This window comes from Salminus brasiliensis, chromosome 10 (assembly GCF_030463535.1).
Source record: "Salminus brasiliensis chromosome 10, fSalBra1.hap2, whole genome shotgun sequence".
Lineage (NCBI taxonomy): Eukaryota > Metazoa > Chordata > Actinopteri > Characiformes > Bryconidae > Salminus > Salminus brasiliensis.
The window spans coordinates 32,979,878-33,124,056 of NC_132887.1; the positions used below are offsets into that span (position 1 = coordinate 32,979,878).

At 38.1% G+C, this 144,179-nt stretch overlaps 4 protein-coding genes across 9 annotated transcripts; 1 reads left to right on the plus strand and 3 right to left on the minus strand.

Moving 5' to 3' along the window:
- Nucleotides 1-12,835: 12,835 nt before the first annotated feature.
- Nucleotides 12,836-26,904, minus strand: cep295 (centrosomal protein 295). 4 transcript variants are annotated; one of them, XM_072689875.1, is made up of 12 exons: nt 26,556-26,904; nt 26,270-26,470; nt 25,952-26,073; nt 23,373-23,466; nt 21,924-22,034; nt 21,667-21,807; nt 21,328-21,499; nt 20,787-20,936; nt 17,204-17,413; nt 17,009-17,094; nt 14,769-14,900; nt 12,836-13,433 (listed from the first exon to the last, which is right to left on the minus strand). In XM_072689875.1, exons 1-12 carry the CDS (start codon nt 26,661-26,663, stop codon nt 13,404-13,406), a joined length of 1,557 nt encoding a protein of 518 aa, XP_072545976.1. In that variant the 5' UTR covers nt 26,664-26,904; the 3' UTR covers nt 12,836-13,403. The 4 variants fall into 4 exon arrangements, with proteins under 4 accessions (XP_072545976.1, XP_072545978.1, XP_072545977.1 ...); XM_072689877.1 differs by lacking the exon at nt 26,270-26,470 and having other exon boundaries at nt 12,836-14,900; XM_072689876.1 differs by lacking the exon at nt 23,373-23,466 and having other exon boundaries at nt 12,836-14,900; nt 21,328-21,494.
- A 2,294-nt stretch (nt 26,905-29,198) lies between these two features.
- LOC140564427 (cathepsin B-like) lies at nt 29,199-43,080 on the plus strand. The gene is made up of 10 exons (XM_072689879.1): nt 29,199-29,330; nt 33,356-33,479; nt 34,183-34,268; nt 35,226-35,340; nt 35,515-35,630; nt 39,670-39,755; nt 39,831-39,977; nt 40,156-40,272; nt 41,921-42,049; nt 42,559-43,080. Exons 2-10 carry the CDS (start codon nt 33,357-33,359, stop codon nt 42,630-42,632), a joined length of 993 nt encoding a protein of 330 aa, XP_072545980.1. The 5' UTR covers nt 29,199-29,330; nt 33,356; the 3' UTR covers nt 42,633-43,080.
- A 6,986-nt stretch (nt 43,081-50,066) lies between these two features.
- On the minus strand, nt 50,067-71,303 carry smyd2a (SET and MYND domain containing 2a). 3 transcript variants are annotated; one of them, XM_072689882.1, is made up of 12 exons: nt 70,964-71,303; nt 70,747-70,807; nt 69,364-69,474; nt 63,306-63,366; nt 61,896-62,020; nt 53,892-53,959; nt 53,687-53,789; nt 53,215-53,325; nt 52,953-53,076; nt 51,320-51,494; nt 51,108-51,216; nt 50,067-50,463 (listed from the first exon to the last, which is right to left on the minus strand). In XM_072689882.1, the coding sequence occupies exons 1-12, from the start codon at nt 71,134-71,136 to the stop codon at nt 50,377-50,379; spliced, it is 1,308 nt and encodes a 435-aa protein (XP_072545983.1). In that variant the 5' UTR covers nt 71,137-71,303; the 3' UTR covers nt 50,067-50,376. The 3 variants fall into 3 exon arrangements, with proteins under 3 accessions (XP_072545983.1, XP_072545981.1, XP_072545984.1); XM_072689880.1 differs by having other exon boundaries at nt 70,747-70,810; XM_072689883.1 differs by lacking the exons at nt 61,896-62,020; nt 63,306-63,366 and having other exon boundaries at nt 70,747-70,810.
- Nucleotides 71,304-86,483: 15,180 nt separating this feature from the next.
- On the minus strand, nt 86,484-110,613 carry prox1a (prospero homeobox 1a). The gene is made up of 5 exons (XM_072690516.1): nt 110,382-110,613; nt 106,926-108,706; nt 102,983-103,093; nt 98,243-98,437; nt 86,484-86,955 (listed from the first exon to the last, which is right to left on the minus strand). Exons 2-5 carry the CDS (start codon nt 108,636-108,638, stop codon nt 86,770-86,772), a joined length of 2,205 nt encoding a protein of 734 aa, XP_072546617.1. The 5' UTR covers nt 108,639-108,706; nt 110,382-110,613; the 3' UTR covers nt 86,484-86,769.
- Between the last annotated feature and the right edge of the window lie 33,566 nt (nt 110,614-144,179).

A 144,179-nucleotide genomic window follows, 5' to 3' on the forward strand; every position in this document is an offset into this window, starting at 1 on the left:
ACATAAAATGTGTCATTTCATAGATGTCTAAACGTTCAGATTCCAGGAGCGTACCTTAAATGATCTGTCTCATTTTCGTATGGAGGGAAAAGTAAATCCATTGCTTCTTGTCATTTTCAAACAAGCTACGACCTCAGCCGTTCGCACCACCAGCTGAACTCTCTGATCTCAACATTTCCCTCAACTCTTACAGTGGGAACAATTCATGTGTGACAGAGAGCAAATGTTGGTTTATGGAAATCTATACCGTATTATGTTTCTAGCAAATGTCAAAGCATAAAAATGTATGATCTTGTTTTTTTTTTTTTGGATACACTGTGGGTCTTTAGTACAGCTGTCACGTAGGAAATACCTAGAAGAGAAAACAAAACAACCAAAAAAACAAAAAAAGAAATCCACCGTATGTTGCTTGGGGAACTCCTTTGGACAGAATCCAGTCTCAGAATGTGGTATATTTTTTTATATTGTCTGTATATACCTTACCAAAAATGGTACATTTGTTGATGTGGGATTAATAAAGAATTATCTTAGATTTCACAATTCTTTGGCCTTGCGGCCTAAGACTCTTTATACTTACCTGTACTGCCGTTCAGTCAGGTTAACCTTTTAATAATGTATAAATGTGGGGTGCCAAAACATTATTATTAAAATGTTTTTTACTGATTGTAAATGAACTCCAGTGCATAATGAGCTGCTGACCTGCTGCCCTGCTCAAGCCACAGCAGTAGGTCGCCCTTCAGGAGCCCCTCTTGGGGATGTTGAAACACCGCCTTGAAGTGCTTCAGGTACTCCAAAAAGGGCTTTTCGCTAAGCTTCTCCGATCCTTTACCCGTGAGACGAGAGACTACGAAGGTGATCTTCACATGGTCAGTGCTAAGAGAGTGCCAAGGGGGAAAACCAAAAGGGAACCTGAACTTAAACCTACAGGCAGAGCCTGGGCGAAGGGGCGTTAATGTAAACAGAGGCTAGAGCCGCGCTCTAATAAACAAAAGAGGGGTAGCTGGGGAACCAGCCGCTAGACCAAATGGCAAGGCCGACCTGACCTGAATATGCAGCATGCTGCCATGAACGTTGGTCGACTTGCTTGAATGTGGATCGCCTGAAAACCTGGACAGGAAGCAAGTGTGCCTCGCTTGCCACGAGAGTTGATGGGAGACCTACTCCCGAACATGAGTCAAGAACTAGAGCTGACTTGAACATGCCGGTGACGTGTGAGGAACCTCAGGGCGTCCTAGAGATTCCAGATAAGTCCATTCTCAGCAGAGAATCAAGGGGTTGAAGCTTCTTAAGTACCCCCAGTCCCAGGTGAAACACATGAACAATGAATCAACACACATGAACACAAATGAACAGAAACAAACCGGAAGTCCTTATTTGGGCCTGTGGGCAGCTCTGCATCGCCCCAGAGTGCCGAATGCCTGATACAAATATGTGATATTCAACTTGCATCACATGGTGGCACAACAAGCTTGAGGAACCATCTAAATGCATAAGTATTACTTAAGTAAGTATTACAAGTGAATCTCGTTAGAAGCTCGACCCTCCTCCAAAGCTGGCCTAACGCTATGTGGACAACAGAAAGGAACCTATTGGGCAACCTCAAGGTTCCTAGACCATAAACCTTCTAATCCTTTTAATTCTTGGCATAGAGTCTAGGGTAAATGCCCCTTAAATACCCCCAGCCTCAGGTGCAACACATTAACTAAACAAGACATGACAAACATGAATCAAAACATGTAACCTGTGGGCGGCGGCTCGGCATCACCCCGGGGGAGGGCGCGATACAGAGGGGCTGACAGATACATACAAAATTCCAGACTGAATTTGAGTTTAGTCTACAGTCTACACTGCCAAAACAATAACTGTATACTGTCAGTATTAATGAATGCACGATTTACTAATTTCTCAAGTGGCACTACATCATCCTTAGGCATACCTTTGATATAGCAACCGTGTTCTATGGTTGATGTGTTTTTTGAGCCACACAGTTCACAGGTATCTTACTTTGTGGCCTCAAAAGTTGTTTTAATGTTCAAAATGGGCATCCATTTTAATAGGGATGTCAGCAAATCCATTGGATCATTTTGTTTTATAAATGAAAAATGTTTAAATCTCTCACTAAGCTGTTGTAGTATTGGTCCAATTACGTCCTTGGTAAAAGCAGATAATGTTTTGGTTGCTTCAATTAAGAAATGTATGAAACTACTTGGAATAATTGATGATTAAGTGACTAACTGTGGTGATGGTTGCAGTGTCTCCCTGACTAAGCAGCAACAGAAGTTTTTGTACAGGCATTATAGCCTACAGACTACAACCTTACATTTTTTTTTTTTGCAGTTTGGCAGACATATGTACTGTCATGGCAACCTGCTTCTGGAGCTTACCTTACATAATTCAGTCCCTGTTTTGTTCTCATATTGCTCCTCTAATTCAGTCATTAACATTCCAGTTGCACTTAAACTGTAATTTACCATATAAGTGGCCTTATTGTAATCAGTGCTGAATGCCTGATATTAAGCCAGTGTCACAAATGTCACTATACATTTAATAAAACCACGAATTGGTTATTAAGTTGATATTATTATTATTGTTATTATTATTATTACAATTATTACAAAATGTCTCTCTGGATAACTGCATGGTAGGGGGGTGCTTATAGCTGTCTCCAGTGAAACCATATAATTATCCATGCTTATACTACAGATCTGATTACTGTCAATAAAACTATGTTCAGTTTCTTTAAACTGCAATTGGTTATTTTGGGTTCTACAGTAATCACAGAAAAACACAAAAAAATGTTACATTTTAGAAGGTCTTTCATGTGTACTTGCATTTATAGGTGATGTCTAACTACTTTTCAAGGTCTCCAAGTGGCAAACTGATTTTAATTTGAAGTCAGCAGAGGTGGAATGTAGAGGTCCGAGCACCCCACCCCAGAGCCTATATAGACTATCGGACGGTAACCACAACATCAGAACCAGGTTGCAGATGGATCCTTCAAGGCCTGGAATGTTTCATCACCTGGGCCTGGATAGACTGTAAGCTGGCTAAGTCCCAAACCCTGGTACTGAAAAGGGGAAAGGTCACTGACAATTTCTGCTTCTCCCTTGGAGGTGTCCAGATACCTTCGGTCAGCGAAAAGGTTTTTGACTGCACCCTGAGGGACACTGTTGCACTTCAAGCAGCTGGTAGAGAGCTGGGATGTTGGCTAACTGCAGTGGACAAATCGGGCTGCCAGGCAATATCAAGGCCTGAATGTCCCAGCATGGCATTCTACCACGTCTGCTCTTGCCCCTGCTGGTCTAAGACGTGCCAATGACCAAGGACTGAAAGATCACATGGTCAGAGCTCTGGAGGGCACAGCCGTACCGGATAAAATTTCTGATTCAGTCAGTCTAGGATGCCCTCCCCAGTCCATCCAAACTTTTCTGCTGGGGCCTGGCAGAAACGCTGATGTGCCGGAGAAAAGAATCACTGGAAAAGTATGAGGAGATGGTAATTGTGTACCAAAGCAGGCGATGGAAGACCAGGTGTGATCCTATCGAAGTCGGGTGCAGAGGCTTCGTAGGCCAGGCACTCAATTTTGCTCATATTTTCTTTCATAATGCTACTTTTATTAAAGATGTACGTGTCCTGTGTCAGATTATATTCATAAACTGCCAGCGCAAAACTGTATTTCTCAGGAACAAAAGTTTTAGTACAGACATTACAGCCAAAATGCCTGAAATCCACTTATTTTTTTGTATTTGCCTAGTATTAAACATGGTGGCAGTGGCTGAAAGCTGTATATCTCCTTCAAAATTACACTTTTATTAAACATTTGTGTGCTCGATTAAGATTATATAAAAAAAAGTTACCATATAATTGTTTCTCAGCCACACTAGTCTGAAGATACACTATCACCATGTAGTCAGGAACTCACAGCCTTTTCCTATTCTAAAAAATGTATGGTGCCAGTGGTTGAATGATCCTTTTTCATTCATAATGTCAAATTTCTTAAAGCTTCACATTGTGGTTAGGATGCCAGGGGGCTTCAAGTAGGCCTTATATGGTGGCCATGACAGTGTATATGTCTGAGGGTAGGAGGGAGTTAAATAGCTCTAAAAATCAGGAAAGAATTGTTAATAAAAATAAATACATAATCATTTATCAAGACTAGGAAATAGCCTCAATAGCCTATATTTTCCTTCATAATGCCACTTTTATTAGATTTATAGTATGTGTCTTGATTAAGATTACATTCAGAAAAGTGACAGTAAAATTTTATTTCTCAGTCATACTAGTCTGAAGATAGACACTATCGCTATATTGTCAAAATCTCACAGCTTTTTCCTATTCTAAAAGAATTTATGGTGCCAGTGGTTGAATTTTCTATTTTCAATCAAAATGTCAAGTTTCTTAAAGCTTCACATAATGGTTTGGATGTTGTGACCAGGGTGCTTCAAGTAGGCCTAAGATGTTGGACAATGGCAGTGCAAATGTGTGTGGGTAGGAGGGAGTTAAATATCTCAAAAATTCAGGAACATTTATTAATGAACATTGATACGTAAACTTATTTATCATTTACCAAGACTAAGAAATAGCATATATGGCCAAATGCTCTCCTTTCAGTTTCAGCCTGAGTGTCTTGCAAGTAAAATCAGTTTGACCAATGGCTGCATATTGAAGCAGGTACAAGCAGACCAATAGTGGCAGTGAGAAGGCGGGGCTTAAGCAGCATGGCTAAAGTGCTTTTATTTGCCAACATTATTATGCTTACTTAACTTAAAATACAGAGTTTTCAGTAAAATTAGCAAGCGAATCAACAATAATTATAAGAACACTAAGGGTAACAGTAAAAAGTAAAAAGTTTTTCTCATCATGCCGATATTCACGCCTATCATTTTTGATAGCAAATTATTTATTTTTCGAATTTAGGATTTTACAAGCTGGCTTGTATTTTGACGGAAAAGTCACATGACTTTCCAGCGACTATTGCTCATTTTACAGATCTTAAAAGAGCAGTGCCGTCAAATGAGTAATAGTTGCTGGTAGTCATATTTGTTTGATAAAATAAAAGCAAATAATATCGAAGACCAAACATAAATCTGCGTTCGTATCAATGTTTAAAAGTACAAGGATATGCACTATTTGTTTAGTGCAACCATGCACTACTCTTTAGCTTCAAAATTTCAGGACATCTAATTCAGTTGTAAATTCGAGGCCAGGAAGTAATTGGTCAGGAAATAACCTGTTTGGTTCAGGTGGATGACGACAAGGGAGACACTCTGCATTCTGAGTTCTACTCAAAGATATTGTCCTTTTATCTTGACCAGATTATTGGTCTAACCAGCCAATCCAACATTCCCACATGTTGCAACCTGCCCACATTAAATTGTTAAAGCAAAGAAAGCAGCAAGGAGTTGGCCAGTTACCATTCCAGCCTGTACAACACACCATTATTCATTTGACTAAATGTATTTCTTTGGTTCACTAATGTTGATTTTAGGAAACATCCCTGCCTCAATTATAATTATGACAAACATGTCACGAAAATGATGAGTTAAATGTAAAATACAATGTGACCCCCCAATGTGCAATCAAGAGTCATTTGCAATTACCTGTAAATAACCTGTAAATAATATTGTTATTGCTTTTTACTTCTATTATTTATTTTGTGTATATAGTGTAATTTATCTACATTTTTGTAACTGAGTGTCTTGCTATCCCTTTCTGCTGTGTTATCTTATCTTAAACAACAAAACAAATCACAACACTCACATCATGTAATCTCTTTGCAAGGTTCTTGGCTCCATGCAACATTTTAAAACTAAAATGCACCATTTTGAGACCCAAAAGCTGAGGTAAATGAATAAACTGGAATATCCCAGCTTTGTAAAACCGTATGGATTGACTCCACAGTGATCAGTTCCTCCTTATGCCAACTATGACAAAAAACCTGGTGTTATGGAAAATTATATTATAACCACATTATAATTTTATGTTGATTCATAATATACTCATTTAAAATCCACTCATTCATTGTAATCTTGCTTAGCCTGGTGATAGTGTGTGCTAACTATAATCATGTGTTGCAATGCAACTTGCAACTGCCTGTACGGCATATGTTAAGTCGCTCTTCTCTTTCCATGAAACACTATTGTTTTTCCTAGCATAGATTACAGCTGCATTGGGAGTGCACCTGACGCATTTACAGCCTATCTTGACCTGCTAGTAACCTCTCAACCCGGACAATGTGTCCTCTCAGGCGCCAGCACTCTGATCTATGGGTCACAGCGACCTGAACAATGTATCTCTTCAGACGTCAGTGTGGCACGCATACCCTCTCCTCCTCCCTTTTCCCAACTCCCTAATCTATACTATAAATATGTATGTTAAATGTTTTTACCTCAGTCTGCACTGTGGTTTCGAACTGCTAACAGACTCAATAAAACTTTGCTACTCAATGCCTTATTGATTCTTGACAGAATTCCACGACACTGGTTACTAACAGCACAAAAAAAACATTAGTAGACCAAACAAATACAAATAAAAATGCATTACCAATCAGATTGAACTTCAATTACTGAGAAGAGTGGGGTAACAAGCTTATGTGGCTTTACAGGTGTGGAAGCAAACTACTCTTTTTCATAACTAAAAAGGTATATAGTTCAAATAGTTGTAAAATAAATGTTAAATTCTTCACCACAAAAAAAACAAACATTATTAATAGTTTATTAGTTTACTAATCATAGTTTTCTTTCTATATAGGTAATAACTACATTACGTTACAGATAACAAACTCCATAATATTTGAGTAGCTAGTCATATATTGTCAAGCCCGCGCTGCCGCGCCCGCCCCAGGGGCGGTCTCGGGCCACGGCTCACAGGCGATCAAGAACTCCCCCTTCTAAGTCATGTCATGTTTAGTTATGCTCTGGACTTTTATGTTGAAAAGGACTCTTGTGTTGACACCCATCGTCGCCATCTTGGTTTTAGGTTGTGTTTGTCATGTGTCTGTTCATCGTTTGGTGAATGTGTATCACCTGTGGGCTGGTGTATTTAAGTAGGGCTAGTGTCAGCTGCCGGTTGCTGAGAATTACTCTTAGTGCAACCAATACACTCAGGATACTCAGCTAACCTTGGGTACTCAGTGTTCACCGGTCTAGTCTGTGAGTCCGTCTGTATCTAGAGGACTCTTCTGGCCGTAGCTAGTTGAGCATAGTATTATCCTTGTATTATGTTATAACCGTGTTTTGTCTTCCAGAACTGATCATAGCCTGTTTTTTTTATTTGACTTTGGAATACAATCTTTTTTATTAAAGCCTCTATTTCATTTAAACACTGTAAGCATCTGACATTGTGTGGCACGTTACACTCAGCTTAGCAAATTTCCAATTTTATGTGGCAACTAAAAATGGGAATGCAAATGCTGTTTTGACACAGGCATCTGATGGGGGATATCAACCAATTGCCAACCAATTTTAGTTCCCAACTTGATAAAATCGAGTAGGGAATTCCACCATGTTATCAAGGATTGGCTGCATGGATAAGGATAAGGTTGGACACTATGGATAAGGTATAAGGTATCATGTCCTGCACATTTTGCTAAGCTCGAACTCATTTGTTTTAACCAATGTTAGACGGACAGGGTATTACATAATACTGTCAGCACTTTAATTGACAATTCATGAGTGTGATGGTAAATCCAGCAGAAAAGACACCAGATAAAGGTACTCCACATGACTGTGACATTTTTGAAACCTAGAGAACACCTGTATAGTGAACCCCTGCCAGATGCAGAAGAAATATTATTTGTTGATGGATCATTTTTTAAAGAACCAGATGGTAATTTGGCAGGATATGGAGCAGTCCAGTACGACACCACAACAGATTTGATAAGCTTTGAAACCTTATCAGGCTAGTGTCTCTTAACCTTTTCCAGCAAAAATAGCGGATATTAAAGCTCTTACTACAGCTTGTCAAATAGCAAAAGGTAAGAAAAGAACAATTTTTCCAGACTCAACTTATGCCTACGATGTTTGCCATTTGTATGGTTCAGTATGGGCCCAAAAGGGGTTTTGTCAGGACTGATGGAACACAGATAGCACATGGAGAAGCCATCTCTAAATATTTAGAAGCTATCTAATTCCCTAGCAAACTAGTCATAGTTAAATGTGCAGACCATAAGACAGATGACTCCATAGAGGGGTGGAAAACTTGTGACAGAAGAAGCACTGAGTCTCTGAGTCAGTATCGAAGTGAGTAACAAATTTATTGAGAGAAGTACAAAGCAAAACCTTAGTTTCTGCCTGTCTGCTCTGAGCTCTGCATGGTCTGCAGGATCCCTTATCATCGCTGGGCTTTACCCTCACCCACTCAGCAATGACTGACCAGATAGCCTTATATGGTATAAACAGGGTATACATTTATCTGTTACTTGCATGAGGACCGTCCCAGGAATTTGACCCCACTGACCCAGTCTGGTCCCTGTTTATGGGGGGTCATTCTAAGGTAAGTGCTGACCGGAGATCGTTCTGCCCTCCAGTCTGCAATTGCACCCTGATAAAGATGAGCAGAGAGAGACAATAACAGTGTGGACAGACCCGGTACAACACAGATAAAGAACACATAGCAAGAAGTGACCGAGGTCACCTTACATATCACAGAATATGCGTCAATCATTTAGGTATTGATTATGAATCATCAATAACTTCCATTACAATAGTCACCAGAGAGAATATAAGACAGCTTTATCTATCTTATAGTGACCCTTAGATCCAATAGAGAGAGAGTATAGTATCCCTGATGATCAACAAACCTTCACTGCAGATTTTTGCAGAAGTCTGAAAGAAACACAGGAAAAAAACAGCTGAATGATAGAAAAAATGCTTCACAGAAAAAAAAAAGGCAATTGATGCATTGCAAGCACCCAAGGAAGGTATCTGTGCAATAGTTAGGGATCGTTGCTGCACCTATAACTACCCTAATGGGGATAAAGGTAACTTTACAGTGCCTAAATTAACAAAACTCTGTGACCAACCACACATTGGATACACTGTGCACTTCCTGTTGTGCTTGGATGAAATCCCAGCATTTTCATGATCATCTATTTAACCTGCATGTATTTTACTATTTAGCTTTATATATTTGACTTAATTTCTGTCTGCACAGTATTATTTGTCTCATGTCTTAAGGAACAGTGGGTGCTTCAGTTACTATAAAGCCTCAGCAAAGACAAAGGTCATCACAGTCACATGTCATATGTTAGGAGTCTTATAGTTAGAACTGTTGATAAAATCAGTCTCTATTCAATTGTACGGCAGTCTGAGTAACCTTCCTGTTAAGCCTTTCTAACCGGGCCTTGTCTCTCAGCCTGTGACAAAAAACCTTCAAATAATATCTTCAAGACAGTTGAAGTTGACCAGTCTGAGTATGTTGTAATGTCCTAACTGTCTTGTTGGTTTTGTTTTCTTTCTTAAGATGTTTTTGTGGTTTTTCCTCATAGGCCTCTCTATACTACTAAATACCATTCTAGACAGCTATGACATCATTCAGTGAGGCCATGGGCAACAGATCAGGCAAAATAATTGAAAGCAGAAAATAAAAAAAGCTTCATCCAGCTATTTCAGAAACAGCCCTTCTAGTAGTACATTACCTGATAATACTGGTGATGAAGTCCTGAATGGGTGTTACAGATTTGCTAAATGACCAGAGTGTAATTGACAATACTGGCTATATCTGGCAACAATGTGGATTTTTAACAGCTACATGCCTTTCTTGTCTCTGGCCTTCTGTTAGCTCCCAGCACAACTAGAAGTGGTTAAATTAAAAGCTATGACACAAGGTAATTCTCTGGATGTTGCAGCAGCCAAAGCAGCTGGGAAATTGAGTTCCTGTTATTCACACACTTGTTGACCCTGACTCACAAAGATGCCTGGACCTGGATGATTCTAATGGTTTCTTGACCATTAAGGGTGGAAAAATGTAGAACCCTAAAGCACACCAAATATGACACAGCAAATTCATAGTTTGGGACACATTGGGTGTTCACATCATGGTCCATTGGTTCTCCTCTGTATGGTGGAACCCCAAATTGTGTACACATGCATCTGAAATAGTGCGACGCTGTGTACTGTGTCAGGCCAGTAGGCCCCAGCAAAGAGTTTTGCTGACTTTTTTCACAGACTTTCAAGCGCAGAGGCTTCCCAGTATCCTTTGGAGAGTCTGCATCCCAGGCAGGCATGTGATAACAATGCCAGGTGCAGATACTACACAAGGCACTATAGAGGTGCAACTGGAGTGAAAAAACTTTTAAAATGTAATATTAGGGCCTTAGACTTAGGTCATCTGGCCTTATGTGTCTTTCAGTGTGTTAACTATCTAAACCTATTCCAGCTCTGAAGGAGTTAACATCTAAAAGAGCTGAGGGAATCCATATCTTAAATAATGGATTTTCACAGAATGGTGTGATCTAGATGAGGTGCTTGTTAGTTTTCCAAATTTAAAGTTGAGAGAATGGATAAGGGAAATGTTACTGCCATGTGTTTTAAATTTGCTGCTGACTAACCAAAGGGCTAATAGTGCATATGACTGTTAACACATGAGTGCTGTGAGAGAGAGGTTTAGCAACATCCATATTTGTAGACAAAATAAATTACTGAATCCCAAGTAGGCAAACTTTAACTCCAGAAATGTGGCGAGAAAGATGCATTCAGACTCATACTCGGTTGTGTTTTTGTAGTCCATGTCGTAGTGTTATTGATCTTTACCTCAGAGTATAGTATTTGCTTATATATTGATTGTACACAGACTGATACAAGCCCAGTAGATATATTATTATACCAGAGCAAAATCCCTTATATAACACTTTAAGGGAACATTCATCTTAGATTAGCTCCTCCTTATTACAGCTCCTCCTCCTCACACTCCCACCCTTATTCAAGCACACACACACCAAACTCATTTAAGCACATCTATTTCTATACAACTCTATTTAATACACAAGTACAAACACACACAGCCTTTTGTTGCTTGGGCCAAGCTTTCTCACTCACACAAACACCTATCCTAAGTGCACACACACAATAAAAACACACATTTCTTCCTTCCACTCACACCCATGCACCTCAAATATTTACACTCGCTCCCCTGACCCCACCTGTTGGTCTTAACTTGCTTATACAGGTTCATACACCCCTACTTCCACATACTTATTTAAGCTTATTGTTTAGAACCTATTTATATCCACATATTCTCATAACTCGATTGTAAGAACTTTACAGTTACATATTCATAACCTTTAAACTACCACTTATGTATAGCAGAACACTAATCCAATCAAAATCAAATCACATTTATTTGTATAGCGGTTTTTACAAGACTACTCATATGAGTAGTGTTTTTAAAAAAAAACGCTATACAAATAAATGTGATTTTATTTTTTTATTTTTTTATTTTGTCCACTAATGATGACTGATGGACTTTTTGTCCCACTGGCCGAAGTTCTTTCAAACCTTTCGCAGGGAAACAGATTAAATGAATTAAATGCTTATTAGGGTTTAAAGTGGGTGCCACTTCTGCTGCTGGGTGTTTTTTTTGCTTCCTCAGTTGTGGGTGATTCAGGTTTGTTGGCCTTGACTGAGCCCTTAATCTGTGTTTTTGCTTGTAGTATTTCTAGCTTGTGTTGCTTTTCTAGTAAATGGAACACCACTACATTTGATGTCAGCAAAAGCCTCAGAAAGAGTTAATGAAAACTATGAAAATTCGGAATTGCAAATTCCGAAAAGGTTCTTTTGATGAGGAGTTATGCAGGTTTACCATTTACCATCTGTTTACTGATTACAGTAAGCCTTGTCTCTGCGTACCACATCTTGGCTTCTAGATAAAAAGTATTTGGGTTAGGGATACATGACTCATACTACTAGATCCATTGGAACATTAAAAAAAACCTTTTTGAATAACATGGCACCAGACATTGACATCCATTGACATCCTTTCTAACCCTGCATCATAACTGATTGGTACAACCATAGTGGCACAGATTCTGTTTACCCACACTGACACTGTACCAGCCAAAGACCTGACTGCCAGTCATACCAACACATTCTATGGGTTTATGTGTCCAAAAGGAAAGCATAATTTTCAAATGAGCAAATCTGTTATCCTCATTCAAGATACAGACTATTGTCAACAATACTGTGGGTTGTTTTTTCTTTCGTAAATGTAAAAGCTGTCAAGGTACAGCCACATCTGTAACCAAAGACAACTGTCTTGGATGTGCTGAGGGAAGATCACAACCTGTTGTATGGCCTATACTATTTTAAATGTTTGGAATGCTGTAGTAGTCTATCTGTGTCCTCACAAGACTGTGCCCATTTTGGTGTTTCACATATAAGAGGAGCATGCTGTATCATGACTTCAGTAGTGAAGCACTTTGCTCTTTGTATGAAATGAAAATCTTCTCCCCTGTACCACTTTACTGTTTTCTGATCAGTAACATAAGTTTAACATAGGTTTAAGCACTAACATTTACCAACAGCAGTGCTTCAGCCTGTATTTCTGTTTTTGAATGGTCACGTACGGTGCGGAAATCTGTTTGTGTTCTAGCCGCCTATCCCGTCCATTGCCCATTCCCCAGTTCTACGGCCAGACCCCGGGTTGCCAAGTACGAAACACAACAGTTTCATCTTATTCGGCAAACACAGAAAAGCTGTTTGTTTGTTTTTCTGTTCTGAGTTCACAAAGTGTGGTGAACTCAAAAAACAGTGCCATTTAGGCCATCTATTTGCTGTCTATTGGATTCTATGGTTTTAACTGAAGATTGCAACACAGAAGGATGAATAAGAACCAGCGGTCAACTCAAAAGTATTTTTATTGAAAAGATTATTTCAAGGTCATCTGTTTTCAGAACAAATAAGACTACAGTACAGTACTGCACATCAATAGAACCAAAAGTAAGGGGAAGAAGGTGATGAGATACATGCATGACAGAAGGCTGCAAGGAGAGGTCTGAACAAAGTGTGTCCATGGGTCCTGCATGATCTTAGCAAGAACTAAAATCTAACCACTGGACCCATAATCCTGGGGAAATTTAAAACAAAAAAAAAAACGGCATCAGCATTAAAACGCATTTTAGATAATCTACACATTAGTTTGTTTATTGCCATGGAACACATGTTTAACAAAAAAACCCAAAACAAACAAACAAACAAAAACAAACATTACTGTGGCTGCATCCCAACTTCTGCCATGCACACAGTCAAGGCATCCAGTGCCAGAAGCAGCAAAACAAATCTTAAACAATTGTTCCACCATGTTTGAATGTAATGTTTTTTCTTCCACTGTCTTTTTTTGGGGTAAATGGTACAATTACGTGGTTTACCAAACAGCTATATTTTCTCTTCTGTCCACAGGATGTCACTTCAAGAGATCAATTCGGCAAACGTGTATATCTGTGTGTAAGGAAAATAGTGAAGGAACTGAAAATAGTGAGTATACATTTATGATTAAAAAGACATTTAAATAAGACCATGAATTTAATTAGAAAATGACAAAAAATAAAACTAGGTAACAACAAAACATAACAGCGCTACCAAATAAACTAAAAAAAAATTTTAAATAAAATAATAAAAGTAAATATCTGAAAGGAGTAAAATTCAAAGAAATAAAAAAGATAAACAGAAAAACATACCAGCAATAAATAAATGAGTAAAAAAAAAAAAAAAAAAAAAAAAAAGCTAAAATCATAATCTATTTAGCTGGTAATTCTAAGTTAACAAAAAAAAAGTTGGTGGAGTGGAGATAGTAAGTGAGTAAGGTTTTAGAGCATTGATGTGACGCAAGATAGCATATGGGTCTCTGTAGATGAATAAAAGCTAATGTTTCCCGCTGCAATGCCACAAAGGATCAACCAACTTTTTGAAGAAGTATTGTAGAAGATATTTCCAGAAGCATGTCTGTATATCACAGTGATGTTATTGATAAAGTACTACCAACAATCCTTTTTCTAATGTGCATTGGGAAATTGGTTTTGATACAGAAAACTGTCTTAGTTTACTACCTTTCCTAATATGATATTTAAATGTTAATGTTTTATTCAGCCATATGCCGAGGTACTTCTGTTCTCCTTCAGTGTAGTTGCAAAAAAACAAAACAAAACAAAAAAACAAAAAACAGGTTGACCGTTTCAACTAGAAATTTCTAATTAAACAATTTAAGCTGTTCAAAACACAGAATGACATGCAAGTTACGTGCAGAATTGTTTCAGTGCTTACACAGTGTTACTATGTATATATCCTGATATATTTTAGGATATAGCTTTGCTCTTTCTGACTTTGCTTACAAATGAAATGATAAATGATGAATTAATTTTTATGGTTACTGACTATTGATTTCCCATATTGATGTTTCAGTTAATTTTCCAATGCATATTTACATTTTACCTTTTCATTATAGTGTAGGAAGATATTGTACTATGTAACATAGTTAAAGCAATGTCTAAACATAATGTAATGGTAAAATGACAACCCAGACTTTGGTTCTGCTAACCTAGCAGCATAATTAAAATTACATAGCATTCAAGTTAAAAGATTGATGCAAAACGGTGGGTCAGAATAATAATATGGATCAGAACAACCCAATACTGTGGGTGTCCAAAACTGACCCAGTGCTGGGTTGTAAAAAAATGTGTTTCTACCAATAAATCATGTAACCCTACTATCTTAACCCCAGGCAAAAGAAACTTGCTTAGAACATGTCTAGACATTTCTGGCCATCTCAATATGCACCTGTACAGCATTCTGTGGCATCTCCCTGTACAGTTGTGCCTCCAGCAGCTGGACCTCCAAATAGCGCCTTTTGTCTTCCAGTTGATATAAAAAGTTAAGTTGCTTCTCCTGCTGCCTAAACTGCTCCCACTCCTGAACAAGAGAAGAAAAAGTGCATAAGTGAAAAACATAAGACTGAAACATGAAAGGCATTTAATGCTGCCTACATAAAACAAAGTGCAATTTTCAAGATTAAAATATAAAACTATTCAGTTGTGTTCCTAGAATTAGTTTGTAAAAATACAAGAAACCCCAATGTCTGCTGTTTAGTTTACTAAAAACCTTCCAGACCTATCGACCTTAGCTTACACTCAGTCAGACCAAACGGAGCTAGATAGATTAACCAAAGGTTCGAAAATACTCTTCGATTAACCTTAGACAAAGTGGCACTGCTTACATGTAAAACAAAAAAAAAGCTTGCACTGTGGTACAGTGATCAAACGCGTATCTTAAAACGAACAGTGCGGAAACTAGACCGGAAATGGCAGACGACCAAACTAGGTGTTCCACTCTGCATGGAAGGACAGCCTTAGTGAATATAGAAAGGCACTCATTAAAGCTCACTTAGCATATTTGGCCCCGCTGATTGAGAATAACAAAAACAATCCCAGAGTACTTTGTGAGATTTCTAAACTTAAAGCCAGGTAGATACTCAACCCCAGACTCCAGCTACTCAGTTGTAGATCAAAAGCTGGAATCCTTCTACCCATTTCTATAGCCAGAACTAGAAAAAAAATTCCCTCAGGAAATTGTACAAACTGTACAACCCAATTCCCTCAGAAATATTAAAAGAAATACTCTCAATTATAATCAGACCTCTTTTAACAATAGTAAATCCATCCCTTAGCTTAGGGCATGTACCCAAAACCCTTAAATTAGCAGTCATAAAACCTTTAATCAAGAAACCAAATCTTGATCCTAATGTATTGTCTAATCACAGACCCATCTTAAACTTAACATTTATATCCAAGATATTAGAAAAAGCTATGGCCCAACAGCTCTGCTTATACCTAAATAAGAATGACATGTATGAGAAATTCCTATCTGGATTCAGACCCCATCATAACACTGAGACAGCCCTAGTGAAGACTACAAACAATCTCCTTCTTGCCTCTGATCAAGACTACGTATCTTTATTAGCCCTACACAAGCTCAGTTCAGCCTTTGATACAATAGAGCACACTATTCTACTAGAAAGAGGAGAGAACATGGTTGAAATCACAGAAGCAGCCCTATCGTGGTTCAAATCATATCTAACCAAACGCTATCAGCTTGTAAAGATAAAAGATTCATTTTCAAATTACACAAAAGTAAAATATGTTCCGCAAGGCTCTATTTTAGGACTGCTATTATTTACATGTTACCACTGGGCACAGTTATAAGCAGACATATTGTAAATTTCCATTGTTATGCAGATGACACAGCTCTATATATTAGCCAAACAAAGGATATAAAACTCTGGATGTCACATAACTCCCTTCTTCTTAACAGTAACAAATACGAGGTTCTCCTTTTAGGTCCAAAGACACTAGAAATAAACTATTAGACTTAATGTTAATGTAATGATTTTTTTCATTGTTCCTGGACCAGCAGCAAAAAATATTGGTGTCAAATTCAATTCAGATCCATAATTTGAGCAACATATAGTTAATATTAGTAGGATAGCCTTTCTATATCTTAGAAACATTGCCAATCTAAGACATTCCTTATCCCTACAGGATGCAGAAAAGCTAGTGCACGCTTTTATTACCTCAAGGCTAGATTACTGTAATGTACTATTGCCAGGTTGTTGTAGTGTTGTATTGTAGTATAGTAAGATGCTGGAGCTATCATCTTGCTGCTTGCAGGCCCGTAGTATTTAGTTCTGACCAGAGGAGGATGGGTCTAGGTTCCTCCCAAGGTGTCTTTCTTCAGCTCTGAGGGAGTTTTCCTTGCCACTGTCGCCACTGGCTTGCTCACTGGGGGTCTATGATCCTTCATGTCTTATGTTATTTCTTTTTTTCTTATTTATTTCGTTACTTCTTTTTTCATGTCTTTTTGTTATTGATATTTTTTCCTGTCTTTTACTAATTACTGTTTGTGTAAAGCTGCTTTGTGACAACAGTTGTAAAAAGTGTTATACAAATAAATTTGATTTGAAGAATTCATGCAACATTGTTTAATATTAGTTGTGGCTGGCACGGCTCTCCCTAGCCACTTACCCACAAGCTTCTCTTTGTCTCTGTGAACTGTTCTTCTATCAGAAGCATGGATCCATCCCGTATAGGTTCCTCAGTTACCTTGAGGCCTTAGAAGAAAGACAAGGACAAGAACAAAAAACAAAACAACTCAGACCTATGAATTAATATAGTTGCATACTAATAATTACACAAAAGACAAATGCTTGACAAACTAACCTATTTCTGCATTCTGTGATTCATAAGATTTTCCCTCTTGTAGGCTGGGAGCATATTTCCACTCCTGATTAGTCATAGATCCCAGTTCAATGCTTGTATTCTCAAGTGTAGCACTTCCTTGCCCTGGTGTACATTCTTGCCAATTCCACTGCACCCTCTGACTCCTGATGCGCTCCAGAAGTCTCTTTACAGCTGTCTGACCAAAGTTAACTAAAAGCAAAATATGCACAGGGGGAGAAGAATCAATGTCAGATTAACCTCAAACCTCTTTTTTGCCTTCCTAGAAGAGACATTTTCGCTTATTGACTGCCTACATCGTACAACAAAGCTAACAAGTATATGTGCTGTATAAAGGAATGGTCTTCTTAGGTTAGCTGAAGTTACTGTATATTGTAAAAGGAAATTGGATGCAAAAACATATTGTGGCATTAACGCGGCCTCGTTCCTTGCTCAATTCAAATTTTAGCACCCTGGCTCAATTAGTGGAAACTAGCATTACCTTCGTGAGGCAAACACTATAAAGTGAATCACAGGGCTTTTGTATTAAAACTGGATCAACAACACCATGCTATGCCGGAAGGTGTCTTTTATGCCAAGATCAGACAACACAATGTTTTGTCTTTTACATTGGTTACCATGCCAGATTAGACAGATCACAAGTGTCTTGGTTAAGGGAGTGTCAATGCTATATTTGAGATGGTGTCTGCGCAAATTAAATCTAACGCAGAATAACCTAAACAGCTTAACTTAATTTATTAAGTGTTAAATTGTCACATTCAAACTGTATACCCAATATTACTACAGCTTTGTGGAACATTGCCAAGCTAAGAAATGCCTCACCTCTACATGATGCAGAAATATTTGTACATTCCTCAAGGCTAGATTGACAAGCTATATTATATTATATAACAAATATATTTGTCAGGCTGTTCCAGCAGAAACCTCCATAAACTTTAAATAGTTTGAAATGCTGCAGCTAGGGTCCTTACTAAAACTAGAAAATTTGACCATTTGCAACTTTTTTGTGGACTACGGAGCAGATGCACTGTGTTTCAGGGTGCTAATAACATAATATGCTATTTACATACTGTATGGTAGATCATTACTTGGCAAAATACCTCATAATAAGTAAATGTGTGTTATAAAGTTATTCGTTTTCAAAACTAATAACTTTATAACTGACGTATAACATGCACAAATGATTCCACAATCATTTCTGTCCTTACAGATTAGGTGAGTTCCAAGAACTGCAGGTCTGCAGCTAGACTCTATTTGGGGAAATACTTTAATGCCTCTTTATTATTAACTGAAGTCTAGAAAGTCTATAGACATTTTACCTGTCTGCTGCGACAAAGTGCTATTTTCTACACTGTTGAGTGCTGGGGAAACAGTATTAAAATTAAACCCACTAAATACTGAACAAACTCATTAAGGTGGCGGGGCCTGTTGTAAGAGCAACGTGTGCACACATCCCCTGTACACAACACTGGAAAAACAGTGAGGCTAGACCCACATATTAAACCAATCTTGTTAAACAAGGTGACAGTATCACATTGACCTACCGCTACCCTAAACTTGCTTTCACAGCCAAACATCTGATAGAGAAATTAACAATTTAGAATCTTTCAAGCTACCGTAATGTGTCTCAAAATTTAAAACACAAAGCAAAAGCTCACACCATGGTACAATGAACATGCTTGTACCTTAAATCAAACGGTGTGGGAATTAAAATGGAAATGGTGTTCCTTCTGGATTTTCTCAGGCAGCGACTGGTTTGAAAGCTGAACCCCAATGATGTGCTGCTGTTTCTGCTCAAGAATAGTGCAGTGCCCATACCAGGTGGTACAGTCATCAATACTCTCCACAGTGCAGGTGAAGAACATCCTGATGATTTGGGCATTCATCCCATAAGTTCCTCTGTCATGTGAACACCAAGAACCTTGGAGCTGCTGACCCTCTCCAGTGGCCCCATTGGCAGAGATGGGGAATAACTCTCTCTTTCTTCTTCACTAGCTCCTTGGTCTTTCTAAGATTTAGTGAGGTTATTTTCCGGGCACAAGTATGTAAGGAAGCTAACCTCCTCTTTGTAGGCTGCCTTATTGTTGGAGATCAGGCCCACTTACTCATCAGCAATTTTAATGATGACATTGGAGCTGTGTCTGGCTGTGCAGTCTTCATCACTATAGATCTGGAGAAGAGTCTGATTGCTGGAGCAGCAATGAACCACCCTGACTGTGGGAGCAGGATGGAAGAGTGAGCAGATTTGCCAAATGGAGGTCAGTGTAGGACTTTGTACTGTAATTTTGTATAAATTTGTATTGTAATTTCCCTGATTCCCTGGTTTGTGCACTAGAGAATGCCATTTTCTTAGCTTGCAAAGAGCCTAAAAACAGCTTCACACACAGGTTTAGCCAGGTCTAGCTTTATGTCCAATTCTGGAGTTTAGAGGATCAAAAGTGAGTAAAAAGGCCTGGAGTTGAAGTGACAAAGACAGAATCTTGTTTCTTCTGCTTCTTGCCCTGGCTGTAAGGTAAAAGCACTGGTTCGGGGAAGTGGGGAAAATCAGTTATCTCGGCGAGTGAGCACGCATTACTTTTTTGTCACAGCAAAATAATAGTCTGTGGCTAAAAACTGTGCAAAGAAAAAAGATTTAGCCCAACAGTACAATATGAGTGTCACTGTCAAATTATGGTAAACATACTCTTGGATTTATCCTTTAGGATTAAAGATAACATTTCTGATAAACGTTTGAAAAGAAGTGGTATGTACATTTTAGTTAATAATAGGTTAATTAATAGGAAACCAGAAACCAAGTATAAAAAGAACACCACATATGCAGTCCTGTAAACAGACACCTGGTGATCTCACTACCAGGGACGCATGTGCATTAATAGTTTGATGCACTAAATGTGCGAAGTTACAGTATTTCTACAATATACTAACACTCGCAATTTACTGGCAGGAGGCACTGGTGCAGATGGTGTGGGTCCATACTTGCATGGTCTAACTTAAGGTGGCCTTTGAACCTGAGGCAAACTGATCAGCCCTGACATCATACTCGCGTGTTACACAAGGTATGCAGGGTCTGGGATAAACATGTTTTTGTAGCACATTATGGAGTCACAGGTAATATACAACCACTCAAAGCAACATGTGTTATATCATGTTGTGTAGTAGCCTTCTAATGGGTAGGAGTCTGGCCAACCCTGTCCCTCCTAATGCAAAGGCTCAAGTTAGCCGCTGCCAATATCTCTATGAAATGGGATTCTCCCTTGCCTCTGGTGAGAGCTCAGCTATGGGGACAGCACGCACACTGCCCGGCATTCCAGACTAACTGGACACCTGCCAGAGCTGAAAGGGGGTCTCCAGCTTGCGTGTGGGCAGGTGCTGTGTTCAAGTCCATATTTTCTTTGCTGTACATAATTACTGTGCCCCATCATCCTCTTTGGTAAGTGCCATATATCTTTTATACCTCTATTATATGCTGTGCTAGGTGACTGTCAACAGATAATTGGGCAATTACACAGTCCTTATCTTAAAACAACTCCAACGCAGTCAGCGAAGCTAATACCCTTGTCCTTACCTATAGGCTGACTGGGAGGAGCAGGTGACGCATTTTCTGCCTCAGTCTTTTCACGAGATGTAGTCTCAAGGGTCACATCCAGGTCCTCATCACTTCCAACAGATGGTGCAGAAAGGGGTTCTGGCACAAGTACAAAGTCATCTCTGACCTCTGCAGAACATAAGATTATCAATCAATGGTGGCATCTGAGGGTCACAAACCTTTTCCCACCAGATCCTTTCCTATGTGAAAACAAATCCAGACACCAGCAAGTTTTTTTGGCTAGAAGGGGGAAAAAAAGACCCTTTTAGACATTTTAGAACCGTGGGTTTCACTGGACAAGAAAAACTAAAGCCTCCTTTCATAATTGAATTAACCATATTCTACCCCTCTTGATCTGATGTTGACTGGTGGAACATTGTTGAGACAGGTATAGCCCAGCACTGTTAACAGCATTCTTTGGACAATTTCCTGTTAGCCTGTAATAATCAGTTTCTTGAGAAACAGCAAAATAAAATAAAAATATTGCACTGTAAGCGTCAAATTAAGAGGGGATATCTACCTTTTCCTGCATTGTACAGGTCCTGGAAGGCCATTTCTAGCTCTCTTTGTTGCTCATCACATCTGTAGGATTGCTGAAAAATCTGTGCTGGTACATTGTACACAACCTGCTTTCGCTCCTGCAGATCAGCCTGCTGCAATCGGTCTAGCTCACACAGAATTCTTGCACTGTCCTGCCCCGATTGACAAACATAGATTTACATATGCAAATATGACAAATACATCATAATACTGCATCTGCTCATTTATTTTAAAGAACATTGGTGAAAAGGTTCAAATATAATTAATTCTAGTGGACAGCATCACTGTGGGAGTTTATTACTATTTGACTGAGCAACACCTGAACAGCTTTTTCCTTCTGGAGTGCATGGCCTCCTCGGAGTTGTGCCATCTGAAGTTGCTTCTGCCTATCAGATACTTCCTGTCTCTCCAACTCTTCCAATCGCTGGGCCTCCAGCATTGCTGCCTGCTGAGTATCTGACTGCAGGAACATGGACAGCCAACAGTGTTGTTGTGGTCATATGAGGACAGCAACATAATGCATCAGATTAACTATTTCAGATCAAGCACACAGGAATCAACAAGGTGTGCGTGTACCTGCAAAATGTCTGCATCTCTGTCCACTGGTGTTTCTGGCATGTGACAATAGGTGATGGAAAAATCCTGTACATATGCCATACTGGGTAGAAAAGTCTGCATCCCAATACTCTGATAAAGATGCATCATGAAATTAAAACAAACAATCAATAGTCTAATAGGCTATTATCATGGTACAGGTTTGAAAACTGATCCTTTGCTAATTTCATTCTCGCCAAGTAGAAAAAAATAAAATATAATAAAAAAAAATTAAATATCCACTTTCAAACACGGTCACTGGTCAAACACATATCCATACATACTTGTGTGTACAAAGTATTTTCCCCATTCAATTTTTTTCCATTTTTGCATATTTGTCACATTTAATTTTTTCTGATCATGCAACTAATTTTAACTTAGTTAAAATCTCATTGGGGTCATTGAAAGTAGTTATAATTTTTGTTATTGCTTTCAAACATCACTGTTTGTTTGTACAGTATGTTTATTTCCAAGTTTAAATACTTATATATGTTTCTGTTTTGTAAATAATCATCCACTCCTTTTTTGCTCCCTTTTTATTTTGCTAATAGATAAATAGGTAATGAAAGAGCGGAATATGCAGTCATGCTTTATATCACATATGCAAAACAGATTCCTAAACAATGGCAAGACAGCTTGCCTTGAATGCACATTTCCCTTTCACAGTTATTAACAGAGTTCCTAGCCTGCTTCATACTACCTAGGTTAGTATACAAAAATGTACTGCGAAAATAAAGCTAACAATCAATAGTCCACAAAGGCTCTGGTCATGTTGTTCAAAAACTGAAAAACAAAAACAAACAACATTTGTTCCCATTTCAAACAGGGTCACTGGTCAAATACATATGCAATACAGATACCTACATGTTTGTGACTTGATCAACAACCAACGGACACAATACCAAGACAGCTTGCTTCGAATGCACATTTCCTTCCACAGCTATTTAACAGAGCTTCTAGCCTGCTTTATACCGCCATGGTTAGTATATGCAAGTTTCATTTAAGTGACGTTTAAATACAACAGGTCTGGCAGCAGTCATGTGTATCAGGTGTCAGTGTTATTGAACCCAATTGTTAATTAAACCTGGTTAGTTGGGTGACTTAAGACAATTCCCCATTTACATCTGAAATAGATTTAGTCATCTTCATTAAATGGAATACATATATATTTATATATATGTATACATTATATATATATATATATATATATATATATATATATATATATTTAAAAGCTGCATTTTGTCTTTACTCCAACTTGTCTTTTTTATATTAAAAATAGTTGGATGATCTGAAACACTGAGACTTTACAAATATGCAACAACAAGAAGAGGGCCATGAACGTATGTATAGCACTATTGTCGAAAAATTTTATGTGAGGATTGCTCTACAGGACGGGCAAGCAGCAAGATTGTTTTAATAACATTGTACCTCTATGGGGTTAGGGAGAGGTTGAGGACGACTTGCCACCTTCGCTGCTCTCTTCTTCTCCACTAATAAAGCTTTCTTCCGAGCTTCAATTTGCCTGTGTAGGAAAAGTAACCGCTGGTAATAGTGCCTGAATAGGACACAATTTAGCATGCTGCAGCTGTGAATTAATTAAAGTCCAGTGCTAATTGTAGTTTAAAGTTGGTTGCTGGTTTTTCAGAAAGAAAATTGGCAGCCACCCCACACTACAGAAAACTGAGTCTTGCTTTATATTTAGCGGCTCCAATTGCCAAAGAAGATACTGGAGTTACAGACACCTCAAACTTCAGGATAATCATTATTTAAGACCGCCACAATATTGGGAAATATTTCGAGATTGTCAGGAGGAGCCAAGCATAACCTGACCTGTATGACGTTTACTACATGCAAAAACATTCTGATTACAACAGTCTAACCCACCTATCTTCTCAATTAATTTCTTAATTAAGGTTTATTGCAACAAAGTTCATTTCATAGGTCCATGCTTTAAATAGGTTCAACTGCCTGGACACAAGTTATGCTTAGAATACAAGTGTGCACACTGAATAAATGAGATAATTACAGTGGGGCTGGGGTGACACGTCGATTTAATCAATTACGAAATTACGTCAATCTGTATAACGCGCATCAATGCATTGCAAAGATGGCCGTACCTACTGAAAGCATATATTTATCCAAAGCAAAAATCCAAATCCAAAAAAAAAAAAAAATTTAAAAACAAAAAATAATAATAATAAAAAAGCGCCCAGTGCATCTACAGTGTGGGAGTATTTTACACAGAAAGTCACATTGCTCACAGTTTCTTAATCATCCAGTGTAGATACTCAAGGCTTTTTTTCGATACCACGGGAGCTTTAAAACCCACGTAGCTGGTTCTCAAATGGCTCTCTGCCAACATATATAGTCCATAAAATGTCTGATTTCTTGTCCGTGAGCTGTGCAGGCTGTGTGTCATTTGTGCCTCTAGAAGTCCAGTCAAGTCTATTTCTTTTAACCATTTATAGATCACATGCATTAAAGGTACCCTTTAATACATTAAGTCTAGGATGGCTGTGTGTTTTCCTTGCGCTTCTAAGTCCCCCACAGCGCAGGGCCCCTTGTGCTCCTTGTGTCCTTTTGACAACAAATTCTAATATACATGATTTGATTTATTTTACTTGAATTATTTAATCTCTTGTGGTGGAGAAAGTATTTTTTTGTTATAGAATAGTGCCCTTAAGTGCATACTTTGTGTTTAAGAAAAGACAGTTAAAGAAAAATATTGCCATATTAAATCCCCATTATTTTTAATTAGCACTCATTAGAGTAATCTAAAAATTAGTTGTAAGATTAAACAACTACTCAGAAAAAAGGTTAGATTAAATAAAATTTAATCGTGAGCAGTGATATCTTTGCACATCGTGATTGAAATGGGCTGTCAAACAACACAACTTAAAGTAGTTTTCTACATTGTTCACTACCCCCTGCACACAAATGAGGACATAAATATTTAAAAGGTTGCTTTTGTCTACTACACAACAATTCTCTCCATCTTAACATCAACTGAGATGTAGTGAAAACGCAGCAAAACTTATTTTTTAACTAAATTAGTGTGTGCAGTTTTATATCCACTGGTTTACTTCTTCCTGTCCCACACTACAGGTTAATGGAGTCAATTTGTAGGCCAATTTGCAACACACATACGCACAGTACACACAAGGTGGACAAATACAAACAAGCAATGGTGCACTAAATAAAAAAATATATATATTCTTATTAGATTAATATGAATTTCTTTAGCTAGAATTATAAAGGTTTGGTACCAATTTCTCTTTAATGCACCCAGCCATAACATAGCTTGTTCAAACCCACCAATGGCACACCATATTTGGTGTAGATAGGATCATAAACTACAAATAATACTGGGCTTCATTAAGATAATGTTCGAAAACAGTTAACACTTTGATATATAGAAATGTTACTTTTTGACTTTACTAATTGCATTTATTTAACAAGTGTTATCTAATTACTGCCCATATTAATAGCTTTTATTTACAAAGACATGAGGTGCCTTCTTTGTTTTTACTTCTTTGCAATGTAGCAGTTTGCAAGAAACTCCCATGAGGGTTTGAAAGTTAGAGCAGTCAATCGGGACAATGCATAATCATAGTGTCATTCAGAGCAGATTGTGTAGTGTGGGGACACTGTTGACAAACAACAATCATGGACATCAATTAGGATTTTAAAAATCCTGTAATGTGGACCAAACATTACATAAATGGAAGTAAATCTTAATCAATTTACTGATTAATTATTAAATAATTTATATTACCCATTTTTTGTACAAAAGCAGGATTGTGCCATGCACTGGAGCTTCCAACAAAAATGATTGAGAAAATAATTGAGCAGGCCAAAGCAATTGGACGGGTTCTGCATTGATAACAAGAGAATAGCGGATCACCTATGACCACTGGAAGATCACTGGAATTTTCCTCAGTTTTCTAGGTGGCACGCCTGTATTACAAATACACTGTGTTGCCGTTTATGAGTGTTTGTGTACTGACCGACTGCGCTGCACCTCCTCTTGTCTTTGAGATGGAAGGTGTCGGAGCGCCTGCTGATGCCTTTTCATTGCTCGCTCATTGTTCTCATTTGTTGTCTGAGCCAAAGCACACCAATCTGGCTCCTATGGAGAGAGAGAGAGAGAGAGAGAGAGAGAGAGAGAGAGAGAGAGATTTGGTAATAGAGACGTAGCACTGTCATACTAATAAAACACCATGAACTGAATATAATTGAAAAACATTCTACGTCGGGTAATTTGGAACAAATTTGAGTTTTATCTGTTATAAAATGTGCAAGTACTTCGTCGTATTTTGACTCACAGTCTTTTTAGCACTGCGGTAGCCATGGCCCACAGCTCGGAGGACATCCTCATCAAGTTTCTCCAAATAGTGTAGCCTTTCTACGCGCTTGTTTTTCCACTCATCTCTAAGCGTTGCACTGAGATTACGTATCGCTACCTTCTGTCTACCCATCACTTCACGGCGGACCTCCTGCGCAATAAACCGCTCTTGCTCCCTTACCTGCAACAACGCAATAACACCAAAACACGATCAACACTCCTACAAACTAGTCTTTAGGTTAGTCAGATTGGCACGTTAAACTCACTTGCTGTACTCTAATCTTCCTTCTTCTCTCTAGCTCCTCCCGCACAAACTGAGTTTCTTCGTTAGGACTTAATCGTAGTCGGTTAACTTTTGTCGTTTTATTTTCCATACCTGTGAGATGTAATTTATAACTTTTTCGGAATCAGGCTTAATTAGGATTTTGTTTGGCCTGATACCTAACGCCAGACAACACAACACTGCATTAACAGCTGATTTCTGAATAATGTTGTTAACAATAATGCTGAGTAAAATACGCGATAACTTCTGAATATTGCGTAAACAAAAAATCGACGCCAATTCCTATCTCCATATACTTCCGTTTGCAATACACCGCCAAAGCTGCACCTTCTTCTTCTGGGTTCTACAGACTAGATGCCGCTGTGGTGTACTGCTGCCTCTCTCTGTTTAGAAATGGCACTACATCTATCAGATTCTATCATACGTCACCCTCTTTTAGAAAACTCGTGGATTCTGGAGTGAGCGTGCGCGCAAAAACAGGAAATGACTTGCATTTTTGCGCTTTTAGAGTCCGTAAAGTATGTTCCGAAACGAAATTCTGTCAAAAAAAGTGCCTCTTAAACCCGAATACATTTTGTTTTTGACTATCTAAATTGACAATTATGAATTAGTTTAAGACAAAAACGTGTGTTTACAACCAGTTAAATGTTTCTCAATTTCTCGAATTAATAACTATAAATAATAACTTATTATGGAGAAATTATTATATATTTAGTGTTGCTGGGAAATACAGTTTTGAGCTGGTATTTTATTAACATAATCTTTATCAGGACACAAAAGTGGCATTATAAAGGAAAATATACACCATGTTTTATACAAGGTGAAAACACAAAGTGGATTTCAGGCATTTTGGATGTAATGTCTGTAATATGGATTTATGTTTTTTTTTTTGTTTTTTTTTTGCAATTTGGCAGACATATGTACTGTTGTGGTAACCTGCTTCTGGAGCTTACCTTACATAATTCCGTTCCTGTTTTGTTCTCATATTGATCCTCTAATTCAGTCTTTAACATTCCAGTTGCACCTAAACTGCAATTTATCATAGAAGCAACCTTATAGTGATCAGTGATTAATGCTTGAGATTAAGTCAAGATGTCACAAATGTCACTGTAAATGTAATAATAACGAACTGATTCTTAAGTTGATATTATTTTTATTATTATTATTATTATTATTTCTACAATTATTATTGCTTAATCTTTTACAGTTATGTTCAAGAGTTGGTGATGCCTATCTGCCTTTCACAGTCTCCAAGTGGCAAATTATTGATTTTAATTTATATGTTTTCTTTTTGTGCAGAGGCTTCGTACAGCAGGGCTCTCAAGAGGCTGGGGATTTGAGGGCTGTACAGCAGAAAAGCCATCGGGAAGATCTGTGATGCTGCAGAGAAAGCATCGAGATGGCTGTTGCACTGAGAAGTGCATGTGTCATGTGTCAAGTGTCAAACGGTCATGTGATTTCACTTGCTTGCTTCATTAAATGATTTCTGCATGATTTGTGTTTGTGTGTGTCTTGAGAATTTCCACTGACAATCATCCAGCATCTCTCTAAATAAGTATCAGTGTTGTCTAAATTAAATATATCTTCATGGAAGCCTGAAGCAAAACAAGTGATTGGTCACTGTTCATTTGAATTGACAAAGTATTATCTTTAAATTATTTTTAGTACAGGTATTACAATCAAAATGCCTGAAATCCACTGATTTTCTGTTTTCACCTAGTATAAAACATGTTGCCAATTATATTTTAAAAAGTGACCGAAAAACGGTTTCTCAGCCACACTAGTCTGAAGATAGACACTATCGCCACATTGTCAGAAACTCACAGCTTTTTCCTATTCTAAAAGAATGTATGGTGCCAGTGGTTAAATGATTTATTTTCATACATCATGTCAAATTTCCTAAAGCTTCACATTGTGGTTTGGATGCCAGGGGGCTTCAAATAGGCCTAAGATGTTGGCCATGGCAGTGTATATGTCTAAGGGCAGGAGGGAGTTAAATATCTCTAAAATCTCTCAAATTTGTCAATGAACATTAATACATAAACATTTATCATTTACCAAGACTCCTTTCAGTTTCAGTCAGAGTGTCTCTCGAGTAAAATAATAAAAAAGCAAAGTTTTACTTTTATCATCTTTTACATTACGTTTTTATTTCCATTCCAAATATAAGAAATACATGAATAAAATCAAAAAGTCACCAGTTTGACAAATGGCTGCATGTAGACGGAGGTACAAGCGGATCAGTAGTGGCAGTGAGAAACTGGGCATTAACCATCGTGGTTAAAGTGCTTTCATTTGCCAACATTATTATTCTGAAAGTTAAAATACAGAGTTTTAGTAAAATTAGCAAATCAACAGAAGTTATAAGAAAACAATAAGGGTAATAGTTAAAAGCCACTCGACCCAACGAGTTTAACCTGGCGTTTTCCTCATCTTGCCGCTATAATAATTTTCGACAACGAATTCTTTCTGTTGGAATATACGATTTTACAAGCTAGCTTTTATTTTGACGGAAAAGTCACGGTGACTTTCCAACATCTGTTGCTCATTTCTCGGCGCTTAGCTTTTATTTTGACAGAACAGTCATATGACTTTCGAGCAGCTCTAGTCATAAGACAGAAACGCACATGACTGTTCACGTGATATAACTTGCGTTATCTATAAAAAGAAATTGCGAAGTTTCCCCCGCACGATTAAATATCACGATAAAGGAGGGACGAGACGAGGATCAAGTGTCTATCAGCAAACATTATTTCAGGTACAATGATTGAGTTCCGTTTGGGATTTGCCCTAATCGTTCGTTCTCAGTAAAATATGTTTGGCGAACGTTGAGAAACATTAGACGATGTAGTTACATGACAAACATAAACATTCACTTTCATTGCAATTAATTTTAACCTCGCTATAGGACTGTCTCGTGGCAATACGGCTTCTTAACTGTCCCATCCAAAACTGTAATCAGCTCTCTGCATTGTAGCGTTTCCTATATTGATTCCATTAGGTGAGACGTAAATTATGGTCTGTCTTTTTTTTATTTATATGTAGCTAAGTTGCCTGGCTGTATCTAGTAGATATGACTAAATGCTCGCCACTGTTCATGTTCGCCACTGGTGAAGGATTGCTTTCATATTATTATATTTGGCTCGATCGAAGCCACACTAAAATAAAAAATAGAATAGAATTTATAGATAGAAATAGAATAAAAATACATAAAAAATAAATACATAAAAATGTACATAATATGAAAAAATAATCATTAAATACATACATAGTAAATAATACAGAAATATATAAATTGAGTAACATTATAAGTGCAGAACTGAAAGAAATTGTGCTTATATATGTCGCATTTCTTTTTTCTCTCTGTTTCCACTTTTACTAACGGATTGATTTTTATTTTTTATTATTGTTTTAGGAAGCTTAGGCTTTCAAACTAACAGTGCAATTCAATGCGGATGGTGGGGAAACATGATGAGAGCGAATGCGTTCTGGTTTGGTCCTTGTCAAATAGAAGATAAAATGTAACTTCAGTAAAAATTGTTGTGGTTTGCTGTCCTACATCTGTTAGACACAAAACTGTAATTGTATGGATAAATCTGTTTTGATAAATGGTGAATAACAGCAATGTTTGATATTTGAGAGTTTCTGAACATGAAACTAAGTTGTAATGTAGTTGTAATATGAAGGCTTGGCTTAATGTGTCTTATTCATCGAGCTTGAAGGAGCTTTGTGGATTTTTTTTCAGATATCAGTGGTTTTGCGCTTCACCCCTTCTCTTGCTCACAAACAGGTGGCTACTGTGGTTAGGTGGTTACTGTGGGCAGTGGTGGCTCAGTGGTTGGAGCTCCGGACTATTAATGACAAGGTTGTTGGTTCGATAGCCAGGCTCGGCAAGCTGCCACTGTTTGGGCCCTTGAGCAAGACACTTTGGCCCTTCACCCTCTCTGCTGCCAGGCGCTGTAGTTGGCTGCCCACCGCTCTGGGTGTGTGCTCACTGCCCCTAGTTTGTTTGTGTGTAGGTTACTACTATGACACTCAATATGACACAGATCTAGAATCACTTGTGTACAGACATATCTGACAAACTACAACTACATACTACCATCTTTTGTTTTGTAAATTATTTTTGTTTGGCTGGAGCAGGAAATAGCCTTCACAAACTAGCTGCAAGCTGGTAGCCAGGGTAGCCAGGGTTGGGTGGGTGATCTATTTACTTTTTAGTTATTTTTAGATCACTTATCTTTATAAACATTTATAAACTTTGTACATTTTCACATAACAGTCTACACAAAATAGCAAACATCTCCTGTCCACATGAAACCATCTAGTCCTTATGAAGCAAATCCCCTGTTTACTAAATGTTATATACAGTGGGGGGGAAAAAGGTATTTAGTCAGTCACCAATTGTGCAAGTTCTCCCACTTAAAAAGATGAGAGGCCTGTAATTGACATCATAGGTAGACCTCAACAATCACATTGTCTGATTTTTTTTTTTAAAGAATTTATTTGCAAATAATGGTGGAAAATAAGTATTTGGTCACCTACAAACAAGCAAGATTTCTGTCTGTCACAGACCTGTAACTTCTTCTTTAAGAGGCTTCTCTGTCCTCCACTCATTACCTGTATTAATGGCACCTGTTTGAACTCGTTAACAGTATGACAGGCACCTGCCCACAACCTCAAACAGTCACACTCCACTATGGTGAAGACCAAAGAGCTGTTGAAGGACACCAGAAACAAAATTTTAGACCTGCACCAGGCTGGGAAGGCTGAATCTGCAATAGGCAAGCAGCTTGGTGTGAAGAAATCTACTGTGGGAGTAATATTTAGAAAATGGGAGACCTACAAGACCACTGCTAATCTCCCTCGATCAGGGGCTCCACACAAGATCCCAGCCCGTGGGGTAAAAATGATCACAAGAACGGTGAGCAAAAATCCCAGAACCACACGAGGGGACACTACGCCGCCAGGGACTCAGATCTTGCAGTGCCAGATGTGTTCCCCTGCTTAAGCCAGTACATATCCGGGCGCGTCTGAAGTTTGCTAGAGAGCATTTGGATGTTCCGGAAGAGTATTGGGAGAATGTCTTATGGTCAGATGAAACCAAAGTAGAACTTTTAGTTTGGTACAAACACAACTCGTTGTGTTTGGAGGAGAGTGAATGCTGTGTTGCATCCAAAGAACACCATACCAACTGTGAAGCATGGGGATGGCAACATCATGCTTTGGGGCTGTTTCTCTGCAAAGGGACTAGAACGACTGGTCCGTGTACATGAAAGAATGAATGGGGCCATGTATTGAGATTTTGAGTGTAAACCTCCTTCCATCAGCAAGGGCATTGAAGATGAAACGTGGCTGGGTCTTTCAGCATGACAATGATCCCAAGCACACTGCCAGGGCAACAAAGGAGTGGCTTCGTAAGAAGCATTTCAAGGTCCTGGAGTGGCCTAGCCAGTCTCCAGATCTCAACCCCATAGAAAACCTTTGGAGGGAGTTGAAAGTCTGTGTTGCCCGCCGACAGCCCCAAAACATCACTGCTCTAGAGGAGATCTGCATGGAGGAATGGGCCAACATACCTGCAACGGTGTGTGCCAACCTTGTGACTTTGTGTCATTGCCAACAAAGGATATATAACAAAATATTGAGATGAACTCTTGTTATTGACCAAATACTTATTTTCCACCATTATTTGCAAATAAATTCTTTAAAAATCAGACAATGTGATTTTCTTATGATTTTTATTTTTATTTTTTTTCCCTCTCATAGTTGAGGTCTACCTATGATGTCAATTACAGGCCTCTCTCATTTTTTTTTAAGTGGGAGAACTTGCACAATTGGTGACTGACTAAATACTTTTTTTTTTTTTTTTTTTTTTTTACTTTTTTCTCCACTGTATACTACTGGTGCTGAAAAAAAACTTTTAATCAGCAGCGCTATTATTATTATTATTATTGTTTTACCTATCTCTCTCTCTCATTCATATTTATTTATTTATTTATTTATTTATATATATATATATATATATATATATATATATATATATATATATATATATATATATATATATATATATATATATATATTCATTCCACAAACAAAACTACATACTCTGTTACCAACAGAAAGAAACCGCACCCATTCCAGCAGTTAGCTAATAATATAGCAAAATACAGCATGCCAGGGAAGGTAAGTTTAGAATTCTTCACAGGGGTGCTGTTACACTCAACTAGCTCAGTGAAATGAAGGCTAAGGACTGGTGCATTGGAGGCTGGGCAAAGCATCACCAGAAAAGAGCACTTGATGTCTATGAATCACAGACTTCAAGCAGTCATTGCATGAGAGATTCAACAGAGTTCTTAACATGAATGTGTTAATTGTACCTATAATTGTCCCAAACGTTATAGTGCCCCTGACAATAATATGAATGTATAATGCCATTTAGGTCTGGAATGTGTACTTTCCTACTGTTTTTCGCACTTAGCCCTTTTTGTTTCCATGTGGTGTGAAGCAACTTTCTTATAGGCCACACATTTTTACATGAAGACGTGTACTTGAATGTGAAGTTGCTGCATAAGCAACTTTTTTGTTTCTAAACTGGTGTTTATTTCACTGCTCTTAAATGTGAATTTTAAACACCAATTAAAAAGCTGTTTGGTCAAGCCAGGAGGTACTCTGTATTGGCAGACCTACCCTTTCCATGTTGTAGCTAAATAATAACCAGTAATAAAAAATAAAAAAAAGTAATAAAAATAATTAATAAATGTAAACTTGCATTTGTTCTAGAATGAAGAGTTTGTTCTTCCTGTGTCTAATGTCTGCTCTGTCTGTGAGCTGGGCTCGCCCACATTTTGGTCCACTCTCTGATGAGTTGGTCAACTACATCAACAAAGCGAACACTACTTGGAGAGTAAGTAATGTTTGAATTATTTTGCTAGCTTTTTCACAATTCACATATTAAATATTATTTATCCCTGGTTTACTTTCAGGGTTCAGAAGGTTACTTTACAAATGTATTTTGTTACTGATTAAAAAATGTAATTGTAGTGTAATCCAATGCTGAAACCGCTGAAAAGAACAGCTGAAAATGTATGCAAGGATTGGCAGTTCCAGTCCTGGAGTACTGGATTCCTGCTCAGTTGTTTGCATTTCCAGCTCAAGTATGCCTGATTCAACTCACCAAGTTTAGTAGTTTTGTTGGAACAGCACAGTCAGCAAACTGCTCTTGACTCTGACCTCTGTTGCCCACCCCTGCATTCTGTTTGCTGTGCAGGAAAATTTAACGTTGATTGTTTAAAACAGAAACAGAAATCATAAGCATAATCTGTTGCGCCTATACTGCTTGCACCTATGGCGAGCATGCATGCAAAAGGGACATCGTTATTCAGCACAACACTGAGCTCCACACCTTTCACACTTGACCAAATGTACCACGCTTGTATAACAAAATCCTCCTGTATTCAGAAAAAATATTCTAGTGTGAAGACTTTTTTTTTTTTTTTTGCATATAAACATGAAGTTAAGTCCATATTAACTTAGTAAGTAAAAATGTACTTTTTTTATGTACTTGACCTCATTATCAACATCATAATTTTATCTGGTCTCCTCTAAAGGCTGGACATAACTTCCATAATGCAGACTACAGCTATGTGAAGCAACTGTGTGGATCCATGCTGAAGGGACCCAAACTTCCATTCTTGTGAGTATGTTGTATTAAGGCTCATTTATGCTCAGTGTAGAATATGAAGGTGGACAGAGCCTGCACTTATTTTGGCTGTATTTGTACATGTTTTCTGAAAGCTCATGGATATAGATAGGACAGAAAAGTACCATGGGGGTAGTGTAGTAAATAGTTGTAGCACAACCACTGCTGGACAATGCAAAGAAGAAACTGGTGTAAAAACTGGTTTAAAACCAAACAAAACGCACATGGTGAAACCTTTACACTTTAAACTGACCAAGAAAAAAAATCCCAGATGAAAGAAATATTTAAGTTAAGTTCTCCTCTTAGCATAATTATTTCTTAAGTCCTGTTTGAGATCAATGTGAAACTTGAGATTTTCTCCATAAGACAAGATCACCTCAATTCTTATAAAGCTCTCTTATACATCTCAGAACTATTTCAGCAGTATCAGAACAGGAGGAAATCTTATGCTTTTCTCTTTTGTGTCCAAACCTCTCACAGTAAAGCACTGATTTTCATCTTAAACCAGTGGAACAATAATAGAATCTGCTTTATTTATTTATTTCTTTTTTGACAAAGACATTTTGTCAATGAGTACACTGACATGGTCATTATTACTTAAATTCAATATCTGCGGTGGCCACAGTCATTAGTGGTTGAGTCCAAGAGCGTAATTAGTTGTACTCTCTGGTATGATAACCTTTCATCTACTACCCCCTCCCCCCCAAAGTTTGAAAAACATGTGATTGGCTGGCTTATTTGGTAATTTATTATTTACTTTATCATTTTGCATTGAAACAAATTGTCACTACAACATTTTGGAACCATTTAATTCAGCAGTGTACTTTTATTTTCTGTAAAACTAGATTATCTTTTTGCCCTAAATACTTACACCCTCATGATAAATCAAATACTTTTTTCTGCTTTTACATGTTAATTCTTCCCATATTTCCTGTTTGTCTACATTTAAAGGGTTCAGTACGCTGGAGACTTCATGCTTCCAAAAAACTTTGATGCCAGGGAGCAGTGGCCCCACTGCCCCACCTTGAAAGAGATCAGAGACCAGGGCTCATGTGGCTCGTGCTGGGTAAGTATTACAAAATTTGTCATGTGTGCTCTGCAGAGCATGTGGCTTTTTGTGCTTAATATAATATAGAATAAGAGATAAAGCATAGTGATGAATGTATATAAAGAGAGGGCAAAGATGCTTAGGTCAGTTGTGACCAGATTTGATTCAGTTTTATGGTTGATTTTTTTGCAGGCTTTTGGGGCAGCTGAAGCAATCTCTGACAGAATTTGCATCCACAGCAATGGCAAATTGAGTGTTGAAATCTCTTCTGAGGACTTGCTGACCTGTTGCTACAGTTGTGGGATGGGGTGAGTGGGTTTGTAAAATGTGTGGTGTGTGGTGAAAAACAATGGTGTGCTTGGTTTTAATGTAACTTTATTCTTTCATGAGTTATTTACAAGTTTCTGACCACTTATAAAATGTGTTCAAAGTGCTGCTCATTGTGTTGGATTGTCAATGCAACCCTCTTCTCCCACTCTTCACACACTGATTGCAACACCGCAGAAGAAATGCTAGCACAGGCTTCGAGTATCCGTAGTTTCAGGTGCTGCACATCTTGTATCTTCACAGCATGGACAATTGCCTTCAGATGACCCCAAAGATAAAAGTCTAAGGGGGTCAGGTTGGGAGACCTTGGGGGCCATTCAACTGGCCCACGACGACAAGCCACTTTCCAGGAAACTGTTCATCCAGGAATGCTCGGACCGGACACCCATAATGTGGTGGTGCATCATCTTGCTGGAAAAACTCAGGGAACGTGCCAGCTTCAGTGCATAAAGAGGGAAACACATAATCATGTAGAAATTTCAAATATCCAGTGGCCTTGAGGTTTCCATTGATTAAGAATGGCCCCACTATCTTTGTACCCCATATACCACACCATACCATCAATTGTTGTGTTCCAACAGTCTTTGAGGGATCTATCCAATGTGGGTTAGTGTCAGACCAATAGCGGTGGTTTTGTTTGTTAACTTCACCATTCACAAGTTTGCCTCATCACTGAACAAAATGTTTTGGCAAATCCAACACTGAATCAGTTTCATGAAACTTGGCAAGCAGTTTGGTAACTGTAGCATGGGAGATGGATGGTCTCGTAGGGTGTCTTGCATTGAAATCTGCAATGACCCGAGTACTGCGTTCACCAGACATCAACAAAATGTCTATCTGCTCCTCATGTGTTAACCTCTGCGACATGTCGATGGCTGTAAACAAAGAGAAGCTTGTAAATAACTCTTGAAAGAATAAAGTTACCAAGCATGATGTTGGTACTTGGTTGTTGCTATAGTATCCAGGCAGTTGTGTTATTTTCGGTGGTTGCTAAGTTGCTAGTTGGTGGTTGCTGTTTTATTGCAGGTGATTGCTAAGTAGTTGCTAGACTGTTGATCATTAGACCTGTATATCTGGGGTGGTTGCTAAAGTGTTGCTAGATGATTTTGTGGAGTGCGTGGGTGTTGTGTGGTTTTGTAATAGAGTAGACCAACAGATAGAAAAGGTAGACTACATTGATAATTGATGAGACAATCTGACCCATTGCTGATGAATTTTAGGTTAGAAATGGCAGGGGCCACAAGGATTGATTAATGTTTGGGGGAAAAAAAGCAATGAATGAAACGAATTACAAATAATGCATAATGCATATCGATAAATGTCTGGAATGCTACACAAAATAATCTTAACCCATTGGTTTGACAACAGGTCAATAGGGGCCTACCTGAACATACCTTTCAAGTCTCATCCTGATTGGTCAATGATCTGAAATGCCTGCTGAATGAAAATTGGCTGATGTTATCCACATATTTTCTAAGTGATAATAACAGAAAAGGAGTCTGATTTCTGACGTAACATGTAATTGCAAAGTTGTTCAGAATGTAGTACTGAATCATATGACACCAGTTGTTTATATGTAGATTGCATAATATGACGATTTAAAATTCTATAAGTTTTCAATTTTTGATAATTATTTACATACTTGTTTGAAAAAAGCCATTTTAAACTATAAACAAATCTTGACCCCAATGAGGTCGATTTGACTGATTTCTTTCGCCTGAGTAGCAGGAGGGAGTGATACCAGTGAACCAAGTTTCATGTCTCAAGGCCTTATGGTTTGGTCAGTTTTTGTGCAGAAAAAATAAATTGACAGACAAATGGATAGACAGACAGACACATCATTGTACAGGGACTTATAGACAGTGTGTGTGTGGTGTCAGACAGGTGGGCAGACGGCGGACACAGTTGTTGGGGTACCAACAGGCGGGCGGAAAGTCAAGGGTACCAAAACCTTTGCTCAAAAGATGTTTGGGGCAAAAGCTTATGCAATAAGTTTGGCTAATAGATCTGTGTCCGCAAACATTGGGCTGAAATATAGAATGCAGACAGTGGAAATACAATTATATTGGGAAGGACTGGGAGAAGGAGAGGCTGAACATTAACACAGTGAGAATTAAAAACCGGTTTAAGATGGTTTAAACCTTAGGATGGTGTCACAGTGGCTCACTTAGTTTATAGGAAAAGTGTCTTCATTTTTCTTTAGTATCTAGTCTAAAAGTCTAAAAAAAAAAGTCTAAAATTTAACATGGTGTCCTTTACAAGATCTATGCACTGATGTTTGAACAGGAAAGGAAATACTAGTTCTAGTTTGCTCTATTATAGGGATTTGCATTAAGTGTTATTGTATTAGTTTTAGTGGCTAGGCAGTTGCTGTATTATCCCAGGTGGATGCTAATGTGGTTACTAAGTGGTTGCAGGGCAATTGCTATAGAATCAGAGGTTTAGCTAAGCTGCTGCAGTAGTATCAATGTGGACTCTCTTCTGCTAGGTGGTTGCTATTTTATTCCAGGTGGTTGGTAAGGCTGGTAAGTAGTTGCTAGGCTATTGTTATGGTATCCCAGGTAGTTGCTAAGGTGTTGCTAGATTAAGTGGTTGCTCTGTGTGGTGTGCAATGTGCAATGTCTGTGTTGTATGGAGTGTGTGGTGTCTGATAGAGAACCAAAGACAGAGAGGGAGTTGTAGAAGGATAGAAGGTTCTGAAGACTCTAATAGTTATATTCTGTTGAGAGGGGCCAGAGAGAAAAGGAGACTTAACATTAGCACAGTGACTGTGAAGACCTGGTTCAAGTCAGTCTAAACCTGACCACACAATGGCTCATTATAAGTGTATAGGAAAATTATCCTAATTTTGTACGCATCATACTTTTAAAGATGCTCAAAGTTTAGCAGTGAAAGTTTGCACAATTATACAGCAGCCGACACAAGTGCACTTATTAGTACCATTGTCCACTAGCAAGTTTGCCTACATCATCTTGAGATGTCTAGCTAGTGGCTGAACCTCAAAACATGCTCACTTGTCTTATGATGAGAAAAATGGAACCTCTACTATTATGTCCAAAGGTTTTTTTTTTTCTTTTTTTTTTAAGCTAGCTAAAGAGCCATAGTTATGTGCTGTAAATGCAGATCTTTTGAGGTCTTGTGCACAGTTTGCCAGTTACATCATAAAGTAGCAGGTGTTCTGGGATTCTACATTATCTGGGTTTGCAAATTGCAGGAAATACATCAAGCCACACCTGTGGTTTATGTGTTATTTAGTTGCAATCTTAGTCGGTGCAATAAGGACCTTTTCACCAAACAACCCAGGGGCTTTAAACATATTTGAGTTTACTCAAATTCAGTAGGGTGTGTGGTGATTTTTGGGCTTGGTCAACATGGAAGCACCAATCTGAAGAGTGCTATTATGATTAATTACACACAGATGGACAGTAGTCTGGTAAATAATTATGGTCAAAAAAGGAAAATAAATTATCAATTGAAGAATGTGCATATTTGGGTGGCTGAAAAGCCAGCACAAAGACTGGTTCATTATCCTTAAGTTAAAATTTGAGAGTGGCGAGGACTTGGTGGACTTTGGTCTCTTCTGAAAAAGAAGTGATGATTCCTGGAGATATTAAAATTGTCAAGAAGTCATACTGTGCAAGGGGTACAACATCTGTAGGTGTTTGTTTGTCTTTCTTAATCTAGGTGCAGATTACATTTGAAGTGCAGATTTATACATTAAAAAAAAAATCTCATCTTTTACTGAAACGTTTCCTGTGTCCTAACCTTAACAAAATTTAAAAATAATTAATAAATTGCAGTTAACACACACAGAGTAATTATGCTAAAATACTTTATATAAATAAAATATTTCATCAAGAACTTTACTGCTGTTGCTTATATTTTGGCCCTAATATAACAAGATGATTCATTTGCACCTTGCACACTATTTGAGTAATTTTAGTGCTGTTGAATTGAGAGACTCTAGGTTGGTAAGGTACAATTGTTACATTCTATATTTTTACTGTGTTCATGATTCAGGTGTAATGGTGGATACCCTTCTGCAGCTTGGCAGTTTTGGGCAACTGAAGGTTTGGTATCAGGTGGACTCTACAATTCACATTTTGGTAAGTGGTCATTCTGACTTGCTTTCAATTATAAGTGTTAGATAGCTAAACTTTAGCCATCATTATATTTTTCAGGGTGTCGACCATATTCCATCGAGCCTTGTGAGCATCATGTGAATGGAACTCGTCCTCCTTGCACAGGGGAGGGAGGAGACACTCCTAGTTGTGAACAGAAGTGTGAACCTGGCTACAGCCTCTCTTACAAGCAAGACAAACACTTTGGTGTGTGTGTGTGTGTGTGTGTGTGTGTGTGTGTGTGTGTGTGTGTGTGAGATGCTTTAGTGTATGTTGTGGGGTAGTGGTTCTCTGTAGATATAGATACAAATGTTTGTAGGATTTTTATTACTGTTGCCACAGTGCTCTCAGATATGACTGGTTTTTTTTTTGTTTTTTTTTTAAGGAAAACAATCATATGGTGTCCCTTCTGATGAGAAGCAGATTATGCAAGAGCTCTACAAGAATGGCCCAGTAGAGGGAGCTTTTACTGTATATGAGGACTTTCTTCTGTACAAGTCCGGTGAGCAAGACCCACTAAATTATAACCAGCAATATTTGCAGTATTAATTCATGTGTGCAATGGTTTTAGGCACTATATAATCACACATACACATACATTGGGGCACAATTGCAAAAGTTCTCCTACTTGGAAAGATGAGAGAGGTCTGTAATTTTCATCATAGGTACACTTCAACTATGAGCAACAAAAGTGGAAGAAAACTCCAGAAAATCACATTGTAGGATTTTTAAATAATTTATTTGTAAATTATGGTGGTCAATAAAAAAAGTTCAGCTCAATACTTTGTAAAATAACTTTTGTTGGCAATGACCGAGGTCAAACATTTCCTGTAAGTCTTCACCAGATTTGCACACACTGTAGCTGGTATTTTGGCCCATTCCTCCATGCAGATCTCCTCTAGAGTGGTGATGTTTTGGGGCTGTCGCTGGGCAGCACAACTCCCTCCACAAATTGGGGTTGAGGTCTGAAGACTGGCTAGGCCACCCCAGGACCTTGAAATGCTTTTTACAGAGCCACTCCTTTGTTGCCCCAGCGGTGTGTTTGGAATCATTGTCATGCTGGAAGACCCAGTTCCATTTTCAATGCTCTCACTGATGGAAGGAGGTTTTGGCTTAAAGTCTCACAATACATGGACCTGTTCATTCTTTCCTTAACACGGAGCAGTCGTCCTGTCCCCTTTGCAAAAAACAGCCCAGGATTCCCAATCCTCTTCTGGATCATCCATATGCTCTCTGGCAAACTTCAGACGGGCCTGGACATGTACTGATTTAAGCAGGGAGACACGCCTGGCAGTGCAGGATTTGAGTCCCTCTCGGCGTAGTGTGTTACTGATGGTAGCCTTTGTTACTTTGGTCCCAGCTCTCTGCAGGTCAATTATCAGATCCCTCCATGTAGTTCTGGGATTTTTGTTAATTTTGACCCCACGGGATGAGATCTTTTGTGGGGCCCCAGATCGTGGGAGATTATCAATGGTCTTGTATGTCTTCCATTTTCTTACAATTGCTCCAACAGTTGACTTATTCACACCAACCTGCTTGCCTATTGTTTTATATGAAGATATACATACTATATAATGTGCTTGTTAATCTTTTTTGTTTCATGAATGAAAGCATGTTTGCAGCAGAAATTAAGAGTGCATAAAGCTAATGATGACAGGGTTGTGGGTTTGTTACAGTAGCTTGGCAAGCTGCCACTGTTGTGGCCCTTGAGGTGTGTGTGTGTGCGTGACACATTTCACATACAGTGACAAATACGTGCACAGTTTCCCTTTTTTATTTTTTTATTTTTTATTTTTTTCTCCATGCTTCATAAAACAGACCCCAACTCTCTGTTCTGCTCAGCCAGGGTTGTTCTAGTGGTGGCAAAGGCAGGGACAAGTCCCTGTGGCTGTTCTTGCTAATGGCTTCCACCTTTGGTGAAGGTCTGTCTAAAACAGCAGTTCTGAACAGTAGAGCAAGGCTGTCGTCCCCGTTTTTTTCGGCGGGTTAAACTTTTATACATTCCAATTCCAGTGTCTGAATAGTTTTTAAAAATCTAATTTATCACAATTATTTAGGGGCCAATTTTTCTTTTTATTTTCTTTGTCCAAAAAAATATAGTGTCAGGCCTGCAGATAACCAGCCTTTCTGCCTTTTATTGCCTATATAAGGTGTCTATCAGCATCTGAGAGGGTCTGCAGTAGGAGGCCACGCTATCAAGATCCTGGGCTGGGGAGAGGAAGATGGTACCCCCTACTGGTTGGCTGCAAACTCTTGGAACACTGACTGGGGTGATGATGGTAATTTCTTTGTTTGCATTTTATTACAATGTTAATCAACTTAATTTACTAAGAAAATGGCAATTGTATGATATGGTACACAGTGGTACTGTTTTATTTATTTTTTTTTTCTATTTATTTATTTTATTAAAAAAAAAAAAAAAACTACTCCGCTTCCTAACACTGACCCTTTTGAAGTGTAAGCTGAACTAACACACACACACACACACACACACACACACACACACACATAAAATATAAAGCTCAGTATGCTTTTGGTGTACACTCCAATAACATAACAAATTCACTGTTGTCAAGATGAAAGGTAACAAGGTAAAACAACTTAATAGACCATAAATATTGGCTGATGTATCAATTTGCAATGGTCCATTTATTTTAATGATTATAGGTTGACTCTTTGCAGTGCGCTACATGTGGTCAGTTTGGTGGTTGGATAGTTTGAACTTTAAAGGTTGCCTTTTTTTTTTTTTTTATCTAAAATGCAGTGCATTTTTCTCTTGCTTCTTCAGGCTTTTTCAAGATCCTGCGAGGCGTTGACCACTGCGGCATTGAGTCAGAGATTGTGGCTGGTATCCCTCAGTGAGTCCTTAACCGTGGTCCTGGAGGTTCACTTTCCCTGCTCCTAGCACACCTTACTCATCCAAACTCCTTTAACAAGTCCTTATTGAGGTGAATTGGGTGTTTTAAATGGGAAACCTATACAATTTACCACTACCACAAGACTGATAAGGGATACATTCAGGTTTTATAGCATTCTTTTTTTGTTCTATGATATTCTACTGTCTTTTAATAATTCTTAACAATGATCAACTGTAACTTCCTTTTTTTTTTGAGTAGCTGTCATCATACTCTTAAAATATCCTTTAACATATGCTGTTACATCGCTATACAAACAGCACAGCAACAGTGCCTATTGCGTTTTTTTTTTTTTTTTGTCCAAGAACTCTTCTTGTTAGAGATGTTTTTTTTTTTATGCTGTACATTTTAATGGAAGTGATTTTGAAGCTTGAAATAAAACTTGTACCCAAGTACACAGCATTGTCATTCTTAAACAAATTCTGTTTCAAACATTACTCTTCTGATCACTAGATTTTGAATGAGTAATACAAAACTATTTCTTTCAGACCCACCAGGTAAAAATGGAGGTTTAAAAATCCCCATACTGAGCGCATAACCAGGTGAAATACAGGTTTGAAATGTGTATTTAAAAGATGATGTATGATGAGCATTCTACTGGGCCTTTTTCTTTCTTTGGGAATGGAAAATGTAGGGGGGGGGGTATAGGTCATGGGGATCATTTGTACTGTTGCATGATACAGTTTTGGCCAATCTTTAGCTGTTGGATAGATGCCCATACATTTGACTCACATGGTCATGGTTGACTCAGTGACTGCAAGGAGCCCAGGTCCGGTCGCTACAAAACAAGGCCTAATTATCAGCCCTTCACCACTGTGATTGACAGTTGGTATAAGGTTTGTGCTCAGTTTGGTTTTTACCATATCTGGTGCTGTGCAGTATGGCCAAACATCTCCACTTTGGTCTCATCTGTCCAAAAGACATTGTTCCAGAAAAAAGGACCTTGTGCATGTTTGCTCTAGCCCCATCCCAATGAGGTGCGGCACTGACATTGTTGGCTTGCGGTGCTAAACTGCTGGATGTCCAAAAGTACTCCATATTAATCAGAAACACTTGACCTCTTCACTTCTTTTGAGATTCTTTCAATGAACATATCCAGTCTGGTAACAAACAAGAATGCAGTCTCATTAATTAAAATTACCTGTCTTTCAGGGCTCTCCCCTTTTTGAAAGAACTTTCTGATTTTTGCCATGGATCTAGCAGTGTGCAGCAATAAAGAATTTACTGTAGGTAGTTTTAACATTCATTTTGAAAAGAGAGCTGATCCAATTTATGCGATAATTTCTTCCTCAAACCTCAGCACTCAGACCTTTTATGAACAATTATACAGTTACATCTTGGTCACAATGTATGTATATTCACCCTGCTATTGTCTGAAGCACTCAATAATACTGTGTATAGCCCTACAATTTATTGTAAACCTCTATTATTGTAAAGACTTATTGACCTTAGTCTATTCTCAATAACACCCAGTGGAGCTTGGTAGATTAACAGTTTGAAAATACAATTTGATCTACCTATATATTGTGGCATCCACTTACATGTAAAAAAAAAACAAGGCTAAAAACAAACAAAATTGCAAAATCACAGTGGAAATGGCGGTATTACACTTTGCCTGGAATGACAGCCTTATTGAATATAGAACAGCACTCACTAAAGCTCACTTAGCATATTTTGCCTTGCTGATTAAGAAAAACAAAAAAACAATCCTAGAGTACTTTACATTTAAGGCATTTAGCAGACACTCTTATTCAGAGCGACTTACAAAAGTGCTTTGCTATTTACCCAAGAATAACCTCAGCTAATTTGAATAGTCTGAACATTCAAAGATACCTCTAACTTTAGACACTACTAAACACAAGTCAATAAGGTGACCACTCTACTATTCGCCCAAGTACTCTCGGAAAAGATGGGTCTTCAAGCTGCGTTTAAAGACAGGAGAAAAGAGAAGATGGTGAAAAGTTTGCGTGGGTCAGATGCAGATGCTTCCAGTAGATTCCCTGTAGAAAGATGCTTTTGCAGTAGCAACTTCCGTTCTAAACCTGGTGAGAAGAAACTGATAGGAGTGGAGGTCGGAGTCGAGTCCACTTCTAACCCTTAGTATTAAATCCAATCTGTCAGTCAGCTGGTAAATCTGATATAGAACAAAATTTAGTTTAAGAAAGACTAGAAACTCATCATAGCACTGAGACAGCTCTAGTGAAGATGATGAATCATCTTGTCACCTGTGATCAAGGGTGTTTTTTATTAGTAGTACTACTTAATAACAGTGCAGCTTTTTATACCATATGCCACAGTATCCTTCTAGAACGAAGAAAGAACATGGTTGGGATCAAAGGAACAGCCCTGTCATGGTTCAAATCTATGGCTCTATTTTAGGACTATTCATATATGTTGCCACTGGGCATAGTTATAAGCAAATTATGGCATTATATTCCTTTTTGCAGATGATACACAGCTGTACATATCAGCCAAACCTGATGACAAACCTGAAGAAAGAAATTTGTAAAAACAAAACTTGCTCCTACTGAACAGTGCCAAAATGGAGGTTCTCCTTTTGGACCCAAAAGCTGCAAGAAGAACAATACTAATGTCATGACTGGCTATGTCAGACTATGTCAATGAGGGATGAACACTTGCAGGGATGGTGCGATGCAAGAGAGTTTATTAACCAAAGAATAAAGGGATAACAAACTGAAAAGCAGCAAAGTACAAGGCCAAATGAAAAACAAAACATACATGTGACAACTGAATGTGGGCGAAAATAACAAACCCACCTGAGGCTGGTGGAAGCTAGGGAGCTAAGCTAGAACGTGAACCATAAAAGGCGAAGCAAAAACAAAACCTAAACCAACTGTCCGAGCCAGAGCAGGAAGCACGAGGAAGTCCCACGGACGTCCTTGTGGAATCTAGAACCAGAACTTGACCTTGACCTTGACCTTGAATACGAAACAAGTCGCCAACACACCAGGAGGGCTCAGGGTGAATAATTCTCGGCCACGAGACTGCTCGCGCCAGCTCCCTAAATACCACAGCCTCAGGTGAACCAAATCAACGAAAACAAAGAACACAAATCAGACACACGTGAGGTCATAAGAGTCATAAGAGTCCGTGACCAAAGACGTGAACTTGAACTTTGAACTGAAAGTCTGTGAATCATGACATGAACAGAACATCAACTTAAAAGTCCTTGCAGCCTGCGGACCGCGGCTCGGGCCGCACCCAGGGCGGGCGCGGCGACACGGACATGACAGCTAAATGTTGGATGTTCCTCAATAAACTTTCTCAGCTCATTCAAAATGCTGCATCTAGGGCCTCACTAAAACTATAAAAAATGGTCACATCGGCCCAGTCCTGTCAGGACTGCATTGGCAGTGTACATTCCATATTATATTATAAATTATACAATTATAAAATGTTAGTATTTACATACAAAGCCCTACACAATATCACAATAACAATAACAAGATAACGTTGGGGACTCAGAATCTCAATCTTCAAGTCAAGGCTGAAAACTTACTTGTTTAGTTAGCTTTGGATAATTAATGTTACCCTTTGGATAAAGATCGCAGATCCAGGGGTTAATGAATAATGTGTAATAAATATTGAGTCCAGTGAGGTAGTAAAGTGGTTGGTGTGGCGCAACAGATAACACCACCACCTGCCATTGAGTTACAACACCACCATGTGGGAGACCAGGGTTCGATTCCTGGTCTGAGTGACTATGCTGCGCTACACCAATAAGAGTCCTTGGGTAAGACTCCTAACACTACATTGGCCCTCCTCTGTAATACGAGTAACCTTGTAAGTCGCTCTGGATAAGAGCGTCTGCTAAATGCCATAAATGTAAATGTAAATGTAAAGTTATTTGTGCAAAATGCTTTGTGCAAAAATGCTTCCCATTTTATCTGGGGTAAATGGTTGGAGAGAAAGAGAGTATGTGTGCATGTAACAGAAAAGACATCAGTTCAGAAGCTGAGTTGAGTTGAGAAGTCTGATGGCTTGGGGGAAGAAGCTATTGCAGAGTCTGGTCGCATTGGACCGGATGCTGCGGTACCTTCTTCCTGATGGCAGGAAGGAGAACAGTCTGTGTGAAGGGTGGGTGGAGTCATCCACAATGTTGGTTGCTTTGCGGATGCAGCAGGGGGGTGTTGAGGCCCAGCAAGCTTAACTTCCTGGTGATATTCTGTGGGATGATGGTGTTGAATGCTGAACTGAAGTCTATGAACAGCATTCTGACGTAAGTGTCCTTCTTCTCCAGGTGAGTAAGGGAGAGATGAAGGGTGGTGGTCATGGCATCGTCCGTGGAGCGGTTGGGACAATATGCAAATTGCAGGGGGTCCAATGAAGAGGGCAGAGGGAAGTGCAAGCGTATTGAGCATGTCTTTAAAGACATTATACAAAATCAGGAAAATAATACACAGCAGACCTCTCCTCCATCATTCATTTTCTCTTTTCGTCTGTCGTTGGCTCAGACCTGCTATTCCTCGTTACTTTTGGTAGACATGCCTCTACATCTGTTGCAGCAAAAGTTGAAATGTTTAGAACGTTTTCAATGCTCCGTGGAGTATCCTCTTGACCAGAATTTTCATTCTTGTGGAACTTCTCTGAGAAGCTTTGCATGGCTATACTAACATGAGACATAGGTAACTACACAAACAAATCTATTAATACATAGTAGCAACATAGTAGATATTTTAATTGCAATTAGGATGCTAAAAAGCTTGGCCAACTTCAATATCTATTTGTGCAAATATTGTTTAACCGCTGCATTTGAATCTATTTGTATGTTTTAATCTTTAGATGTATTTATTAAGCCTTAAGGTAATATTAAGGTAATTTATTATTGCCTTGTTAAATGTTAAAATAACATCTTTAGATCTTTGTGTCCATAAAACCCTTTGCAAATGTGTATTATGATCAAATACCATAACATTTATGTTAGAGAGCAGTCATGGCAAGTAACTAGCTTTAGCCAGGTTAGCATTAGCCAACTGTCGCTCAAATTTGCTGCTGCTAAGCAAACCAGTTGTGAGAATCTATCACAAACATTCAAAACAATACTGACCTATTTTTTAAACAGCAAAAATAAGTCATTGTTACCAACCTATTGAGCAGAAAAGGACAATATCCTTTTAGCTCCTCTCAGTTCTTCCCTTGCCTGATCAACATGTTTCTTGGCCATCTCTCCTTGACAATGCATGTAGCTAGCTAGCAAGCACAGTGTAGTAAAAACTGAGATGGTATGCTCAGCTCAGGTATTACCATTTTGGTGGTGAGCTAATTTACTTTTGAGGACTAGGCTCAAAGAGAGTTGGAGTAGTCTTAAAGTGAGCAATCTTTAATCTTTCTTAGTCTTAAAACTTAAAAAATACTTTGACCCAATACCATTATTTTATGTATTCCACTGAAACTTCGTAGTAATTAATGCAACGTGTCAATACATAGGACCAATAGGACTTCACAATTGCTTCACAGTTTAAAATTTTTAATCAAACTACAGTGTGTGCAGAATTAGGCAAGTTGTATTTGAGAGGATTCTTTTCATTATTGAACAACTATGTTCTCAATTAACCCAAAAGACAAAAGATAAATATCAAAACTTAATAATTTTTGAAGTTGGAGTGTTTTTTTTTTTTTGATTTGGCTATCTTACGAGGATATCTGTTTGTGCAGGTAACGATTACTGTGCAGAATTATTAGGCAACTTAATAAAAAACAAATATATACCCATCTCACTTGTTTATTTTCACCAGGTAAACCAATATAACACAAAACTTAAACATTTCTGACATTCAAAAACAAAAACAAATCAGTGACCAATATAGCCACCTTTCTTTACGATGACACTCAAAAGCCTTCCATCCATAGATTCTGTCAGTTGCTTGATCTGTTTGCGATCAACATTGCATGCAGCAGACACCACAGCCTCCCAGACACTGTTCAGAGAGGTGTACTGTTTTCCCTCCCTGTAGATCTCACATTTTATAAGGGACCACAGGTTCTCTACGAGGTTTAGATCAGGTGAACAAGGGGGCCACGTCATCATTTTTTCTTCTTTTAGACCCTTACTGGCCAGCCACGCTGTGGAGCAATCATGTTTTTCTTGAACAATACCGACTTCTTTCTGTACCACTGCTTGAAGAAGGTGTCTTCCAGAAACTGGAAGTAGGTCTGGGAATTGAGCTTCACTCCATCTTCAACCCGAAAAGGTCCCACAAGTTCATCTTTGATGATACCAGCCCATACCAGTACCCCACCTTGCTGGCGTCTGAGTGGAGGTCTCTGCCCTTTACTGATCCAGCCTCTGGCCCATCCATCTGGCCCATCAAGAGTCACTCGCATTTCATCAGTCCATAAAACCTTAGAAAAATCAGTCTTAAGATATTTCTTGGCCCAGTCTTGACGTTTTATCTTATGTTTCTTGTTCAAAGGTGGTCATTTTTCAGCCTTCCTTACCTTGGCCATGTCCCTGAGTATCGCACACCTTGTGCTTTGTGATACTCCAGTAAAGTTGCAGCTCTGAAATATGGCAAAACTGGTGGCAAATGGCATCTTGGCAGCTTCATGCTTGATTTTCCTCAATTCATAGGCAGTTATTTTGCCTTTTTTTTTCCAACACGTTTCTTGGGACCCTGTTGGCCATTTGCCATGAAACGCTTGATTGTTCGGTGATCACACTTCAAAAGTTTGGCAATTTCAAGACTGCTGCATCCCTCTGCAAGACATCTCACAATTTTTGACTTTTCAGAGTCCGTCAAATCTCTCTTTTGACCCATTTTGCCAAAGGAAGTTGCCTAATAATTAAGCACACCTTATATAGGGTGTTGATGTCATTAAACCACACCCCTTCTCATTACAGAGATGCAAATCACCTGATTTACTTGATTGGTAGTTGGCTTTCAAGTCTATAGAGCTTGGAGTAGGACAACATGTATAAAAAGGATGATGTGATCAAAATACTCATTTGCCTAATAATTCTGCACACAGTGTAATCTGCCATGATAAGCCTTAAGCATTAAGCAGCATGTTGTTAATGTAAATTGCAGGTAACCTTAAATCAGTCTGGAGTGTGCCTCCTCCTTTCCATTTAAAAAGTAAAAGAATACCATAGAAATCTTTGAATGCTCTGTTCATTTCTAGAAATCAGTGGAAATTTACAAAGTCTATATAATTGTTTTTTTTTGTATAGTGCTGTGAGCAATGCTGTGTGTCCTGTATCACAGACATAGGGTCACTATTTCCAATCCTGGACAGCTGGTGTTCAGTAGTGGTTTTCTTGCTCAAACTCACAAACATGCAAATGTGGAACACCACACAAAAATGTGAAGACTGAGTGATGCAAAAGCATATTACACACAAATTACTGCAATAAAGCTAGTTTGAACAGTATAGATCATTTTATTTTTGCATTGGGTGGTCACTACAATGAAAAGCAAACAAACAAACAAAAATATTGATAATTTGTAAAACATGTTTTTTATATATTAGCCCTTGCTTACATAAATCATTATCCAAAGTGAAGACAAAAATAAAAGCACCAAAGGATCAAAGACTCCAGTAAATCACTTGTAAATTAAAATATCTAAATATCTTTGAAAGAAACAATGACATCACTTTGTATCCAAGCAGAGTCATTATACCATGCAACATTGTTGCCGTTACAGTGGTTATCTTCTTTCTTGTCCTTTTCATGTTTCATGTTCATCCATCTCCTTTTTAATCTCAGCAATGTAATGGTGGTCTTTACCAAACACCACATCCATGATAGACAGAGCCTGCAATGAAATTGATTTCTATATAAGTTGTCTTTAGTGATTTACTCTTACAGGAGTTATAAAACCGAAATCACAGTTTAATTTCCACAGAAAATATGAATGGACAATGATAACTGATTTCATAATGCAAGATGTATAGGTAATTTGCACCAATCTTACCAATTCTAGGAATGCTTGTGACATACAATAAGCGTACAATACAATACAATTACCATTGCTCAGCTTCCTGCTTACATGGACTACAAAAACGTTTTCATACATCAGCACAGCAAAACTTGGTTTGCTTGTTTAAATTTGTTAGCATATTGTCTAACAGACTATCAGTATCATCCATGTTCCATCCATAGACTTCATTCTCTAGGTTTTGGACTTTTCGCTGTTAACCTTTGGTTAACTTGCAGTAAAAGCAAAGGTCACCAACCCTTCCAGAGACTTACCATCCTATGCAGTTTATTTCCAAACCCAACATACCACTCTCACTACATCTTCAACATGTTAAATTAAATGTAGAGTGAGGTGTACTAGGTTTAACTGAACTCTACAGGAACATGTATCTCTAGAAGGGAGTCCTATTATGTATAGGACTCCTTATGTTTTATATTTTTCAGTTGCAAATATAAAAGGGTATCCTTAAAACGCAATACCTTGTTCAAAGCTTTAACTCCTTCAGTTTTCTTCCCAAGGCCTAAGTAAAGTCTTCCAAGTTTCAGGTACATAGAAGCCACATTGAGAGAATAGGGAGGGTAATGTACACTGTCCAAAAAAAAAAGAAAAGAAAATGCAGTCTCATAACATTTTTCTGCATTATTACAATGCATTTCCATACTCATTACAATACTGACACAAATAATCATACCTATAGGGTGACACAATTTTCTCGCCATACTTCATAGCTCCATCCCAATCTTGCATATAGAGACAAACACCCATAGCCTGATACATCATGTGCAGCATGTACACGTTGGTGTCCTCAAAGATGGAGCCCATCTTCTCCATACTTAACTCACATATCTCCAGCAGTTCACTGGGAGGTACTCTTTAGTCAAGGACCAATGCATTATATTTCAGGATATGATTTAAAGCCATCCTAAAAATCCTGTCAAGCAAGTGCAGAAGCCGCTTGTTAAATGCTGGTAAATGAGCGCCCCTACATTAGTGCTTTAATAACTTCAAAGCACTCCCCTTACAATACCACATCAGCTTGTCAGTTCATAATAAAATGCTAGTTCTCGCAGCAGAAAGGTATGGTAAGAAATAGTCACCCACAGATGGCATTTTTGCTAAGGTTCTTTTTTGTGTACAAAAGCACCAAGAAGTCTGGTCCAGATTTATCTTTGAGGAATTTTAAAGGGCTTGATTGATTGAATTCACTAATTCTAGCACTAAATGAAGCCACCACTGCTGAATTTAGTAATTTTTAAACTTAAGTCAGGCAGATACCAAACCTTAGATTCCAGTTACTTTAACCAGTAATATTTTTATGGACTTTTTAAATAATAAAAATAGACAACAAATCCAAAACTCAACACTTCGTATTACATCTAACATGTTTGTCACCTGGTGTAGCTGATTTAGAGCAAACCATTAGAGCAAAAAGTTTAAAGTCCACCCACTTCCACAGCCAGAATTAGAAGTCTCCTCTGCAAATTGAAAAAACCTGTACACTTGACTCAATTTCCTAAGAACTGCTAAAAGTCTTACTACCAGTTATAAATACTAAATAAAACAATAGTAATACTAAAAACATTTTTTAGCAATACTAAAAAATTACAATAGTAATACTAAATACTAATTCAAAAATCTATATAAAACCTATAGTACATATAGTTCCTTAGTTTAGGGCATGTACCCAAAGCTCTGAAAAAAAACATGTATATGTAAGATCTCTGAAAAAGCTGTGGCCCAACATCTCTGCTCATACCTGGGTAATAATCCACATGTATGAGAAATGTCAATCAAGGTAATCAATCCAAGGTAAAGGATTTACCAGAAGACCAGAATCCCCCTGGATGAATCATTACAATTGCTCTCTACACTTTCACATTACTTAATTATAAACAAAACAATATGCTCAAAAACACAATACAATTTCACATGGCAATTTATTTTCATTATTCTGCATTGTAAATTAAAACAAAATAAGAAAACTAAAAATAACATAAAAAGTTCTCTCTCTAAATACTCCACCCAGACTACTCTAGTGACTGAAAACTTAAGATTAATTTTAATAAGATATAAAACTTAAGATTCATCCACTCTCATTTTAAAAGTACTGGACATATGGACATTTCACAAACTAGACATACAGAAGTTCAAACTTAGTAATTATCAGCATTACGTTTTTGTAACATTTCTATCAATCTTAAACTGGGAGCATTTTGTAATTAAATATTATATTATATTCTAAGTAACCAGCTGTAAAGAAACAGAAGCATGCACACAAACTCACACATGCATACTTCTAAAAAGTAAAAGGGTGAAAAGGATATTCTTGTAGTGTTTAGCTCTTCTGAACTCCTCTATGACATTCTTGGCATATCTCACCATTTCTTGAATTTCCTCAGGCTCTGGTGGTGTACTTAGCTTTCGGCGAATCTCCATTTTGGCTTTGTCCTGTAAACCCACAGGTCAGTTTCACAAGAAAAGTGTTGATTACGAGGACCACAACATTAGATTTCTGGACAAACATTTCTGCCAAAAACTTGAGACAAGACAATTCTAGTAAAAAAAAAAAAAAAAAGGCCAAACCACCTTAGATTCAGTGGTGCACTCTTTGCAATCACAGGTAAAAAAGTAAGAATCTTGCAGCCTCTCATTTCTGTCCTCCGTTGGATACAGGAGATCGATGTAACTGTTGAAAATCTAATAAACAAAAGGTATGGCCATAATTATTGACAGTCAATTATTACTGTAATACTTTTACAGTCTTAACTCCTTAAATACAGAAAGGCTTATTACACACTAAGGCAAATTCAGTCACTACAGAAACTTCTGTACAAACTGGTAAGAACACTTTTTGCCCACCGGTGGTCCATATCATTTTTAAGGGGTTAATGTGCTAAGATTGAGCAGATGACAATTGCTATACTTTATTTTTATGATAGAGTTGAATGTGTTTTAGGTAGGCAATGATAAGTAAGAAGTTCTGGAAAATTGTGGAATTCCTAATTTTTTTTCCTTATAGCTTTTACAGACATTTTAGACAACCAACCCCCTAACCCACCTCCTCTCCAGGGTTGATTTCTTGAACAGCTCGAACCTCAGCTACTGTGCCCTTATAAGTCACAATCACATTTGGGCTACAGCTGTGGTTCATCAAAGCAACACTGCAACAGAGAGAGACATCAAGTCAACACAAACATTCAAATACCAATACTAATTTAAAAACCTCTAAAATATTTTGAGGGAGAGCATTAGGTCATATTTACTCGGGAAAGACTGCAGAGCCCAAATGAGACAACTCTTCATCTTCAATAGTAAAACCATTGCAGTTCACCTGAGAAAGAGTATAAGTGACTTTGTAAATGAGGTCTACTAGCATAAACATGCAATGTTTGCATTGTTTACAATGAAAATGTCCAAATGTTTGTGGAGAACCTTTCTAATGAATGCATTCATCTACTACATTGAATTCACTGCAAATGTACACGCAAATGTAGAGCATGCTAGTCCCTGATGGACCTTACTGCTAGGTGTGGGCTAGAGAAGTATTAAATCCCCCCTGCATTGAGCTGTGGAGCAGTGGAACTGTGTCATCTGGAATGATTGATCTCATCTAATACTTTTGGGATGAGCTGGGGAGTTGGGATGAGGTGGGACAGTAACTTGTATTCTCTGGAATGATGATGCACCATCAATCATTCAATCAATGTGATCATCCAACATTTTGACCTCACTAATGCTTCCCTAGACAGTAAATCCAACAAAAGCAGGATAAACCTTTGATTCTGGAAAAAACTATGAAACAATTAAAATTGTAAATGTGTTTGTATAGCACCTTTTATACATAAACAGCAAAAAGCATACAATTAAAAACATGCAAAATTCATTTAAACATAATGCATGCTCATAAGAAATTAAACCTCCACTTAAATGAAACTGGAACCTGATTTTTTCTTTAAAAATCTAATAATTTTAATTATTCAATTTAATAATTTGTATAACGTGGTGCTTAAAGTCAGTGAGTTGCTAAAACGCATCTTTAAACTAGCAGCAGGGTGTATCATTTCAAAGCTGTGACTTCGCTCCAAGACAATTCCACTTGGCAACAGCAGCACTAAAGGCTAAACACAAGCTCCAAGCGGGAACAATGGAAGTCATTACTGTAGAATAGGTCATACTGAGAGGCTCAGTGTTTTTCAAGAATGATTGTATGATCTTCCATAATCTGCAGACAATCAGCCAAAAACAACCAAAGAAGGGTTCCCCATCTTCTAAATGTTATCTAACTGGCCTTCTACTTAAAAATTGAGAGGCATGGGAAGAAAAATCAGTGGATCAAAGCCACCTGTTTTTTTGTTCACTCTTAACAAGCGATTGCCATATTGTATATAAATGTTAATAAATTTATCTGATCAAGGTTAAAAGGAGAACATACCATATAAGGGAAAAAGAACTGAAAACCCTTTAAAAAGAAAAGTTTTAAAAAAGTAAATCAATTACAATTATAATAAATACGAACTAGAGCGACATCCCATTCTTAGATCATAGGGTTTAATATGTTGGGCCACCCTTTGCATCTAGAACAGCTTTGACTCTTTTGGGAAGGATTTCCACAAGGTTTAGTTGTGTTTTGGGGAATTTCTGATCATTCTTCAAGACGCACATTTGTGAGGTCAGACACTGATGTTGGACGAGAAGGCCTAGCTCACAGTCTCCGCTCTAATTCGTCCTAAAGGTGTTCTCTTGGCTTATGGTCAGGACTGCAGCCAGTCAAGTTCTTTCATGTCCTTATGGACCTTTGTGCACTTGTACACAGTCACGTTGGAACAGGAACAGGCCATCCCCAAACTATTCCTGCAAAGTTGGGAGCATTAAGTAGTTATTTATATAAAATTAGGATAGTGAAAGTACTTAAAAACAAATGCTACATTTACAAGGTAGTTTTCTTTATTTATACAAAACTTAAATAAATTAACAACCCACATGTTATTTTAAGTATTATGCCAATAAATATACATTAGTACAGTTATTCATTTATTATAAAAATGCAAATAAAATCATGCAGATTTTAAAAATTTAAAGTTTTTTGTAACTTTAGGGTAAATTTCAGAGTCTTACATTTGTGTACCAAAATGGCCAAATGACTGGCAACAACTGCTTCCAAACAAAAATCTTTAAATTTAGTTCAAATATTCTAATTGAAATGTAGTGGAAAATTGTCTGCAGAGAAATACTGTTATTTCACAGATTTTAAAAGAGTGACAACACAGTTGTGCACCAAAAAAATCACTTTCATATTGGCTCCTGGTGCCATCTATTTACAAGAAGAAAAAGAGGAACAATTAATAAGAAAAAAATATACTGATACCACAATTTTACCAATGTGAAAACCATGATTTTTCTGAGATTGTTGTGATACCATGAAAATCCTGTCATACATTTGCAACCCTAGTACAGTATAGGCAGTGTGTTTTGTTCACAGATTTATGAGTTCTCTAGGTGGGAATTTTTAGCTTAGGTGCTTCTGGTTAGCTTTCCTGTGATGTTAATGAGTCAAACCAAGGCTGTGCATGTTTTCATATGCCATTACAGTAGTGTGATAAGCACTTTGTGTATTTCAGTTTTATAAATTGTCACTTAGAGAGACAACAATAAAGATGATCAACTTTACTCCACACTACAACTTCTGCAAGTCTCTCAATTGTTGATTTGTGTACAGACACACTGAGGGCAAGGTAGTAAATAAGCAAATTACGGCAGGTATTAGAGCTATACAAAAGACAAGGTACTTGTCAAGGCTCTGCAGACTCCGCAGCTTCTCTTACTTTGGCCCCTAGGCCAACTGGCTATTTCCACATAATGTCACTTAACAGTGAACCTGAAAGGGAAAAATCTACAGCTTCTGACAATGGTGGTGAAAGTTGCCACTCAGCGAACTCATGACCGAGCGAACTGATGAGAATCCACCGGTCCTTGAACCTTAAACACCTTCTTTATTGCCCCTCTTCAACCCCAATGCACAGTCAGACTAAAAAGCACACCTTTTACCATTTCAGTATAGTGGGGCATCACAGACTATAGTGCCTCTTATGTTGGGAAGAATTATGTTCATGCAGAGTAGCAACCTGAACGGTTAATGCTGGTACTCAACAACCCACAAGGGATGGCAGAAACCAAGAACTGGGAGATCTGCTGGGAGAGCTAATAGATGCTGCCAAAGCATATGATTACCTTCCTAAGATCTCCTATCTGGACACTGCCAGATTGTCGAGAAGTTGCCATTTGCACTGCATCGAAGGTGGTTAGCTCAAATCTAGCTGTACAAGGAGCAGCACACGTCTTTTTCTCTTCCTGCTTTCTTCACAGACTTTGTCTTTAATAAAGCACACGGACGAAATTACCCTACAAGTGATGCCTACAGGTCCTTTCATGTCTGTGCAGCCAAAGAAGACACCAGGGTACTTACTAGTCCGAAAGTATACAACAGCCTGCTCTGAGTCTTGCTATGCTTCTGCCGAGAAACTGACAACTTTATTATAGACATTAAGTAATTGTTTCTTTATCAAAGAAGACCACCAGAACAGAAGGTTCTTGTGGTTTGACAGAAATGACTCCAGCAAGAACATTGACGCAGAGGATACTAAGCCCTTCATATATGTCGCTGATGGCCTTTTGTCATTGTCTTCAGCAATCAATGCCACAAACCTGCTTTAAAAAAAAGGACATAAGATGGAAATGGCTTGCATCTCTTAAGACAGCATTAAACTGTTCCAAAATTCTGGGAGCCTTTACTTCAGCAGAGGTGGGAAGTACCAAGTATAAGTGGATGGTTTTACTTATACTCCCTACATTTCACAAGAAAATCTGTACATTTTACAAAAAGGCTTGTTACTTCAATGTTTTTTTGACACAATTGTTAATCAGGAAGCTAATCACGTGCTGCTGTTAGCTTCAGTTCTGTAATCCAATGTAAATCATTTCCAAAATGATCTTTTTGAAAAAATAATTTACCTATAACCATTTATTGTGATGAACTGCACTGAACCTCTTTTACACTTGCCACCTACCTGATCCCGCTTGCCAAGTTAAATACAGCGGTGGGGATGTTTTCCCTATAGTTCCCCCAAGTTATTTCTGTGGATCCTAAAGGGCAAGAAACCAGAGCTTTTCTGCACTCACATCTCCATGCATTCTTGTCCTACATCTGGTTGGAGCCCCAACCTCATGCACAGTATGGAACCAAAGATGGAACCGAATTTCTGCAGAAGTCATCAATGCTAAATAAACAAAACTGCACATCAGAGAATATAAATAAAGTTAAATGTATGTAACACCTCTCCTCTAATACCTCCCCCTGGGTATATATGTAATAGGAAGAGTTACAAGTCCAAGCTGGAGCGTTCCTTTTAGTATAGTCAAATCTTCCTGCTCCTCTAGGTCTGTCATTCTCCTCATTCTCAATGCCAGAAGGTTCTGAGCAGTCTCTCCCTTCTAGTTCTGAGTCACATTCTTCCAGTGGAAGAATTACTCCAGGTTCCTCATCTGTAGTATTTCAGCAACCACTGGCCTCTCCCCATTATTGTTTGGGACCATTTTCTCCAATAGTTCACTCTCAAGTGACTGAAGCTGAGGCAGCTCTACAATAACATTATGATAAGCAATATATGGTTTATGCTCTTCATACTGAGAAGATTCATCTGCCTCATTCCCTTCTGACTGTTTAGTCGACATTTTATTGTTTAGCTTTGTCCTTGTTTTTTCTGTCTAGTTTATACGTTCTGGTCACTGGTCTGCAGGGTGACTGTGTTGCAAGCAACCTCACGGACTCTCCTATAGGTAAGAGGTGATCTCTGTGTGATGGGAGGTCCTTGTACTTCCCCATCCCGCTTTCAGGACTCGCCTGATAAACCGGTATGCCAGGCATTTTTTTTTTTTACTACGAATTAAATCAAAGAATTCTACCTGTCTTCTACCTGTCAAAATACCCAATATCCTTCTTTCAGAGCTCATGATAATGTCTTATTTCTCAGATGTTTTTGCAGGCAGCCTCTGATGCAAGTCTGTAGGTCTTGTGGAGGCCGTCTTTCATTCTCTCCACATACTGGAAATGTTTACCCGGCTCTTCGCCATTGGGTGGGGTATTCACTGCAAGTCGAGCTTCTCTCCCAAACATTAGAAAATAAGAAGAGCTTATAAGAAGAGTGGCTTTGTTCCTTGTACAATTATATGCATGGACCAACTGACTTATATGTTGACTCTGTCACTGCTTTTTTGACAGATACAGGGTCTCCAACACTGACAAAAGGATATGACTGAACCATTCTGGTTGCAGATACCTTTGCGAATGATAGGGTGTTGTTATGCTCCTGTGGGATCCCAACACCCTAGAAGTTCCCTAAGGAGACGCTTTCATATTCTCATCCCTGGTCTGAGTGTATTGTAGCTGGCAAGCCATAATGTACGTAAAATGTCTTAAAGAATATTGGCCACGGTTGTGGCTGTATGGTCTCGGCTAGGAAAGACTAAGGCATAGCGGGTGAAATGGTCATAAAACATTAACAGTTCCCTTAGAGTCTGGCTCCAATAACAGGAAGTCATTCAAACTGTTGCCTTTGGCTTGCTCACTGCGGTCTGAGGTTTTCATGTCTTCTTACGTTGTCGATTCATTGCATTTTTACTGATTACTAATTCTGTAAAGCTGCCTTATGACAACACCAGTTGTAAAAAGCGCTATACAATTCATTTTGATTTTCATTTATTTTTTGATTTATTTATCCAATAGACCGCTGCTTGTTTCAATCTGGGTGTTAACCTTTAGGGAAGGGTTTTCCTCATGATCTATCGCAAGTGTTAATATAATCGCCAATATCCCTCATCATCCTAGGCCAGTAGAACCTGCCCTGATAAGTTTTGTGGTCTGTTTCACTCAAAGATGACCCGATTCATTGCGTAGGGTCTTCATGACTGCCTGTTGGTACACCTTAGTTAAGACCAAATGTTATAGCTCTTCTCCAGAGTGGGTTTTGGTGACTCTGAAAAGCTTATTCATGATAGATTTCGGCACTTAATCGCTGTAGCAATGTGACAGTAGCGTCAGAACTTCATTCTTGCAAACTTGGCCTGTTTCCACCATGTGCTCTACTGGGCCAATAACCGCATTCAACTACTGAGCTTTCCGCAGGCCAGCGCTACTTATTTGCTCTAAATGGCCAATCCCATCTGTATGGGACAGCAATACACCTCAATTACAATTTAAGGAGGAGCTCCTAATTGGTTCATCAGTCTGACTGGGTTTTCTAAAACATCACTGGTCACAGTTAGTTGGGAGACAGATTTTACACCTGCAGGTGGAATCTCTTTCCATTCCGTCAAAGGACTATGAGACAAGTCAGCATCAATATTATGTCGTCCAGGTCGGTATAGAAGAGTGAAATCGTAGGTGGATAATACAGAAAGCCATCAATAACCTGACACGTTCAGCTTAGCACTGGTCAGTACATAAGTGAGTGGATTGTTGCCCAGTTCTCACTGCAAACTTAGGCCTGTATAAACTGTCATGGAATTTATCCACAACTTCCCATTTAAGTGCAAGAAACTACAGTTGGTGAATGGGGTAACGTTGGTCAGCTCCATTTAGTTTACAGCTTGCAAAGGCCATGGGCCTCAATCCCTCAGGATGCACCTGATAGAGTACAGCATCTAGGGGTTTAGGCTTACATCGACATGAAGTATATAAGGTTTTCCTGGGTCAGCAAACGCTAACAAACATAGCAAATTGGAAAATGCGTAAGGCAATAAATTATCTTGTGAAATGCTTGGACCCAGCACTCCCCAAAAGAGTCTGACTCCTTAAGTTATTAAGGAGATCAGACTTATCATTGCCTTGCATATTCTTGTTACTCCCATTGGCAGGTGGCTTGGTAAGGTCCGACTTTCAATGAAATATTCTCTATGAAACAGCAATAAAAGCCACAGAACCCCCCCAAAAAAAGACCTTAATGACTTTAGGTTGGTTGGCATCCTCCAGCAACTGACTGCGCCTACCTTTTCTAGATCTGTGGCAACCCCAGCAGATGACACAATATGGCCTACATATTTGACCTGCGGTTGACAAAACCAACAGTTGTCCAGGGACAACTGGGCCATACTCCTCCAACCTGTCCAGAACCTTTGGAAGTCTTTCTTCATAGTCTTTTCCTCACAGGGCTGTGAGGGTAATTCCGATATCCTTATTAGGTAGTACATTTAAAGTATTATCTTTGGCATTTTTTTTTGCAGAGGGTGTGAGGTTTGTGGTCACAATTTGCTGTTATGTACTACTGCTGGTAATCCACGGCTTCCTTTACCATCAAAAACGTTGCCAAAAAATAGGCAGCTATCTAAAGGAGCCCATGAGAAGAGCTTAGAGGAGCTGCTAATTGTTAGGACATATTGTGACATAAGATTGTGAATAAGTCATATGCCTAACAATAGAAACTTCTACATTGTGCTGCTTTTGTTTACTCAATAATTTAATTTTGCAATGTTTACATTTTTTAATGTTTCATCTTTAACCTTTGGAGATATCAACTAAATCAGCTTGTTTTAATAATTTAATTAGTGTTAAATTGTTACACTCAAACGGTAACAGCACCATCTCAGACTTGGTGGACTTACTATTAGATCTCTAAACTTGAAAGCAGTCATTATAAATTAAATAAGTGATCAGAAATTAGATGTTTTTTGTCTCAATGAAACCTGGATTAGACCCAGTCAATATTTAGCACCAAATGAAGCCACCCCCACAGGTTAGAATTACGTACATAGCTCTAGATTATCAGCCAGTGGAGGTGGAGTAAGGATAATTTACCAGAATACACTAGACATCTTTTGATGTTCTCTACATCAACATATCCAATCTGGGCACAAATAAGAATGCATTCACACTAATTAATATTTACAGGCCTCCAGGGCCCTACTCTGAATACTCTGAATGTAGAGAAACTGATCTGGTCAGAACACCAGATCAATGCCAGTTTCACACAATTACTGTTACTGAGTGATAACCAGTCACTGCAAACAGTGTCTAACAGCAGGTACTGGCAGCATGCAGCAATAGAATTTCACACAAGGCATGCTTTACTTTTGACACTCGCAAAACTTCTTGATGCACTTCTCAGGTAAATGACAATTTATTTAACTGTGTACTTTAAATGTACACAGTTTATAAACTATTTTTACACAAATATAAGCATAGTCACCAATTCAACTGAACACTTATACACACCTACCTGGGCAAAGAGTTCTGTAAGTGCAGCGTTATTCGGGAAATCCAGATGTCGAGAGTAAAAATGATGGAGTGCAGCAATATCCGTTTGGTTCATCTCATTTTTCTCATTGTCTACCTTGTCCAGATCTGACATGCAGTAAGGTTGACAATAGTTAGAACTTCTCATTATGATTTAGAAAATTTGTTTGCTTCAATAAAATTATTATAATGTAACACTTTGTTTCAGTTCATTTGTTTCCCCTGATCCAACTGTACAGATAATGAAAATTATTCAACTTTTGGAAAACAAATCACTTTAAATGCCACAAACGAATATAGATTACTTCAGTGATGCTGTAAGTTCCACAATGTCGTGCTAATGTCTTTTATTTTCCATTTACTGGTCATGATTTGTTTGATCCTGACCTCAACCATCTAAAATTTGTAGACTGTGCTTAAAAGATCTGTGCCAGAAACCAGCAAAGTGAAGAGTGCCAAGAGTGGTCAAAAATCGATTCAATTCAGATCGATTCAGAATTCAATAGACAATTACTTGGTGACATCACACACATTTCAAGATGCACAGTTTTACTGTTCAAGTTACTTTTTACAATAATAATTCCCTCAATCCCAATGCAAAGCTGTAATGAAAATAGCCTGAACATGATAAAACCATAAGCCATAAGGCAACTTGGTCACATCTATAGCAACATCACCCTGGTGGGTGAGTGGAGAGCAGAGTTCTATTAGTGTGAGGGGTCTCACAGGTTGAGTGAAAAAGTCAACCCAGATACGTTACAAATGAGAAGACCGGTCACTGGTTGAAATAAGAATGCTCAACATGGTGTCTGTTTACACAAAGTCCTGCCCTTCATCAAAAAGAGCTTCATCAGCTTGCTGGTTACGCTATGAACAGAGGAGGCTCCAGTCAGGCCATGTTAAAATTAAAGTGTTAAACCAATTAAATCAATACAACTGCAGCAGTAACACAAAATACTTTCAGACTGAAATCTGAAATTACAGTTTTTTTTGCTGATTAAAGGAAAGGTTCAGTTTTGTTATATTTTACTGCTGCAACCTTGCTCATCCTTAGTTGATATGTAAAAGTTTTGAGTTTCATTTCCCTTCTGTAATAGCAGGAAAGTTAAAACAGCCCATTTCTAAAAAGGATATTTATCCTTATTGTCTTCATTGGTAAGTTAGCAAATGCATAAAACAACCTCAAGCTAATAATTAAAAGATTTATATCTATTTTTTAAATCTAATAATTGATATTTAATAATACTGTAATGTATTTGCATTGCCATTGTAGTTTTCACCATTGTAGTGTTCCATTGACTACTTTAATTCCCACTTTACATTTATTTCCAGAGTCTCTGTAAAGATAAATAAAGTTAATTTGAGGATATATTGCAGGTATAAACATACTTACGTGCTTCAAACTCTTCCAGTGCCAACAGCCTTTCTGACTGAGTGCAATCTGACTGGAACTTCTAAAGAAAAAAATTAAGACAAAACAGCAATAACGGCAGTTCTGATTTTAGAAAACTTCTTTCTTTCCATCTTATGGTTGTCCGTCCTCAAACAAAGTAAAACTAGCAACTAGGTACTAGTTTGCACTACCAAAATTTCAGTCGAGAGATTTCAGTCAACCTACAAACATTTTACTGTAGAGTAACTGGACTATATACACAGCAAATTACTTACAGATACAGTAACTTAATAGTGTGCAACACAAATAAAAATAACTTTCCCATATCCATTTCTACAACACAAACTTATTTCTAGTTCAATATCTAGTGCTTGCAAAGCAAAAAAGAATTAGAATTAGAATTTAATTACAAAAATTAGAAAGATATTTAAGAATAGACAACTAGACAGGTGTTGAGAAATGGAAAGTGGTATATAGATAAACACATAGTTGTCGATAGATAGAAACACTTTTGAGGTAGAGAAGTTTTGGCTATTATTTTTGTATTCTGGGTGTTCAACAACCGGTCTGTCCAATTTGTGCAAGCAAAACATTGTCCACAACAGAGAAACACTACTAGACATAGGTAAACGCTGGACCTCCTGCCTTCTGCTCGCAAATGTCTGATTGCTGGAGAACAATCTGTAGTCATTCAGGCAAGAGATGGTGGGTTTCTTTGGAACTGGGATGATTGTTGCGGTTTTAAGGTTGGCAGGAACGTGCGGACTTTGCTCTTGTAGTCAGTGACTGCTTGGACTCATTGCCACATGTGTCGGGAGTCTAAGGTGGCATCGAAGAAGGCTGTGATTTGTGTGCTATACTTTTTTTCAGCTCTAATGCCAGCCTCAGGTTGAATTACTTACTGTGCCAGATATGAAGGCTTTCAAGGTTTTCAGCAGACAGCAGACTTCACTGTTTATCCATGTTTTTTAGTTAGGAAATTTGTGAATTCGTTTTCTCATTCACATCATCCAAACACTTCTTGGTGAACCCAGTGACAGATGTAGCATATTCTTTTACATTAACAAGAGTAACTGGGAGCAGTCTTGTAATGCTCACTCTGCCCTTTCAGGCCACACATGCAGTCTTTACTGTTGCTTTTATGCGTTTCAGCAGCTGCAGGTATGTGTGCTTGATTAGAGAGATATGGTCACTCTTACTGACTAGAGGCATGGTGCTGGTTCTGTAAAAGTTCCAGGTTTGGCGAACTGTCTTGAGTCTCAGTTTGTGCAGTCCTATCACACTCACTGATTAAGTGTTTTGAAAGGCTGATCTTGGCTGCCATAAAAAGCAGTTGTCCTAGCACCCTGGACCCTCATCAGTTTGCCTACTGGCAATGCATACTGCACTCAACCACCTAGAGGGAACAAACACCTACGACAATGCTATTTGTTGACTTCAGCTCTGCCTTCAACACAAACATCCCATCCAGACTGGTCTCAAAAATAACCGGATCACGGACTTCCTCATTGGCAGACCACAGTATGTTAGAATGGGTGACCACACCTCCACCACTCACAACTGCTTTGCAAAACACTGCTTCAAGTTTGCTTATGACACAATTATAATCGGCAACATTAACAATGATGAGAGACCATACAGGGAGGAAGTGAAGCTTATTGCAGAGTGGTGCACTAAAAACAACTTCTGACCTGGTCACTCAACACATTACATCATTAGGAAGGCCAAGCAATGCCTACACTTCCCCTGATGGCAGAGAAGAGTCAACCTGCCACAACAGCCGCTCTGCAACATCAAGGTCCACTGTGAAGAGCATCCTGACCAGCTGAATCACAGTATGGTACGGTAGTGCCACTACTGCTGTACACAAGTCCCTGCAGACAGTGGTAAAACTTACAAGTACATCACTGCAGCTGCCCTCCCACCCATACAGGATCTCTACAACAAGAGATTACAGAGAAAAGCCATCAGCATCTCTTCTGACCCCACTCACCCCAGCGACTTCCTGTTTCAACCCCTGAAATCTGGATAGAGGTAAAGGAACATCAGAGCTAGAACCACCAGATTCAAGAACAGTTTCGTCTCGTTTGCTGTTAAACTGATCTCACCAGCAACACCAACCTCAACCTGAAAACACAGACACACTGATCTTTCCAGTTTACTTAACATATCCGCACTGAACTCCACTAGTTTAGGGACAGTATGCACTTTGCCCTTTTACTTATCTCTGGATATATCATGTGTACTCTCCCTATCTGAACACTAGCTGCTACTTATTCCTGCACTGTATACTTTGTTAAGTCCTACCTATTCTGCACTGGAGATGTACTGCACAAGCCTGTATTACAATTATGACAAAGTTAAACTGAAATGAATTGAGGTATATAGATATAGACAGACAGTGAGGCACTGTGAACATGCCAAAACAAAACATGACTGCATTTCTGTAAGCGCTGTGTGGTATTTAACTGCATTTAATTTTAGTACAATCACAGTCAAGAAGGTATTTAACCAGTGTTGCTGGATAATACAGTTTTGCGCTGGGACTTTATGAACATATTCTTAATCAGGACACATATATCTTTAATAAAAGTGGCATTATGAAGGAAAATATACAGCTTTCAGCCACTGGCACCATAGGCGAATACACAAAATCAGTGGATTTAGTGTATGTACTAAAACTAGTGTTACTGGCACTTTATGAATACAATCTCCAGTGAAATCAAACAATTATCCACGCCTGTACTACTGATTTGATTACTGTCAATAAAACCATATTCAGTTTCTTTAAACTGCAATTAAATATTTTGGGTTACAGTACAGTACAGTTACAGTGTTTAATTTGAGAAGGTCTCATGTGCACTCATGTTTATTATATAAATATGATGTTATATCTTTAAAGATACAGCAATTTAGTTCAAAGTCTTTTAATGGCATCTCCAACAGTGACAGCTTTCTAACTTTATCTTTAAATCTTTTACAGTTATGTCCAAGTCCAGTTGGTGATGCCTAAATGCCTTTCATGGTCTCCAACTGGCAAATTATTGATTTTAATTTATAGATTTTCTTTTTACCATCTTTTCTTGGTACATTCAATATTTCAGATGTCGGAAACATATTGCCTATAAATTAAAATCAATAATTACAACGGCACCATGTCCCAGACAAGATCAGAGACCTCATTCTGGACTATTTCAACTGTTTCAGTCTGAGAGTCACATCTGAAACAACATCTGCGGTTCATCGGCTGGAAATGGGCATTATTACTGTAAGTACAATTTCAGTGATTTCGTTTGCGATAGCTATTTATATGCTGGTGAAGTCAGCGGAGGTGGAGTGTAGAGGTCCACTCACCAGGTCAGGTGTGCAACAGCCCCCCATCAGAGCTTATATGGACAATCTGACTGTGACCACAACATCAGTACCAGGTTGCAGATGGATCCTTCAAGGCCTGGAACGTCTGGATTTAAAGCTGGCCAAGTCTCGATCCCTGGTACTGAAGAGGGGGAAGGTCACTGACCATTTTCGCTTCTCCCTTGGAGGTGTCCAGATACCTTCGGCCAGCAAAAAAGTTTTTAACCGCACCCTGAGGGACACTGCTGCACTCCAAGCAACTGGCAGAGAGATACTGGCTAACAGCAGGGGCTGCCAGGCAAGTTCAAGCCCTGGATGTACCAGCATGGCATTCTACCACGTCTGCTTTGGCCCCTGCTGGTCTACGATGTGCCAGTGACTACTGTTGATGGCTTTGAAGGTCACCAAACACTTGCAGAAGTGGCTGGGCCTGCCACATAGCCTCAGTAGCATTGCCTTGTACGGGAGGAAGACCAAGCTGCAACTCCCATTCAGTAGTCTGAAGTCAACTGACAACAAAATCGCTGTGGCGGGAATTGAAGTGAGGACTGGCAGGAAGTAGAGAGCTCAAAAAGAGGTGGAACAGGCAGAAGAAGCAGCCTAGCCTTAATTTTTTTTAAATTATTATTATTTCACTAAACTTTTCCCCCCAGTTTCTTTAATACTTACCTTGTACCGAATATTGTAGTCAGTCGAATATTGCAGTCAGGAAACTTACCATTTATTAATTAATTTACCATTAATTAACAGGAATTAACTGGTAATTATGGCAATTAACAGGAATAAAATGGGAATATTCAAAGATAAAGATGAGAAACCTACATATAGTTGGCAAAAAAAATTATACTCAAGCATAATCTTGGCTAAAATAATTTGATGACACCAAAACAGTTGAATAGCAAAGCGGCTATTAAGACCACACCCCCTGCATTCACTGTTCATTCATTCCATCCCATGTAAAGCATGGGTCCGGATGATTTCTAGAAACCTTGTGGGAAAATACCCAAACCTTTATTTGATTTGATGATTATAAATAAATATTTATTAATTCTTGGTTAAAGAAACCCATTAAGGCAAAAAATATATGTAGCTAGCCTATGCTAGCATTGGTAAGCTAACCTCTTGCTAGCCTTTTAACCTTGTTAAGCTAAGCTCTTGCTAGCCTTGATAAACTAGTCTGAAATGAAACTGCTCATTAAGCTTTATAGTCAATACAAATAAGAACCTCATCAAAACTTACCTGACTTTACACAGTCCTTTGGTCCAAATGTGTGCTTTCAGCAGTGGTAAGCGTAAGGTTTTTAGAAATCATCTGGACATTTGCTGTACATGTGATGGAAGAATGAACAGTGCATGCAGGGGGTGTTGTCTCAATTGTGTAATGTGCCTGGAACTGATAAGCAGCTTTGCTATTCAACTGTTTTGATAGATCAAATTATTTTAGCCAAGATTATGCTTCAGTATCTCACCTTTAGCTTAAAATATTCCCATTTCCCCCTTTTAATTCTCATAATTACCCGTTAACTCCCAAGGTAAATTTATTTGTATTGTTATGCCTTCATGTCTGCTGCTTACAATAAAAACTATACATTAGTGATAGTGTATGATATCGTTCCTTTTAATTATCCAATATTTCCTATTTAATCCAATATATTCCCATACATTCCCCTGGAAAGTTTCTCTTGGTAAAGTGATATCCTCTTATGGATTCTCTTACCACCGTTATGCTGATGACACTCAACTCATCCTTTCTTTCCCACCATCTGATACACAGGTTTCTAGCCGCATCTCAGCGTATCTCGCTGACGTCTCTTCTAGGATGGTGGTTTTACCATCTCAAAATTAACCCCAGCAATGCAGCGGCATGGGTTTCTAAATCTAAAACGTTTCTAAATTCAGCCATGTCACTCCACTGCTGCATTTTCTTCACTGGCTTCCCGTAGCTGCCCGCATCGGATTCACAACCTTGACGCTGGCCTACAAAGCTAAGAAAGGACCAGCACCTCCGTACCTGATGGCAATGGTCAAAAGCCGATTCGCACCAAGAGCCCTTCGAGCTTCAAGTATGGCTCGGCCCGTCATCCCTCAAAATCCACGGGAGACAAGAGTGCAGGCTTTTTTCCTGTCCTGGCACCAAAGTGGTGGAACGAACTTCCCCTGGGTGTCCGAACGGCAGAGTCACTCGCTGTTGACGCAGACTGAAGACCCACCTCTCACGAGAATACTTGGGCGAATAGTAGAGTGGTCACCTTATTGACTTGTGTTTAGTAACGTCTAAACTTAGAGGTATCTTTTAATTGTTAGCCTATTCAAACTAGCTGAGATTATTCTTGGGTAATTAGCAAAGCACTTTTGTAAGTCGCTCTGGATAAGAGCGTCTGCTAAATGCCTTAAATGTTTACATTTTGGAATATTTCCCAAACTAAAGTAATCTTCCACCCCTTTGCAACCCTAATCGCTATTGGATACTGTTTCCTATTTCATGTTTATCTCTGATTTTCTTAGGATTATATGTTCATTTTCACAGCTTTTCTTCAGATTGACAGACTGATCAAATGGGACATCTGGGAAGAAATGAGCGCTTCTACAGTTTCCTCAATACTTATGCAAAAAACATATTCAGTTGGCCATTTTGTTACAGAATATTTACTTACAATGAGATGAAAACAAATGACTATACACAAAACTCAAAAATCCTCCTTACCTGTTTCAGAATGATTCTAGCAACCAGTCGCACAGTTTCTGAAGGGCACCAGTTCTCACCATATGAACACATAGCAGAACACTCCAGCTTGTGCATGGGCCAATCTCCTTTCTAGGAAAGGAGAAGAGTAAAAGGAGAAAAGTTTATACCAGCTTACTAATCCTGTATTAATCTAATCTGTACTAATCCAACTACTCTAATCCTGTATGACTGTTTTGCTTTTAAATTTTAAACTGTGAAGCAGAAGGTCATAGCAAGGAAAATGTGTCTGTCCTAAACATTTTAAGGCACTGAACATACATACAAACAAAGCATAAAGATATATGCAGTCTTACCAAATCATCACAGTCGCAATCGCTCAGAAAACATAGTGAGTGCACTATTATGGTAAATATGGTCATTTCAAGGCATACTGTCTGTATATAAATGCAAACTCATTGAGTGATGGGCAATCAAACCTTACATAATTTCAATTCACACTGATGCGCTCTGGTTTTTAGAGTACTGTTCCCTTTAAGCTCAACTTAAAATTTATTTATTTTGAAACTAAAGAATATGTAAAGGTATTTGGTGAAGGGCTTTAAAAGAATATGTAAACAACTGATGCTGCTAGCCCCAAAACAACATGGACTTTATAACTTTTTATGGCAGTATACATATGCTTCTAATGACACCAAGTTTTTGCTATTTTATTAGAAGTTAAGGAAAATGTTATTTCAAGCACAATTTTGTACAGTTAATATGTGATTAGACATACAGATTGATGAAAGACTATCAATGTTTTTTTGGGGTTTTTTTTTAGGACTGCAAGGCATGTACAAACTCTTAATGGTAAGGGCAAATTTGATAGAACACAATAACGAAGTCTAAAACAAAAGAAAGAAAAAAGAGCAACAACTTCTGAACATTAACAAACTTAAAATGTATAGTATTGTGTATTTTAAAATACAAGCCAGTAATACATGTGATGCAATATACTGGTGTAGCACATCAAAGATTCAGGGTGTACAATGCACATTTTAAACGGAACAATATTTTTAGTTTGAAAAAAGTGACTCCTAAATTTAAACTTAAAACGTCTAAACATGGCAGCTTGCAGGACTCCTCTTTTGGTCAAAGTTTATAGACAGCTTTTAAAATGGCCACCAACATATAGCTATAGCTAGGTTACATGGATATACACGGATAGTCACATCGTAGTACATAGTTATCTGATTGGGTTAAAATCGCAGGAAATTTGTAGCAGAATTTGAATCTTCGTTCTTCATTCAATTAAGACAGCATGCTATTTTTTCCGAAACGTAATTTGAGCTCAAACGGAAATGTGCTTAATGGGTACTTAGCTAGCTAGCTAGCTTATGAAAAGAGGAATTTTTAAATTACCTGGCACTCCACATTGCAGTAGTAGGCTTGTTTGCATTTTCCACACTTGGACAAAGCTTCTCTTCTGGTCAAAAGAAAATGAAAGAAAAACGTTTTAAAACAACGTTTTGTTATGTGGTCACTTGGTATACACCCACTGTAACCCTAATGCAGAGAGCAGTGCAGTTAGTTACACCTCGCCTACCAACAAAATTTTAAAGCCGATTCCGATACGTACCTTGTGAAGCAAAATTCGCAGTGGCTACCCCGTTCATTTACTGTCAAAACGTAGGAGTATGCTGGGCATGCGAAAATGAGATCACCAACTTTGAAATGTTTCGTTGCTCTGATTCCTCGGCCTTTGCCAGGACTAAAAAATCGTTCACATCCTTCAATTCCCTCAGATTTCATTTTGTGGTCGGTTGCCCCCGTTTCTTCTTTGAACTCTTCTTAACGTTACTTGCAAACGAATTCGTAGACCACTGTTTACAAACGAAAGAGAAATACTTTCTATTCTTTTCAAATGTAGGACAGTGACTACGGCGAGTCTGATGACGCCAAAAAGGTACGCCACATGGTAAAGAGAAAAGCGGCTAGCAGGCAGCTTACGGCATTTGCCAACTACAGCCTTCTGCGCAGTCCTAAAGCCCGAAGCATAATGGTACAATTTAATAGTACACATCCGAACCTTTGCCCACGACTGCAAATAGACTGCATTTTATCTGAATGAATCACAGTGCCATACTAAAAGGTTACATTCAAATGAAAATGAGCTGGACGCTGAACAAACACCTATACATTTCATTATTTACCAATGTTGGTGCCTTACTTTTGTTTCTTGTTGAACCATCGCCATCGTGTGGTTCTTTAGAATAACTACAAGTCTTTAAATATCAAAAGACTTGTAGTTATTCTAAATGTAGTTATTCTTTTACAATACCAACTGGACACTAAAAACATAAAAAATCTCATAATCGCTGTACGCAATTTAACATTAAACAACACACCAACCAATTAATTAGGTCTCTTTAAGAAGCATACTATGAGTGATGGGCTATATTCAGCCTCGACAAATCGTATAATAGGGTCAGCTTGTACACCAAGCTGATTTGTAGAGAATTTTAATCTATTGTGTGCTCTGCCTTTCCTGCTGACACACCTATCAATGAAAGAAACGTTCCCCCGTTGCACAACATTTCAGTTTAACCCCGAAATCGTAGCAAAACGGTGCACAACGTTTTGAGACTGGATCGTGCTCCTGATATAGAGTATAACATAATTCATACTTTTAACTACACATGTACCACAGGTAAGTTTTATTATCCGTTAATGTAATTAGCGGTTAGGAAGCACAAAACCTCTGGACCACACCTGGCCAAGTTCTGGCTAGCCGGATGTGAAATATCTAGGCCAGAACCTAACCAAAACAATCAGAATAAGCCCATTAATGGACTCCATTCACTGTGTTGTTTGTAATATTGTTAGCTACATATACGATACAGTTACAATCTACTTTAAATAATAAATAAACTATATTGAAATGGTTTAAAAATGTAAAAAATACAAATTCATACCTGACACGTTAATTGTATGAATTTCAATTTAAATATCTTCCAGCATCCAACTAAAGTAATTTTGTGTTTTAGTTAGATGACTATTATCATGTTGAATGAACTGACTGGCCATTACAACTAGCTAGCTAGCTTGATCAAATACAACTTGAATTTGAACATTAAAACATAAAATTGTTTAAATAATGGATACTTTGCTGTTGCTGCACATAATACATCTTCAAATTGTTCTGAAGTATGTAAAAGTGACTGGAAACCAAAGCTAGTGTTATACGACAAGTGTTATACGACTTTGTGTGCCAGACAGGCGTGTTAATTACAGTAAACTAATTAGCTAGCTAAATGCATTTTATGGTAATAGTTTTAAAAAAGTCCACATTATGTTATCTCAACTGCATATTTTCAGAGTTTGCAAATGTATGTAGCGAAGTAAAAGATTAAAATGCTGCTAGCCACTAGCTTGCCACCTAGCGTTAGCCAGGATAGCTATCCTAGTTAGTTAGCTAGCTAGCTAGAAGGTCACTTCGATATCAGTTGATTCCTGAACAATTCATGCACATTGAGTAGTTATGTTATAACATTGATTTGGCTAGCTTGAGTTTACTAGCTTGTAGCTATTGAAACTAGTTAGATAGTTAGCCAACGTTTGCAGTGATAGATATCCTAGGCAAGAAGGTAACTTTGATATAGCTAGTTAACATTAGCTAGTGTGTGTGTGTGTGTGTGTGGTTCAAGTAATTTTATTTTTTATTTTTTGCAAGCATTAAACCAAAGAACAGTACAGGCATTTCCATGGTACTTGAGAGAGCATCCCTTCAAGTTCCTTAAGAAGTGTGAGGTATGCTAAAACTGAAGCACATAGCTATATATATCAGCCAAACCTGACCATAAATCTAGATTAAAGAAAGGTTTTTAGGACTGTGTAAAGAATGTAATGTAAAAGTCTGGATGTCACATAACTTCCTTCTTCTAAACAGTAACAAAACAGAGGTTCTCCTTTTAGACCCAAAAGACACTAGAAATAATATATCAGACTTAATGTTAGACTGGGCTGATTTTTTTATTATTCCTGGTCCAGCAGCTAAAAATCTTGCCACATATTTGTGATATTCAGATCTATCATTTGACCAACATATAGCTAATATTACTAGGACAGCCGTTCTACATCTTAAGAACATTGCCAAACTAAGAAATTTCTTATCTCTACAGGATGCAGAAAAACTAGTACACGCTTTCATTACCTCACGGCTAAATTACTGCAACACACTCCCCTATACCTGAATCAGACCAGCTGCCACCTACCAGTACAACCAGCAGGCCCCGCCCCCACCACCACTCATGCCAGACCAGCAACACACCCTCCTACCACTGCTACCTGCCTAATGACCATGTTAAAACCTCTCTTAAGAGTCTTAACTATCTGCCACTATGGAAAAAGTAATATTCACTATTAGCCACCATTACTCGCATTACTCTTACCATCACTGCCATGACTATATTAAGTTATACTACACCATGATTATTATGTTATGAATTTAATCAGAACAGTTCAACAGTATAGATGGTTTGGTAACTTTTATCAGTAATTTATAAATAATTCCCCCAAGATTCCTCCCAAGGTTTCTTCCTCCAGGGAGTTTTTTCTTGCCACTGGCTTGCTCACTGGGGGTCTTAGATCTTTTATGTCTTTTTATGTTATTTTTTTCTTTTTTTCTGTCTTTTACTAATTACTAATTATGTAAAGCTGCTTTGTGACAACAACAGTTGTAAAAAGCGCTTTACAAATAAATTTGACTTGACTCGTGGTTGTTCCAGCAGCAACCTCAATAAACTTCATGTAGTTCAAAATGCTGCATCCAGTGTCCTTACTAAAACTAGAAAATCTGACCATATCAGTCCAGTTCTATCAGCACTGCTTTGGCTCGCAGTTAAATTTCGTATTGACTATAAAATTCTTCTATTAACATACAAAATGCTATATGGCTTCGCTCCTGAGAACCTGTGAGATCCTGGATGGACATATTATGAACCATCAAGATTACTTGGATCAAAGGGTGCTGGCTTCTTACTCGTTCAGAAAGCCTCAGCAGGGGGAAGAGCCTTTTCTTACAAAGCCCCCCAACTCTGGAATAACCTTCCAGATAATGTTTGGGACTCTGACACAGTCTTAATCTTCAAGTATACGCTGAAAACTCATCTGTTTAGTTTACCTTTTGTTAATTAATGGTTTCCCTTAGATAAAGGTTGCAGATTTGCAGAAGGGTGTCTGTGTTACCTTCTGGCTCCTTTTAATTAGGCTGTTTTAGTCAGACCTGATCCATTTAGAACTAACTCTGTCTCTTTACCCTCACTGAGTAAATGGTAAATGGCTTAAAACACAAGCCACATACACAATATGCCGAATGACTTACACTTCTGGACAAAGCGAACCACCCAAAACTCTGTCACACATTGTGGAAACATTGTTCACACATTCTCACAGAAAAAAGCGTACCTGGACTGCTCTGGTTCCCCAACCACTGCAGTAGTACAGTGGTGTACACAGTTCAGTTGTGTGAGTTCAGTAGTATGGTATAGAAAATAGGTTTACTTACCTATTCTCAGTCTTTTATAGGGCCCAGGTACTGATTTTCAAGGATTAACTAGATTATGTAGTGTTTTCAGCTGTGGGGGCTGGGTTTGGGCAATTGGTTCATGAGTGTATTCCAAAATAAAACACAGGGTGTTCAGTTAGTATTGCTTTATTTAATGGAACAAACTGTGTTTAGTGTTTGGCTAAAAGTGTGTTTTAGAATTGCCAGCTGATTTTAAGGTGAAGAATGATCTTAAATTTAGAGTACCATGTCAATAGAAAGGGTATTTGAGTTAGTAATTTCCAAAATTGTGCTACTAGTACCATTTTTTGGGCCTTAGCAAATGCAAAAAACTGTAAAACCGTTTAGGTCCTATTTGACTGATCACTTCCAATATATTTATTTAAATAATGAATACTCTCATAAATTATGGTTTTACAAGGGTCAATCCTGGGTTTGTTACTTTTCATATGCTGCCACTGGGCAAAATAATCCATAAGCATGTCTTAAGTATTGACTTTCTTTCCTATGCTGATGACACCCAGCTTTACTTATCAGCTAAACAAAATGAGAGAATAAAAAAACTCACAACCTAGGGGTTGTTTGTCACTCTGTGCTCTTGTTTGATGCATGTATATTCTAGTAGTAAAACTGCCTTCTTCCATCTACATAATATTGCCAAACTGTTCAAAAGTAAGCTGGTAGAGTGTTCACTAGAGCAAATAAATTTGGCCACATTAGTCCTATACTCTTGTCCCTGCACTGGTAATCCACCAGTGTGCTGTACAGTTTTCATTGCTGATATAGCCTGTTTCAGACTAACACTTCTTTACTGTTGTACTGATTGTTGTTTTTTAGTCATACTCATAAACCCTTTCTTAATTTTCTCCTTTCATCTCTCTCCCCTATGTGCTGAGCTGCCCCCTGCTGTCTGCTCTCTGCTTATGTAAACCCTTTTCTGGCTGGGTGCTGGTGCCTACTCTTTGAATCAGCTTAAAAAACTCCTAATGCCTTTTATACCCTCCTTTCTGTTTTTTCTTTCCCATTTATTGAGATGCCCCGTTCTGACTGTTCTGTTCCGGTACTGACAGACCTGGCTCTACTATCACTATCCTGCTTCCCGCTGCGTTGCTGTCCTGCTATGGGTCCTCACATTGATTCATCCTTGCCTTGCCCCATAGCTGTGCATATGACATGACCTGCTTGGACTTTTGCATTTCAATAACATTTTCATCATTTATGGCTTGATTTCACATTTGCCATATCTCTTAATACAATATTGTTACTTTTGTCAAGTTTTATTCTTGTTTTGTTATTTGTTGTTCTATTCTGTGTCGATCAGAGGAGGATGTGTTAAGTCTTGGTTCCTTTTAAGATTTATTCATCTTGATCTGAGGGAGTTTTTTCTTGCAAGGCTTGCTCAAAAGAGGTTTGCACCCAGATCTCTGTAAAGCTGCTTTGTGACAACATTTGTTGTGAAAAGCACTATATAAATGACAATTCGGTAGATGGTTGCTATGGTGTTGCTAGGTGGTCGATGAGGTTTTCTTAGATATAGGTTGCTAAAATGTTGTTAAGCAGTTGCTATGGTATAACATGTAGTAGCTATGGTGTTGCTATGTGGTTTCTTTGTAGTTGCTATTGTAACCCAGGTGGTAGCTAAGGTGTTGCTATGTGGTTGCTAGGTGGTTACTATAGTGTTGTTAAATTGTTGTTATGGTATCCTGGCTGCCATGGTGTTGCTAACAGAGCAGCCAATGGCACCATAATTTCTGAACATTCTACCATTTATTCCTATGGGGAAAAAGTCAGATTAAAAAACACATAGCATAAAACTACACTGCTGGTTACATAACCTTCCCACATTTAAAGGTTCTAGGTTTAATCTGTAGTTAATGGTTAGACTGGTGTAGATTGTTGAATGGAAGTTTTAACTTTAATGTAAAAGCCATATAATAATGTTGAAAAGCAAGAAAAAATGTAATAATGTTGAAAAGAAAGTTTATAAAAACATTCTTTTGGCCTAAATGCGGGGTGACAATTTTTTTGGGAATACGTGGAAGATGGAAAGAGTAGAAAAGAAACATTAGATGGAAAATGGCTGGTTTGTCACTGAAACATATGGGATGGGAGGAGCTGCTCATCATACTGCAACCAACCAGTACTGGCGCTCGACCTGTGGTGGCTTCACTTCTGAGAAATAATGCACTGTCCTTGTTTTTCTACAGTAATTGTTTGTGACTAACATGAGCTTAAACAATAAAACATTACTGTGCTATATGTGACTGTTGTTCACTGGTTAATTTTACAGCTACAGATTCTCTTAAATGCAATGTACCCACATACTGAACACTGCCTCACGTGCTGCTGCTGCCTCTGTGGCTAATTAAAAGTCCAAAAATGAAAGTGTCTCTCTTTGCTCTGGCTTGCACAGAATGAACCTCACCTACGACATAGTTGGTTGTTGGTTGTCAATCTTCTGTGCTTTGGGCCCTCATAACTTAAAAAATAAGATATTTAATACTTTTCATTGTTTACCAAGATAATGTCTACCCTGTCATGGACAAACAGTACATATACAATTCATAAAAAAGAACAGTAGAAACTAGTCATTTTCAAATAGATAATGTGTCTTCTTTTCAACAGTAATTGTTATGGCCCCTTCTTTCGGAATGATGTATTTTGTTGTACAAATAGTTTTTTTTTCATCACTTGTTTGGTCAACCTTGTAGTATAGATTAAGTAAAATTATTACCTGCTGAACCAATACCATCCTTATTGTTTAAGGCTGTGAAAGTACTTTTACTGGGCAGGGTAGAGTAGCATGAACCTTCTGTGTAGTTTAAAACTAGTAAGCCACATTGAATATAACTAATATAATAACTGTTGCATCTGTGAACACACATTCAGGATAAAACTAAAACACAATGTAATCAATGGTCAGGTAGTAAGTATGTAACAAATTTATAAACCTCAGGCATGTTGATTTACAGGGTCTTGGATTAGTGAGAATCTGATTCATTTAAATAGACCATGGGAAGATTTAAAAGTGTGCTACCTGTGTATCCCAAGGATACAACTTAGAGGTTAGCATTACTTTGAAGTAAAAAATAAAATATAATTTGATTAAGTTACAGCTGCTTTTCAACATGAATGAAGTAATCAGTAACTATTCTGACCTTTAACACTAAGAGTGCTGGAAAATGACTCAAATATAAATTGCAATTGTGTTCCCTTTGTATGATTGTAGGCCTATCTTACTGTTTGTTGTTATTTTTTGTAAAATTATTTAAATTATATTTTCTTCTGTGATGTATTCTGTATTTCAGATGTATTTATCCTGTATTTAAGCTGAGTGCTAAGGGGGTTTCATCCCCAACCCTCCCCTCTCAGCTTTCTCTTTTTCAGCACTTTCTCTCTGTGAAGCAAGATATGCAAGGGGGAACTGCATGTTACCTACCTCTCCCGCCTCAGCGTTTTCTGTGTGGGTGTGTCTGTGTTTAGTATGGAAAAGAAAAAAGAATTAGAAACTATTGAACAAGGCAGTAAACCCAAGCCTTGAAGAGGCCATTTAACAGGTCAAACAAATGTCCCCAAGACAGAGGTAAATTCTGGTGAACTGTCTTGCAGGTTGTGTGCTGCAGCATGTTTTATCCTGGATGATAGGAAATAGAAGATTGCATCTGAGAAAGGATCATCCACACACACCTACACATATTCACACACATTTACACAACCATACACGTTTTGCTCATGCTCACACTATTGAATTTCCTCAATACGCAATACTCAATTACACTTTGTAAATATCTGCAACTATATAGTAAATACAATTTACTATAGTAAATATATAGTAAATATCTTCAAAATAGTCACTTTATAACTTTGAATGGAAGTTAATGAAAAATAAGACTTTATTCCAAGTAATTTTGAGGATTTCTATTGGTCTATTCATCAAAGCAACAACAGGATTCAAATGATGAAGCCACCTAAAAACAGACAAAATTGGACATACATTGTTTTCGTTGGACAGCAGCAAAAGAGTATAAAGCTGGTTGACCAATGTGTAAAATGTACACATGTACATTTTACACATTTTTATTATTATTATATATATATACTTCCAGATCTGAAGATGAGCTTGCATGGCCATCAAGCTTTTCATTTACTTGAACACTCCTCCCTGGTTTTGCTATCCTCATGAATGGACAGGTTGTTTGGAAAAATACATCAATTACATGTATTTAGAAGTTTCTGCCTTTTAAAATATGTACTTTTACAACAGTGTCTCATTACTTTCCCCAAAAGATTTTAAGATAATGTATACCCAGAACTTGTAACTGAAGTTAAGTACAGAGAATCACCTGCATACCTTTCTCCTTTTCTTCTCGGTAGATTCATCAGTCAGAATCTGTATTTGAAGGTACTTATGTGTCTTGTTCTATTTTTTGTCTGTACCTGCCCATACTGTCCACTCTGTAAATTCAGCCATCACATTTTAAGACGTCCTTAGATGCTTACCTGTTGATAATCTGTCCAATACACACAGGTTACGCCCCTTTTTTGTTCTCAAGATTAATTTTTAATCTTAAGATTTTCCTTTTGATTCTCCCCCAGTGGAACTATCAGATATTTTTTGATGACAAAAAGTGCTCACCGCAATACAATCTCCATATCTGGGGAAGTATTCTCCAAGGTCACACTCATGTCAATCTGCAATATAAAAAAGATTCTGTGACAGATTTTAAAACAATCCTAATTGTGAAATGTGGGTTCGATACCCGGGTTTGGCAAGCTGCCACTGTTGGGCCCTTGAGCAAGGCCATTCACCTTCTGTACTCACTGCCCTTGGTCAATAGTGTGTGTGTGTGTTTACTACCACATATGGGTCAAATGTAGAAGACAGATTTTGCTGTACATAGTACAGTGGCAAATATGTGCACCTTTTTACCTTAATTAGCTTAGGTTTTTATAGATGTCTATACAAATAACCTTGTCATCTTTAAGTTTTTGTATTTTTTATGCCACTTGTCATGAAAAAATCTTGAATGATTGAATGATGGAGGATAACAAGCACAGCCTGGGCACAGAGTAGCTGTCTGTTACTACGTTACTATCACTATTAGTATCAAGTGCTCGCCATGTAGTATCTACTGTTCGCCGCATAGTATCTTGTGCTCACCTGATAGTATCTGGTGCTCACCACATAGTATAGGGTGCTTACCATATAATATCTAAAGCTCACTTAATAGTATTTGGTGCCCACCTTATAGTATCCAATGCTCACAACATAGTGTGCATCAACATCGGGTGCTTACCTGACAGTATCTGGTGCTCGCCTGAAAGTATCAGGGGCTCACCACATAGTATCTGGTGCCCACTTTATTTGTACTTTCTGTACCCAGGCATGGTTACTGGCAGATCTGTTGAATCAACACATCACCAGGAGTGACCGGATTACAAATATTTCACCAAGAGTGCTTTGATAATTTATCCAGGAACAAAAGAACCCAGATGCACATCTAAAGAAGGCAGGCCTTACTTGCCTCAGTTAAGGTTAATGTACACGATTCCACAATAATGAAGACACTGGGCAAAACTGGCATCCATGTAAAAGTTGCAATGCACACCTGATAGTATTTGGTGCTCAACTGGTAGTATTGGGTGTTCACCACAGAATATCTGGTGCATACCTTATAGTATATGGTGAGCACCTAATAGTATTTGGTACTCAAATGATAGGATTGGGTGCTCACCACATAGTATATGATGCACACTGGATAGTATTTGTTGCTCACCACAAAGTATTGGGTGTTTACCTGATAGTATCTAGTGATCAGCTCACAACATAATATATAGGTCTCACCTGAAGGAGCACGTTTGTCCATTAGTTTGTGATCTAAAGCTCAAGCGCAGTTGAGTTATGCAGTAGGACAATGATCCACAAGCACACAAGCCACACAGGTCCACCTGAATGGTTCAAAAGAAACAAAATTCCCACAAAAAGTTTTTGAGTGGCCAAATCAAAGTCCCAACTACATCTTATTGAGATTTGTCTTCATTTTATATATAAAAAGTTTGATGATCTAAAACATTTAAGTGTGACATTTATACAAACATAGAAGAAATTGAGAGTAAATACTATCAGTAAATAATATTTGTGCTGAAAAAAAAAAGATTTCAAAAAGGTTTCAAGGTGTATTCTCTTCTATAGTAAAGAAGTAATACACTGTGTAGTTACACTACACTACACTAACATTGTCCTGTTGTTCACCCTATTGTCTAAAACTGCCTAACTAATGGTTTGATGTTATGGAGGATGAGAATTAAAAAATGCTGAGGTAATCCTCCTCATTCATTATTCCATCCACATTTCCATATTCCATCCACAACTGGCAGCTAAACAATCCCCAGAGTATGATGCTACCACCACTATGCTAAATAAAATTTTTTCCATACATGCCTCTGGCTTTACTTTTAAAAGGTACCTCAGTTTTTTAAGTTGTGATTTCTTAATTTCATATTCAAAGAATACATTAAATAGTTAATCATTGGTCAATATTATACTCTATGACCAAGCATTTGTTGACATCTTTTCTAATAAATTAATTCAGCTACTTTTTGCACCCATTGCTGACACCGTTGTGCAAATGCACACACATTGGGGTCTGATTGGGGAGTTGGGGATGAGGATGGGTGGTAATCATCCAACATCGGAACCTCACTAACACTCTTGTGGCTAAATACAGTGAAATCCACACAGCATTACTCCAAAATCTAGTAGAAAGCTCTCCTTGAACGGTAAAGACAAGCAAGATAAATAATTTAATACTCTTGATTTTGGAAGAAACGAATAATGAGCAGATGTCCGAATTCTTTTGTTCGTACAGTGTATGATATGGCCTTTTAATGTTTTTGGATCCTATGCCACTGATATCTGCTTCTGATTTCTGCCTGGAGCTGAGGTGAAACACTCACAGTCTGACTCGCAGAGTCCTCACCATTTGTAAGGTTGCAGCTAAATCCATCCTTTGAGAGCACTTTCACATCCCATTCTCCCACAATGCATTTCAGTTTCACTACCACCATTCTGCTGATTCTCCTGGTTGCCATTTACTCTGCAATGTCATTTTCAGTAATAGGACTTCAGGCATGAGCAACTTCAAGACTCCTCATCGGAGGGAGAATAGACAAAACTGTTTTGCCAAAAAGTGTTCATTCGCTTTGAACATTTCCCCCATTAACACAATCTCTCGCTCTCTCTCTTTCTCTTTGTCTCCCCCTCTATCCCATGCCCTCTTCTGTGTCACAATGTGCAGTGGTGCTCCACACTTGGCCACTCATGTCAGGACAATTGGTACTTGAGCAAGGCAATATCATCCCACCAGGAGCTTCCCTAACAACGCTCTGGGGGGGGGGGGCAACTTGTAAAAGTATTTTAAAAAGTAGTACATATACACATCTAGCCCAGTGAACCATGAAGTTGTAAACTGTTTTTTAAAGCTTTGTAAAGACCAGAAAGCACAGATGTTAAAAACATGACAGATGGTATTTGATTATGAAGCAAACTGTTCATGTAATGCAAAGATGCTGTTTCAGCCCAACTGCATGTAGCCTTTCTGCTCACCTCATATTTGGGGTGGGTGGTTGGTGCTGGGTGGAAGTAGGAAGGGAGGAGTCAGGTGTTTTATTACAAAGAAGAGGGATAACAGGTGACAGGAAACATTCACCATCAGCAATTCAGCACATTTAACCATGCCTGGTTATGTGTATCTAAGCTTTGCATGTTCAGATAGTGTTTTATCCTTATGGTTTAGGTGTGGTGCTTTTTCTGTTTGCAGTAATATACATTGCAGCAATGAGCATTTAGATTTAAACAGCTGTAAGAACATCTGCAGTCGAAATGTATTTACAATGGGAAGCCTTTACACATTGGTATATTCTTATACATTTGTAACATAGAATATTTTTCCATTGTGTACTTATTGTTTTAAAGCTTTTTCTGTTATTTCCACAGCATAAGCAGCGATTAAAAATTGTTATTTCTTCCCTTTTTATTGGCAAGAACGTGGGAGGAACATTATTCTTGAGTTATCTCTTTAGGGAGGGAGAAAGGAGAGAGGGCGGTGGTAAAATTTTCGACAATGAACGGGCCAACACAAACACAGCTGTTTTATTGTTGCGCTGTTAAGATGCGCCTTTCAAAGGCACACTGATGAAATCAAACAGAAGGGGAGCGGTGCACATTTCTGCTTGTCATTATGGCGCAGAAGGGGTAGTGACCCTACCTCCTGTTCAGTGGAGTTGCAGGAGCGCCTGGGCAACTAAAGTGCCTCTTTGTATCAGCCTATAAATTATACCAGTGGCTATGTCACTTCTGTCAGCACCATGTCACTTCAATAGGCACAAATTATGCTTTTCTCCTACTCTTGCTAAGAACACCTTTTTCATTGCAAATGTAACCAAATGTTTTATGTTTAATAAACACATTCTAATTAATTATTTTTTTGCTATTGGATTAGGGAAAAAAAGAGCTACTTAGTTTTGTTTGAATTGTCTGCATATGAGATTTAAGAGTGTCTACCACTATGACATTTTGAATTGTACCTTCTGAAATGATCACAAAATATACAATATCCATGGCTTTTTATTTATTTTCCACAAGAATGCATATATAAAGGACATTCAGTCCCAAGAAGCAAAAAGATCTTAGTTAAGTTAAGCAATTCATAATATTTGCAAGATATTTTGTACTTTATATTTTATGACTCCCACTACAGCTCCCATCCACTGGTGGCGCTGTTTTGTATACAAACAAATACAAACAACCAAGTCTGCCATGTACTTAAAAAAGATATAAGAAAACAGTGTCGCCACAGCTACATTCCTGTTGATTTCCTGTTTTGGAGCTTGTAAAAAAGGATTTAATGGATGGTTAAGGTTAAAGTAAATGTTTAGGTTGGACTTTAGGTGTAGTAGGTTAAGTTTAGGTTGAGGTATAGATTCAGATAATAAAATTAGCCTTAAATAGTTTGATATTTGCTTGTCTGGTTTGCATCTGTGCAATGTAAGAATGTTGTAATTTGTGCAAATGTAAGAAGGCTATATGGTGCATAGTCACATATGTACAAATTCATATTTTTTTCACCTTACAACCAAAACTGAGTAAATCAAGTTCCTCTACTGAATATAAAGTCACAATTACTACTTGTATGTAATGATATATTCTTTAATTCTATCATAATATTGAAGTACAAAAATCAAACATCAAATGATAATAAATTAAAACAATAAATTATGGAAATTCACAATGTTAACATAACCATGCATGTATAAATGTCAAATAGAGTCATGAGCTTTTTTCAAAATAAACTGTAACATGAACTTTAAATACTAGAATAGGAGAAATCTATCATACAAAAAAGTAACAATACTATTTACATTACATTGTTAAATTATAGAAAAACAGTGGTATTATTCAAAATCCATCTCGAAATGTAATATTAAAAATATAGCAAAATAACAATCTCCACATATGTTTCTGCCTTTCAGCTATCTCTTTCTATGTGTCCATTTTTTGTTGACTTAGCTGCTATAAAAAAATTAGTTGTTTTTTAATGGTATATAATGCTATATAGAAAGACAAGATTATACTAGGCAATTAGATATTACTATACACTAAAAAAATGCCAAAATGAGTTTTAAATTAGCAGCCAATGCATAACAAGGAAAGTTTATTTAAGCCAAATCAATAGACCAAAAGACCTATCTTAGACCAAGTTAAGCCTAAAATGTTTGTAAGGATGTTGCAGCTACAATGCATGAATGTAAAACTCAAAGTTACAAATAGTTAAAACACAGACACATGTAGAATCAAAAATCTATGATAAGAAAAACTTTGGAATAAAAAAAAAGCTATTATGAAGAAGGAACATTTGTATCTATGTATTTGTGTGTATGTGTGCGTGCGTGTGTGTGTTTGCATGTGTGTGCAGAAGCGCACAATGCAGTTTTGCTTAGGTGCTACTTTAATGACATGGAACATGACTTTTGCCATTTTAGAGCACATACAAAATGCAGTGATCTATATTAAAAGTCCTAACCAAGAGGCTCTTGGCTCTTTTCTTGGTATATATATATATATATATATATATATTATACACACACACACACACACACATTTAAACATTGCAGATTATTGGTCAGAAAACAAACATAGTACCCACTGTATTTTATATGTTGTATAGATTGAATATATGTATTACAGTTTAGTATTGTTTTGCTGTTGGTAAAAAAAATGTAAAAAAGCAAAAGTAAAACACACATAAAGATGGACTAGCAATGCAGTTTTTCAGTTTTAGTGTTAACATTTTACACCTGCACAATACATAGTGAAAATTGAAAATCTTGGCACTGTGTTTTACTCGTGTTTAGTGACGGTGGATGGTGCCAGTTCTGGCAGAGGGAATGACAACTTGCCCTCTTTTGTGTTTATTAATCTAGAAGTCAGCAGGTTTTTTAAGGCTTTGTGATGATAGTAACTGCACACTGCCCTTTCAGTTCATCAGCTGAATTTGCAGGTTTCCAGGGCAGATTACATGTCTGGACTTTTGTCCTCTTGGGCCATTCCTTATTATAATAAGTGATGTGCTAGAAATCAGGTTTTCTTTCCAATGGTCATTTTTAAAATAAACAGGAGAGAACCTACTTCTCCAGGTTTCTATAAATTTGATTTCTATGCTTTCAGTGTGTCACCAATATACTGTAAATCAAAATTGCATTCAAGATTTCTCTTGCAACATCTAACATATAACTTAGAGGGCACATACCCTTATTGAATGGCATTCCTTATAAGTAAATTAATTAACTTTAATTCAGGTAAAGGTAGCAGAAAGGTTCTCATACATTTCCAAACTCCTTCCCCTTCACTTAAATTTAAAATGGTGTATTTTAATTTGTAAAAATATACAACAGTCAAGTTATAAGAACATAAGAAAGTGTTTTTTCTCTAATAAAATGTTATGTATAATTCCCTTTTATAGGCATAAAAGTAGGCTTCATTTTCTTTTGTGTATTTGTGCTTCTATCATCAATTTATGCATGAGCACTGTTTGGTTTTGTATGTGTATTTGTGTGAACAAGTGTGACAACATGCTTTTTCTGAGAAAAAATGGTTTCTCAGTGGGAAAGCATCCATCTTTTTTGTGCCGAACTGGCTTGCCCCAGTATGAAATAGCCATGTTGCTTAGTTACAGGAGAGGATGTTCGTTCAAGGAAAAAGCCTATGAGTAGACCTCCCTCCCTAGGGCCAGTGTTATCAGAGTGGACACAAAACACAAGAATATTGGACCCCAGCCAACATCAAAGAATGGACATAGTGAAATAATATGTAACTAGGAAAGGTATACCCCCTTAATCTTTTTTTGTTCAAACAATAATTTATTTTGCGTAGCATCATGAGAAACAAGAATACCATGAGTCTTTTTTTGCAAGCATTAATAACATTAAATGGTAATAATAATAATAATAATAACAACAACAATAATAATAATAAGCATAATCATAAATAATAACATCTAAAGCTTAAAAATTCATTATATTTACAAACCGTTATCACACATTGCAATCATCCTTGCATGAAATAAGTCCTCAAAAATGATAAAAAATAACTTTTAAATAACTTACCATCTTGTGGTAAACATAACACCCATTTAAAGGCATGAGGAAAGGTTGGAGTAAAGATTAAAACAGTTAAAACAGTTTATAAATGTTTTCTCAAAAGAAACAGCACAAACAATTAACAGCTAACAGTAGCTGGGGCTTTAAAACGGAAATGCTACCTTATTCTTGTTACGGATTCCAGGGGAAAAGGGATGATAAACAGCAAGCAATACATATTACTACTCATGTAGAAGCTCCTGCAGACAGTTGGGAGATTTGAAAATCTCTGGGACCTCACTGTCCAGCTTGCAGATGACCTTGTATATGGCCTTCTTCCAGGAAGGATCAACATCTTTGCCTGCCACAATGGCATTGAAAAACTCCTGTAACGTGATCTGTGCCACTTCCAGGAATCGCTCTGGAACCTGCTGATACACAAAGAGGCAATGACATTAATAAATGTATTATATTTCAATCTCAGGTCTCTGATTAACTAAAAAAGGACACTGGGATGCAGTATAGCTCACAAGACAACAGAGGCAGGAGCGGGGAGAGGGGAATAGCTGATCTGCCGAAACTGATGAGACATTGTGAAATCCCCATAGCACCTTTGTGCAACATCCAGCCCTGTCGTGCATGTCTTCATCAGGTTTCCCTTCTTCTTTACCTTTCCTCATGTATGTGGCCATGTTCTTCTTTATTTTGGTTCCTTGGCCCCACCTTATTTCTGCCTTGTCATTGTTGTTCTATATATGTGTAGTTTGTTATCCCTCCTGTCCCAGTTTGCAGGAGACAGCATTTTCAGGGCAGGTTTTTAAAGCTCAAATTTAGCAAACTGGATAATGAAACATGCTTCAAAGACAGTGTTCTTTAGTGAATTTAACTCTACATTCTTTATGGGTCTAAATTCTATGTATCTTTTTTCTCATCACATAACATAATCTCAATATAATAATACAAATTCTCTCCCGTAATAAAAAGAGTATTTTTTATTCAACATCTGCTGCACATGATCTAATTAAACCAGTCTAATTACACGGTTTGTAATGAAACCTGCAGCTGCTGCTACTACTTTGCTACTTCTCAATTTAAAAAGATTAGAAATTGCTGGAAATATTTTTATGTTTAATGAACTACTTTGTAGTAGTGTTTGCTACTTCTCAATTAAAAAATATGACAATGGCCAATTCTCATACTAATCCCCTCCTTGAAGTGTACACCTTCACTTGTCCCAAGTGCTTTTGTCTTGGGTATCTCCCCAAGGGCCACAGCCTTCAGGGGTCATTTGTTTGATTATGCTGACTGTCCTTAGCCTTCACAGTACATAATAATGGCCTGACATAGCAGCCTGCTTGCCTTCTGTGTCCTGCAGATACTCATCATGAATGTCAGGACATACCAAGGTTAGTGGTCACTGGGATAGTGCTTGTAGGGATAGGGCTTGCCAAACGCACTTGGCTGATGAATGAATGTCACATGGACTAGAAACGGGGGCAGAGAGAGAAAGAGAGAGAGATAGGTGGGGGGTGGTAAGGATTACAGAGGTTATAGATATCCTACCTCTCCCAAACACCCCCACAACCCAATTGACAACCTACTCCACCCTCTGTTTTTCAAGCTCCTTCTTGCTAAAAGCCGTTAGTAAAACAAAAGAACGATCCTGACATGACACATCGTGATGAAAAGGGAAAGAGAGCAAGGGCTGCCCTCCTTAAATCTTCCAGAAGAGGGTCTCAGTGTGTTCCAAACTTCTATACTAATTTGGTTCAAAATTATTCAAATGTAGGCACTTTTACAATGTTGTCTTTACCCAAATGATCATTTATTATACATTTAGGACTTTGCCTCCCATTCAAGGCACTCACACAAGTGACTGGGTCTGCAATTACCTACTTGCTATTAATATGTTCGTATTTGCATATTTTAAAATGATCTAAACAAGTAGGGTAAACTCTTCTGCCAAGTCATAAAACATAAAGTGCTGAATTGTTAGGAATGTTCTAGTGATGAGTTATTTTACTTGTTGTTTTCATTACAAAAGGGCTCTGAAATTAGAGAAGAGAAGAGAAGAGAAGAGAATAAAATGTCAAGGAGAAATTGGTATTTTGGATCCTCTTGACGGAGAGAGAGAGAGAGAGAGAGATTCTTGTCAAAAACCCTTTTGTCTGCATCTGCTGAATGCTTGCCCAATAGCATGCTTTAACAGTTGTGTGACCTCCTCTCCTCACATGGATCAACTGTTTTGCTTTTGTTATGGTCATTGTGAAGGATAGGTCTCTACCTTATAGTAAATACAGCTGAATAGTGTGGCAGACATTTACACATCAATATTTCATGTGGTTTTGTATGACCCTTTATTTGGTTAAAAAAAAAAAAAAAAAAAAAAAAACACAAACGGTAGTCACTTCATCATACATACAGTCACGTCATATACATTCCTGCAGTGTTAATTTGTGTGTATTATTCTTTGCACTCCTGCTCAACTAGACTGTGGTAACAGCATAGGAGTTGTTTTTTGGCTACAGGATGTGTTTTTTCTTTGTACAAAAGTGCTCACTTATTTTAATTTCACAGTAAGCAACTACTACAAACTAGTACAGCATTTCTTTGTTCACAGCATAAAATATTATTTGTAATAATGCCTTAGTGTGCATTAGTATGGATATGGGTCTCCAATGTGGTTGCTCCTGTGTGATCTCTTCTTTGGCCAGTGTGGAATTGTCTATGTTGTGGCAAAAGGGATATTATATTGCCCCTCCACTGAGAAACACAAGCTGAGCAGCTGGGGGAGGGTTAAGGCAGACAGAATGTTGAGATCAGCGGCTCTAGCACTCACCCTGCTTTGCGTGTGCATGGTCCCTCTAAACAACCCCTGTAAATCTCTCTGTTTGTTGGGTAAATATTGCTTGACAACAAACGTAATTCCTGATAATTGATGCACAAACCAATGACTAAAAACGTGATCTCCAGTAAATAAGCCCACCACAAAAGTCTATATCTAAAGTTCGCTTTAGAGGAAAGTCCTTGTTTCTTCATCAGAGTTGATCATTAAACTCTTTTCCCTTTTATTGCTGCCCTTGCCACACAGCCCCTACTCAAGCATGGTGTATATTTGCTTAAGTGAATTATATCTGTTGTCTAGTAAGAACATATTTGACATATTCTTATAAACTTATTTTTAACAAAATTTAAGAGAGAAGGGTCTATGACCTAGAGGGAGGTCTAAGCCTAAGCTTGGCTGGACCAAAGATTATAAAGTCATTTGTCTCACATTGCAGTCAAATGAAAGAAGAGATGGGGGATGGTAGAGAAGGAAAAAGAGACATTCTTGGGGGCAGGCAAAATGTCGGAGCAATAAAGAGACAATAGAGAGAAATAGAGGGGAAGGGGTGGCAGTGTGGTAAAAGGGGCACTAGATGAAATGCATTTACAGGTGATATTGATGGGTCTAACCCACCCCCTCCAAGCAAATAATGACAATCATAGAGCAGGTGGCTTGTAAGGTAATGAGGTAAATGACGAATCCCACTAAGATGCACATGCATAGCTTCCACAGAGAAAACTTTTCATTCTCATGCCTCATTTTTAACTTGTATAATATGGAATTCAATACTGTCACATGCATGGACATAACAAAATCGCTGTAGTTTCTCCAAAATCCCAGTCAGGGGAAAACAGAGAGCAACTGAAAAGTATAAAGTATAAACACATTTATGATTCCTCTTGCTTGTCTTTTATATTTCATTCTAAAATTGCGGTTGCATTATATTCGTTCTATATTTGTTCTATTATTACTATAATTATTTCATACTGCAATTCCTATTCCATTATTATTATATTTATATTATGTTACTATATCTCATGCTGTGTTTATGTTCTTGTGGAATTTTGTTTATATATACATTTATAATCTCCTATAAAACATATATGAAACAAATGATATGTACGTATAATGTAAGTGTATTTAAAACATAAGGTTATTATTATGTTAATGTTTTTTGACTTTACCCTCTGAAGTTAATGTTAAAGTTAAAAGTCTAAGGTTTGGTTATGGTAATCAGTCTCAGTCTCTTGCCTGTCAGTGCAAGTGTTGCTGAAATGTTGTAGAACAAAGTAAGGCACATATTATATTCATCCCTTTCATTTAATCTCTTTTGCTCCACTACGGCTTGTAAAGCATTTATAACAAATCATGTATGTATATCAAATATACAAAAATAGCCATTTAATATGTAGACCAATATGGCTGTATAATTCTACAGAGGCATGTTAGCATAAACTACCTCAGAGCCATGGTAAAACCCCTTTCTATTTAAGGCATATTTGCAAGAAATGAAATGGCTGTTAACAGCCTTGTCTGATCTGTCACAGGTTATTTCATGGCCCTCAGTCAGCAAGTCAGTAATAGAAAGTTTATGTCACATCAGCAAAGGAGCTATGTAATGCCCTCCTATGTTTAGGATCCAGTTAAGCTGATTTATGAGCACCAATTTGACCGATGCCATTTTAATTTATTTCAAAAGATGTAATGACATAAATGTTTAAACAGTTTTGTTTTTGTTTAATACATACCTGTTGCCATTTCTTTTAAGTAACCTTCAAATTGCATCACTGTTCACAAAACATATTAAGCATATGCCACAGTTCCTTAGAAATAATTAAATGATTAAATAAGAATAATTATTAAAATAAATAATTATTATAAATTATAAAAAAGAGAAAGGGAGCCTGCATTTGGCTAACATTGGGTAGATGGCCTCAGTGATTTTTACCAGTACTTTATACATTTATTATAGAATTTTTTTTATTTACTAATTTTATTTAGTAAAATATATTGTTCATTTACTTTCTTAGAAGAATTCTGACACAGAATGAACTTAAAAATGCAATACAAATACCATGAGGGGAATAATAAGAGTTCTCCAGAGATTACCTTTGCTAATGATTAACCAGTTTAAAGAGAGGATCAGTTCCCACTAGAGTAGTAGAGGATTACACAAGTTCAGCAAACAACCTTATCAACAGAGATTTGGAAAAGGTCTCTTAAACTTTGTTAACTGCAGTCATATTGATTTATTTTCCTTAGCAGAATTTGGGCGAAATTAATAAAATGATTAATATACAGCTACATTTGACATGGTGCTAAGAGCAGGTAGCAAATGTGTATTACTGTTTTTTTTTTAATTGTTTACTATTTGTGTTGTGTTGCTGTATTTTACCAAACTATGTTTTTCATCGACATATAAGAGGGGTTGAGCATTGGTCATTAATAAGCATAATGTCACAAAAATTATACATGATAAATTCTAAAACCGACATGCTGCTCACTGCCGTAGTAACTTCATGAACAGATCTAGAATTTTTTTGTGACATTGCTTGGCTACCACATTTTAATGGATTTCATAATTCTGTCCCTATATTTTATTTTAATATTTACATTTTGAAACGAATCACCTTTGTGCACCTAGGTTAATTATTTCAATAATTTTCTCTGAGGGTGAGTAAGAAAAACAACTGTCCAGCAGCATCTGAGACAGTGTAGATTTGAGAAATTAAGCTATTCTGGTGTGAAGCTTGATAAGAAAGGAGCTATGGCAAGGTTTTATTTTCACTGAGCACTAGACAAAAAGAAGCCACATTTTAGCATATGGTCCTAATACACTATAGGCCTATGTGTTTGTGGAGACTCATTCTAATGAATGCATTCAGTTACTTTAAAATGCACCCACTGCTGACACAAATGTGCAACACACACACACACACACACACACACACACACACACACACACACACACAGCTTATCTAGTCTCTGTAGAATCTACTGACACCATACATGGGCTAGATGGGTATAACCCCCCTAGTATTAAGTTGTGGTGCAAATGGAACTATGTTCTTTGGAATGATGGTGCTATATCCAAAACTTTTGGGATGGGTTAAGGAGTTGGGGGTGAGGTAAGGTGGTGATTATCCAACATTCTAAACTCACTAACCCTCTTTTCACAGAATGCAATAAAATCCTCAAACCAATACTCCAAAATCTAGTATACAGCCTTCCCTGGACAGTAGACAGTTGCTCCAACAAAAGCAGGATAAACTCATTTTAATACCTTTGATTTCAAAAGAAACAATGAATGAGCAGGTGTCCCAATCAAATTCAAATTCAAAATATTGTGATATATCTACTCTTCTTCGAGAACATTTAAATATGTGCATACACTTTTCTGTTATACCATTATTGTGAATGACTGAAGCATTAATATAGTATATGTACTCACACATTAATATTGCAGCTAGCAAACACTGAATGTGCTACAATGCTTGGAGACCAGATCCAGATCAAAGGAATGACAATATCCACTTGCATGTAATATTAGTCTATCATTAGTATTAGTATTTGCATTTGTACAGGAATATCGAAATTATATATTATCATTTATATTTGTGATGCATATTTGCTTCATAAAGGATAATATTGAATATCTGAAATAAATTTTAATGCATTTAATAATTCCCTTTTTGAATTACATCCATGTGCTATTATACCATACTGTTCGATCCAGCGAGTGTGAGCAAGACTGCTGTGACCTGAGGGCTCTCAAAGACAAGAGTTTACATCATCTGAACAGAGTGACTCTTTATATCACATGACAAACCCAGATGTCACTACAGAACACTTATTGTGATTGCTGCCATCCCACTGTTGCCACCTCAGCCTCAACACTACAATGGGCACAAATTTATCTCGGATACATTTAGATAGTATCTTTAAGTGTTATTCATGACATAATTTGCCTACTGAAGCAGCTTAGACTTCCTCTTTTATTTTCTTTGCTAACCTAGCCATATTTGAGTATTTTAATGAATATTTAAAAAAAACTAGAGTAAGGCTGCCCAAATATTGAACAGAGGGTCAGTCAGTGTTCAGAAATCAGAGAAAATTAAACACCGCTTGTACACATGCTAGAATAATACAATGCAGGCTAGCAGAGTGTTGAAAAAGTGTAGAAAACCAACTTTCTGCGGGAGAGCCACGAGCAGATTCAGATGCCGGCACCCCTGTGGCAGACGCAGTGGCAGCTCTCAATAAAGGTACTTTATTGATAACATCCTTTTCTCTTGAGCCAGACTGAACACTCCCTTAGAACAAGGGTAAAGGGAGATACATGTCAGACAATAGACGGTGGCAAGTAAAGCCAGTGTCTTTGAACTTTTCCCTGTCTCTAAAGGACAATTAATAATGAAGGCCTTTGGGGTAGGTCACACCAGACACGAACAAGAGGAGCAGCAGACATAAAGAAAAGAAGGGGACAGAAACAAAAGAGAAGAGAGACCTGGGGAAGGGGGAGACTTGCCACTGATGTTTGATGATTTATCTTTTTGTGTTGGGGTATGCTAGTACTGATTAGAGGATACTATATTTGTATGTGCTATGCAACTGACTGACTGTGTCTTGAGAGAAGATAAATAAAAGTGTTTCTTTAAGTAATATTATTAATGAGAAATAAAGATACCAACTACTAATAGTTACCAGAAATTTCCTTTTTTTTATATGAAAACAGAGAGAGTATTTAGGAGTAGACACCCCTGTTAACCTAAAGACTTTTTTTTTTTATTTGCTGTGCAGATACAGCCACAATCTCTCTTTCAGAATTAACTCAGATTTCACAGCGACAGAGAAAGAAAGCAAGAAAAAAAGACTTGGGTTGACCATGGAGGAAAAGAGGGAAAAGGAGAGGGAAGGAGAGGGGGCTTTGGGTCAGACTGTGTGCAGACTTGAGAGCTTTGACAGAAAAGCCTTGAACTGTTTTGTGGGTGAAAGACGAGACCCTCCCAGAGCTGTCATAAAAATGTCTCCTTATCCCAATGGGGCCTGGGGACCCCACCCCTCTTAGAACTCTTGAATGGTGCTTGTGATGTGATACAGTAAGTGTCATGGCTGTTCCTGAGAACCAGAGACTGCAGTTATCTGGCCAGGAAAACACCCCTTTGACTAACAATGCTAGATTGTGCTGCAAAATTAAACAGGTGTTCGCACATAATCTCATTATTCAACAGAGAAACAGTTTAAGTTGCTCCTCACTCCTTTTTTTAATATTCATACTGCTTATCCGGTATTTCACATTTCACAAGTGAGAAAATTGGGACACCCCATTAAAATGTTAACATAGTTAAACATAAGTTCAACTTATATTGCTCCTTATATTGCTTGGTTTGCTCTTGATTGTTGAAGTGGGTGCAGTCACAATGGCAGAAAGACACAGCAGAAGCTTGATTTTAAAGGGAGAAGTACATGGCAAGTGGCAAGTGGCAAGATTAAAGTATGCCAGAAAACACATCGACAAAGACCAGGACTCCTGGATAAATGTGCTTTGGACAGATAAATCTTGAGACTCGAGATTTTACGAAGGTTTCTCTCTTGCACACCTCCCAAGAAAATGTAATTTGTGTAGTCTCTTTCTGATGGTACGTATGTACTTTGATATCAACTGTGGCATGAGCTACCTTTAGGTCCTGTGATGACATTTTAGGATGTAGGAGACTCCTTTATGTATCGTCTTGTTTGTTTTTTTGGGCAGAACCTACAAGAAGTCCTGATGTTGGCAGTTGTTTTAAATATTCTCCACTTGTAAAATATTTTGTGGAAAGTGAAATGGCTTTCTAAGTGTTCTGAGATCTTTTTAAATCTATTTGTATATAAATCGACAACCATCTTTTTAAAGGCCTCGGATAGCTCTTTGAATCTCAACATAATGATACTGCTCACTTCAACAACCAAGAGCAAACCAAACTAAGTGGCTGAGGTTTAAATATAACTTCTTCAAGGCATCTACAAGGCAGGCCTTAAAAATGTGATGGTACATGGTTACAAATTTTCAGAGATGATAAAACATGCCAAATTCAGAATTTACATGTAGACTTTAAGTAGAATTAATGCACAATATCTTTAAATCAATTGACACTCATATGTTTTTTTCATAAACGCTTTTAAAGTCAAGAGGTTTTGCATGTGATGCTGTGAGTTGGGCCTTATCTGAATTCATTACATCTTCATGTTGATAAATGAGTGGTAATTATATGTGAAACTGTTCTATACTGAAGAAGAGTCAGGATGAAGAAGGGGGTTAAAGGATAAACAGCTGAAATTGAAAGAAACAGCAAGCAAAGAGCATGCAACATGAGAGCAGGCAAGGCAATTAATGGAGCTCCTTTAATTGCAGCCTCTGCTTATTCCACCATGAGGAATGCGACAATTATGTCATTAAAAAGTTTGTAATGGGGAAAGGAGAAACAGCAGAACAAGAGGGAGAAACAGTTTGAAGAAGAAAAAAAAGTCAGCAGAAGAGAACTTATCGAAAGAAAGTGCGAAAGAAAGAAATGAAACGGTCTTACAACTATAAAGTCCTAGATGAGCAGTAAGTGCATTACTGGGGCACACTGACAGACTTCATTAACACCAAATGACCAGCAAAACAGAGTACATATTCGACAAGATGAATATTTGTCAGATGGAGTAACTTAACTGCACATTTCAGCCCTCTTGGTTAACAGGTAGAAAAGAGAATTCTGAGTAGCAACAAAAAAAACTAAAGTTGAACTGTTCCTCTGGACTATGCTGTGTGAACAATTTTGGGTGACTGCTCAGAGGAAGATAAAAGAGATCACCACAAGCTCAAATTTTCCTTGTGCAAAAAAAAGCATGCTTTTACACCTGCCCACCCTGTTCTTGCTATGCAAATCAATTTCTCCCTGACTTTAACTTCTTCTTTTGCAACAACAGTCTTATTCATGGCACCATGCCGTTTTTTCCCTAGCCATGCAAATTCCACATTTATATATGGAAATAGGCAACACCTCCCTAAAACACGTTCCTGGTTGCAAAGGCGTGGCAAGCACAATTTCTTTTCATATCTGTAGTCTTAATAAACCTTAGACCTAACAACCTAACAAACAATGTACGAACACTGTTTTAATACTCAAAGTGGAATGCTGTGGAAACAGCGCCTTGAGCATAAAATGTGAACATGGATTATTATATTTGACAAGGACACTTAGATCACATGCACTGCTAGTTTTGCCTAGACAACACACTAGCTCACTATTTTATCTTATTAGCAAGTGGAAGAGGAGGATGAAAGAGAAGGCACCTGGCTTAATTAAACACTAAATTGTTTACAAAATTCTAAATTAACAATGTATTGTTTAATTATTTCCAGATGGTACATATTTGAAATGAGTTTCTATAATTTATACATATACAATTATATATATATAATTATATCATATATATAAAGTTTCCTATATCTTTCTTTTGTTCATAACGTAATACACTTTTTGTTTTTGGGATGCTCATGCATTGTATAATTTAAAGTTCTATAACACCCCCTGTTTTTCTGAATTTATTTTTTTATGATTTCACACAATGTACTTAATAATTGGACTGATGCCTTTGTATTAACAAGTATTTAAAAATATTCAAATGTTAATGCTTTTAAATGAGCATTAATTTATTTCTTCTCCCTTTTCAACTAATTCAAAACTGCGAAATACATAGATCATTATAAAACATATTTAGCAATAGCATCGGCACATTTGTTAAACGACAAAAAAAAAACTATTTTAAACAGTGTACCAGATCTGATCCTTGTTTGTAATTACACTGATCTCCTGTCAGTTACTGAAAAAGACACTCCTCAATGCCCCATTACTCCACACTCATCACCATCTGTTTTGCCTGAAAAACATGGAGGAAGCTGGTAACCCCATATTGCTGTAGACAAAAACATGCTGAACAAACAATAGCACAATAACAAATGTGCTAAAAAAATTTTGATATTTTTTTAAAATGGGAAATAATTCTGAAAGAGATGATCAATGTTCCTTTAGGACAGGTATCATATTTTGGATGAGTTTAATACTTTTACTCTTTCTTTGTGCTGCATCGTTACCCTTTACAATTATACAAATGGTACAAATAATTTCAAACCCACATTATCACCGGCAGAGTGCTAGAAAGCACTGTCACCGGGTTTGTTGAAGCCGGCTTAACATGCTGCCGTTCTTCCTTTCACTCCGCTGCTGCATTGAGAACACTAACGCTAGAACTTTGTTAGTTTATTCCAAGATGGAAGAACCACCAGAAGAAAGACCATCTTCACCTCCTTCAAATACTTTTTTGTAGTTTTGTTTACAAAGAGTTAAGCTCAGTGTTTTAAGGTGCTCTCCTCATATGTTTTTACATACGAAACACTTGTATGTGGAATGTTGCTGTCAATTCTGATTAGCATTTCTTTTGGGCAAGTTTGTGGATGGACTCTGTCTTGTACATTCCTGTCCTTATACTACAGCCAAAGGAATTGTGACAGTCCTTAAGTCTAAGCATTTAAAATAACATAAATAATGATATTCTTTTGACACAATACTTATACTTTTACTTTCAGTAGTTAAGTAGTACTTTTATTTTAGAACAAACCACTTGCAATACTGAAGTACAAAAATGATGAATACTTTAGTACTTCCACTTAAGAACGGTGCTTAAAGAACACTTCTACTTCTGCTCAAGTCACTTTTTTAAAAGAGCACTTGTACATTTACTTTTTTCAAGTCTGGGTCTCTAGTACTTTATATATGTCTGTATACGGCACATGTGCATGCACGCACACAGGCACACAGACATGCAGACATACACACCTGTAGTAATGAACAAAAGCTCACCTCAAAGTCATTGGCCTTGTTGTAGTGCATGTTGAGGGCACGATAGAGCTCACAGTCTCGACTGACAGACAGTTCCTCTGCTCCAGTCACACCGTCGTTGATGGCCTGCCGTGCAAACTTTTCCATCTGGATGTAGTAGAACTCCCGGAAGTTGCTAAACCACTTGATCAGCTGAGAGGTTATGCAGCGGTTGAACTTTGAGGAGAAGAATTAGAGACTAGGTTTTAAGATTTGTTACAAGTGGTAAAAATAGATGTTTTGTGTTCTTGGAACTGTCCATTTTATATTGATGACAAATTGTAGATTTTCGACACTGCATATATATATATATTTGTAAATACTCAGCTCTCCAGCTCTTATATCAAATTACTGCATAAGAAACAATATTTATTTCTACAAATGTGTTTACTTCACATTGTCCTTGAGGATGATGGGTAAGCAAATATGCCCTCAGCTGTGACAGAGTGGTCAGGGTTTTGCACGATCGGCACAGATATTTGCTGTTGTGCACAAATTCAAACAGTTCAGGGTTGAGTGGATGAAATTATAATTGTGTCAACAGCCTGTAAAGCACTGACAGCAAATTTCCATTTCAAGTAGCATAGTTAATTCTGATATGCCCTAGGGCAGATATCACCGCATCCCACAACCCCCCCCCACACACACACATACACACAGAAACACTTGAAACACACAAGGTGAAATTGAGTGAATACATCAAATTAAATAAAACATCGCAACATGTTAGCTGTGCGACAGTTGGTGAGGTTTTAGATGTGTATGCCACATTATTTAGCGAGCTTGATGATATGCTATGCTTATCAGAAAAACCTTTTTGTTATATTACAACACCTGCAAGGTGGACCTACAAGGTAGCTGCTGAAAGCAGTGTATTTTGTACCATCTAATTTTGAATCAGCACAAAAAGAAGTTTGTTGGCCATATGTGCAAAGACCTACATGACAGCCACAATTGCACTTCTGAGATTTTGTGCATCTGTGCATCTTTATGTCTGTGTGTATGCAACTTATCCTGAGTCGTCTTGCATTCCTCATCCTTTTCCCCTAAGAATGCTAATCTTTAAAACTAACAATGAATAATATCTGTCAGTAGTGATGAGAGCATGTATCCTGTAACCTGTGTTTAGATGAAAGCTGAGGTGGAAAGAGATAGAAAGACAGACAGTGGGGGAGATAGAAACAGATTGAGGATCATGAAGTCATGTTGTTTGTGGGTAGATGTAATTACCATGTAGAAACTTGCCTCTATGCTCTCAAATTTAAAATAATGAAATAAATGAGAATTTACAGTGAGAAGATATGAGGGAGAGACCTGTGCCAGTGGGCTAATAGCCACTGAGTGGTCAGGCCATGAGTGTAATTACACCATCACTGTGAGCACTTCTCACACACAATTGACCAAAAAATATTAAGTCATCATTCAAAGGCCACAGTCAGTAGAAGTTCACACATGTACTTTACCCACATAAGATTTAGAAATTAAGGCTGAGGGGACCACCGGTGGCAAGAAAGTGACTAAAATAGAAAAGAGAGGTAGATAGATAGATAGATAGATAGATAGAGAGAGAGAGAGAGAGAGAGAGAGAGAGAGAGAGAGAGAGAGAAAATCAAGGGTATATGATCTCTTGGTCAGCTTTGTTACAATTTATTTTACACTGAATTATTAAATTTACAGACACTGAAATAAGGATCCCCAGGCTCCAGTTTTTCACCAACCCAGCCCCCTGCAATCTTGATTCTGTATAACAATCTTGATTTTGAATAACAAATGAAACAGTACAAAATTATAGCAGGATGCTCACTGGGGAATGTAAATTGCTTTGACATGGAGATAAGGCCTTCTATTGTCATACGATATTGTCTAAAAAGAGGGATGCTGGCAGAGAAAAGGAGAAGATGCAAGGAAAAGATTTTTTTCAGAATCAGAATGCCACATGGATGGCAAAATGGTGAGCACAGAAGAGTAAGTCCAGAGATTTAATGGAAAAAATTGCCACATTGCTATAACATAAAAAGTTAACAATTAAGGATCATGTCATCTGCTTTAAAACTCTCTTACACTGACAAAACACAAAGTGGGTTAAGTGTCAAAGCGGGTTAAGTTTTACACACAAAAATTTTCAAATCATTAATTTATGTACTTTATACCTTAAATTTGTACTTTTATCTAGCTATGACAACTATCAATGAGGCTGTTAAAAGAGTATTCCCCTAGCAATAGAGATCCCTTTCTCTGTGTCACGGGTGGGGGTGAATCTGACCCGTTACTCAGCACATTTCCTCTGTTAGCCACGGACAATACAGGCTTTCACAGCCACCTCCCAAGTCTGTTTCAGAAGCTAGTTTCATAGGGGGATTGCACTTCTTTCACCACCACCACCACCATCAGACCCCACCACTTAAGACATGTAGTCTTAACTTGAATGTTTGATGCGCTGTGGTAGGTTGCGTAATATTCAACTGTTAATGGTATGTTATTTTAGTACAAGAATAATGTCTCAAGATATTTTCAACTCTGTGACCTTATTCGTGTTATTCATATGCTGTGACCCTGGCCCAGGAACAAAAACATACAATGACTCTTAATAATCATAGGCACTCTTGCATACCCTGTATGACTTTTGCACCTTTTCAAAAAAACTCTATAGGTTATAAACATCTTGGTATATAAGTCAAGCTTGATGCAGGAGACTCATAGTCAGAAATTACACTTCATTGGATATTGGAGCTAAATGGAACTATCTATCATCATCCTTGCCTTCAGTCAGGCCCACAGTTCAAGCTATATAGGGAGATTATAGTGAGGGCAATGTGTTACAATGTGTCACAATTTTTGTAATTGTGCCTGTACACCAACTGGATTTGAAATAGTGATTGAAGTGTACAATTTCAGTTTTATTAAGCTTTATTTAGGAATTAAAGTCAGAGTCTCCATAGTCTCCAATAAACTGATAAGCAGTTTAATGGGCAGGTGTGGACTTTTTCTTTATTATTTCTTGACAAATTAAGGAGATAAAAGATCTGTAGTTGATTTGTTCCATTTGCATAAGGAACTCTCAGTATGCAACCAAAAAGGTAATGCAAGTGAAGGAGGCCATCATTAGGCTAAAACAGTTTGAGAGAAAGAAGAAACTTTAGTAGAGTAGGCAAATCAACAATTTGCTACATTCTTAAAAAAAAACAAAACAAATGCACTGTTGAGCTAAGCAACACCAAAAGACCTGGAAGACCATGGAAGACAACTAAAGTGAATGATCACAGATTTATTTTCTTGTTAACAAACATCCTCTTCCCAACATCTAGTCAAATCAAAAATACTCTTAACATTAAACATTAAAAAACATTAAACATTAAGGAGGTAGATGCATCCTTGTCAAAGTCTACAATAGATCTTCCAGAGATGCCTCCATGAAAACAGATACAGAGTTTACTCTTTTGTGCTGAGTTTACTAGATGTAAAACACTGCCAACACTCAGGAATATAAAGACCAGACGAGACTTACAGATAATTAGCTTAAGTACTATATATATAGTGGGCAAACAGGGTTTTTTATTATCCCATTAAAGTTCCCACAAAAAATTCCCACAGGCATTAATTTGCATTAAGACAGTGAGGAATACAATTATTCTTTTAGTTATTCTCAAAGCTTTCATGAACTTATTCCACTGTAATTAGTCAGTATTCATTCCCTAACATACACACTTTTTGATCCAGAAAACACATGCCTCTATTGTTCCGCAGTGCTAATACATCTCCAAAAAAATAGTTCCCAGCACCCTGACCATTTTACAATTTACAGTTTAAAGTAGTGTATTAAAAAGGGCACAACCTTGTCTAAAACAATGTAATTGGACAAATTCAAAATAATTTATTTTTCTTAACAGTTAAGTGTCAGAGTAAGTGACTACTTTCCCATGATTACTGGGAAGTGTTGTCTGTGCGGTCATGGTACAACTAAATTTAGTAAGATAGTCCAATACTAGCCATGATCACATGCTTGCTGCAGACCCAGGGCAGGGCCAGCTGGGAGTAAGAGGACCCTCCTTTCCTCATTTGAATAATGTGGCCTAAATCTGTCACATTACAACCCCCCACACCGTACAACCACTGGACGATGCATCAACAACAAATCAGTAAGTAAGTAAATAAATAAGAGTTACCCTTGCTTTGTTTGGGTAGTTCTGCTATAGTTTGTTAGTTGCACTGATCGATATCTCACCCTTTCACTTGCCTGGTTTCACCCACACCTTCAGATTCATCCTTCATACATATACTTATTATCCCTACTCCCATCAGCTATTGCAACCAAAAGCAACAGTTAGAGATTGGGGTGAGAATTGGAGGTCCACTGTGAATTCTGCATATTTCACACCACCCAGATATCTAAAAAACAATGCAGGCAATCCAATCATTTTTTCTAATGAGCTGTTTGTAAGATGAAAGAAATAGATAGGGAAAGTGGGCATTTAGGTTTAGCTTTGCAATGTTGTCCTTCTCTAAGAGATTAAGGCCAGTTATTTTAACTAGATGACAGCATGAGAGTGAGGCAGAGAGAGACAGAGAGGAAGGGAGGGAGAAAGACAGAGAGAGAGAGAGAGGGAGGGAGAGGGAGAGAGAGAGAGCGGGAGAGAGTTGGCCGTCTGTTCAGTACCCATCTGGGCTACTGTGCACAGCCACTTCTCACGTTAACACATGGTTCATGGTCAGAGGCAGCCTCACCTTTACATCAGAGAAGAACATTTTCAGCATGTTGGAGCTAGGGTAGCGTGTGTAGAAGAACATCAGCTTGGCTTTCTTCAAGTGGTTAGGAGAGAGTCCTTCTTGGATTTGCAAATTTAAAGGTCAAGGAAAGCACATTAATATACACTTTTGTCACTGTCATACAAAAACAGTATCTGGAACATTTACTACTACTTACTACTAGTGAATTTTGACAAAAGGACAACTGTTGGTTTCAAATATCTATATAAATATAATTATAATATATCAATGTCAAAAAAAAAAAAAGGTAAATAAAAAACAGAGACTATATACACATTGTAGTTGTGTTGCACATGCATGATACACAGCAATAGTACTAATGGTATCTAATACAATTATTCATCATAGAAATACTCAAAAATGCATTCTACATCTTATTTTTAATCTTTTTCTAACTAGTTAATTAGAATGTCTTGTTTCTGGGTCCTAGCTGAGTCCCAGTCAATATGCTCAGCATTGCTGGTCAATAAATGCCTGCTTATCCTAATAAAAACTTTATTTATCTGAAGGTGGCATAGCCCTCTAGATTGGTAAACAGACGGCTGTTGAGTTGGTCCCAGGAGGAGCTGTAGCTAACTAGAGCCTTCTCACCATTACAGTTCAGCCCAAACCAATCCCCAGCTCTTCACCCACAGCCCCCCACAGCTTCCTGGCACAGCCTCAGTGCTGCCAGTTAGGCCGGCTTTAGCCACATCTGCGCTTCAGAATGGCCATGCCATTTCCTCTGCAAATTAACGGCTTTATAATTTATAAAAAAATTAAGATGCATGTGGGGCTAAATCAATGGGCCCCTGCAAGGTCAATTAAGTGGCTTGCATGGCAGAGGCCTACCCCTCCCTCTAATGCAGAGAGTTGGTGCTAATTTGCCACAGTGGCACCTTCAAGTGAGTTAATATGCTCAGTGTAGATGCATTGTGTCCATTTCACAATCAAGGTGTTAACTACAAAGAATCACGCTGATAAATTGTATGGAGAGACACTGATTAATATTAAAGATATTAAGATTATATAGGATATTAAGATTATATATACACTAAATGCTTTGTGTGTACTAATATATCCATAAAACATTCTAAAAATGTATATAATCAAATGAACGCTCAGTGGCCCTGCAATGATGCTTCATGTGGCCTGGCATGCTACTTGTGCAAGGAAAGGAGGGAAAGAGTAGAACCCTATGTGACCTCCATTAGGCTGATAGGGAAGACTAAAAGAGCATTAGCCTCTCTCTTGTGCCATCTGTCATAACACATTCAGCAAATAACAACAGTGAATGAGAGAGGAAGACGATTAGAGAGACTGGGAGACAGAAGAAGAGAAAGTGAAGTCTGATATTTCAAGGACCCCAAAGCGTATTCTGAAGCATACAGAATACAGTCAAGCCCATTAAATGAAGGCCTTTTCGCGAAAGCATTTCCACAATACAGAAGTAGAGTGAGTTTTAGAATAATTGAGAATTAGGTTAGATTAGGGAGAGAAAACTGCCAAATTTAAGGATCCATCTAAAAATGTAAATTCAATTAAACACCAAGGCTCAACAGTAACTTATCTTTCTTAGAAATTAGGCTTGGTACTTGACATTATCTACAATGAACGTTTATAAAAACATTGTAATTTTTTCTGGAAACAATGTAAATACAAAGGACAACAGAAACAATACATTAGCTTGACTTGATAAGACTGAATAACTTAATGTCCATTATTTTTTTCAAGGAAAACACCCTATCAAGAAAAATACAGTCTTTTGTACAATACAAAAATATGCCCAATGATAAAATACATCACGTAAACACTTCTGCACACAATGTAAAACTAGCAGGGCCACAGCCAAGGTCAGTCAAGGAAATAATGGAAACATGAATATGAAGAACTGTATACAGGGGGAAAACAGGGTGACTGTGCTTTATGGCCAAATGTGATGCTACATAAACAGCAGTACATGGATTTTCAAATTTGGTTTTGGATTTACTGTGTGTCATGAAAGGGAGACAATATCTACCGAAATTTGATCCAACTGCCAGGTGTAAGGAAAGAGAGGGAGAAAAACATAGGGACGATAAATCCATAAATTAATGCTAGACATCTGCTCAGCCACATGAATGACAACAAATGCACTACAGCTGAACCTGACCTCCTCTCATAAAAAATATTGTATGTTTTAAATTGTAAAAATTGCAAAATGTAAGTTTCAGCAGTATTACAACATTAAAAGGAAGAAGCAAGCACTTTATTTACTTGAGTTTATTTAGCTTAAATATATGTTGAAGTGTTGCTGCTAGAAGAGCTTGGACTTATAAAGCTTGTGGCTTTAGCAAAAAAAAATGCTAATGTCTTTAGGACAACAGTGGACCTCAGCTCTGTCTGCTACATTAGACATGCAAACTGCTTTCAATAACCCCCCACCCCCACCCCATGTGTCTTACAGGCGTACCGTGCCAGATATGTTCGGTCTCTCTATATGCAAATGCTAGAGGGAAACTGAACAAGGCTATTTTTCTTGAGATGCAAAGAGGGCGCGTGACAAGGAAGATCATTCTGTCCATGGCCAAAGACAATTGGTTGCCTGTTACTCTTTTAGAATTTGAATAAAACTTAATATTTGATTAAACATCCTCTTTTGCAAATATTCACACTGTTGTTAAAAGGCAAACTGTGCAAGTGTATATGCTTATTGGGCAGAATAATATAAGCTGGAACTTTTTGAAACTTCAAAAGATCTAGCCTTTTGCTGTGTCATTAAATAAATATGTAAAGAATAATGATTTTTCAAAAACACAATCTGCAAAGGGCAGTATAGATGTAATAATTTAATCATGGATTAAGACAATGGATTAATAGGCAATTACATAAAACAGAAAATCATACATACACATTATGTTACTTCTAAACCACTGTCAGAGTTAAAATATTAATTTAATAAATATAAACAAAGTAATAAAAAAAATTCTCTTCTATATATTTCTAAAATGGGCTTACTCAAAGTTTATTAGGCATTTAGTGGCTTTTCAGTTAAAGGTTGTAAAGAGGGAAGGGGATGAAAGATAAACAGCTACCTGCAAACACCTGTTCACACCAGAAAAAACGAGATGGATGAAAAGAAAAGATCTGCTGCCAGGCAACGGCTATTAGAGCTGCAAGTGCTTCCGTCTACAGCAGGTCTTTATGACTGTAAGGAATAAGATTTGCAGATAATTTCTAAAGCAATAAACTTAAGGGGGAGCACTGCAAAATGAGGAGCATTTAAATTAAAAAATGTTAAACATGGTTCTTATTTATGCTTATTATTTGATTTATCAATGAATACTGAAAATGTATCCCAAACTGAAATGCCCTCCTTAAACATAAGGTGCTAAGATCTTTCAGCAAAGGATCCCACTTGTCCTTTTACTTCCTGGCTTTGAAATATGATTTGCTTTGAGCATTTATGTACAAAGTCTAGCATGTGCTGTGATGAAAGACGTTTTATTATTGTGAGCCTCTCTGTGATAATTTGAGAACAGAGAAGATGGGAGGTATCGTCACCACCGCGGGGCCTTTCAGCACTTCTCCCTATAGCGCACACTTAAAAGCCCCCAATCACAGAGCTCTTTTTTAATCTTTAAGCCACTGCAGGAATACAGGAACACTGCATGAGTATGAAACATCTCGAAACATACATGAGTTTGAAATGTACTGATTAAAAGAGAAACTCAATTTAAATTGCATTTCCCCCTGTGCAAGAACTCAAACATCATTCAGGTTCTGCAGGTGTTTAACAAAAATGTTCTTCCCATCATGCATACCCTCTTTATCTACTTATTGACATCTGTTATTTCTATATTTTGTACAAGCAAAACATTATTCCACACAGAATTAAAGGGAAATAGTGAAAAAGCATCATTCTTTTGTGAAAGGATATTGTACTTCCTGAATATGGAGAGATGTCAGACATATCTTGAATGTCACTGCATTCAGACTTGATGAGTGATAAAGAAAGGCCTTCAGGGTTCCCTGGGTGTGTTGGTGAAATGGAACGATGGTGACTGAGGTGGCTAGATGACATCTTGGTCCGTAGGCTGGTTGTCTCTCTAGACAGGTCCATAGACTCAGGAGAAGATCTATCTTTACCTGGATATGGCCCAGGGGGTGCACCTAAAGGACCTTGGAAAGAGTAACCCATGAGAGGAAGAGGGAAGGAATGGCGGAAGGAGGGAGGGCTGAAGCCCATAGTTGTGGATAATGATGACGGGTGCAGAACAGGGTGGTGGTGACCCCCAGGTGGGGGATGTGATCCAGACTGATCTGCAGAGTTCTTTTTCACCACTAAAGGGAGGGCCTCAGTTTGGTCATTTGTGTTGGGCACTTGCATGTTGCTGAAAGAGTCAAGTGGATTAGGGATGATGACATCACCAAAACACTGCAAACGCTGGTTAGTGGTGTGGAAGTTTGGATTTTCACCATTGACTGCAAAGCGGTCTGGGGTCTGCACAGGTGGGAAAACCTGAGGAAGAGGGCGTGGAGGCTTTGTGAAGACTTTTACTACTGTGTCTACAACCTGGCACATGGCAGTGTTCAGCTCTTGTTTCAGTGTCTCTGCTAACTGTTTCCCCTCTGAATGCATGGGTATTGGTCCCTTTCCACGGGAGCCCTCACGCTTTGGTTTATCTCTCCCTGTTGCCATGGTCTGCTCATGAATGAGAGCTCTGGCTCGATCCAAAAAATTTTCTGGATCCAGGTCAGACATCTCATTGTCTGAGCGGTCTGGAGCAGAATCAGGGACACGATTGTCCATTCCATCAGAACGCAGACTGTCCTCTGACAGGTTCCCATCTTCATCATTCTCAGAGTCAGTGCTGTCATATATCTGATAGAACTTTTCCTGCAGCTGCCTGAGCTGTTTCTGCATGTCCTCTAACTGAAGTTTGAGTTGCCGACGCTCTTCGTGTTTCTGCTCTTTGCGAGCTGAGACGAGCTGCTGGAAACTCTGCTGCTGCTGGGGCAATTTCTGTTTTCGTTTGTTTTCTCGGTAGCCATCACGGGGGCTTGGGGGCTGAGGTGCCTCACGCTCATTCTCACTTGTGCGGAGCGTGACACTAGGAGAGTGGCTCATTCCACGAATTATGTTCTCCACCCGTGCACGTTTTGCTCTTAGGTGCTCGTCCGTAAGCCGATCAATGTCAAACTGGGTCATTGGGGGTCTGCTGAAAGGGGATAGGCATTCCTGAGGGCTTCCTCGTGATGAATTGCTGCAGGCATCTTCCTGGTGGATCTCTGAGCCTGTGCTGGAGAGGCCACTGCCCTGGAAGTTGGGCTCGCTGACTCCGTTTTTGGTTAAATTGTTTTTTAGCAGCTGGGAGATTATGGTGGCTCCAGGAAAGGGCATCATAGTATCTTCATATGAATTTGCTCTCTTTAGCAACTTGCGGAGCACATTAGACTTTTCACTGTCTGCATGCTGCACAACTGAACACTCCACATCTTGCTCAGATCCGTGGGGATTCATGGCACTAAAATAGCTAATTTTTGATTGGGCAAAAGTCACAGATGCTGTACCTACAGTCCTTTTCACTCCAATGTCAACTCTTCTTTTCTTGGTTTGTCTACTTATGACAGCTGTGCTATCATGGTCAGGCATCACTGGAACTCTTATTGTGACATCTTTAAAAGTGTGTCAGCTGGACATAGCTTGAAAACCCTGCAAGCCTGGCCAAGGAAAAAAACAATACTAATGAATAAGTTTAATATCCAAGTCCTTAGTAAAATATCGTACAAGCAGAACATTGCAGGGAATTCATGCATACTGTAATGTAATGCATCAAAATGTTTTTTTCCAATAAACAATGTAAAATATTTTTTTAAAACAATGCATGTTGAGTACCATTTGTTGGAATAACTAATATGACAAAAAGGGGTATACTCCATATGATGTTTTTTCAAGTAAAGGATAGAGAGGTCTTATTTAAACTTGCCTATAAACAGAGTAGCACTGTAAGTAAACTGTAAGGTTACTGTAAGTGCAAGTTTCTTTCTGTAAAGCAATAAAGTAAAATTTTTTGTAAAACACTGAGGATGTTCAAGACAAACTGACAGTGTAAACACTTTGTTCAGAAAGAAATAAATGTCTGTGTAACCATATATCAGGTGTTAAAAACTTAATTAATTTAATCAATTTAGTTCACTTACTTAACATTAACATAAAAACATGATAGAAATGAACATAACACTAGTACTAAGCATGATTATATTTTAATAAACACACATAGGCTAGCAGCATAGTTGTACATAGTTGTTCTTAATTCATTGGTCTAACCGACCTGTACTGCCTGTAGGAAGACAGACGCAACAATAATTCATGCACAGTCAGGGTTGAAAAAAGTTGACAAAAAAAAAGGCTGAAAAATAACTCACTTGCCATTTATTTTATTTATATTGTTTATTTTTAAGTTAAATAAGCCTTGACTTATGCTAAAGCAAACTGATGTATGCTTATATTCTTGTGCAAAAAAGGTAAAGACATAAGAACACTAGTCAGGTAACAAGATGTCTAAGCATAACGGAAAAAGTATATTTTATACCATTAGATACGCTGGTATTAACATAGGACGTCACCTACAAACCATCCTCACTAACACAATCAGAGCAAAAACTGTATACTTCAACTGTATACTTCAATACTTACGTATTAAAGTAATAAACATAACAACAATGGAAAACGGACAACACATTACACGCTGCTCACGTTTTGCGAAAAAATGAGACATTGACAATACACACATATGTGCAGATGCAGCCAGTAACACAACTAAGCACTAAAAGCTTACATGCAGAGCAAAGCATTTTTGTGAGACATGCGCTTCGATCTGGGAGTGTCAAACTAGACGGACAGTTCCTTAACAAATACAGTAACAACAAAATACAGGGAACAAGCAAGCGCATTCAAAAGGTAAATCTATCAGTGAGGTACAACATTAAGCGTTCGATAACGTCTACACAGAGTTAGATATAGAGTTTACACAAAAAAACGCGCGATATTGACAAAATAAGCATTAATGAAGTTATAAAGTTATAAAGTTTATTTGCTAATTTGATGAGCTGATGAGGACACATGCCTAATTTTGTAGTCTAAATGTTCTGCGTTGCGGTTACAAAAAAACGCACGATATAGACTTACTTATCAACTTTGAAAAGTAACTAAATAAACGACAATCACTTAATACGTGTTTTCGAGGTGAGTTTAAATGCATTCTTACTAACCACCACAACAAACGTTCACTCTGGATAAAGCGATAGGCTACACTGCACATCATAATAAGTGTTCCGCTGCAACCGAGCGATTCGAATCACAGTTAAAATAACATGTGAGGACAAGGTTACTTACTCTGAATGTGCGATGCGAGCTTCTTTTCCAGAGTCTAAGAGAGAGTAGAATTCTGTTCGCCCCGTGATGAATATCGTAATTCTCAGGGTAAGCGAATGCTGTGTGTGTGTGTGTGTGTGTGGTGTGTGTATGTGTACAAGAGAGAGAGAGAGGGAGAGACAGAGAGAGAGAGAGAGAGAGAGAGAGAGAGAGGGACGAAGCTCTTGTGCGCCGCTCCTCTCTCTAGATGGAAATTGACCGCCTCAGCAAAGAGCAGCAGCACGAGGCCGGAGCGCGCGCTCGCACCAACAAGATTCACTTTAAGATGCAGCTGAAGGAAGCAGGAAGACGGCGCGTCATAATCAACGTGATGTAACGTTCTCACCTACCAATAAGAACACACCACTGGATTTGGAGCGATACAAAACCCTGAACTTCACCGACGTGGACAAAGGTGGCCAGTCAAGAAAAGGCAATGCCGATCGACGAGGGGTAATTTAAGAACATTACTTGGATTTGAGCTACTACGCTACTGAGTTGGGCTTATTTGGTATGCAGTTTATGTAATTGCTTATTGCAAAACATAATTCTGTGTGTTTTTTAATCATATAGGGATATCATATGATGCCTGTAAATGGCAATAAATATTGACCTCTTTACAAAGAGTGTAAAGTCTGTAAAGTCAAAGCTTGTTCTGCACTTTGCTCATGTCAAAACTCATCCTACCAAATCCACACTACCTTGACTCTACTTTCTTGTCTACTTTCATCATCATTTTGTTGATAAGTTATTTAGTATTATTCGCTTTTGTATTATCCTTAAATGTGTCAATTTATTTATGAAATGTATATTAATGGTCTATCTGGGAACTGTGCCCTATACTGATCAAATGACCATGCACAGACGAAAAGAGAAATATTTATTAAAACAAAAGTTACGGGAAACAAATAATAAAAGTGTATATATATATATATATATATATATATATATATATATATATATATATATATATATATATACTTTTAAACTTTCTCGCGTCTGCATTTCATAATTATCTGGAATCAATATCTATTTACATTGTTTATCCACAAAACATAGTGCTAATGCAAAAGCCATTAGCCAATCCAGTATTCTGACACTTTTAAGCAGTTCTATTGCTCTATTCATTTAATCGGGCGCCGTTGTAGCCTATGTAATCAGATTTCTCTAACTTCTCTCTTCTCTAACAGATTTCTTATTTCGCTAACCTACTTTTCTGCGAACTATGTTTGTGCTCTTAAGAAATAGACTGAATTGTGCTACAGTCCAGTCTTCTTTTTTTCTGACACATTTTTTCACGATATTCAGCCACAATACAAAGTATCCAGATTTAATACATTGAATTATTTCTGTGGGTTGATCCTAATATTTTGTGGTATACAAAGAGTTAAATATTGGGAAAATGCAATTTATTGCATAGAATTTGTAAAAAAATTAAAAATTCAGTAAGAAAAAGGTATTTATCCATAATGTTTTATATGTTTTAGGTTAGGACGCTAGAATTAGGACGCTCATGTTAGTTATCTCATTTGCTACTTTTTAAAGCAGCTTTAGACAGTTTAACCCATTACTTAGATTATTAACTGTACCAGTTCACACTTAATGACAGGCTTTATTAGCGTCACTAAATACACTTGTTGTGTCTAATATCATCATCGTCAGCAACATCACGATTATTATTATTATTATCATTATTATTATTTTTAGTAGTAGTAGTATTAGTATGCAATAGTAATAGTAATAATATATTGTATAGTATTAATAATTCTAAAATAGCAACCACATCATCATTATCAACAATAACATAAACGATAGTAGTAGTAGTAGTAGTAATAATAATAATAATAATAATAATAAACATAATAAACTATAATCATTATAATTGTTATTCTCGGTTGGCTACATGTAGTCTCTTTCAACATTTACATTCAAATACAGATATATTTCTCTGTGCACGTCAGTGTTGCTCAAGAAAAAGCACAACGAAAACATCGTGTATGATCCCGCCTCACCGTATGCGACTTTTCATTCATTGCAGAATTTAAGATACTCCCTTTGGTCACATTTGTTTCTTTGTTGTGCAAGGCAATAAAGGTCAAGACGAGCAATTTCCAAGTTCCAATAATACACTATGTTGGACGAATAATAGACTTCTGTGCCATTGATTTTTTTTTCACGTGCTTGTTAGTTCCAATGGCTTCTTTCCTCAAAAGGCGCCTTTGGTCAACAGATATAGTTAAACCCAATTTAAGAAAAAAGGAAAATCTCTCTTGAAGAGGAGATCCTTTAATGTGTACATACAAAAAGAGTGAATTCCAAATTGTCGATCTGAACTCTAATTTAATGTAAACGTTTCACCTCTTTGTCATGATGAATTTCGCCCGCGTTATTCTTTTCTGATTTAAAACTGTTCTTATTTTAACATTTTAACTGTTAAGTATGAGCAAAGTTTAATTTGTCTGTGATAAAGTAAACTTTTTATTTGACGCAGATGCGCTACAATTTCTCAACGCACAGACTGTGCTCTCACCTGTTTGTTCGGCTGTATCAAAAGGCATAAAAGCTTCACAAACTCAAATCCAATAGAAACATGATAAGGGAAATAAGATAATTTTACTAAAGAAGATAATATTAAAATAATAAAAAAGAAAAAAGAAATTTCTTACCTTTGAAAACAAATATGTTACCTTCATTAGCTTGCTGTATGGTCACTAGTTTTCTTTTGGAGGTGCTGGTGGTAATCAGATATCAGTTTGTAAATATGAAATTAAATGTTTTTTTTTTTTTACTCTATGAAGCAATGCTTACGGCAGAAAACTCGGCTTGTATATGTTATGGTGCTGTGCATGATTATCGAAAGTTCCACTTGTACAAACTTTATTGTAGCCAGTTACGTATTCAGCGTGACTAAGTAACATTAACATTTTCAAGCAAACTTAAAAGATTTGTTAAATTGTTGAACCTATTAATGACAAATAAATGTCCTTCATGCGTGCCAGTGCTCCTGAAAATATGTGTAATGTGTGTTGTTGAGGGTGGAGATTTACAATATTTCTTTCTTATGTCCCTTACACTACGCTCAGAGGGTCAACACCATATGCACACTGGAAAGGTGGCATTGAACAATGCAGGAACATTGATTGATTGCAAAGCACAGAATAATTGTAATGTTATACTCATTTCATAATATTCTATCATATCTGTGAGGAGATAATATCGTACGCCTCACTAATCATATGAGAAAAAGGTTGCATGAGAGAAAGAGAATAGCATGGTAGAGATATAATAAGATAAGATTAGGTTTGAAAGCACACAAAAATAGATAAAACAGAGAATAATACTGTGCTGGAGATGCTGTTGTGTACAAATTCATACAGCTTTTGGGGGGCCATCAAGATTCAGGGAGTAGCTATTATTCCACACATTAGCGCAGGCTAGCTAAAAGCTCTTATGCTTGAGAAGGGTCTTGGAGGTCTTCAGGAAAAAAGGATGAGGCAGTGAAAGTGGCCAATGTTTAAGGGACCCCTGTTACACAAAAATGGAAGCAGTGTGACAGTGTGACATGGTCTAGGACTCATTTACAAGACAGAAAACATGGGACTGAATGTGTGAGTATAATTGTTATAGCTCTATGATTGTGACATGTAGTTATTATCAGGAACTAGTTTAACACAAGTTTAGTCAGGTGTGCAAAGAAGTACAGGTAAAAAGACAAGCAGGCAAGAAGACCGTTAATGGTTCAAATGATGAGTAAAGAGCATATATGCAGCCCCAGGGCATTCCTGAATTCTAGAGGCATCCTATATTGGTACAGCCAAATAAATCTTATGTAAGGTAATACATTTTTTGGGACCAATAAGCCTTGATTTATGCAAGCCTGATATTTGGTCTGAGCAAAAGTCATCTGAACACCTTATCTGTGTACATACAGTGCAAATTTGGGATTTGTTAAAGGATAGAGAGCAGAATTCACTGCCAGCAGCCTGGCTGCCTTAGGGAGAACTAGCCCCCCTTCAAATTCGGCATTAGAGCACTCACAGTAGGATAAATGGGTGACATCTCTGCAGCATAGCTGGAAAGCTAAGGCTAATGCCAATACTATGGCCAAAGCTAGCCTACCAGAGCACCACTCTCCACCCCATTTTTTTTACAAGTTTGCCCCGCTTGATAGATTAGAATAGCAGTTATAGATCATAGATAGATAACAGTTTAGAAAATACCTTTCAAGCTACTTTAGATAATGTGGCAGCACATACAGGTAAAAAAGGTGAGGCAAAAACAATAAACAAGTTCATATTTAAAACAAAGAGTACGGGAATTAGAGTGGAAATAGCAGCCAACCAAGCTGTAAGTATTCCACTCTGCCTGCAAGGATAGCCTTTAGATGGGCACTCACTAAAGCTCACTCAGAGTTTATATGGAAAAAAGTCTGGATACTTTTTATCTACTTCCGCTGCTAGAATTAGAGAAAATGATCTCCTCCACAAATTGCACAACCTGTTGTCACTGAACACCTTATCTGTGTACATTGTATCTGATTTTTATTGTAAATTAACAGCAGTCATTAAGTACAAATAAAAAGATATATGAATATAAAAAGCTAACTTTTTGCTCCATCTTTTTGATGGTATAAGAAATTTCTCAGATTTCATTGTATCTATGAAACCACAGTTTAAAGCAAACATTCCAGTTTATTGCTTCACCTTTTCCATTTAAAGCAACACTATAGAAAATTGGCATTTCCTGATCCTGAGCTCCCCCTACAGTTAGGAAGTGTAATGCATACATTGAGCCACCATTAAGGGACACTTTTTATGGACAGCTGAGAGATACAGAACCATCACTAAAAGTAAAAGAATCATGTGGACTGATGTTGTACAGTTTTACATAAATGTAAGTCAGGTTACACAGCATTATGGCAATCTTGTGAGCATTACACTGCCCACTTCTCCAAAGTTGCATACAGCAGTTAGCAGTGTGCTGAGCCCGGAATAGCAACATAGCAACTGTGCCGCTATTTTCCATTTTACAAGTCAGTGGAACATCACAATGAATTTTGAAGCTGTTATTATTGCTTTGATGGCCTATACATCACTGGCCACTTTATGAAGTCCACCCACCTTTTTGGTCCATGATCCATGGTATAGACATGTACCTATCTGTTGTTATACACAGTTGTTTGTTAGTCACCCTCTAAAACGTTCCTTGGGGTTTTTACTCAAAAGAGTAACTTCTATATTTAAAATGGCCTGTGCATGGCAACAGATGGGTGAATGTTTCGAATTCTACACTTACATACTATATGCTCCTCCTTAGTTCTCCAGTCTCCTGCTCAGTGCTGCTGCTGATCTGCTTAGTATTAGTGTATTGCTTTTTATGCATATTATCTGCTTTTAGGTTTGCCCCGCTTAATGAAGAACCCTCTGAGGAGCCAGACTTATCAAATTCAGTCTACTCTCATTTAGATCCAATGGAGCTTGATAGATTAGAATAACAGTTATAGATCATAGATAGATAACTGTTTAGAAAATACCTTTCAAGCTACTTTATATAATGTGGCAGCGCACACAGGTAAAAAAGGCGAGGCAAAAACAATGAACAAGCTCATATTTAAAACAAACAGTACAGGATTTAGAGTGGAAATAGCAGCCAACCAAGCTGTAAGTATTCCACTCTGCCTGCAAGGATAGCCTTTAGATGGGCACTCACTAAAGCTCACTCAGAGTTTATATATAAGAAAGTCTAGATACTTTTTATCTGCTTCCTCTGCTAGAATTAGAGAAAATTATCTCCTCCACAAATTGCACAACCTGCAAACGGAATTCCTTCAAAACTCCTAAAAGTACTCATTTAACATTTACATTTAAAGCATTTAGCAGACGCTCTTATCCAGAGCGACTTACAAAAGTGCTTTGCTATTTACCCAAGCATAACCTCAGCCTCTCCCAGTTATGATCAAACCTGTTTAACAATAGCCAACTTGTCCCTTAGCCTGGGGCATGTACCCAAAGCTTTTGAATTAGCTTTGACCAAGAAACCAAATCTTGATCTTATTGTTCTATTAGATGTATTTCTAGCCTGCCATTTATATCCAAGATCTCATCATAGCACCTAGACAACTCTAATAAAGATACCAAATCTCTGAAGAATGTGTATCCTTGTTAGTACTACTCAACCTCAGTGCAGCTTTTCACATGATAGACCCCACTATAATCCTAGAAAGATTAAAGAACATGCTTGTAATCACAGGCTTGTTGTTCAAATCATATTTAACTGAACATTATCAGTTCATAAAGGTAAATCATATCTCTTCAAATATAAATATAAAGCCATACACAGCCTCACTCCCTGTGAGACACAATCTACAAGTCTTCATGCTTCAGGTAAATAATGTTTCCTCTTAGGTAAAGGTTGCAGATCCAAGGGTTCATGAACACATGAAATTATGTTAAACTAAGATACTGGTGCTGTCATCCAGCTGCTTGCATGCAATCACTCAAATTTGTTAAGGGTGGATTCTTGTAAAAGTGCTTTGTTACAATGGCAGTTGTAAAAAGTGCTATACCAAATATTCAAATTTGGATACACCATAAAAACATTTATATTTCCTGACATATTTAAACATATAGACATGGATTGATCTGTATTAACCAAACTGGTATTTGTCCCTTTGTTGAAACTTTAGTCTTGCCCTGATGCCCAGCAAGGTTTTCCTGCTTGCACACCTTCCATAAAAATATAACGCATGTACTTTGACATCAGCTGTGGCAAGAGCTGTCTGTAGGTTACAGTGGAGAAAAGTATTTAGTCAGTCACTAATTGTGCAAGTTCTCCCACTTAAAAAAATGAGAGAGGCCTGTAATTGACATCAACTATCAGGAGACAAAATGAGACAAAAAATTCAGAAAATCACATTGTCTGATTTTTAAAGAATTTATTTGCAAATAATGGTGGAAAATAAGTATTTGGTCACCTACAAACAAGATTTCTGGCTGTCACAGACCTGTAACTTCTTCTTTGAGAGGCTTCTCTATCTTCCACTCATTATCTGTATTAATGGCACCTGTTTGAACTCGTTAACAGTATAAAAGACACCTGCCTACAACCTCAAACAGTCACACTCCAAACTCCACTATGGTGAAGACCAAAGAGCTGTCGAAGGACACCAGAAACAAAATTGTAGACCTGCACCAGGCTGGGAAGACTGAATCTGCAATAGGCAAGCAGCTTGGTGTGAAGAAATCTACTGTGGGAGCAATAATCAGAAAATGGGAGACCTACAAGACTCTAATCTCCCTCAATCAGGGGCTCCATACAAGACCTCAGCCCGTGGGGTCAAAATGATCACAAGAACAGTGAGCAAAAATTCCAGAACCACACGGGGGGACCTAGTGAATGACCTGCAGAAAGCTGGGACCAACATTACAAAGGCTACCGTCAGTAACACACTACGCCGCCCTGGACTCAGATCTTGCAGTGCCAGACGTGTTCCCTGGCTTAAGCCAGTACATATCCGGGCACGTCTGAAGTTTGCTAGAGAGCATTTGGATGTTCCAGAAGAGTATTGGGAGAATGTCTTATGGTCAGATAAAACCAAAATAGAACTGTTTGGTACAAACACAACTCGTTGTGTTTGGAGGAGAGTGAATGCTGAGTTGCATCCAAAGAACACCACACCAACTGTGAAGCATGGGGGTGGCAACATCATGCTTTGGGGCTGTTTCTCTGCAAAGGAACTAGGACGACTGGTCCGTGTACATGAAAGAATGAATGTGGCCATGTATTGTGAGATTTTGAGTGCATCAGCAAGGGCATTGAAGATGAAACGTGGCTGGGTCTTTCAGCATGACAATGATCCCAAGCACACTGCCAGGGCAACAAAGGAGTGGCTTCGTAAGAAGCATTTCAAGGTCCTGGAGTGGCCTAGCCAGTCTCCAGATCTCAACCCCATAGAAAACCTTTGGAGTTTTACAATTAATACAATTAATACAATTAATACAAAGGGAGTTGAAAGTCTGTGTTGCCCGCTGACAGCCACAAAACATCACTGCTCTAGAGGAGATCTGCATGGAGGATTGGGCCAACATACCAGCAACGGTGTGTGCCAACCTTGTGAAGACTTACAGAAAACGTTTGACCTCTGTCATTGCCAACAAAGGATTAATAACAAAGTATTGAGATGAACTTTTGTTATTGACCAAATACTTATTTTCCACCATTTTTTGCTAATAAATTCTTTAAAAATCAGACAATGTGATTTTCTGAATTTTTTTTTTCTCATTTTGTCTCTCATAGTTATGAGACAAAATACCTATGATGTCAATTACAGGCCTCTCTCATCTTTGTAAGTGGGAGAACTTGCACAATTGGTGACAATTGGTGGTCCCCACTGTATGTGATAGCATTTTAGGGTTGTTGGAGACTTCATAATGCAATAAAAATGAGTTAATTAGGATTGGTGATCCAAAACCATTGTCTGTGCTTCAATTAAATAACCAGCCTTAATTGAGCCAGTCCTGTCCACCCTAAATCTGATGTTGGGCCATTAAATTAGAGTGGTAGCAGCACACAGGTTGTTCAGTCAAAAATGCCTGAAGACATCAGAAAAAAGGTTGTGGACATCTATCAGTCTGGAAAATGTTACAAAACCATTTATTAAGTATCTATGTCTCCACCAAACTACAATCATACTGATGCCATAGTATGTTCTAGCCTCTAGCCTCTACATGTGGCAAATACATCTTACAGCAGGTTAAGGATGCTAAACTGCTGGATGTCCAAGTGGTGTTCAGTTTCCAGGTGGTGTTCAGTGGGTTTATAGACATTGGTTTGTTTTTGGTCTTTTGATGGTGTCTACCCCTCACGGAAGGCACTGCTCTCATTTTCTGCAGTAGTACACGTAGTCCATTAGAAAGCTGCCAGTGCAGGACATATAGTCGCTGACTAACCAGGGCCAAGAACAGGCAGCAGACAGACTGGCTACTCTGACTGGCTAAATTAAACCCTGTTTTAAAAAAAAGGAAAATTGGAAATTCTGCTCTAGCAACTTACACAATTAAGCTGGTTTAACCAGTTTGAAATGGCCGATCTTTGATCTAAAACTAGTACTGCTTAACATAAGATAATTTACTTTCAAAGCTGTTGGTATCAATGAGATCATTACTTATCAAGAATTCTGTCTGTCACAGAAACGTGCACCGGAGGATTACTTTGCTTTAAATGAGGCCACCCCCCACAGGTCACAGTTACATGCACAATACTCTTGTAAGTGGCAGATGTGAAGGCACTGCTACAATTAATACAAACACATTAACCAGAAAACTGGTCACAGATTCTCCTCTTATTTTTTTTTAAATGTTGCAGATCCAGTAACAAGTGTTTGGTGAACCTAGCAAAATAATACTTTTACACTCACTATACATTCTCATTCACAGCTAGTACAAAGCTGTATCATCTTTGGTCAGCTCTCATGTTAAATGCTAAACTGACCATCTGCGAGCTGCTTTGAGGCGTCACCCAGGTTTTATGGTATTGAGACTGTGTCTCGAATTAACACAGTATCAATATTTACCACTAAATGAAGCCACCCCTGCAGGTTATAATTGTGTACATAGCCCTAGATTATCAGGCAGAGGAGGTGTAGGATGCATAATATTCCAGAATACACTAGATATTATTCATAAATATTGTGACACCTTCACTTCGTTTGAGATTCTCTATATTAATATACTCAATCCAGTCATACTGATTCATACCCTCCATACCCTCCAGGGCCCTACACATTTTTTAAAGAATTTAGTGATTTTGCCACAGACTTGGCAGTGTGCAGCGACAAAGTTATAATAGTAGGAAACTTTAATATTCATTTTGAAAAAGCTTATGATCCATTAACAACAGCGTTTGAATTGATCTTAGATTCTGTCTGCATCATCCAAAACGTAACTAGACCCAAACATTACTGCAATCATACCCTAGATTTGGTCCTAACCCTGGGTATTAGCATTGATAATCTAAATATTCTACCCCAAAGCTCAGTAATATCAGACCATTACCTAATCTCTTATGAGCTACATCTTAGGCAAAATATTTATTTGTCCAGCCACCACTGTCTAAAGCATGCAATAACCCCAATGACTGCTGTACAGTTTACTGAAAACCTCCCAGACCTAGTGACCCTACCTTAGAGTCAGACTAAACAGAGCTAGATAGATTAACAAACATCTAGAAAATATCCTTTGATTACCCTTAGACAAAGTGGCACTGCCTAAATGTAAAATGACAAGGCAAAAAAAGCTTGCACCGTGGTACAGTGATCAAACTCTTACCTTAAAACAAACAGATGACCAAACTAGAGGTGTTCCACTCTGCCTGTAGTATAGAAGGCACTCATAAAAGCTTACTTAGCATATTTGGCCTCGCTGATCATGAATAACAAAAACAATCCCAGAGTACTATTTAATGAGATCTCTAAACTTACTAAAAGCCAGACAGATACTCAAGCTCAGATCCCAACCACTTTGACCAGTAATTTTTTTCTGAACTATTTTGATAATAAAATAGAAAATATTAGACAACAAATCCAACCCTCCTTATTAAATCAAACATGGCTGTCATCTGGTGTAGCTGATTTAGAACATAACTTGCGGTTAGTTGCAGAACAAAGGCTGGAAGCCTTCTACCCAGTTCCATAGCCACAACTAGAACAAATTATTTCCTCAGCAAATTGTACAACCTGTACACTCGACCCAATTCCCTCAAAAATACTAAAATAAATACTCTCAATTATAATCAGACCTCTTTTAACAATAGTAAATTCATCCCTTAGCTCAGGACATGTGCTCAAAACCCTTTAATTATCAATAATGATAGTGTTGTGTTTGTTTTGTGTTAAGTATTAAAAGTATAGGTCATAGGAGATTCTATTGTTTGACATGTGAAAAGCTAGAGCGCCGGACTCCATTGGCAACCTTAAGCTGTTAGTCAATGAGAGATATTTTTGTCTAGTAATTTATATTGGGGCCAATCATATTAAACTGTGGCAGGTTGATGTGACTAGGGGTAATATTTAAGAGATGAATAAATTGGCCCAGACAATGTCTGATGGCATAATGTATTCCAGACAATTGCTCTAAACTTCCCTCCTTTCACCTCCTTCATCACAAACAGCTCCTTCAAGACTGCCAGAGTTGTCCCTAGCCAACACATTTAAGAAACCAACTATAGACAGAAACTGCTCTCATTGCAGTTACAAGTTCCATGCAGTGGAAAACATCTGCTCCTTGTAGTCTCTCCACAGGCGTTCCACAAGGCTCAGTGCTTGGTCATTTTTTTCCTCACTCTACACTTGCACTCTTGGTAAAATAATATCCTCTCTATATATTCTCTTACCACTGCTAGGCCAATGACACTCAACTGATCCTTTCTTCCCCACCCTCTGATGCCCAGATTTCTACCTGCATCTCAGCATGTCTCACTGACATCTCATCTAAGATGGCAGCTCATCATCTGAAACTCGACCCCAGCAAGACAGAGCTGTTATCATCCCGGGAACTGATGAACTTCCCAATGATCTTGCGATCCCCTTCACTGGTCACTCCATCTACAGAAGCATAAAGCCCTGGTGTAGTCATGGATGACCAGGTATCCTTCTCAACTCTCAACAATGTAGCAAATTTGACTCGCTTTGAGCTTCAAGTAAGGCTTGGCTTGACCCGCCATCCTTTAAGATCCACTGAAGAAAAGCATCCAGGCTTTCTTCTGTCCTGGCACCGAAGTGGTTGAACGAAACTTCCCCTGGGTGTCCGAATGGCTTGCTGTCTTCAAACACAGACTGGAGACCCATCTCTTCCAAGAGTACTTGGGCGAAATGTAGTGCATTACAGTATTATGTGTGATATAAGTGAACCAGGAAACTGGAAATGGAGCTTAGATGGTCAGTTATGCTGGATAGAAGCACAGATGTTTGAAATGTGCCTGAGTCTACATCCATCCATCTTTGTTGTCTTCTAGTTCGTCATTTGAAGTGAACGTCTCAATAAAGAACACAATACACCTATCATTTGTTGAAGAGTTGATCTTTGTCTGTTTAGCTGTATTTTAACTGTATCTTGTAACAGTGGAACAGTGTGGAACAGTGATTAGACATTAAATCCACAGCAACAATCTCAGAAGAATACACACTAAGAACCTCAACATGTCTCAGTCACCATATCAGTCTGTACCCACCAAAAGCATCGAAGGGCCCTGATAAGTCAGTGGTTAGCATTGCCGCAGTTAACACATGGGCTAAGGCAGAGGCAGCACAAGCAAAATCAAGCTTTACTTAGAAGGAAATTTAAGTGAGAGTTAAACAAGCACAGCTTAAAGAAGGGACATGTCTTGAGGCTACAATGGATCTGCTTTATGAAGAACGTGGTGCAGAGGCAGCCCTCGCCGAAGCCAATGTCAATGAGGCTGCAGCAAGTGAAATTGAGGCAGAACCAATAAGTGGAGAACTCTGTCAGACATATGACAACTTACAATGTTCCAGTATGTGAAAAAACAAATCTATAGAATTAAAAAGAAGATGCAGTATCACACCCAACGCCTCCCTGCCTCAGAGCAATGGGAACTCTGGTGTCTTTCAGCCATCCCAGGGCGCCAAAACACATCAACCACCAACATGCACCATGCTTAAACCTCAGACTTTCTCACAAGAAAACTGACATACAGACCTCACTAGATTTCTAGCGAGATGTGAGTGCTTCATAGTTTATCAAGGAGCCAGGTGATTAATAGGCTTGGAAATCCTCCCTTAAAAGAAGGCTTATACTTCAAGGCCAGTGAGGAGCTTGACCCGTTGACCAAATGAGGAAGAGTCCTTGCCACATGCAAAACGTCAAAGAGGTGCCCACATTAACAATCCATCTTTCGCACTCGCTAAGGTGTGGGGAAGGTTGCAAGAATGTTATGGCTACTTTTGAAAATAGACTCTGGCAAGAGTGAAGGATACATACCGGAACTAGTTTACCTTAAAAAAAAAAAAACCTTGAAGTTGATAAACTTTCATTCGGGTTGCAGGAAAAAATGGATGACACATGAAACAAGGTATAAACAAAAGTATCTTGTGTCATTCCCTCAATGTTTCACTGCCTTCATTAGAAACAAAACCAGTATGAGAAATGACCCCAGCTTTATGTCCTCTACTCCACGCCCTATCAGAATACCTTTTTGCTCCCTGACAATTGTAATTATAATCTTTTAACCTTAGAAACATTGCTGCAGATATTGCAGCACTCCAAGTTACCTCCTCCCATGTCAAAACAACATTCAGGTAAAAAAGGAAAACTTTAGCTGTCAACATCAGCATAAGAATAACTTCCCTAATTTGAGACCAAAAATCGGGCTAGAGGAGGCCGAAGTCATGGGACTTGTTTTCAAACAAACAAGTGCAGAAGAAAAGCTTTCTTACTCAATTGAGGAACAAGCCTTCCAGCAGATAATTGAGAAAGAAGTCTATCAGGAAGACACAAACAGTTGGGTGGTTCCTCTTCCATTCCGCTTGTCCAGACTACGCCTTCCAAACAACAAACAGCAAGCTGTCCAATGCCTCACCCTAAGTATGTCTCACACTGAAGAAGCGACCTGAAATTAAAAAACAGTTTGTGAACTTTATGCAAAACATATTTGACAATGCAGAACCAGCGCCACCACTGAATGAAGAAGAGGATTTCTAGTACTGGTACCTCGTACCATTCTTTGGAGTTTATCACCCTTATAAGCCAGACCAGATAAGAGTGGTCTTTGACTCTAGCGCACATTACCATGGACTGTCCCTGAACAATGTTCTTCTCACAGGTAGATCTTAACAATACCCTTCTTGCCGTGGTTCCATAAGGACAGAGTGGCGCTCACTGCTAGTATTAAGCAGACCACCAAAACAACAACATGGGGGAACCCATAGCAGAGTACCGCATGAGGGTGCACATATTTGGCAACAGTCCATCACCTGCTGTGGCAATTCATTGGCTCAGGAAAGCATCCATCGATCGTGAGGAAGGCAATGGATAGACAAGGCGCCTTGTAGAGCGTCATTTCTACGTCGATAATGGTCTCATCCCATTTTGTGTTGAAGCCATTGCTGCTTTCAAGAGGGCCCAAGATCACATCAAGATCTGGCCACATCAAATTTGACACTGCGAGAAGGAAAAAGTGAACTCGGATTTGTACTTGGCAAGGCCAAGCTTGCACCACTACCGGAGGTGACAGTTCCAAGGCTTGAACTGCTCCACCATTCTGGCTGTGAAAATTACAGATGTGCTCATAGAAGAGATGGATGTTCAGTTTCATTCTGTAAGGTTCTTTTCTGATAGTAAGGTTGTCCTTGGATACAGTCGGAATGAGTCATATAGATTCTATGTTTATGTATATGCATATGTATATGCATATGCTTACCTAATTTTATCCAGAGCAATAAAACTATGTTCGCACAACCATGAACCCAGCTGACCAGGCTTTGAGATCAATCCTTGCAAACGCTTTGATGTCAAGCATGTGGATTAAGGGGCCAAGTTTCATATTAAAGCCTTTTGAAGCGTTTTGTGCCACTTGGGTTGTAGAGTCTCCTTAGGATCCAAGACATTTTGAATCTTTCTCATCCTGGAGATTTCTTGTAAGGGTTATAGCAAGGTTGATCCACATAGATAACACCTTTAAGTGAAAAAATAGCAAGATCGATTGTTGAGGTTGGCACATATGCAAAGGTCCCCGTCCAGAAGATCTTGTGAAAGCTAAAGGCATTACCATACAAAGTCTTCAATACAAGGCCTTCAATGAAGTCTTTGCATAAGCAGGGAAATACATTCCTAAACAGAGCCAGCTCAGTAAGTTGTCTTCTTACTTGGATGAAGCAGGTTGCCTCAGAGTTAAAGGTCGGCTGTTGTCAGCTGATCTTGAGAGTGATGAAAAAACTCACTCATCTTTCCTCATCGTCATCATGCAACAATCCTTGTGGTTCACCATTACCACCAACAAATTACCATTTCACAGAGGGTGCAGTAAGGTCAGCTGGGCTATGGGTCATTGGCGCAAAGCATTGTGTTAGTACAGTAATTTGCGACTGTGTGACTTGCCATAAACTATGTTCAAGAACCAAAACACAAAAGATGGCCGATGGATCGCCTGAGCACCATTCTCTTATGTTGGAGTGGATGATTGTGACAAGGCATATACTTTGTGACAAGGCATACACTTTATTCGATGCTTACAGGTATTACATTCAAGCAATTGACCCATTAGGAGTTGACTACCTTTTTAGCAGAAGCTACGGCCATTGTCAACTCACGACCGCTGGTCCCAGTATCCTCTGATCAAAGCTATCCGCTCATCTTGACACCAGCTACTCTTCTGACATATTTAACACTAAATAAAGCCACCTCTGTAGGCTATAATTATGTACACATCCCAAGAATATGAGGCAAAACAGGTAGAGTATGTGTAATCTTCCAAAATACTCAGAAGCACTTTGACACATTCACTTCTTTTAAAATTCTTTCAATTAGTCTGGTCACAAATAAGAATGCATTCTGATTAATTAATATTTACAGGCCTCCAAGGCCCCAGAATTTAGTGATTAGACTCTGTCAGCATTTTCTTCAGCAATCTCATACCATTAATTAATTTAATTTCAGTTACATCTTAGTCATAATATATGTAAGTTTTTTATAAAGCCATCTACTGCCCTACAATTGACTATAAATCTCCCAGACTGATCAACCTCATTATACTTTCCATCAGACCCAAAGGATCGCTGAACAATGTTTAACGGATCGCTTACAAAATACCTTTTGATCTACCTTAAATAATATGACACTGCTTGCATTTTGAAGCAAGGCAGAAATAGCTCATGATTTGATACAATAATCAAACTCATACCTTAAAACAATCACAATGACAATTAGAACAGGTGACCAAACCGGAACCCTTATTGCAAGGTGATGTTTCTACATCAAAATCAAGGTTGAAATTTTGGTACTATATATGACAAAAATTTCTAGTTTAGTAAGGACCCTGGCTGCAGCATTTAGAACTACCTAAAGTTTACTTAAGTTCCTCCTCTTTGTCTTGTGTTTTGTAGAATTTGAATATATATCATTTACCTTTTCGAACTGCATTCAGTCTGTCACCTCAGTGAGCAAGGTTGGATGTATAGGTAGCTGAAGCAGAGCCGATTAAGTTAGGTAGCTAGCAAAGGGAGCTAACTATAAATTTCTTTTATGTATCAACATTAAAATATTGATGCCAGTTCCAAAAGTTGGGAGCAATGATATTGAATATACATTGAGTTATACTGGATTGTGAATTTTGATCACATTACATACCCTTAGAACTGGTAGTTGTAAATGGTTCACATTTTGCATTATAAGTAACTTTTAGTGAGTACTGAAAAAAGAAGTGAGAGACATTCATAGTGTCCCAGTTAAAATTAAGCTATTTGTTTTGTTTGTATGCAAAAAAATTATTTGTAAATATATATTTAAGAATTTCCACTTTGCTGTACTGATATCTTTTCTGAAAAATAAATTTGCCACAAAAGACTCTTTTCACTATTCATCTTATCCCAAATGTCCATAACCATACCCGTCTTGGAAAATTACGCATAACACATGCACTACCTTCAATCCACTCTGTGGTGTCCCCAGATCATCAACTGCTATTCCACTTCCCTTGACTCATCTGTGTGATAAAGTAAACCCTCAAGGACACACAAAATATGTGCACACTCACTCACACACACACACACTTACTGGCCACTAGATATTATTAGATACACTTGTTTCTACACCCATTATCCATTTTTTCAGCTCCACTAATCATATAGGACACTATGTAATAACACGTTATGTCATGATATCGGTATCGCTATCGTTGTGAGACATATTCACCTCCAATGCACACTCAGTAAACTAACGTTAACCAGAGCTGTATCCTAGGGTTCTGACGTTAGCCAGTGTCCCAGTGAGCTAACCACAGCTAGTGTTTAATTATGCTAAAATGTCACTCACTCACTGCTGACTCACCTGACGCACCAGTTTCTGTGGGTGAGGGCTGTGGTTGATTTCTTTTTTAAAAAATTTATTAGTATATAAAAGAAATTTATAGTTAGCTCCCTTTGCTAGCTACCTAACTTAATCGGCTCTGCTTCAGCTACCTATACATCCAACCTTGCTCACTGAGGTGACAGACTGAATGCAGTTCGAAAAGGTAAATGATATATATTCAAATTCTACAAAATACAAGACAAAGAGGAGGAACTTAAGTAAACTTTAGGTAGTTCTAAATGCTGCAGCCAGGGTCCTTACTAAACTAGAAATTTTTGTCATATCAGCCCAGTTCTATCAGCACTGCACAGGCTTCTAGTTACATTTTATATTTCTTATGAAATCATTATTGACATTTAAAGGCTGTTTTTTTTCCAAAAGAGGTATTGCTATATACTGACATGGGTTCCCAAACTTTTGATTTTGTTCATGTTCCCTTTTGTTATGCTGAAACTATAAAAGATGGAAATGCCAGATACATACATGGGAGGAGCCCAAACTGACAAGAGTGGTCACTGTACTGGCACATAAGACTGTTCTTCTGCTCAGTTGTGCTGATACTCATAATATAATTAACATAATAAAAGTAGTAATTGAACAAATAAAAAGGTAATGATAGAAATTATGGTCAATTGTGGTAATAAAGTAATAGGTCAAGTGTAGTAATAAATAGTAATAGTGTCATGCCAGGACAGGCGTGGCAGTGAAAACACCGGGAAACACTTGCAGGGTTGGATGATGCAAGAACTTTAATAACAATCGGAACACAGGGAAAACCAAGATATAAGAACAGCCTAATCAGAGGTACAGCAATCTAAGGGTCATAACTTGAAAACAGTTGAAAACAGGGAGCCGGCTTACTGGGGTACCGGGCGTGAAAGTCTGTGAGCAAGGCAGGATCCAGGACATGGTCAGCTGGCACCCAGGAACGTTCCTTAGGACTGTAACCCTCCCAATCGATCAGGTACTAAAGTTAACCTTCTTGACGATGTACATGGGGGTCCCCTCGGCGTCCAGGGACTCGACTGGCCGTCCAAGGAGGTGATCCAGACTGCTGTTGACTGGGTCTGGAACCTTGGCGTGACTGAGCGACCAAGGAGTTGGTCCAGCTGTATGGCCAGGGAGATGAGCTGATCTAAATTAAGCTTATCATCACGACAAGCCAACTCCTTTTGCAGGCAGGGGCTCATTCCATTGCGTAATAAAGCAATCACAGCCGCCTGATTCCACACACTACCCGCTGCCAGAGTACGAAACTCGAATAGCAAATAGTGAGTGACTGAACGAGTGCCCTGCTCCAGCCTGAGTAGGAGGTCCCCCTTGGACAGCCCTTCCCTAAGGTGTTGGAAAACAGCTCGGAATTCCGTAAGGAAATCCACAAAAGACTTGCTTTGAAGCTCCTCCTAAATAGCAGTCGCCCAATCTAGTGCTCTACTCATGAGACGGGATACCACAAAGGCCATCTTGGCCTTGTCAGTCCCAGCAACCTGGTTACTAAAAACACTGAGCACTGAAGTAGGAATCCTTTACAGAGCTCTGGGTTGCCAGAATACGCTTTCGTATTCGTAAACCAAGATATAAGAACAGCCTAATCAGAGGTACAGCAATCTAAGGGTCATAACTTGAAAATAATTTCTGGTTCCGGGTTCCAGCAAACTACCCAGCGTGAGTTCAGAGAGTTCAGCTAGATGGGCTAGCCTCGTTCAGAGTGGATAGAAGCGTGGCTCTGTCCGGGAAGACCCATGGTGGAGGCGTGTGTGTTTACATCAACACGGAATGGTGTAACAATGATGTGACTGTCGCCAAGCACTGCTCTCTGCTGGTGGAGTTCATAATAGTCAAGTGCAGACCTTTTTATTTAGTATGGGAATTTTCCACCGTGCTGATAGCCGCCGTGTAAATACCACCTAGCGCTAGTGCTAATGCTAAGGAGGCACTATGTGAACTGCACAGGGCCATCAGTGATCTGCAGACCAAACACCCAGACGGACTGTTCATTGTCGCCGGAGATTTCAACCACGCTAATCTCAAGTCAGTCCTCCCTAAATTCCATCAACATGTGGACTTTGCAACGAGAGGAGTGAACGTGCTGGACCTTGTTTACACAAACATCCCCAGCGCGTACCAGGCAGAGCCCCGCCCCCACCTCGCGTTCTCGGACCACATGTATGTGTGGCTGACTCCAGCATAAACACGTCTCATCAGAAGCAGGTGAAAACCTTCAAGACTGTTTTGAGTGCACTTGTTCAGAGAGGCTGCAACTGAAGGCGACTCTGTTAACTTGGAGGAGTATACAGCATCAGTCACTGGCTACATCAGCAAGTGTATTGATGATGTCACTTTCTCCAAGACCATCACCACATGCCCAAACCAGAAGACGTGGATGACTTCTGAGTTGCGTGTGCTACTGAGGACCTTCAGAGTGGGTGACAAGGTGGCCCTGAGGAAAGCAAGAGCCAAATTGTCATGAGCCATCCGAGAGGCAAAGCGCACACACGCCCAGAGAATCCACACCCACTTCAAGGACACGGGTGACACGCGGCGCATGTGGCAGGGCATCCAGGCAATCACAAACTACAGGACAATGCCACCGTCCTGTGACAGTGATGCCTTCGTCCCTGATGCCCTGAACGATTCTATGCACGGTTTGAGGCACAAAACAACACGTTGGTGAGAAAGACCATGCCCAAGCCAGACGAGCAGGTGTTGTGCCTGACTGCAGTGGATGTGAGGAAAACTCTGCGCAGAGTCAACCCACGGAAAGCTGCAGAACCAGACAACATCCCCGGCAGAGTGCTCAGAGAGTGTGCAGACCAGTTGACGGATGTTCTCACGGACATCTTCAACATCTCCCTGTGTAGCTCCACTATCCCAACGTGCCTCAAGACCACCACCAGCGTCCCCGTGCCGAAGAGGTCTACGGTGTTCTGCCTCCATGACTACCATCCCGTTGCTCTCACGCCCATCATCATGAAGTGCTTCGAGAGGCTAGTCATGAGGAACATCAACTGCCCTCTTCATTGGACCCCCTGCAGTTTGCATATCGTACCAACCGCTTCAAGGACGATGCCATCACCACCACCCTTCATCTCTCCCTTACCGACCTGGAGAAGAAGGACGCCTACATCAGAATGCTGTTCATAGACTTCAGTTCAGCATTCAACACCATCATCCCACAGAATCTCATCAGGAACTTAAGCTTGCTGGGCCTCAACACCCCCTCTGCAACTGGATCCTGGACTTCCTGATGGGGAGGCCCCAGTTAGTCCTGTTTGGGGACAGCATCTCCAGCACCATCACAATGAACACTGGGGCACCCCAGGGCAGTGTTCTGAGTCCTCTGCTGTTCACCCTGCTGACTCATGACTGTGTTGCAAAACACAGTTCTAACAGCATCATAAAGTTCAGAGAAGAGGTGCAGCAGCTGACAGACTGGTGTACACCACTCTCTGCTCAGCATCAACGGCTCCTCTGTGGACATTGTTAAGAGTCCACTTAGCGGAGAACCTCACCTGGTCCCTGAACACCAGCTCTGCAGCCAAGAAAGCAGCGTCTCTACTTCCTCCGGAAGCTGAGAAAGGCCCATCTCCCTCCACCCATCCTCACCCTCTTCCATAGAGGGACCATAGAGAGCATCCTGAGCAGCTGCATCACTGCCTGGTTTGGGACCTGCACAGCCTCTGACCGCAAGACCCTCCAACGTATTGTGAGGACAGCTGAGAGGATCACACCCTTCACACAGACTGTTCTCCCTCCTGCCATCAGAAAGAAGGTACCGCAGCATCCGGTCCAACACGACCAGACTCTGGAACAGCTTCTTCCCCCAAGCCATCAGACTTCTCAACTCCAGAGACTGAACTGATGTTTTTTCTGTTCCATGCACACGCACACACTCTCTCTCTCTCTCCAACCATTTACACCAGATAATATGGGCATTTTTGCACAAAGCTTTTTGCACAAATAATTTTACTACCTCACTGGACTCAATATGTATTGCACACTGCATAATTTGCACACTACCCCTAATTATTTGTTATTATTAAAAATATATTTATTATTATTATTTATTATCTTTGTCTGTATTGTGTTGTATTGTCTGTCTGCACTTGTATTGTGTTGCACTAGTGTTCTGTATGCACTGTGTCTATGTTGCACCATGGTCCTGGAGGAATGTTGTTTCGTTTCACTGTGTACTCTGTATATAGTTGAAATGACAATAAAACTCACTTGACTTGAATAAACAGAATGGGGGTACAAAACAAAACACTGAACTCAGAACTGCAAAGCAAGGCTTCGGACATAGAAACAAAACAATGAACTAAGAACTGCGAAGCAAGGCTTTGGACTAGGAAACAAAACAATGAACTAAGAACTGCGAAGCAAGGCTTTGGACTGAAAAACAAAACAAGACAGCTAGAGAAGGTGACAAACAATTTGAATCTAAATAACAGGGCAGACAAGGAAATGTGGACATACTTATTTTTCTGGATCATGCAGGGATAAGGTATTTCTTGCAATTGCGTTATGAAGATGTATAAAAGCTGTCCTTGTAAATTTAATTATATGCTGATCAAATAATTACACAGTCCTCAGTTTTCCATTTAAGTTTGCCATCAGGTTTGGCTGATAGGTACAGTAGCATATCATCTGCACAACAGTTGAAGTTAATGCCATATTTGCTTATGACTTTGCCCAGTGGCAATATGTATAATGTAAATAATCCTGCACTCAGTGGTACAGCTTTACAACATTACTTGTGTATGTTTCCTTGTGTATTAAATCAAATCAAATCACTTTTATTGTCACATCACATTACACAGATGTAAAGGTGAGTGAAAACCAAGGACACAGCTCAGCATTCTGAAATATAAGTTTCCTTGGTGTCATCAAGTGTAATCAGGCCAGGTGGATGGTAGAGACTGGCATACTCAGTGTAGTGGTTTTCCTTGTTTTTACCAAGAGCAGTCCTGTACATTCTCTTTTTGATGTTAGATGCTGTACATAAACTGTTGCAAAAGCTATCTGTAGGCCCTGTGATTACAGTGTAGGATTATTGGAGATTTTTTTATGCAGCTTGCATTCCATTCACATACAGAGACCATGTTTGGAGACCACCAAGAGTGCCTTTATTTACACATTGTGCACCAAACCAACCCCAAACATAATACATATACAGTACTAACAGTAGCCCTAGGTTCATCTCTTTAAGGGGTCCTTGGGATTTCTTAGTTCTAGCATCTCTGCACTCACACACAGTCCTATACAGTTATAATCTCACAGTTATAATTTCCTACTCTTTCAATCTATGTTCTTTATGTGTGAGCTGGGCTTTTTAATGGGGCTGGGAGTTCCTCCCTAATCAGTTGCACCTGACTGTGATCAGTTGAGCGCCCCCAGCATGAGCTGACAGGGAAACACAGCAGGAACTTCTTGCAATTTCGTTGCCACAGATGTTGACTCTCCTATTTTACACTGACACTAATAGTGTCCAGTAAGTAGTGGACATGATAATTTGAGTGAGACATTAAACATAATATTAATATACTACTTTGTCCAATTATGTTGGTAATTACATCTACATCACTATATTTGTCTTAGAAACACATTAATTCAGGTTTGTCCAAACATAACTGTTAATGTGTGTGTGTGTGTGTGTGTGTGTATATAGTACATTTTATTAAGGGTTTGTAACAAAATCCTTTGCATAGTTCTTCTTACAGGTCTGCTACCATAATAGCAGTAGTTACAAATACTTTTTAGTGATATGTGACTTACATTAAATTACATTACATTCCAAATTTTATTCTTCTGTTTTCCCAATTAAAATGACATGTCAATGTCAAAAACAAACTATATTAGAATTTTTCAAGTTTTTGGCTTTTAGATCACGTCTCGTTCATTTCAAGCAAATGCAACATGATTAAGACAAGTTATTAATAGAAGTAGATTAGATGGCCAATTATCATCTTAGTTGCCCTTAACATTACAGTGCAAATCTTGCAGAATAATAGGCTAAAAATTTTTTTTTAATGTAAACAAAACCAAGGAATCTTTCCTAATATCTTTCTAATGATAATAGTAAGAGGAGAAAGATATTACCTGTTGCATCGTTATGTATGGTGAGTTTATTAATAAGTTAGACAACTTTAAAAATACTTCACTGGTTTTCCTGTTAACAAATTCCACTGTTTGTGTTTTTTCAGTAATTTCTTAGCTTTTATTCACTTAATGCTTAACTCATAGCTACACACAATTGTCACTCCTGGCTGTGATAAGTGTTTTGAATGAAAGTGTTGCCACTGAGACTAAATAGCCAACGTTGTCTCTTTCACCCTTGTTGATTTTAGGTCAGCATTTGAGGCAAGTTGGCAGAGAGGCCTGGCCATGTGCCTTCATGCCTGCAGGGCCCAACCCCGACCACTACCACCCCTTTTGGCCTCCGGGTTGAATAGAGATCTTCAAACATTGGTGCACTGAACTGAAGCAGCATTTTAAGTTAACAATCCTATCTGCCACTGCTCTCTACATTGACTTCTCCAGAGAAAAGCAATTCAGCAATTTGGCTGTGTGAACGTTTATCTTCATGTGTCACACATCCAGTAGAAAGAAAAAAACCCCCCAAAATGATCAGAAGTAGAGGACCTTTGGCTAGGGTTACTATACAATAGTATTGGGCCCAGCTTTGATTATTACATTGTTTGCAATATTTTCATTGCGTTAAAGCATGTTTGCCAAAAAGGACATTTTTGGCTGTAAGCCTACTTATTCTGATCATTATTAATCAGCATGAGACATTCAGTGTAAAACATTAGAATTGAAATGTATTAAAATGCTTAAAATGTTTGACTGTCAATAATTATACAATGATATTTGTTTTGATATTAATTATAAAAACATTTGTTTGCTATGCATACAGTAACCAAAAAGACACCCCAGTCATAATTTTACTGTCAATAGCTAAGTGAGTAAAAGAGTTTACAAAAGGCATAAAGTTGAAGATGACATAGGCAAGATTACATTATTTTCATTAATGCTTTTTAATTTAATTTTTTCATTCATTTATGTATTTTATTTTATTTTTACTTTGTGGTTTGAATGTATTGGTGCTATTAAATATAATGTGTTGTTGTATTTTCTGTATTGTTGCATAAATTTGACCTAAAACATATTTTCACAAGTTCTAAAAGTGGATAAAGAGAACCAAATCAAACAAATAACACAAAAACATTAGATGCGGTTAATTATTTAATTAGAGTTGTGAATGTTTGCATTTAGTATTTGGTGTGACCACCAGTAATAAACAACTAAAAAAAGCAACTAAACGTTCCAGTAGCTGTTGATTGGTCCTGCACACTCTGTACAAAATGGCTTAAACTCTGTTATGTTGGTGGGTTTCCTCCCATGAACTCCTTGCAGCCCTGCCATTCACCCCTTTGTTGGTCAGTGATCTGCAGATGGTGGACTCATGACAACTCCTATACACACACTCTCATGTTTGTGGATGTATGTCTGTACATTACTGCTTTTATGTGTGTGTGTTTTTGTGTATTTGTAAACTTCGCCCCTGTACAGTTCATGTTTTTGTGACACTGCAGCCCTACACTAATGTGTGTGAGAGTATGTTTGTTTGTGAATGCTTATGTGTGTATATATGTATGTGTGCATGTTTGCATGCTTGCACTCTTGTGTGTGTACACTTGACCTGTAGTGACATGTCTGTGTGTAAATAAGAGTGTGTGTATGTGTTCGTGCTTACATGTGGGTGAGTCTGTATTGGAATTTCACTGTATTTAACAATTGGGATACCATCTACATTTGATTTGGTTCTTGTGTAGGACAAATGGACGAATTGTCAAAGACTGAAGCCAACTGATACAAAGTTTGTGTTAATGCCCTGTTTATGAATATGATTCTTGGTTATCTTAGTGAATTGGAGTAGTGGGGATCTCCTCAGCAGGGGACCTGGCAGCAGAAATGTTGGGGGAGGGGTTCTGCAGCTGAGTATGCTGGAAACTTAGCAATGCTGATATAAATGATATCAGTTTGTACTGATATCATTAAAACCGTTTGTACTTAAAGTGAAAATATGATGCATTTCTACTACTCAATGTATGTATTTACTTTAATTGTAGCATTTTTCAGTGGTGACTTTACACAAAATTTAGCAGAGGATGTAAAAAGGCATCAAGGATGTAGAAAATTGTTGCTGTTGTGGCTTTTTCTGGCTTTTTTGTAGGGCATGAGACAAGTAATCAGAAATCAAATCAGATCAAATTTATTTGTATAGTGCTTTTTACAACTGTTGTAAAGCAGCTTTACACAACCAGTAATAAGTAAAAAGACAAGGAACCAACAACATAAGAAAACATGAAAAACCTAAGACCCCCAGTGAGCAAGCCAAAGGTGACAGTGGCAAGGAAACATTCCCTCAGACCTGGAGGAAGAAACCTTGGGAGGAACCAAAACTCACAAGGGGGACCCATCCTCCTCTGGTCAGAACTATGTATAAATTATTGATAAAAGTCACCACAAAACCTAAACTGTTGTATTGCTCAGGTGTGCAACATATTCTTAATCATAATATAATAATCATGGGGTAGTACAACTTAATATAATCAAGGCAGTGATGGTAGGAGTAATGAAAGTAATGATGGCTAATAGTGGTAATAATTATTATTAATAGTGGCAGATAGTTAAGAGTCAATTTAGGATTTAACATAGTCCTTAGGCAGGTAGCAGCTGGTCTGGCATGGGTGGTGGGGGAGCCTGGTGGTAGGACTGGTGGGTGGCAGCTGATCTGATGCAGGTAGAGGGGATCCCAGCAGTCAGTCTTCCATTTATTTACAAACTTTTAGTCAGTGGGGGGTCAAATACTTATTTCCTCCACTGTATTTACATGCGTGTGTTGGTGTTTCCCTAGGGCTACCTTCTCTTAGGTGTGCTTGAATGGTTTATGTAATGGTTGACTACCTGGCTTCAGCATTGTAGGCTGTACGTTTTCTGTATTGCTGAGTGTGCTCATTTTGTGATGGTGTTCACTCTCACTCACACAGAATTATTTTGTCAGTGTTTGACAGATGTAGGACTTAGTGTTGCCTCTTTATTAATAGTGTCCAATCATAATAGTTTAAATAAACATAAACAAAAAGAATCTCTGCAAAAACATTAATGACAATTTCTGTAAATGTATTGTTTTTCCACAAAATTTGAATTAAAATATTTTTTTAATGTTGATTTTTTAAATTAAACTTTAATATTGCTTGTTTTGTTTTTTTTTGGCTGGTGGCCATTGCTGCCAGTCAATTTATTTTATTGTTTTACAATTGTTTTTAAAGTGTTTGACAGGCAAGCCTCTGTAAGAGACCTAGATAAAAAAAAAGCTTTATGATAGAAATCTCAACTAACCATGAAGTAGGTAAAAGTGGTAAAATAGTAAGTAAGTAGTACAATAATAACTATATTATACTGTGAAATTATCATTGATTGAAATATTTTGTTAGTTAGTAATATATTTGTGTATTGGGGGGGGGGGGGTCTTCCAGTTTCCTCAGCATCATTACCATTCATCCAGTTTCTCATCAGCAGTCATGGTTAGACCCTGTAATGCTTTCAGCTTTATGCTTTTACCAGGTTTCACTTTAATCATGCTGATTTTGTTTTGGGTCATTCTTTAGGGCTTGGCAAAAATAGAGAGGGTCTTTTTTGGCCATTCTATCCACCATATTAAGTACCCCACCTGCCAATGATTACACATAAACACTTCTTTTTGTGGAGATGTACCTGGCAATTAGGCTTTGAAATGCCCCACGCTTGATTTACCTTAGTGGTGCTGGTGAATGCCAATGTGTCCAGACGGCTTGACCTATGCTGATGCTTTTTGATTTGTTTACACGCTTGTTTGTTCAACTGTAATGCTCCCATAAAAATGGACTGTATCCATTATAATTATATTGATTTGCTAGTAGTTATATTGCGGTACAGGCTTTTGGGAAGGTGTTGAGTCTGCTCAGACGTCTCATGCTTGTATAAATATTTCATATACTAATAGAAAAAAGCAGTTATGTAGTTTACAACTGTATAGTAATCACATGCACATAGTGGCTTCATGTTGTGAAAATCTTTGTACTCTTTTACTTTACTTAATGTTCTTGATGTAACCCTTTTAAATAGCTGTTTGATATGTTTGTAAGTTTGTTTTTATGTTTGACAGCACCATGTTTATTTTTACACACTTGGTATGCTCTCTCACTTAACCTCCTAAATGAAAGATGCAAATTTACTATGGTTACTACTAACCATAGTAACAGACATTTTATGGTCATAAAGAGTCTGGCCTGCATACTGTTGTACTAAATAGTATTTCTGAGTTGTACTATGCTATCAGAAATGCATTAATTACATTAAATATACACCATAATCAAAATTGATGTACAAAAACATGAAAAAAACATGTTTCTTATCAATGGATTTGTCATACCCGAACTCCCTGTGGTGACCAAATAAAGGTTAATTTTCATCACATTTGTTATAACATGATTGAAACTATGGGGCTATGAAAGAAAGAGAGAACATGGTAGAGAAATCAAAGGAAATTAAGGTCTTTGTTGTTCTTTGTGCTAGTTATATGTTGTTCTGCTCATTAACAGTGTTTGACTACATGACCTTCCTCATCTGAGCCTAATGCATTATACATGAGACCCAGCATCTCAAAGGAGCCAATCGACTTCCTAAACCTGTTCCTTCTGGAGGAAAGCAAACAACAGGTGCACATCCCTCCTGCCACTACTCCCTCAAGTCTTCCGTTTATCTGGTGGTGCCTCATGACTGAAGTCCATTTACATCACTTTATCTGAAAATATCTTCATGATGTACATGAAAATAGTGACTGAAAATGATCTCACGTGCATCTTGGAGCTGACAGCTATTACGGGCATTAAAGGAACAGAAAAGAGCAAATTAGAAATTTGTTCTGCAATGGAGAGTCACAAGCTTCATTAGCCAAATATAGGCATGGAATTGTTTTTGAGGTTTACAAATAGTGATTTAAAATATAATGTAAAATGAACTCTTTGTATGTAAACCTGGACCTTTCCATTATCAAAAAGCGTGATTGTGATAGATTTGTATTACAATGAGTATTATTTAAAATTGACTATTATTGTTGTAAACAATTCCACCCTTTCCACCCTTTCCAGACATTGATTTCACTTTTTAAAATGTTATTTCTAAACCTATTTTTAAAATAAATAATAAAAAAACAAATTTCAGATAATATAGTCTCTATATTCTCTGCTAAAACATTCAAGGATACAGATAATTGCCTGGTTGAACAGTAACAGCAAGTTGAAAAAGCTTCAATCAAGTAAATAGATTCAGATGATAAAGAACTGTCAATTAGTTTTAATATGCCTTTGAAGCCAATACAACAGTCCTCTTAATATAAACAATATATATTATTAAGTTCTCTTAATAACTACACTTACCAGATGTCCTTTTTGTAGAGTATTGAGTATCTTTCCCAGTCATTTGTCATAGGTAATTCATTAAAATGAACACTTGATTGTTAACCTTTTACCCATCTTGTTTAAAAAAATTGAGGTAATAATAATTCTTTTGAAAAAAAAAAAATGGTATACTAGTGAAAGAAAGAACATTTTCAGAAAAAGTGTTAATATAGGACCTTTTTAATGCAACAACAATTTCACACATTGTCTGAATATCTTAAGTTATTAATAGCATTTGTTAGTACAATGCTTTGGTAAGAGCATTGGGCAAAAGCACAAGCTAATCTCTCACAAGTACACATCAGAAGTATGTAATCTCCTCTTGCAGAGCTTGAGCAAGTAGCTGGTCAAAACATTTTGTGGGTGAAGTGTCTAATGTGTTATCCAGACTAATACATAGCTCCACTGAATGCTAAGATATTCCAACACAGTTTGCCTGACATATTCTGTTCTTCTGTTCAAATGTCATAATACCCTAGGTTCTTGATAATATTTTATCATATAAGAGTAATCAGGCATAAATCCTGATTTTAAATCCCTTTGCTCATTCTGGAAATTTAAATACAATCATCCCAGTCCCATGGGATATAAAAAATGAAAAGAACAAGGATTTAAATGGGCAAACCTCTTTTTTTTGGTCCCTTCCTCTTGATCTTCAATTGGATCATGATGTTTCCATATGTGCTGCTTAAAAGCTTGGATTTTGTTTGTTGGTGGAACACATTTACACAAGTTGGAGAAAAAGGAGAGTAAAGAACATATTTAACATTGTAACTATTAAACATTAGGTTTGTAGTCCCTCATTAGGGCAATGGAACAACTGGTTTATAGGCTATATGCATTGGGATTTTTCTTCTGACTGTGAGCAATGTAAAACCTCAGTGAATGGTCAGGTAAATATAATACTACTACTATAATAATACTACTATTTTTCCATGTTCATCTACAATCCTAAAATCTAAGATCTTTTAATGCTGTATTTTGTGGATATAATATTTAACCTAATCTTCACAATTATATAATACATAATTGAGGTCTTGTCAGAATTTGAAACAAACTAATATTTAAGACTTTTAAGACACTAATACAGTGCATTGTATGTAATACACTGAAGCTGAAGTAATATGTTTTATGGCTTTCTCTCATGGTAGTGGGAATATATCAGTCTTCTCTCAGACATATGTCACAACTGAGCACATAAACTGAGATGTTAAAATGACCTACACATTGCCACTCTATATGGGGCAAATAATCTGCTTGCTCCTCCCTGAGAATGCTACAATGACTGCTAGTCAAGTCAAATTTATTTGTATAGCGCTTTTTACAACTGTTGTCATCACAAAGCAGCTTTACATAATTAGTAATTAGTAAAAGACAGAGACAAAAAAAGAAATAATGTAAGACATGAAGGAGTCTGAGAGTCACTTTTTGAAAACATTTAAAAAATTTTGGACATATGACAATTTGGACATTTGATCCTCATAATAATAATAATAATAATAAACATTGTTTGAGAGATTTTTGGAGGAGACTGTCTTATTAAAACATGAGATATTTAATTAGTTTGCTCTGGATTGTTGAAGTGAGTGGGAAGTTCCACAAAGCTTTCGTGAGGCATTCTCAAAAGAAGGTTGTAGCTTCTGAATTAGAAATAAGCAATTCAACTGAAGAAAAGAAAAAGCCTGTTGATGTTAATCTCTTACTTCAGGTGTTTGGAAATGGTAATTTCATGAAACTTGAATGACTCCACAGTTAATACAGGGCTTTGTTTTCTAATATTTTCTTTAGAGCATTTATTCACTTTTTATTCACTAAGTCTTATGCATATCTTCTACAGAACACAACTCAAATTTTAACCATCTGCATGTGTTGTGCACAATTTCCATTTATTTTCTGAATATAACATATGGAAAAAATCTAATAATTTGTACACTCAGAAAATCAAACACTCATAATTTAACCAAGGGCACCCTTAGATTAGACTATGTCTGTGTGTGTTTGTGTGTGTGTGTCTGTGTGTGTGGGTGTGTGGAACTTATTGGGTGGGTGGAGCTAAATGCATTCATTAGAAAGCGTGTCTACAAACATTTGGATGTATAGTTTATGTTACCATTTGGTTATGTCATTGCAATCATGGCATCAGTTTACACTGCTGTGATGATGTAGATGACCCATAATTGTATATTTCAGCCAAGTGCTTAATTTTGATAGCTTCTCAGTTGCACTAGGTGCATAAGTAAAAAAAACATTGACTATGATCTTTGATGCACATCTAGACAATATTACTAGAATAGCTTTTCTTTTTATCGTCTTTATCTTTAAAATATTGCAAAAATTAAGAAATACCCTTTTGTTACATGATGCTGAAAAATGGGTTAATACCTTTATGACATCAAGGTTAGACTGTAATGCATTGCTTTCAAAATGCTCTGCTAAAAGCATAAACACTTAAAAATAAAAAATATAATTCTTTTTATATATTGTTATGTAGAATTTTAACAGAATCTTTCCATTTAGGGCTCACTATCAATATAACATTACTTTTTGTGTCTGCAGCATAGTTTAAATTTCGTTCCATTTCATTTCATGACTTAAAATTTATCACTTTGTCTCTATACTCAGCCAAGGTAAAGCTTAGCCTGTCTTCCATGTAAAAAAATTAGTTAAACAATTTTGGCAGTAGTTTTAGGTGCTAGCAGACTCAAAGAAAGCATGGCATTTTTTAATTGGATGACTTCTTACATGCAAACTTAATGTGTCAGGATGTATTGAATTAATATTTTCTTTCTACATTTTTGCCAATATGCTTGTCATATATTGATAGCCTACTAAATTATCTAGGTGTCATGCCCTTGTTGCGACGCTTTCCCCTGGGGCATTTCCAGGGCTCCACCCATGCCCAAAATAGGAGCAGGGATTCCAAAAGTTGACTGCGCACGCATGCTGCATTCGGCTTCCACAGCACCTGTGACTGCAGCTTTTTAAACCCTCCCTGCCCATACTCTTGTTGCCATGAATTAACACTGTGCAATCTTGTACCAGCATGCTCTACAGTCTGCTAAAAAAAAAAAAAAAAAAAAAAACACTACTGCTTTGTCCCTGGTAGTCCCTTTCTGTTAGATTCCCTTGTTGTTTTGAAGCTTTGTTTTACCCTCTTTTGTACAGTGCCCTTTTTTGGTGTAGTCCAAAGCATTGCTTTGTAGTTTTATTTTCTCCTTGTTATCTCCTAAGCTCTGCTCAGTAGTTTTCTGTTATTTAGCATGAAGCATTGCTTCATAGTTTTGTTTTCTCCTTGTTATCTCCTGAGTGCTGCTCAGCATTTTTTTGTTTTCCTGGCCCTGTTCTCCCTGGTTGGTTTCCTCTTTATCCATTGGTTTGTTGTTTTATGCCCAGTCCAGTTGCTTTGACATTTTAGTCCTGGTTTATCATTCTGTCCCTGTGGCACTGAGGGAAACTTCATGAGTACTGATGTCATTGCACAGCTGGAGATTCCTATCCAGTCTCTGCCCATATCCTTTTGCATTACCTCTCTGGACGGGTATATATTGATACCTCACGTCACGCAACGGCCACTATTGGCCAGTGGTTTGCATTTGTAAAGGATCACTTTTTTAGTTTTCTTGTGACCATGCCATAATACTGGGAATCCCTTGGCTTACCAGACACAATCCATACATTTGTTTCAAATTCTGTCTGTTCTGTGTTGTGTTTCAGGACAAGACATCAATGTACATGTCTTTGTATTTAGAGTATTGAATGCTTGCAGCAGTTTAAATATACAGGTTTTATATAAACTGAAATGTTTACATTATTTACAAAAAACACTGGATGGGTGTAAACACAGGTGCAGTGTAAGTGGGAAGAAGTCTTTGCGGGTGCAGTGTGACTGTGCATAGAAGTTCCAGTAGTAAGTGCAGGGTACAGAGTACTTTTTTGTGTGGTGGAGGTGTAATGATAGCTTGTGGACTGTGGTCTGAGGTAGAAGAGGTGCTGTTGCTTCACACTGCACTGTGAACTGTAGTCCACAAACAGGGTGGCAGGTAGTGAGGTCTCTAACCAGCCTCTCAAAGCACTTTGATTATGATGGGGGTTAAAGCAACTGGAGTGCCAGTCATTTAAGCAGGAAATTGGATGAGAGAGTGAGAGACATATTGAAGATGTCTGCAAAGACTCCAACTAGCTGACTGGTGCAAACTTTAGATACTCTGCCGGGTATGCTGTCTGGGCCAGCAGATTTACAGATGTGTGGGACTCAGCGGTGGATGGTGCTTTCTCCAGGGGTGTGGCTTGGTTTGCTTCCAAATTAGCATAAAAGCAGTTTAGCTGGTCTGGAAGCGCAGCACTGGTGTTTACCACAGAACGAGAGCTCCCCTTAAAGTCAGTATTGGGCATTAACTGAAGAAAATGCTGAGTGGCTTACTGGTTTTTAGGGTGTTGCTAGGTAGTTGCTATGCAGCTCCTGTGCAATTATACCCAGTTCCGAAGCTAATTGTGATAATTGGGTTGATAATTGGGTCAGATCTATCATTTGATCAACACATAGGTATATACAATGCTCAAAAAAATAAAGGGAACACTTAAACACAATATAACTCCAAGTAAATCAAACTTCTTTGAAATCAACTAACTCAAACTCAAACTGTCCACTTAGGAAGCAACACTAATTGACAATCAATCTCACATGCTGTTGTGCAAATGGAATAGACAACAGGTGGAAATTATTGGCAATTAGCAAGGCACAGACTCAATAAAGCCGTGCAGGATGATTGGCATTTGCCAGAGAACACCAGGATTGGCAAATTCGCCACTGGCGCCCTGTGCTCTTCACAGATGAAAGCAGGTTCACACTGAGCACATGTGACAGACATGACTGAGTCTGAGTCTGGAGACGCCATGGAGAGCGATCTGCTGCCTGCAACATCCTTCAGCATGACCGGTTTGGCAGTGGGTCAGTAATGGTGTGGGGTGGCATGTGTTTGGAGGGCCGCACAGCCCTCCATGTGCTCGCCAGAGGTAGCATGACTGCCATTAGGTACTGAGATGAGATCCTCAGACCCCTTGTGAAACCATATGCTGGTGCGGTTGGCCCTGGGTTCCTCCTAATGCAGGACAATGCTAGACCTCATGTGGCTGGAGTGTGTCAGCAGTTCCTGCAAGATGAAGGCATTGAAGCTATGGACTGGCCTGCCCGTTCCCCA

Excerpts from the sequence above, each read along its gene's own strand:
- smyd2a (XM_072689880.1), bottom strand. The coding sequence starts at position 71,136 with ATGAAATCTGAGGGAATTGAAGGATGTGAACGATTTTTTAGTCCTGGC. Across the intron at positions 70,811-70,963 it reads TGCGAATTTTGCTTCACAAG|AAGAGAAGCTTTGTCCAAGT; the intron begins GTACGTATCGGA and ends TCTTTTGACCAG. Across the intron at positions 53,077-53,214 it reads AGTGCACCACTGAATCTAAG|GACAAAGCCAAAATGGAGAT; the intron begins GTGGTTTGGCCT and ends GTGGGTTTACAG.
- LOC140564427 (XM_072689879.1), top strand. The coding sequence starts at position 33,357 with ATGAAGAGTTTGTTCTTCCTGTGTCTAATGTCTGCTCTGTCTGTGAGC. Across the intron at positions 34,269-35,225 it reads GGACCCAAACTTCCATTCTT|GGTTCAGTACGCTGGAGACT; the intron begins GTGAGTATGTTG and ends CTACATTTAAAG. Across the intron at positions 40,273-41,920 it reads CTTTCTTCTGTACAAGTCCG|GTGTCTATCAGCATCTGAGA; the intron begins GTGAGCAAGACC and ends TGCCTATATAAG.
- prox1a (XM_072690516.1), bottom strand. The coding sequence starts at position 108,638 with ATGCCTGACCATGATAGCACAGCTGTCATAAGTAGACAAACCAAGAAA. Across the intron at positions 98,438-102,982 it reads TGTTCTTCTCTGATGTAAAG|TTCAACCGCTGCATAACCTC; the intron begins GTGAGGCTGCCT and ends TTCTCCTCAAAG. Across the intron at positions 86,956-98,242 it reads ACAAGGCCAATGACTTTGAG|GTTCCAGAGCGATTCCTGGA; the intron begins GTGAGCTTTTGT and ends GTGTATCAGCAG.
- cep295 (XM_072689875.1), bottom strand. The coding sequence starts at position 26,663 with ATGGAAAATAAAACGACAAAAGTTAACCGACTACGATTAAGTCCTAAC. Across the intron at positions 22,035-23,372 it reads CTCTCCCTAACCCCATAGAG|AGTATTGGGATGCAGACTTT; the intron begins GTACAATGTTAT and ends CATCTTTATCAG. Across the intron at positions 21,500-21,666 it reads AGAAGGAAAAAGCTGTTCAG|GACAGTGCAAGAATTCTGTG; the intron begins GTGTTGCTCAGT and ends CAATCGGGGCAG.